The following is a 144179-nucleotide window of genomic DNA, read 5'->3' as shown; positions in this document are numbered from 1 at the left end:
AGAGAAAGAAGAAGAAACAAAACCCAAAGTTAGCAGAAGGAAAGAAATCATAAAGATCAGAGCAGAAATAAATGAAATAGAGACAAAGAAAACAATAGCAAAGATCAATAAAACTAAAAACTGGTTCTTTGAGAAGATAAACAAAATTGATAAGCCATTAGTCAGACTCATCAAGAAAAAGAGGGAGAGGACTCAAATCAATAAAATTAGAAATGAAAAAGGAGAAGTTACAACACACACTGCAGAAATACAAAGCATCCTAAGAGACTACTACAAACAACTCTATGCCAATAAAATGGACAACCTGGAAGAAATGGACAAATTCTTAGAAAGGTATAACCTTCCAAGACTGAACCAAGAAGAAATAGAAAATATGAAAAGACCAATCACAAGTAATGAAATTGAAACTGTGATTAAAAATCTTCCAACAAACAAAAATCCAGGACCAGATGGCTTTACAGGTGAATTCTATCAAACATTTAGAGAAGAGCTAACACCCACCCTTCTCAAACTCTTCCAAAAAATTGCAGAGGAAGGAACACTTGCAAACTCATTCTATGAGGCCACCATCACCCTGATACCAGGACCAAAGACATCACAAAAAAAGAAAATTACAGACCAATATCTCTGATGAATATAGATGCAAAAATCCTCAACAAAATACTAGCAAACAGAATCCAGAAACATATTAAAAGGATCATACACCAGGATCAAGTGGGATTTATCCCAGGGATGCAAGGATTCTTCACTATGTGCAAAGCAATCAATGTGATACACCATATTAACAAATTGAGGAATAAAAACCATATGATCATCTCAATAGATGCAGAAAAAGCTTTTGACAAAATTCAACACCCATTTATGATAAAAACTCTCCAGAAAGTGGGCATAGGGGGAACCTACCTCAACATAATAAAGGCCATATACAACAAACCCACAGCAAACATCATTCTCAATGGTGAAAAACTGAAAGCGTTTCCTCTAAGATCAGGAACAAGACAAGGATGTCCATGCTCACCACTACTATTCAACATTGTTTTGGAAGTCCTAGCCATGGAAATCTGAGAAAAAACAGAAATAAAAGGAATACAAATTGGCAAAGAAGAAGTAAAACTGTCACTGTTTGCAGATGACATGATAGTATACATAGAGAATCCTAAAGATGCCACCAGAAAAGTACTAGAGCTAATCAATGAATGTGGTAAAGTTGCAGGATACAAAATTAATGCACAGAAATCATTTGCATTCTTATACACTAATGATGAAAAATCAGAAAGAGAAATTAAGGAAACACTCCCATTTAGCATTGCAACAAAAAGAATAAAATACCTAGGAATAAACCTACTTAGAGAGACAAAAGACCTGTATGCAGAAAACTATAAGACACTGATGAAAGAAATTAAAGATGATACAAATAGATGGAGAGATACACCATGTTCTTGGATTGGAAGAATCAATATTGTGAAAATGACTATACTACCCAAAGCAATCTACAGATTCAATCAATCCCTATCAAATTACCAATGGCATTTTTTACAGAACTAAAACAAAAAATCTTAAAATTTGTATGGAGACACAAAAGACCCCGAATAGCCAAAGCAGTCTTGAGAAAGAAAAATGGAGCTGGAGGAATCAGGCTCCCTGACTTCAGACTATACTATAAAGCTACAGTAATCAAGAGAGTACGGTACTGGAACAAAAACAGAAATATAGATCAATGGAATAGGATAGAAAGCCCAGAGATAAACCCACGCACCTATGGTCAACTAATCTATGACAAAGGAGGCAAAGATATACAATGGAGAAAAGACAGTCTCTTCAATAAGTGGTGCTGGGAAAACTGGACAGCTACATGTAAAAGAATGAAATTAGAACACTCCCTAACACCATACACAAAAATAAGCTCAAAATGGATTAAAGACCTAAACATAAAGCCAGACACTATAAAACTCTTAGAGGAAAACATAGGAAAAACACTCCATGACATAAATCACAGCAAGATCCTTTTTGACCCACCTCCTAGAGAAATGGAAATAAAAACAAAAATAAACAAATGGGACCTAATGAAACTTAAAAGTTTTTGCACAGCAAAGGAAACCATAAACAAGATGAAAAGACAACCATCAGAATGGGAGAAAATGTTTGCAAATGAAGCAACTGACAAAGGATTAATCTCCCAAATTTACAAGCGGCTCATGCAGCTCAGTATCAAAAAAACAAATAACCCAATCCAAAAATGAGCAGTAGACCTACATAGACATTTCTCTGAAGAAGACATACAGATGGCCAAGAAGCACACGAAAAGCTGCTCTACATCACTAATTATTAGAGAAATGCAAATCAAAATACAATGAGGTATCACCTCATACCAGTTAGAATGGGCATCATCAGAAAATCTACAAACAACAAATGCTGGAGAGGGTGTGGAGAAAAGGGAACCCTCTTGCACTGTTGGTGGGAATGTCAATTGATACAGCCACTATGGAGAACAGTATGGAGGTTCCTTAAAAAACTAAAAATAGAAGTACCATATGATCCAGCAATCCCACTACTGGGCATATACCCAGAGAAAACCATAATTCAAAAAGACACATGCACCCCAGTGTTCATTGCAGCACTATTTCCAATAGCCAGGTCATGGAAGCAACCTAAATGCCCATTGACAGATGAATGGATAAAGAAGATGTAGTATATATATACAATGGAATATTACTCAGCCATAAAAAGGAATGAAATTGGGTCATTTGTAGAGACGTGGATGGACCTAGAGACTGTCATACAGAGTGAAGTAAGTCAGAAAGTGAAAAACAAATATATATTAATGCATATGTGTGGAACCTAGAAAAATGGTACAGATGAACCGGTTTGCAGGGCAGAAATAGAGACACAGATGTAGAGAACAAACGTATGGACACCAAGGGGGGAAAGTGGTGGGGCCGGGGGGTGGTGGTGTGATGAATTGGGAGATTGGGATTGACATGTATACACTAATATGTATAAAATGGATAACTAATAAGAACCTGCTGTATAAAAAAATAAAATAAAATTCAAAAAAAAAAGATAGAATATATGCATTATGTATAAGGAATGAAAAAAGAACATCACTAGAGATCTACATCATTAGAAGGATTAAGAGAATACAAAAAACAACTTTATGCTAAAAAAAAAGAAAAAAGAAAAAGAACTGCAGAATCAAAAAATATTTTCAACAACCTTAATAAAACTTTGGCATATGTATTTTGATGGTGAGATCATGCATTCATTAAATAAATGATTCAATCTTGTGTCCCCAGAGTCTAGAACAATGCCTGGAAAGAGCAGATGGTAAAAACAGTTTATGTAAATAAATAAAATACACAAATATTTATTATACCAAAAGTAATATGATAAGGTTTATGGTAATGTAGAGAAAGAATTTTAAGGAGGCGCCCAATCCTATTTCTTTTGTATCCTGCCAGTTCTTCCTTCCCAGGGTCTTGTTATGTGTTGTCACTGTTTTCTTCACAATATCTTTAAATCCATAACTTTCGGTTTGTCTGGTAACCTTTAACCTCACCTGTATCCTCTGGGATACCTCCAGCTTCTTGGCTCTTGTGCCTGTCACAGTTTCATCTTGCTTCCTTCACTTTAAAGATACCAGGTTTATCTTTCTTAGACCACATTTTCTTTCCATGAGTTATCTTCCTAGGAACCTAAAAGGCTCCCTATTTCTTACCACATAAAATCCAAACCCTTCAGACCAAGATAGAAAAATTCTAAATCTGAGTTCTTATTCCAATTCTCTCTTAAGTGTTTGACATTGATCAATTCATGCCACCTCTCTGGACCTCAGTTATCCTAGAGAACTGAGAAAAATCAAGGAACAAGTCAGTCCTACAACAGTGAAGGCAAAGAAGCAGAAACCCACTGGCTATGTTGGTGGAATAAACAGTAAACCATGTTGTTTGGAATGAGAGGTAAGGATGAAAACATAACAAAATAATAAGTTAGAAGGTTGGAAAAACCAGGGAGAAAGCTTAGACTACTAGACAGAGACTTATGTACCTTGTTTTGTTAAACAATAAGAAAGCATTCAATGTTTTTGAGGAAGAGGTGTTATTCATATTCTTCCCTCAATTTTCAGGAAGGTATTCTTGATAAATAAAGCATCCAAAAAGTACATACAATTGGATCATGCTACAGGAGGTAAAACTTTTGGTTTAGAGTTGTAAATCAGCTCAATTTGTGAGTTTGAAATCGATCAATTAAATTTGTAATTTAATTTTATTTAAATCAACTTATATGCTGTTACTAATCTAATATTTACTTAGAGTCATAAATCTAACTCTTTTTTTGGTGGGAGGGGGTCATCCACGCATTGAGTTTATTGTAGAGAAAGGTAAGAGAAAATAGAGTTGCAGAAATAAAAGAGATGGAGACACAAGTAGATAAGGGTTTTCACACTGGGCCTCAGTAACCCTGCCAGGGATCCTCCAAATTCTTGCAAATCAAGAAGTCGATCTTGCCAGCCATTTCCACGTTATAAATCCTCTGGCAGGGTTCATAGCTTTCCATACATTGTAAATCAAAGTTCTATTCTTCATCCTAACCAGTTCATTCTTTCTGCTCATGGGAACACTTATTCCTGAAATGCCAACAGAGCATATACACAGTTTTGATGAACATAACCTTAGAGAAAAACTGACTGCCCCGGCTGTAAGGGAAAAAAGAAGAGGAATTCTGAGGGTTTGTCTATTGAGAGAGTAGGCTCCCCAGGCTAAAGGGCAGACACAAGAATTATTTTAAAATTTTAGCAAATCAAACTGGGCATTATGCAAAAAACATAATATATCATAACCAAGAGGTGTTTATCTCAGGGATGCAAGGTTAATTTAACATCTGAAAATCAATATAATTCACCATATTAATTGATTAAAGGAAGAAACCATATAATTATTTCAGTAGATGCAGTGAAAGCATTTGACAAAATTGACCACCATTTCATGATTAAAAATTCTCAGAAAACTAGAACTAAAAAGGAATGTCCCTAACCCGATTAAGAGCTCCTATGAAAAAACTCCAGCTAACATCAAACTCAGTGATATAAGGCTCAGTGCTTTCCAGCTAAGATCACGAACAAGGGATCTATGCTCTCTCCATTTTAATATTGTACCTTAAATCCAAGACAGTGCAACAAGATACAAAAAAGAGATAAAAGTCATGAAGAATAGACAAGAAGTAAAAAATGTTTTTATTGCAGACAACATGGTAGCATATGTAGAAAACCCTAAGGATCCACAAGAAAGCTATGAAAACTAATAAGTGAATTCAACAGGGTTGCGATACCCAAGGCCATTATTATAAAAATCAAGTGCATTTCTATTTCTTAGGAATCAAAAATATGAAATGAAATTTAGAAAATAACTGCATTCACAAAAACATAAAAAATATAGAAAAATTTTAAAGAAAGAGTTACAAGATTACATTGCTGAAAAAAAATGAAACTAGACCTAAACAAATGGAGCAATACACCATGCTCATAGATTGGAAGACCCAATATTGTTAAGATGTTAATCCTCTCCAAACCGATCCCTAGATTCAATGCATTCTTAATCATAATCCTAACTGGGACTTTTAAAGCAAATTGACAATATAAATTTAACATATTAAAAGTCAAAAGACCTAGAATAACCAAAGCAATATTGTTGAAGAGAATAAAATTGTAGTACTTAGACTACCTCATTTCAAAATTTAATATAAAGCTATATTAATCAAGACAGTGAGGTACTGGCATAAGGATAGACATACAGATCAATGGAACAGAATAGAGACTATACAGACTCATACTTACATGGTCAACTGACTTTTGGCAAAGTTTCCAAGGTAATTTAATTGGGAAATGATAGTCTTTTCAACAAAGTGGGATGGAAAAAATGACTAACTATATAGGGGGAAAATGAATATCAACCGTTATCTTATATCATACACAAGAAAAATCAGCTCAGAATGGTGGTTCCTAAATAAAGGAACTAAAACTGTTAAACTCCTATTGGAAAAACAGAAGAAAATTTTTGTGGCATTGGGTGAGCCCCAAAGCACAAACTGTAAAAGAAAATCATAGATAAAATAGATTTCATGAAGAGTAAAAACATTTGCTCTTCAAAGTCATAGTTAATAAAACAAAACGTTAGTCACAGACTGGGAAAAATTTTGTTTTGCAATCTATATATTCAACTAAGGGCTTGTGTCCAGACTACATGTTTTTCAAACTCAATAATAATAAGATCAATCATCAAAAATACGAAAAAATATTTAAACAGACACTTCATAAAAGAAGACATTCGAATGGCTCATAAGCACATGAAAAGATTCTCAATGATCACTAGTCATTAGGGAAATGCAAGTTAAAACCACAATGTGATACTACTACACATCCATCAGAAGGATTAAAATTTAAAAGATTGAGGGACTTCCCTGGCGGTCCCGTGGTTAAGACTTCACCTTCCAATGCAGGGGGTGTGGGTTTGATCCCTGGTCGGGGAGCTAACCTTGCGGCCAAAAAACCAAAACATAAAAGAGAAGCAATATTGTAACAAATTCAATAAAGCCTTTAAAAATGGTCCACATCAAAAAAATCTTTAAAAAAAATAAATAAATAAAACTAAAATATTGAAAATAACAAGTGTGGCAAGGATATGGAACATGTGGAACTCTATATTGCTGCTGGAAATGGAAATAATACAGCCACTTTGGAAAGTTATATGTATCTCATAAAGTTAAACAAATATTAACCATGTAGCTGAGTAACTTCACTCTTAGGTATTTACAAAAGAAAAATGGTTACATGTGTCCACACAAAACCTATCTGTAAGTGTCATAGAAGCATTATTCATAACAGCTAAAAAGTATAAGCAATCCAAATGTCCATCAACTTATGAGTGGATAAGAAAATGTTATTATATCATACCATGATATACTACAGGCCAATAAAAAAAGAATCAACTACGAATACACACAATAACATGGATGAATCTCAAAAACATTACGCTAAGTAAAAAAGTCAAAGCAGGAGACTATGTTCTGTATAATTCCATTTATAGAAAATTTTAGAAAATGCAAAACTATAAGGACAGAAAGCAGATCTGATGTTACTTGTGGTCAGGGGCAGGGAGAGAACAGGTCTGTTGGCCCTGTTCAAGGGCAACAGGGCACAAGAAAATTATTTAAGGTGAGGGAACTATTGTACATCTTGATGTTGTGATGATTTCATGATTGAAGACAATTACCAAGCTTCAACAAACTATGCGCTTAAAATTGGTAAATTTTATTATAGGTAAATCATATCTTACAAACAAAAAGAAGAGAGGAAAAAAATCTATACTAAGTTTAACATCACAGTATTTTGTCATAGGTCCTAATCATGGCCTCCCCTCTCTCTCCACGAAGAAGAGCCATTTATACATATCAGGAATAAAAATGAAGTTACCCCCTCCATTCTCAACACACTTCAAATGGGTCTTGCAAGACCCTTCCCTGACCTCGCCCACACATACTTTTTTTTCCCCCAAAGGTTCTGAATCTGTAGTTGACACCATGATACCAGTCAGACCTAAATTCACAGCTCTAAGGACATTTGCTAGCCTTTACTCCCCAAGCCCACCAAAATCGTAATTAGACAACTGAAAAAATAGTGAAAATTTTAGGTTCTGCCTAAATTGCAAAAACTTTATCTCTCAGAGTCTGTGGATTTTACCTGACAGCAAATAATTCTCTTCAAGAATCTTGGCTAGTGAGACCAATGTCTCATTTACCTTCATACCTAATACAATGTTTAGCTCAGTTCCTCACAAGGAGTGGGTTCCCAGGAAATGTTTTGTTCAAGTTCTCCTTAACATGATAGTTTTAGAACCTGAGCTTCAATAGGAAAAAAAAGTACTGCATATTTATTATTTCTAAATCTCAGAAAAAGCATAAATACAAGTTACTTGTTTTCAAGTGTTGGTGTGCATTTAGAAAGATGTTCGACAACCAGAGAGGCGCTGGTCTACATAGCCTAGGTGAAACAGGATGATGCTTAGAAAACTTTCAGTGGACCGGGGTAAACTTATTTACATACAAATTACAGGTGGTAGCACTATAATCAATCTAGCTATGCATAATTAGGCACTTAGGTATTTTTATGCTATTGCTTGTAATTCTCATCATGAACTGTGTCAGGGTAATAAATTTCTCAATATCAAATTTTAAATGTTCAGTTAATTCAACTCTCTCTGCTCAATATTAATTGAGCAGTTACTGTCTGTTAGCAATTATTATAGGAATAGCTATTTAACAATTAATGAGAAGATAGTCCCTCTCTCTGAGAACTTAAGAGTTTAGTGAAAGAGGAAAAGAAAAAATTTCAATAAAAGCATGATAAACATTGTTATGTTGCTAAATATAGGATGCTGTAAAGTCACAGCAGTCACACTGGAGGTGCTCCTGACCCAGTCTTGCAGTCCAGGAAGCCTTCAGAAAGAGGGCTGATGTCAAGTTAGACACTAAGGATGAGGAGTTGGCCTGCAGGTGTGAGTGTAGCTGCAAGAGAGAATATGCACTATTCATGGAATTGCAAGTAGGAAATATAAATGGATATATTCACAGAGTGAAGAGAGCCTCTATTGTATTAGAGAACACTTAGAATAAAAGGTTTTGCACATGGCACATTAGGCTCGATCCAGTGGGAGATGACATTTGACTTCACATTTTTACAGTGATACTATGACTATTTTGATAAAGTGATTTGTTTTTCATGAATTACCTTGTCTGTGTTCTAAGTGACTTTTGTACTTGAGTGCTGCATGTAGGTGGAATAACATTTGAAACAGTTAAAATTATGTACATTTATCTAAAACACAGAGGGTAGGCAAATGACAATCTTCACAATTTAGTGAACTAAATTTTCTAAGTAGTTTCACGGAAATCATGAAATCTCTTTACAGATCAATATATTTAGATCCAGAGGAAAAATATTCTCTAAAACCACCAGCATAATCCTTAGTCATGTGGCTTTAAAACACTTATAAAAATTATATTGAAGAGATACATTTCAATAATTATTCATTGAATGAAAGGGATGACATATCACAAAGGTAATAATTATCAGGCAGATGAAATAATATGAAGAAGCTTTCCCTATGCCCACCAAAGAATTGAATATCTAGTCCCACAACCACTAGAAATACCCAGGACTCTTTTATAAACAGTACAATTTTTGGCTGTTATCACAGGAAGCCCAATTGAAATAAAACAGAACAAAGAGATCTCTTTCGATCTGAATTTTGACTTCTGAAATCTGGGCTAATGTGAGAATCGCCTTTGAGTACAGGATGGAAAGTAAGGTAAAAGTCTCCTAAGTGTCTCTTCTCCAAGATATGTCAACCCAATTCTTTATACACATTCAGATGCCATGCACTGCTCACTACTAGGTTATGTTGAACTCTGAGAAGAAAAGTTTTTAGGGTGGCATTTGCTTCTTTTTTAAGAACACTTTTTTGCTGAAATTTTTTTCAACAGGAAAGAAATTATCACACTGTTCAGTGTGATAATTGAATATCAATAAGAAAGTCAATGGCTCAGCAACGTGATTGCAAAAAGAGTTTCATGAGATACTCTTCTTCTCAAACTTTCTAACCTTAAAATCCGTTTAAGACCTGAGAAGTACTTCTTTAATATTAAAGACCTACCTTTAGTATCCAGATTCATAAGCTTCCCTCAATATAAGCAATTAATTAATGCATATATATTGTATATCTATTTTGTGTAAAATGATAAATAAACATAAAGATACGTATTTACTTGGATCTAGGTATTTTACTACCATGAAAATTTTACTCTTTCACTTAAGACAGGGTCTTTTCTGAGTGGGGAAATATGTCTTTGTAAACATTTTTATCAGAGGAAAGGAACAATAGGAATGTTTCACATAATGTATGGCAGCAAGGCAAGCTATTCAATTCTCTAAAGGTCTGAGGAGTAAATCTGCTGGAGGTCACATGCTGCCCTAGATGTGGTCAGAGCACAGACATTGGAGTCCAACAAAATGCACTAGAATTGAATTTTGATTCCATTCATAATTAGCCATGTGATCTTGAGTGTGCTACTTAACTCTGAATCTTGGTTTCTTTACCCATAAAATGTACGTTCCTATTGTCATGGATCTTGTGAAAATTCAATGAGATTATTGTGAAGCACGTACTAGTTGCTTAATTGGGTTACTTCTTTTGGTGACATAGAGGGGGCCTATAAAGTTGCTGCTTTTCCTCAATAAGATGGAAAAAGGAAACTACAGAATATGAAAACAATTATATATACATATACTTTGATGGGACTCCTTAGTTTACTCTTTTAAAAAAAAAATGGGAGAGGAGGACCGAAACTCTCAATTGCCTAAGCTGACACTAAAAAGTCCTACTTATAGAAGATAATAAAGAATTCCAAGAGAAGAATACAATGATGTGGACAACTGAGTTCAGATGTACAGAAATTAAGACTCCCTCACAAAAGTGAAGACACATACCTCTGCAATCTCTCCCATGTCCAATGGGAAATGGACAGTCTCTGAAAGAGAAGAGTCAGTGTGGCTGAACTCTGGGTATCATTCTAGGTACCTCTTGGAACAGCACTTTTAGATGTAGTTCTTTGTGACTGCCCTTGGATGACTTCTTCTCTAGCTTAAAGGACTTGAGTGTAGCTTCTTTAAAGAAAAAAAAGAAAGAAAGCTTAAACCCTTTGAGGAGCCAAAGGAGAAGACAGAACCTTCTCCTATTTCAAGGTGTGTGACAACAATGGGATGACTTCCACATCAAAAATGTCAAGGTGAGACCCCAGATAAAAACCAAGATCAGTGCTGTTTACAGCAGCAGCAAAAGATGCAGATGGAGGCCATCAGGTGATAAGAGTATTGATTAGTTGATTAGCACCACTGATGGAGGCAAGACAGGGAAAGAGACATGAACTAACACTAAATGAGCCTCCTGCTTCCTCTGCCCCTACCCCAACCCCAAACAGGCTGGATGTTTTACTAAGTGTAGCTCACTAAGGAGAAAAAATGTGCAAAATGAGAAGGGATCTGCAACCCAAGCAACTCCAAGGGAAAGGAATTTGGGGTCAGACTGCATTGTTTTACCATCTCCATTATTACATTGATATATTACTAATACATTCTGGAAAAGCTAGGGTTACATTTTTTGTGACTGAAATTATTTTATAACTTTTAGGAAAAAATAGTGACTAATCACTCTTTCTTCCATCATTAAACAAGTACCACAAAATACTTCTCAAATACAACATCTTTTTTTCAGCTCTCTTGCCTTTAATGAAAATAAGGAACAACTCAATTTTATGTCACTTATCCAAAGTGTTTTATTGTTTCCTCAGACTATATACTGAACAAAAAGTACTATGAATGGAAGTAGAGTTTTTTGAATCCTTAAATGTTTACTTCCTTAGATGTTATATAATAATATTACAGTTAATTCAGTTTTGCCCTTAAAATAACATAGTAAAAGTAATGAGAAGGTAAGATGCTAATAAAGAACTTGGTACATTTAAGGTACAGGAGGAAAAAATAAATTTTCTTATTTTGTCACCAAAAGACCACTAAAAGTTAACTTTCATCCATGTGCTTACAAAAATCATGTTAATATGAAAGGGCTACTCTAATATTGTGACCCATTTTCTTTTAAAGGAAATACCGGGACAATAAAAATGCATTTTTTATATCTACAGATTAACTGTTAATTAGCATAAATTATATTTATTATAATTAGTGTTACCTATTTTAAGGTTGAATTCATAATGCACACATTTTGTCAATAATATACAGCACATTGCTTTGCTGACTGGGACATTTTATTTAATTAAGTCTCAAAATTAAGCTTGATTTAATAAAATTAATTCAGAATGTTGCAAGATAGCAAAGGTGGAATCAAAGTTTATCAGAATTTAGTATATATATATATATATATATATTTTTTTTTTTTTGGCCACACCCTGCGGCATGTGGGATCTTAGTTTCATGACCAGGGATCAAACCCATGCCCCCTGCATTCGAAGCACAGAGTCTTAACCACTGAACAGCCAGGGAAGTCCCGGTAGCTTATGTTTTTCTAATTTTCAATGATCCATCTACTTAAAAAGAGACTTGGGCCAGTTTACAAAAAGTAATGAAGTTATAGAACTGGAATATTTTAACATAAAAATGAAAAGATCAATAATATAATTGATCAGGGAGCAATAACTATATAAGGAAGTTTCAATTCTTAATATGATTAAAGCTTTTGTGAACAAAACATAGCTCTAAGTTTCCTTGCAGCCAAGGTAAAAAGGGAAATGTTATGCATTATATACAACTTATTTCACCTCATAAAAGGAAATATACCAGTAAAGCAGAAGAAACTTTTTTAATATTTAAATTCTGTTAGGAGTTTGTTACATGGTTGTTATATAAGGACACCAAAGAACAAAATAAACAGCATAATAATTCAAAGGCATTCATGTATTTTCATCACTTTAAAAGAACATCAATACAAAGCCAGTTACAGAATGTTGATGTTCTATAGTGATAATTGTAGTGCAGGATAATATGAAAAAATTCATATGTGTAGCTTTCTGATGATCTGACACATGTGGAGAATAAAAAATGTAGAGTGGGTAGCATTTCTCTGATTATAATTTTCATTACATCAACTAGTATTTATTGATTATAATAGCTGTTGTTAGACATAAAGAACAGACTTGTGGTTGCCAAGGGGGAGGTGGGGTGAGGAGAGATGGATTGGGAGTTTGGGATTAGCAGATGCAAACTATTATATACAGAATGGATAAACAACGAGGTCCTACTGTATAGCACAGAGAACCATATTCAATACCCTTTGATAAACCATAATGGAAAAGAGTATGAAAAAGAATGTATATATATGTATAACCGAATCAGTTTGCTGTACAGCAGAAACTAACACACATTGTAAATCAACTAAACTTCAATAAAATAAATTTTTAAAATAAAACAATAAAAAATAATAGCTGTTGTTAATTGACTATTTACTAGGCACTAGCGAGGTGCCAACTGCTTTAAACACGTGACAATTTAATCCTCATAACAGTCTGCTTTCTTCTAGACAAATGAAGAAAATGAGACTCAGAGGGGTCAAGAAATGCACCTTGAGTCACAGAGTTAGTAAATGGGGAAACTGAGATGTGAACCCTGATGTGTTTGGTTTCAAAGACAATGCTTTCGACTCTCACATTATCCTGTCTCCCCATTTGTTAAGTGCCATGTTCTAAAAGACACAGTGCACAGCCTGAACATTAACTGACACTTGTTTAAAACTTTATAAGCGTTTTTACACATGTACTTTCATTTCACAAAACCACTCCTAGAAGTAGATAACACTATTATAGTAATGTCCTTTCTATAGATAAGAAAACTGAAGTCATATAAAGCCCAAGATTGCATAGTTAGCGTATTTGAGAAAGTACTCAAAACCTGAAAACCCAAAGCCCTTCCATGCTTTTGACAGAAGCTGTATGGCATAGTTCAAAATCCAATCACAAAAAGATCATTCACGCAACGTCCTCTGTAGAGGACCAAAGGATCTCCGTTCTCTAGATGCCTGGCACGTAGGAAGAAAAGGGGAGGTTTTGTTGCAGAAGCCTTGGAGCCTGCCTCATATTCTTGCCATGATAAAGGACAGCTTACCTTCCACATGAAGCGGAGTGAAAGAGTATCTGCAAGCAGGGTTGAAGTTAATCTCAAAAAGAAGCTGCTCAAACCAGTATAAACTGAATCATAAAAATTATCCATTACTAAATTTTTTGTGCGTTTCTTTTGAGAAGTGTTTTTCTTGACTAGAAGTTTGAAAATAAACAACTCCAAAGAGAAATTTCTTTGTTGGTCTGTATTTGCCACAATTCATAAAACACTAAAAGAATTTTATAAATTCTGAACAATCTTGTTCAGTTCATTATGAAACAAATATCCATTAGGTACTACCGTGAGTACTGAGTCGGTTACTCCTGTGTACACACACACACACACACAAGTTCTTTCTCACTCTAACAGATTGGGAGTGGATTCCTGGAGCACTGTGTTGAGGTTCATGTCCAGCCTCAATGGGAAGGGGTGCTATGATAAATAACAATGTCTGACGTTGGCAGAGAAGGGGAAAGTACATGTGCATGCCACATGTATACAACTCTCATTTCAGGAGCATTCCTACGTGTCTTGATTTTCCCCCATGTCATATATCTCTGCAAATACCTTCAAACCAGGTTAGGATTGGAAAATCACAACACAGGTGCCAAATATTGTACCTGAACTCAGCATGTCTGGATACCATTGCCAGTGCATTTGTCCCACTGCCTGGAAAAAATGGTGTAACTCCTTGTCCAAGACAAACTCTTTTCTTAGTTTAGAAAAGCTGAACTTTTTCTGTATAACTTCTCATGCCTCAGTTCCCATTTGGGGGCTAATATAGTGAACACCTCACATCTCTCATCATGTAAGAAAACAATGATCATGAATTTAGCGTACCACTTTTAAACAGTTACTGACCCCTCGTCTTGCCTTTGATGGCTTGACTACCAAAACATTCTCTTGTCCAAACTAAAAGTATAATGTCACAATGTCTGATAAATGACTTCTTTCCTGTTGTATTATTTTATAACAGAAAATATACACCATCTTACACCAGAACACATTGGATTTGATTGATGACGCTTCCTTTAACTTGAAGTTACTGAAATTGCACATATGTATTACTTCCTACTGATCCCATTTAGTTAGAAATGGTAAAAGATGAAAGCCTTAAGTATTTCAAATGCAAAAAGATGTCAGTGTTAATTCTAGCAAGGGATAATCCTTTCAGAACATGTTTATAGGACAGTCTACATAGGAAGTGTTAAAATTTTCTTAGACAAACCCAAAGCATGAAAAGCAAACTTCGTTTCTATAAAAATCAGCAATCGTAGGCAATCGTAAGAATACATGAAAGCAATATTCCTGTCTTTACATTTACTCCCACTTCAATGTTCATCCAAAAGATAATTATGGTGACAGCTTACCATGCTGGCACTCATAACAATTCTTAGATAAATTTGGGGTTTACAACTTATAATGAAAATGTGAAAGCTCTAATTCAACCTCTAATTAACAAAATCATTAGTGTCAAGTTTGCAGATATAATTTTACCCTTTTCTTCATTAAAAAAAAAAGAAAAAAACAGGAGAAGAAGGAAAGAAGGGAGAAAGACTGGCAAGCTTAGGACATATGGCTGATTTAGATCTAGTCTCAAAAGATGAAAATGCCTTAAAATGCAGATTGGCACAACACTAAAGACTATCAAAAGGGTTTAAAGAAAAGATAAGTACACACTGCATTTCAGTTTTTATTATACTCTGCATTTATTTAATAAATATTTATTGAACACATAATAAAGTATAAATCATTCTTAGAAATATTATTTAATATATATCATATCTTGCATCACAATTTCTTATTCGTACTTATTACATCATCAGACATCCTTGTAAAAGGCTTTTATTGCAGAAATCATTTGATTCCTTTATGTACATAGGGAAGAAAGGCAATGTAACCTTCTACAGGAAATTAACAGAGTTGACTAAATATGAATTCTGTCCTATTGTCATTGGTAAACTGGTGAAGATGATTCTACCACACCTGTTTCACATGAAGAATAGAACTTCTTAAAAATCATACTGTAAATTATTTTCCCCTTTCAATTACAAGGAACTTTTGCAATTAAACATTCAGCACCATTATGCTGAAGAATAACTCCAAAAAAAATAAATAAATAAAAGACTTTCACCAGTTAGATCATCAGTAATATTTATATGTATGACAGCTAAGGCAAAGAAAAATTTGTTTATAAAAAAAATTAGTAATTTTCCACCAAAGAGAATCCAATATATTCTCTCCCAATGGCAAAAATCTATTACCAACACGTGTATGGTCAAGTAACACTAATTTTATTTAACACCTAAGAACAGAGTGGTGCTAGGTGCTGGAAGCTGCACATGATGATTAAAGCCCATTGCTGTGAGCAAAAGCACCAATTATAAGGAACATATTTAGAGGCTGGAGAGCTTCCTCTGTTAGAGATAACCACCTGCCTAAAGGGTTTTCTGAAAAAGGTCCAGTTAGCAGAATCAGAAGTACTTACATACACGCATGCACGCACACACACACACACAGCTCCTACTATAAAAGAATGGTTGATGGGAAGAAGGAGGTCACCTTTTAGGAAAGGCTGCTGCATTTGTGGAGAGGATATTGCCTCCCCTCCTTCTCTGCTAGAGCCATCATCTGTACTTTGTAGTAACTTGGGGACGCTTTGCCTGTCCTGCCCTATCCCCAGGTTCAACATCACAGCGTCCAGTGCTGGGAAGGAAGATGGGGTAAGCAGTTGCCTAAATAGAGAAAGCCATTCCTTCCACTCTTGCACTTAGGGTTAAGAGAGGGATAAGGAGAGTTTTAAGTTGGATATAAGACTGATAATTTAAAATAAACAGGACCAAGTCTTACAGTATGGTACTGGCACAAAAACAGAAATATAGATCAATGGAACAGAATAGAAAGCCCAGAGATAAACCCACACACATATGGTCACCTTATCTTTGATAAAGGAGGCAAGAATATACAGTGGAGAAAAGACAGCCTCTTCAATAAGTGGGGCTGGGAAAACTGGACAGATACATGTAAAAGAATGAAATTAGAACACTCCCTAACACCATGCACAAAAATAAACTCAAAATGGATTAAAGACCTAAATGTAAGGCCAGACACCATCAAACTCTTAGAGGAAAACATAGGCAGAACACTCTATGACATAAATCACAGCAAGATCCTTTTTGACCCACCTCCTAGAGAAATGGAAATAAAAACAAAAATAAACAAATGGGACCGAATGAAACTTCAAAGCTTTTGCACAGCAAAGGAAACCATAAACAAGACGAAAAGACAACCGTCAGAATGGGAGAAAATATTTGCAAATGAAGCAACTGACAAAGGATTAATCTCCAAAATTTACAAGCAGCTGATGCAGCTCAATATAAAAAAAAAAAAACCACCCAATCCAAAAATGGGCAGAAGACCTAAATAGACATTTCTCCAAAGAAGATATACAGATGGCCAACAAACACATGAAAGAATGCTCAACATCGTTAATCATTAGAGAAGTGCAAATCAAAACTACAATGAGATATCATCTCACACCGGTCAGAATGGCCATCATCAAAAAATCTACAAACAATAAATGCTGGAGAGGGTGTGGAGAAAAGGGAACCCTCTTGCACTGTTGGTGGGAATGTAAATTGATACAACCACTATGGAGAACAGTATGGAGGTTCCTTAAAAAACTAAAAATAGAACTACCATACGACCCAGCAATCCCACTACAGAGCATATACCGAGAAAACCATAATTCAAAGAGTCATGTACCAAAATGTTCATTGCAGCTCTATTTACAATAGCCAGGACATGGAAGCAACCTAAGTGTCAATCAACAGATGAATGGATAAAGAAGATGTGGCACATATATATACAATGGAATATTACTCAGCCATAAAAAGGAACAAAACTGAGTTATTTGTAGTGAGGTGGATGGACATAGAGACTGTCATACAGAGTGAAGTAAGTCAGAAAGAGAAAAACAAATACCGTATGCCAACACATATATATGGAATCTAATAAAAGAAAAGAAAAAAAAAATGGTCAGAAGAACCTAGGGGCAAGACGGGAATAAAGATGCAGACCTACTAGAGAACGGACTTGAGGATACCGGGAGGGGGAAGGCTAAGCTGGGACAAAGTGAGAGAGTGGCATGGACATATATACACTACCAAACATAAAATAGATAGCTAGTGGGAAGCAGCCACATAGCACAGAGAGATCAGCTCGGTGCTTTGTGACCACCTAGAGGGGTGGGATAGGGAGGGTGGGAGGGAGGGAGATGCAAGATGGAAGAGATATGGGGACATATGTATATGTATAACTGATTCACTTTGTTATAAAGCAGAAACCAACACACCATTGTAAAGCTATTATATTCCAATAAAGATGTTAAAATAAATAAATAAAATAAAATAAAATAAAACAAAACAGGACCAAGTCTTAAAGAAACAAAAGGTATTAATTTAACTGAAAGTGATCGAGAAGTTTTAAAATGAGTCTGATATTTTGTTAAGGAGGCCACTACTTTGTGTGAAAAGGAAGTGATTAATGGTATAATCAGGGACGATTGTAAAATATTTTGTTTAGACCTCAAGAAATACATATCCCTTATTACTAAAATTATAATAGTACTTATAATGGCCTCTCATGTGTTTATACATATGTATGTATATCTATCCATCTAGACTTTTTCCACTAGAATATAATCTCCATGAAAACCAAAATGTGTGTGTTTACTGCTTTAAACTGCTTTTTTGTGTATTACTGTTTATATTCCCCAAATCTAGTGCAGTATCTGGCATGTAGTAGGTACTCAGCAAATATCTGTTGAATTGACTTAATGAATAAATAGTAACCACCATTTATCAAATGTTTACTAATTTTCAAGTACTGTTTTAAGTGCTTGGCATATGTTGTTTTACTTATCACTTATAAAAAAGCCTGTTATTATCAACCCAACTTACAGATGAGGACACTAAGACTAGGGATAAACTATCTTTTCTTGGTCACTCAGCCCTACCAAGGGGTGGAGCAGATTCACACCCAAGTCTGCCTGATTCCAAAGTCAATGCTCTTACCCACCAAAGAGATACTTCCTATTACTCAGATGAGACTTTCTCCTTCCCATCCACCCGAACATAACAGAGTACAGGCAGGGGCCATGTGTTACCTGCTCTGCAGGGGCAAAATCTAAACTAGACAAGAGATTGGACTAAAAGCCAATGTGAATGCTTTTCTGGGCCTTCCCCCTCATACCCACCTTTCTTGCATCCCAGGATCCCCCTCAGTCACTAGCTATGCCCACAATCTTTGATGCTTGCACTAGGCTTTAAATCAGGTCCTTCCTTCACAAAAAGGGAAACTTTCGTACCATAAATTCCTTTAGGTTTCTCCATGATGATCAAATCAGCCCTTAGCATTTTGAGTTAGTGGAAATTCTTTTCTTTTCTCAGTAGTTAGAAAAAAAAAGATTTGTGGCATTTAGGAGGTCTCTTTTCTTTTTTACCTATTTCATTTTAGGTTTGATAGTTAAATGTTAAAGCTATCCCCCCCAAAATTGGACTCCATCAGGATGCTAGTGAGCTCCTCATAAATGGAAGTATTCAAGCAGAGGTTGGATGACAGTTATTCAAATGGATATTCCTATCTCAGCTACAGATGTGGGGTATCTTTCTACCCTGAGATCCCCTAAAATCTAAGAAATAGTCTCTGTCTTTTCCTTGCTTTTGTTATTCGCAAGAAAGTGGAATTTACACAGAGTCACTCCATTTTCTTATTAATACTTTGTATAACTTTAGCTACAATTTAGAGTCTGACAAGACCAAAAGTATAAGCACAGTGACAAAATAAAGTCTCCCAAAAGTAACTGTAGGAAGCTAAAAGTATAGATTTTAAAAATAAATATTAGGCTTTATAAAATTTATGTAATGTTTAGGTCATCAGCTTTTCTTTAGACCACTGTAAGATCAAACCATATGTCAGTATTGAGGATAACTTTTATTTCCCAAGACCATTATCTCAACTTTCACAATCTAATCAAAGTATAAGAAAAAGAGTGTAAATATAGGTTTTTTTTAAGTTACCATTTTTTATTTGTTAGAAAAATAAAGCCCACATGTTTCATCAAAACGTTCCATCAAATCCAAAATGTTGGGGACTTCTGGCTACGGAGGAGTGAAAATCAAAAATATTCTGCATTAAAAAACTGTATACAACTGGCCAAATCAATCATTCAGGACTCTAGAAATCAATCAAAGGCAAAAAAAAAATTTTAAAGCATATATTCACCAAAAACTCTGACCATGAGTTAATGGTGAGAGTCCATGGCGTTCTGACCTAGAGCTACACCCCATCCACCACCCCATGTTGCTGGGTCAACATGATAGTTTTACCATAGTGGGGCTGGCCTTGAAAACCAGGAACTTCATTGCTAGAGGTGACTGACTTGATTTAGAGCAGAATATGGAGGGCAGAAGGCATATGGCATAAAGAAAACAACCAGCAAAATGACAGATATCAATCCAACCATATTAATTCTATTAAATGTGATTTGATTAAAAATTCTAATCAAAAGGTAGAGGTTGTCAGACTGCACCAAAAGGCAAGACACAACCATATGCTATCTATAAGAGACATGCTTTAGACATAAAGATAGAAGTAGGTTCAAAGTAAAAGGTTGGGAAAAGATATGCCATGCAATTGTAAGAGAGATAAAGTGGCTCTATTTATATCATACAATAGAAACTTTGAGACAAGAAATGTAACTATAGACAAAGAGGAGCATTCATAATGATAAGAGGGTCAATGCATTAGGAAGATAAAACACTTAGAAATGTATACCAAACAGAGGCCCCAAAAACCTGAAGCAAAACTGACCAAATTAAAAGGAAAATGGAAAATTAAACAAATATAGTTGCATATTTCAACACTGCACTTTCAATAGTTGATAGAAAACTGAACAGAAAATATACAGGGATATAGAAAACTTGAAAAACACAATCAATCAATTAGACCTGATATTTAGAGAACATGCCACCCAAAAACAACAGAATATATATTCTTTTCAAGTGCACAAATAATATTCTCCAGAATTGACCATATGCTAGCCCGTAAAATATGTCTCAATAAATTTAAAATGATTGGGATCATCCAAGTATGGTCTCCCATCAACTACAATTATATTAAATTAGAAATCAAAAACAGAAAGAAATTTGTTATATTCACAAATATATAGAAAATAACATACTGTAAATAACTCATGGATAGATGTAACTGCAATGGAAATTAAGACATATTTTGAACCTAACAGAAATGAAAACACAACATACCAAAGTGTATGAGACACATATAAATCAGGGTTAAAAAGGAAATGTATGTCTCTCAATGCTTATATTAGGAAAAAAATAAAGGTTTCAAAAAATAATCCAAGTTTCCACTTTAACAACTTAAAAAAGAAAAGCAAATTACATCTTAAGTGAGCAAAAGGTGAAATATTAAAGATTCAGAAATCTATGATGTAGATAACATAAAACAATACAGAAAAATCAATGAAACCAAAAGTTGGCTCTTTGAAAAGATCAAAATTTGTCACTCCTATAGCTAGATTAATCAGGAAGAGAGAAGACACAAATCATCAAAATCAAGGAAAATAACATGAACATCACTATCAACCCTTCAGAAATTAAAGGACAATAGAGGAATAATTTTATCAACTCCACAACAAAAAATTAGACAACTTAGATTAAATGGGCAAATTCATAGAAAGACATAAATCACCAGAACTGACTCTAATAAATAGAAATTCTGAGTAAGTCTATAACAAGTAAATAAACTGAATTAGGAATTAAAAATCTTCCCACAAAGGAAAACTCAGGCCCAAATGGCTTTCCTAGTAAATTGTAGAATTTTTTTTTTAAAAAGAAATAATACTCTTTCATCTAATAGAGGTTGGAAGTACACTTGGCAACTTATTCTATAAATCCAAACTCAGACAAAACATCACAAGAAAAGAAAATTATAAAACAATATCCCTCAGGAACACTTACAAAAAATTCTTAACAAAATAGTAACAAACCAAATCCAAAAATATATAAGAGGATTATATACAATATCTAAGTAGGATTTATCCTAGGAACGCAAGGTTGGTTTAAAATATGGAAATTAATTAATATAATATACCATATTAACAGAATAAAAGACAGAAGCATATCATCATCCCAATAGATGCAGAAAAAATTTCACAAAATGTAATACATATTCATGATAAAAATATTCAACAAACAAGGCATAAAAAGGAATTTCATGAACTTAAAGGGCATCTTTAGTTGAAAAGAGAAACGCTGAATGCTCTCCACCTAAGAACTAGGCAAGGATATCGGTACTCATCACTTCTATTCATCATCATACTGGAGGATTTACCCAGGGCATTAAGGCAACTAAGAGCAATTATAAGCATACAAATTGGAAACAAAGAAGTAAAACTGCCTTTATTCACAGCCTACATGATCTTGTATGTAGAAAATTCTAAATCAATTTTTAAAAAATAACTAGAAGTTAATAAGTTTAGCAAGTTTTGGGGATACATGATCAATATAAAAATTAAATTACATTTCTTCTTTTTAATTTTTATTTATTTTTTATTATAGCTTTCCATTTTTTATTGTTCTACCTTTTATATTGTAAATGTGTTTTTTCTGGTTTTAGTGAGATATAATTGACATACAGCACTGTCTAAGTTTAAGGTGTATAGTAAAATGGTTTGACTTACATGTATTGTGAAATGATAACCACATTAACTTTAGTTAACATTCAATTATATTTCTCTATAATAACAAACTATCCGAAATGAAAAATAAAACAAATTCCATTCAAAATATCAAAAGAACAAAATACTAAGGAATAAATTTAATAAAAGAAGTGTAAGATTTATACAGAGATAACTATAAAAATATTACTGAGAGAAATTAAAGAAAATAAAAATTAATGAACTTTCCATGTTTATGAGCTGATGACTTGATATTGTTAACATGACAGTTCCCTAGGACGGATTTATACATGCAACAAAATCCCTATCAGAATCCCACCAGGCTTTTTTGGTACCAATTGGAAAAGCTGATTCTAAAATTGATATGAAATTACAAAGGATATAGAATAGCCAAAACAATTTTTTTTTTTTTTTTGGTATCATATTTTAATTAGATTTCACATATAAGTGATATCATATGGTATTTGTCTTTCATAAGAGAGTTCCTATTGATCCACATCCTCAGCAGCATTTGATGTTGTCAGTGTTCCGGATTTTGGCCATTCTAAAAGGTATGTAGCAGTATCTCGTTGTTTTAATTTTCATTTCCCTAATCACATGTGATGTGGATCATCTTTTCATATGCTTATTTGCCATCTATATATTTTCTTTTTTTTTTTTTTTTCACACACACACACTGTATTTTATTTTTACAAGAGATAAATAGACTGACACCAAGCATTGTACGTGGATGACCACAACAAAAGCAACGATGATTGCAATTACCAAACATGAAACACACTCATACTATGTCATAATATTGACATTCAGTCCAGTAATCCTCCACTGTAACAGCTCCTTTACTTTGCAGTGAAACTTGATTTGTATATTCTTTGCCTCTGAGTCCTTGTGGGATTTTTTTTTTTTTTAATTCAGACAGAAAGTCACAAAAATTATACTCATCCTCATCAGTTCACTCAGTCCCATGTAATTAATTTTTTTTTTCATCTTGATCTTTTGTTAGCACTTTTATGAGTTCATCAGTTTTTCATTAGAGTTCTGAAAATGCTTATTCATTCAGTTCAGCAGTACAGTCAGTTACCAGAAACCTGTACTTGTCAGAGTCTTTTCCATGAATTTCTTGAAGATGTAACCCTTTTATAGGAACATATTTGCAATAGCATCAGAGTACACCCAGAACTGTCTGTAAATGACAAAAGACTTAAAAATGACCACGGTTAAAGATTTGATGAAAGTCCATAATAATGCAGTTGACAAGAAAATTAGTTATTTCTGAGATATACATTTTAAAGTAATAACTAGGATTATTACTTATAACATTATACCAGAACATATAAGATTTTTAGAAATTTCATGTAATGTCTGAAACATTTATATTAACATATTTCCATACAAATAACCCAATGAAAGTTTAGTATTAGTTGTTTTGTTTGTTGTTTTATACTGCAGGTTCTTATTAGGCATCAATTTTATACACATCAGTGTATACATGTCAATCCCAATCGCCCAATTCAGCACACCACCATCCCCACCCCAACGCAGTTTTCCCCCCTTGGTGTCCATATGTCCATTCTCTACATCTGTGTCTCAACTTCTGCCCTGCAAACTGGCTCATCTGTACCATTTTTCTAGGTTCCACATACATGCATTAATATACGATATTTGTTTTTCTCTTTCTGACTTACTTCACTCTGTATGACAGTCTCTAGATCCATCCACGTCTCAACAAATGACTCAATTTCGTTCCTTTTTATGGCTGAGTAATATTCCATTGTATATATGTACCACAACTTCTTTATCCATTAGTCTGTTGATGGGCATTTAGGTTGCTTCCATGACCTGGCTATTGTAAATAGTGCTGCAATGAACATTCAGGTGCATGTGTCTTTTTGAATTACAGTTTTCTCTGGGTATATGCCCAGTAGTGGGATTGCTGGGTCATATGGTAATTCTATTTTTAGTTTTTTAAGGAACCTCCATATTGTTCTCCATAGTGGCTGTATCAATTTACATTCCCACCAACAGTGCAAGAGGGTTCCCTTTTCTCCACACCCTCTCCAGCATTTGTTGTTTGTAGATTTTCTGATGATGCCCATTCTAACAGGAGTGAGGTGATACCTCATGGTAGTTTTGATTTGCATTTCTCTAATAATTAGTGATGTTGAGCATCTTTTCATGTGCTTCGTGGCCGTCTGTATGTCTTCTTTGGAGAAATGTCTATTTAGGTCTTCTGCCCATTTTTGGATTGGGGTGTTTGTTTCTTTAATATTGAGCTGAATGAGCTGTTTATATATTTTGGAGATTAATCCTTTGTCCATTGATTCGTTTGCAAATATTTTCTCCCATTCTGAGGGTTGTCTTTTCGTCTTGTTTATGGTTTCCTTTGCTGTGCAAAAGCTTTGAAGTTTCATTAGGTCCCACTAGTTTATTTTTGTTTTTATTTCCATTACTCTAGGAGGTGGATCAAAAAAGATCTTGCTGTGATTTATGTCAAAGAGTGTTCTTCCTATGTTTTCCTCTAAGAGTTTTATAGTGTCCAGTCTTATATTTAGGTCTCGAATCCATTTTGAGTTTATTTTTGTGTATGGTGTTAGGGAGTATTCTAATTTCATTCTTTCACATATAGCTGTCCAGTTTTCCCAGCACCACTTATTGAAGAGACTGTCTTTTCTCCATTGTATATCTTTGCCTCCTTTGTCATAGACTAGTTGACCATAGGTGCGTGGGTTAATCTCTGGGCTTTCTATCTTGTTCCATTGATCTATGTTTCTGTTTTTGTGCCAGTACCATATTGTCTTGATTACTGTAGCTTTGTAGTATAGTCTGAAGTCAGGGAGTCTGATTCCTCCAGCTCCGTTTTTTTTTCCCTCAAGACTGCTTTGGCTATTCGGGGTCTTTTGTGTCTCCATACAAATTTTAAGATGATTTGTTCTAGCTCCGTAAAAAATGCCATTGGTAATTTGATAGGGATTGCATTGAATCTGTAGATTGCTTTGGGTAGTACACTCATTTTCACAATGTTGATTCTTCCAATCCAAGAACATGGTATATCTCTCCATCTGTTGGTATCATCTTTAATTTCTTTCATCAGTGTCTTATAGTTTTCCTAAGTATTTTATTCTTTTTGTTGCAATGGTAAATGGGAGTGTTTCCATAATTTCTCTTTCAGATTTTTCATCATTAGGGTATAGGAATGCAAGAGATTTCTGTGCATTAACTTTGTATCCTGCAACTTTACCATATTCATTAATTAGCTCTAGCAGTTTTCTGGTGGCAGTTTTAGGATTCTCTATGTATAGTATCATGTCATCCACAAACAGTGACAGTTTTACTTCTTCTTTTCCAATTTGTATTCCTTTTATTTCTTTTTCTTCTCTGATTGCCGTGGCTAGAACTTCCAGAACTATGTTGAATAATAGTGGTGAGAGTGGACATCCTTGTCTCGTTCCTGATCTTAGAGGAAATGCTTTCAGTTTTTCACCATTGAGAATGATGTTTGCTGTGGGTTTGTGGCCTTTATTATGTTGAGGTAGGTTCCCTCTATGCCCACTTTCTGGAGAGTTTTTATCAGAAATGGGTGTTGAATTTTGTCAAAAGCTTTTTCTGCATCTATTGAGATGATCATATGGTTTTTCTTCTTCAATTTGTTAATACGGTGTATCACATTGATTGATTTGCGTATATTGAAGAATCCTTGCATCCCTGGGATAAATCCCACTTGATCGTGGTGTATGATCCTTTTAATGTGTTGTTGGATTCTGTTTGCTAGTATTTTGTTGAGGATTTTTGCATCTATATTCATCAGTGATATTGGTCTGTAATTTTCTTTTTTTGTAGTGTCTTTGTCTGGTTTTGGTATCAGGGTGATGGTGGCCTCATAGAATGAGTTTGGGAGTGTTCCTTCCTCTGCAATTTTTTGGAAGAGTTTGAGAAGGATGGGTGTTAGCTCTTCTCTAAATGTTTGATAGAATTCACCTGTGTAGCCATCTGGTCCTGGACTTTTGTTTGTTGGAAGATTTTTAATCACAGTTTCAATTTCATTACTTGTGATTGGTCTGTTCATATTTTCTGTTTCTTCCTGGTTCAGTCTTGGAAGGTTATACCTTTCTAAGAATTTGTCCATTTCTTCCAGGTTGTCCATTTTATTGGCATAAAGTTGCTTGTAGTAGTCTCTTAGGATGCTTTGTATTTCTGCGGTGTCTGTTGTAACTTCTCCTTTTTCATTTCTGATTTTATTGGTTTGAGTCCTCTCCCTCTTTTTCTTGATGAGTCTGGCTAATGGCTTATCAATTTTGTTTATCTTCTCAAAGAACCAGCTTTTAGTTTTATTGATCTTTGCTATTGTTTTGTTTGTTTCTATTTCATTTATTTCTGCTCTGATCTTTATGATTTCTTTCCTTCTGCTAACTTTGGGTTTTGTTTGTTCTTCTTTCTCTAGTTTCTTTAGGTGTAAGGTTAGATTGTTTACTTGAGATTTTTCTTGTTTCTTTAGGTAGGCTTGTATAGCTATAAACTTCCCTCTTAGAACTGCTTTTGCTGCATCCCATAGGTTTTGGGTCGTCGTGTTTTCATTGTCATTTGTCTCTAGGTATTTTTTTATTTCCTCTTTGATTTCTTCAGTGATCTCTTGGTTATTTAGTAACGTATTGTTTAGCCTCCATGTGTTTGTCTTTTTTACGTTTCCAAAACAATTTTTTAAAAGAAGAACAAAGTTGGAAGATTTACACTGTGTGATTTGAAACTTACTATAAAGCTACAGTAATCAAGACAGTTGGTATTGGTATAAACTGGCATGTAGATAAACAGAACAGAATTAAAAGACCAGAAATAAATCCTTACATTTTTATCAATTGATTTTTAATAAAGGTACCAGTGGGAATCAGATGGGCTTTTCAACAAATGTTGACAAGTCAGCTGGTTTTCCACATACAAAAATATGAACTTAGACCCTTACTTCAACCCATACATAGAAATTAACTCAAATAGGATAATAGACTTAAATGTAAGAACTAAGACTACAAAAACTTCTAATAGAAAACAGGAGAAAAATCCTGTGACCTTGGATTAGGCAAAGATTTTTTTAGATATAATACTAAAAGCACAATCCATAAGAGAAAAAATAAAATTTTACTCTTCAAAAGACACCATTAAGAAAAGGAAAGATGGTGCTTTGTGACCACCTAGAGGGGTGGGAGGGAGACACAAGAGGGAGGAGATATGGGGATATATGTATATGTATAGCTGGGTCACTTTGTTATAAAGCAGAAACTAATACACCATTGTAAAGCAATTATACTATAATAAAGATGTTAAAAAAAAAAAAAAAAGGAGTAACCACAGAACATGAAAGGCCCATTTCAAAGGTCTGACCTATATTTGATAGGCCAGGTGGATGGAAGGAGCAGAAAAGCTACACTGAGGAGGTTGCTGTGGCCAACAGCAGGTAGGTAGGTGACTGCCCCCCCAGGGCTCCTACGGAAAGGATGCATATATATACACTGCCACTTCTGGAGGTGTGCGGGGTGGGTAGGGGGATGTCAGGGCTTGTCTGCCATCTGGCTCAATCACCACAAAGATTATGATCCCTTCCCCACCCCCATCTTTGTATGTATTTCAAAATTAAAATATTTCTTCCCCCCCCAAAAAAATGAAAGATAAGCAACAGATAGAGAAAAAAAATATTTGTAGGTCATATATCAGATATGATAAAGGACTTGCAACCAAAGTATATAAAGAACTCTTAAAATTCAAAATAAGTTAAACAAACCATTTTAAAAATGGGCCAAAGATTTGAGTATACATTCTATCAAAGAAACTATACAAGTGACTAATGAAAAGGTGTTCACAATTATCAGTCATTAGAGAAATGCAAATTAAAACCACAATGAGGGCTTCCCTGGTGGCGCAGTGGTTGAGAGTCTGCCTGCCAGTGCAGGGGACATGGGTTCGAGCCCTGGTCTGGGAGGATCCCACATGCCGCGGAGCAACTGGGCCCGTGAGCCACAATTGCTGAGCCTGTGAGTCTGGAGCCTGTGCTCCGCAACAAGAGAGGCTGCGATAGTGAGAGGCCCACGCACCGTGATGAGGAGTGGCCCCCACTTGCCACAACTGGAGAAAGCCCTCGCACAGAAACGAAGACCCAACACAGCCATAAATAAATAAATTAAACCTTATTAAAAAAAAACAAAAAAAAACACAAAAAACCACAATGAGATAGAATTACAATTACACTCCCACTAGAATGATTCTAATCAAAAAGACTACTATACCAGGTGTTAGTGAAAATGTGAAGAAAATACAACTATTATACACTGTTGGTAGCAATATAAAATTGTACAACCTCTTTGGAAGTTTAGCAGTTTATTAAAGGGTTAAACATAGATTTACCATTGGATCCAACGATTCCAAAACAATTGAAACCATATGTTCACACAAAGTCTTGTACATGAATGTTCATAGTGGCATTATTTGTGATAGCCAAACCTGTCCATCAACTGGTGAGTGAATAAACAAAATGTGGTATATCCATAAAATCAAATACTATTCAGCAGTAAATAGGAATGAACTTCTGATATCCACTACAAAAAATTAGACTTCATATTGCATGATTCCATTTATATGACATTTCAAAAAAAGGATAAATCTATAGAGACAGAAAACAAATCAACATTTGCCAGGACTGGAAGTAGGTGGGGCTGTGAGTCGGGAATGACTGAAAACTGAAACAAGAAAACTTTTTGAAGTCATAGAAATGTTTCAGAACAGGATCATGGTATGGGTTGCATAACCCTATAAATTTACTAAAACAATCATTGAGTTGTATACTTAAAATGGATGAATTCTTTGATATGTAAATTATACCTTAATAAAGCTGTTTAAAACTGTCATTATTAAATCAAAAACTTTTATTTGAAGCCAGCTTCCTCAGAACGTTTATAATGAAAAATATTCTGTAGCAGAAAGGCTCATGAATAATATGTTCAAAGAGGTTTCTTTAAATTAATGTCAGAAAAAAAAATCAAATAATTATTCAATTCATGTGTCAAGATCTGAATATGCCATTTGATTTTTCATTTATCATAAGTAAATCTTACCACAGTGGCTTACAATATTGAACAAAAAAAAGTGTAAGTTGAATACAACGTACATAATTTTGGATTTACACAATGCATTTAGTTTCACAGTTATTATCAACCCTTATGTTTTGTTCTGCAAATTACTCAAAACAAGTTCCATCACATTTATCTGTTTTAACAAGTCAGAAAGCTATAACTAGGGTGTATTTCACCATTTACAATTTGCCAGTATTAAAATATGATGAAGCATTTGGTTCAGTTATGATTACTACAGCATTGAAGTACGTCTCCATTTTTTCCTATGTCAAAATTTAATTTAACAAAGACTACAGTGGATTCTTCACAACTGTATCCTTTTGAATATATAGACTCAAGGAAAAATCAAATAGCTGGTCACAAATAAACCAGATAATGATATCTAAGAGGCAATACATGAAGAGAAAATAATATATTAGAAGTACAAATAGCCACCTTATTTGGCAGATTACATAGTCCAAAAAGTGTTTTGTTTTGTTTTGTTTCTATTAGATATGGTACTGTGCTAACCCATCTAATTTATATATTAACATTATACCATTAATAAAATAACAATAAATTCATGTCTACCTACTATATACTTATGGAAAATCAACCGTTTTTGAAAGTTATAAATACATGAGATATGAAAATAAAAAATAGAATATAGAAGTAATCAGAAACATGTAATTTTATTTTTCTCACTAAATAAGCAAGAATTAAAAACAATATCCAACACCTATAAGTGTGCAATAACCCTCACAGAAATTATGTAATACACAATTTGATAATATGATTCAACAATTTGAATGTGAAAATGCTATTGATTCATCCATTCAACAAAAAAAATGGTAGGTGTTAACGAGGTTGCAGGCATGACCCATGCCGTGGAGAGAGAATGATCAAAATAAAAAGAAAGGTGGCTGCTTTCATGAAGTTTGGACTCTAAAGGGAGATAAACAATTAAGCAAGTAAATAATATGTCTGATGGTAAGTGTTACAAGGACAACTGAAATAGCGGAAAGGGTTACAGAGTGATGTTGGGAGTACTGTTTAATAAAAGGTGGTTAAAGAAAGCCTGTTGGAGAAGGTGACATTTGAGTAGTGCCCTAAAGGAAGTGAGGGAGTGCACCATGTGTGCATCTGAGGCAAGTGTAACCATCAGAGCAAAGGGCAGATGAAAAGATCCTGAGCATGCCTCAAGTTTAGGAAAAGCAAGGAAGCCAGTGTAAATGGGGCTGGATGAGGAAAGAGAAGAGTGGTAGGACATGAAGTTAAAGAGGTGGAGGAGGAGGAGGTACAAATCAGAAAGGATAAGGACTTTTAATTTTATCTGAGATAAAGAGCCAATGAAAGTTCTTTAGCAAAGAAGTGACATGACCCAGCTTCCTTTTTTAAAGGATGACTCCAACATTGTGTGAAGAATGGCAGAGATGCAAGAGTGGTGGCAGGAAGAGAGCAGCTGTGGCAGGTGGGAGTATTCCTGATGAGAGATGATAGTGACTTGGACGAGGGAGGTTGCATTAGAGGTGGTGAATGGTGGTTGAATTTCAGATATATTTTGAGGTGGATTCTACAGGATTTTCTCATGAATTAGATGTGGTTGTGAGGAAAAAGTTAAGAATGATTCTAAACCTTCCGGCCTGAGAAGATGACAGAATGGAGTTACCATGGACCTAGATTAGAAAGTCTACAGGAAGAGACAGTTTTACAGAGGGATAAAAGTGGGGAATCAAGTTTGGTTTTGGAAATGTTAAATTTGAGCAATAAGAGATGTTGAATAGAATGTGGATTTTGAAGTCTGGAGAGGTCAAGGCTGGAGATATTAATTTGGCGCTAATCAATAGATTGATGGAATATTATACTATGACACTGGATGTTATCAATGTGGCAGGAGCACAGACAGAGAAAACAACAAATCTGAGAATTGAGTTCTGGGACACTCCAAAATTCAAATGTTGGAAAATAAGGAGAAGCTAGCAAAGAAAACTGAGAAGGGGAATAATCAGCAAAGTAGACAAAGAAGCAAGAGACTTCTTAGAACATTCTCTAACACCATAGACAAAAATAAACTCAAAATGGATTAAAGACCTAAATGTAAGACCAGAAACTATAAAACTCCTAGAAGAAAGCATAAGTGGAACACTCTGTGACATAAATCATAGCAATACTTTTTGGATCTATCTCCTAAAACAAAGGAAATAAAAGCAAAAATAAACAAATGGGACCTAATTAAACTTAAAAGCTTTTGCACAGCAAAGGAAAACATCAACAAAATGAAAAGACAACCTACTGAACGGGAGAACATATTTGCAAATGATATGACCTTTAAGGGCTTAACATCCAAAATACATAAAGAGCTCATACAACTCAACATCAAAAACAAAAAACAAAAAAAACCACCTGATTTAAAAATGGGCAGAAAATCTGAAAAAACATCTTTCCCAAGAAGACATATGGATGGCCAACAGGCACATGAAAAGATGTGGAACACCACTAATCATCAGAGCAACGCACATTAAGCCACAATGAGATATCACCTCACACCTGTCAGAATGGCTATCATCAAAAAGATCTCAAATAACAAATGTTGGCAAGGATGTGGAGAAAAGGGAACCCTTGTGCACTCTTGTTGGGAATGTAAATAGGTGCAACCACTATGGAAAACAGTATGGAAGTTTCTCAAAAAACTAAAAATAGAACTACAATATGACCCAGCACTTCCATTCCTAGGTATTTGTCTGAAAAAAAATGAAAGCACTAATTTAAAAAAAATACATGCCCCCAATGTTCACATAAGTACTATTTATAATTGCCAAGACATGGAAGCAACCTAAGTGCCCATCAACAGATGAATGGATCAAGAAGATGTGGCATATGTGTGTGTGTGTATATATATATATATACATATATATATATATATACACACACACACACAATGGAGTACTAGTCAGCCACAAAAAAGAATGAAATTTTGCCATTTGCAACAACATGGATGGACTTGGAGGGTATTATGCTAAGTGAAATAAGTCAGACAGAGAAAGACAAATACCGTACAATATCACTTATATATGGAATCTAAAAAATACAACAAACCAGTGAATATAACAAAAAAGAAACAGACTCACAGCTATAGAGTACAAACTAGTGGTTACCAGTGGGGAGGGGGGAAGGGCAAGATAAAAGTAGGGGATTAAGAGGTACAAACTACTATGTATAAAATAAATAAGCTACAAGGGTATATATTACAACACAGGGAATATAGCCAATATTTCACAGTAATGGAATATAACATTTAAAAACTATAAATCACTGTGTTGTACACCTGAAACTTATATAATATTGTATATCAACTATACCTCAATTTTAAAAATGCAATTAAAACAAAAAAAAATAAAATAAATTATTATTTTTTTTTAAAAAGAGATTATTCTGGGAACAGTAAAGAAAGTGTTTCAAAAAGGAACATTAAGCCAATGGAAATATATGTTAATGAACCAAGAGAGGTGAAGACTGAGAAGTGAACAGTCAATTTGGTGATATGAAAGCCTTTGATGATTTTTAACAAAAGTGGTTGCATTGGAAAAGGGAAATATAAAAAATTATTAGGGTGGATTCAAGAACAAGTAGAAGAAGAACAGGTAGAAACAGTACGAGCAGACTACTCTTTTGAAAAGTTTTACTGTAAAGGGGAAATTTGACTTAGATAGAAGGTGACATAGTTAAAAGTGTTTTTATTTTTTTGACTTGGAATTACTACAATATACTTTTATGCTGATATAATTATATATTAGAAAGGGGGGAAATGCAATCTAAAGCAGGTGTAATTATAGGAATGTTGTCCTTGAGTGACAATTACACTTTAGAACACAAGTAGGGGTATGGCCTTGAACAGGAGCACTGACAGTTCATTCATTGTAACAGAAGGGCAGGCAAAGTATGGGTGAGGAGAGACACATGGGGTTGTTGACATGATCAGGGAGGGCTCTTGGTAGTAATACATTTGCTCAGTGAAGTAGGAAGCAAGGAGAAAGGAAGCATCTGAGGTTCGAGGAGACAGGAGAAGGCCTAGAACAGTCATTCATGGTTACAGGGAACACAGTGTATCTGCGGACAATTAAGGTACACTTGAGGTTCCTAGCCATGCATTTAAAGTAAAATCAGTTAGCATAGTGGTGTGTTTTTCTCCAGCCAGACTCACCTACGTGAATGCAGGCATGAATGATCAGCAAGTGTAATTAACAAGAAGTAGGATTTTTCTGGAAGTGTATCCCAAGGGGAACAAGGGAGTTAATGAGCACGCAAGCAAGGGATATGAGAATGGACTCATTCATCTAAAGCTTGTTGGGGAAACATGAGCACATGAGGGGAGCAAAGGGAAGACAGTGTAAAGGGATAATGAATTGGAGGTCCCAGTAGGGTGAAAAAACTCCTGGATTTAAGGTGCTGGGAGGAGTGGGCTTAAAATAAGAGGAGATGATTGAAAGTTGGTCACTTGAAATTTAGATTTCACCCAGCATACCTACTTCTGGAAATGTGTCCTAAAAAATACATAAACTATAGGAAAGGTGTTTCCTAGTGTTATCTATACAACAGCCCTAAATTAGAAACAACACAGTTGTCTAGCAACAGAGAAACAGTAAGGTAAACACCATGTTACCAATTAAAACATATAAAGAAAATGAAGCAGCAATGAATAAAACGTAACAAAAACAAATAAGTCAGACACCAAGTTGTATGCACACCACATTGTGTGTGTATATATACATATATAAATATTTATGTGCTTACATACATTAATACGTAACATACATTACAAATATATAAATATATCTACATCTGATTATTTTTGCCAATGTCAAATTCTTTTATTAGCTTTTAAGTGTCCCACTTCCTAAGGTTTACAATTATTCTTTTATTCGTCTAAAAAGCAGGCTTTCCACCTGGTAGAAGATCAGTACATTTTATTGAATGAGTGGATGAGTGAGCTAGTGACTTAGTGAGTGAATAAATGGATGGATGATGAATGGATAAATGAAGATCTGTGTATATTTTTTGAATTTCAATTCTAAACCTCGCATAAATTTTCTAATAGCAAGATTCTATCAAACTTCCTGGAACTGAGTTTAACTGTCTGACCTATTGATGTAAATGTTTTAGGGTTATAAAATCATCACCTACATTAGAACCTTTGCCTATATAATCTTAAAATGGACCATGGATCAAAAGAAAAATATTCATCTTGTGAATTAGTTTCATTTAGGAGAGAAGCAATTTTCCTATCATGTGCTTTTGTGAACCACGAACTGTTGTTTATTGTTACACTTTAAAACAATGCTAAATGAATTTTATTTTTGATCCAGTGAAACATGTTTTTAAATAAAGCCTGATTCTCAAAGAGATTCTGTGACAAGAGATATCCACATGCCAAAAAGTCATTAGTGCTGCCTTTGTTACTCACGTACTTAATGGTGTGGGGAAACACAAACAATTTCCAGGCTCAGAATGAGTGTCAGACAGTGCAATGCCCACGTGTTCTATTGTGTGACAGCAAATGGACAAGGGACCAGCAGGTTTTTCAACCATACTTTCTTTATTGGGTAAAACATCTACTCTGTGCTAACCTCATCCTAATCATTGCAGAAGCTACACAGCCCAAAACAACAAAACACTAACAGGAACTCAAAGAGAACAAAAACATTAACCATTAGCCAAAGCATTCCTTGCTCTACATAGCACAAATTCCCCCTTAACAATTTGCAATCAGCAAGAGGTCTTTCCAGACTATCTTTTGCAATGCATTTTATACCAGTATTTGAACAAATTCCAGATGATGGCACTTCAGGAGTTATGTAATCAGAGAATGCTCTGATTTGGTGATTTTGTTAAAACTTTGAGAAATGTACATCTGAAAAAATCAATTGCAGTAGGCTCCAGAGGAGCACACGAAATCATTTACTGAGTCTTCAGTGAGTAATGTATTATCATTTGAAGAAAGCTGAATGATCTTTATTGGGCTATCTCCTAAGCTGAGGTAAGCATTTACCATCAACATGTCTAAAAGCAGTAGCACTGTCAATTTTGTTCATTCATCTAAATGTGAAGTAAGCACCTTACAAGGTCATGTGGAGTCTACGATGAAAGAAAAAAGACAAAACAGAATGTTGACTATTTATACAGAAAGCTTTACAATCTTTTATTACTTAATGTTATTGATTATACATTTTCCACCCCGTGCTTGCTCCCCATCCCCAACCCAACTGTCTTTCTCTATCCCAGAGATTGCAAATGGAGACACACAGTTTTGGCTCGCAGACACGTGTCTTGCAGACATATGTTGAAGAAACATGCTAGAGTCAGTAAGGAAGCTTTTATTCTTTTCCCCCATTGTCCCTTCACACCCACCCTCTGAATTTCTTTGTTTCCACTACCGGATGAAGTCCAGTTCCCACAGATTTTCTGTTCCCTTTCAGTTACAAGATGAGTTTCACTTCAGAAGTCAAAATGTCCAACATACAGTGTAATAATCAGAACTACATGTTTTTTTTCAAGTGAAGCATTTTCCAGCCTCACCTTCCCACCCTCAAGCTCAGACCTGCTTCAGGTTAGAGTTTCCTTCCTCCCCAGCTCTCTAAGTTACTAGGCCAGAGGAGAAAGGGAATTAGGAGGAATGGCACAGTTTTATACAGCAGGTACAACTGCTCTCCTATGTTGGTTCCTTCCAGATGCTGACTTTTTCTCTGGTGGGATCCCCCCACACACAGGATTGTTGGAAATTTTCCCTCTGTGGCCTTCTGACTGCAGTTCCTAGGGCAAGTGATGCTTTGTCCTCTATCTGACCGCTAAGGACTCCCTCCTTCATCCCTAGCTCCACTGGTTCACTCTGCAGAGGCTTTCCCTGTTAGGGTTGATTCCATGCAATCAACTTCAGTAGGATCCCCTTTGAACTGACCAAGATGGGCTTCTTTCTAAGAGTCCACTTGGCATATAGGAAGATGCATGCCTCCTTGCCCTGATGTTGGTGGCAAGCCCAGTGGACCCTCTTTCTCCTTGCTGACAAAGGTAGCCCCATCCACAGTCTCTCACTCTTGGACTTTTTCTTGGAGGTGATGAGGATATCAGCACATGGACAGCTCTCCTTCCAAATAAGTCCTAAAATCCTCTCTTTCAATATCCCATCAATATAGACCAGAGGAGGGCTGTCTCTAATGCCAAAGATTCTATTTTTCACTTACTTAGTTTTCCTGTATGGGTGGCCCAGCATGTAGTACATGAATTTGGTTGGCACCTTTTGCATTGTCCTTGGCCTTCAGTGCCTCAGCCAAAGCTAAATGGAAAGATTCCATTTTAACCTTCTGTTACCTACCCTGGGTGTTACTTGGTCTTGACAGTGTTGACCCAATCAGTTATTCTCAAAGCTTTGATTTATTTCCTAGCATTTAAAAATAATAAGACTATACATTAAAAGTATGGATTTTGACTTTTCTCTGAAAATCAGAACTGACCACTGTGTGGTGATACAACAAATAAAAAGAAGCTGAGCTAAGAGGCTGCTGACTCAAGAGGCAACAAGTATCCTCTAAGTTGCCACAGTCACCATGCAACCCACCTTCCTCAATTATGGCCTCTTATGGGATTTCACTCAATTATGACCTACCCCTCTCTCCATCCATATCCAATTATTTCATCCAGGTTCATCTCAAATCTCCTCAAGAGGGAGCCTGACATAAAAAAAGAGTATAATATTTAAATCTTTCTCCATAGTCCAATGTCAGCATAATTTGGTGAGTTCTCTAACCTTCTTGAGTGGCAATTTACTGCTCTCTAAAATGAATGGCAATTTTAACTTACACAGTTTGTATGAAGATTTAATGAGATAAAAAAATATAGTTCCCGACATACAACAGATATGTGAGTCTTTTTCTCACCCACAAAGAAAATATTTATCTTCCATATTTTATCGTGTACTACCAACTGATACAAGTTAGTTTTATCTACCCAGTTAGAGGAAAGACTAAGCCTTTTATTTCTATATCCCTCAAGTGGCCTAGTATAATGTTCAGCATGTAATATAGGTCCATGTGCTCTATGCAATGAAAATCAAAATATTATCTAGCATTTCAATATTACCAAATATTGCTGGGTTCAAAAGCCTGAAAATAAAAACATGCCAATTACACTTACTGTATTTTTACTCATTTCATTTGGGAAACAAATTTAATGTGATTTTTATTCTTTTGTAATTAAATATTTATATTTTATTATATTCTTTTCCATTGTGTTTTTTCTTTTTTAATGGAAGGAAGCAATAGAAAGAAAAATGCTGGAAGTCACAAAAACTGGGACCCAGTTGTAGCTCTGTAGCAAACCAGCTGTATTACTGTAGTAGATACATTACACTGACTCATTTTATTTGGAGAGATTTTAAAGCTAAAATTTACATTCCCAGACCATTTTAGCTAAGGTTCTAGACATGCATTAGGTAGTACCAATTAAAAGTGATCTCAAAAAAAAAAAAAAGTGATCTCAAAGCATTTGGAAGGCAAGGTTAGGAAAAGCCATCTTTCTCCTACTGTTTTTGGCTGACAAACAAGACCATGAGACAGTTCTATTGGCTGGATTCCATCTTCCATAACCAGCCACTGGCTCCAAAGGTGTCTAGAGGCAGTGGGGTGGTAGCACTAGTTACCGCAGCCCAGCTGTAGTATCTTCCTTCCTGTGAATCACAGTTAAGGTGATAAGCTTTCAATTTGCCAGTCCTGTGGTGGCCCCTGACTTCCAGCTCCTGCAAACATTCCTATGATTTTGTAAACATCTAATTCCTGTATTGGATCCCCTTCTGTTTCAAATACCAGCATGGTTTCTGTTTCCTACACTGAACCCTTTGTAATATAATTACTACTTTAAGAAGATCACCTCCTTTTGTCTCCTTATATGATAAAAGGAGTTAGTACATGGTCTTACCTCACAGGTTGTCAAGAGAATTAAAGTGAAAAAGAAAATCTGAATTAATTTTCAAAGTATTGAGAAACTTGAGTACATCTCTTTTTAAACATGCTAATTGAACATGCATTTACCATTGCTTACTCTTAAAACTCCACTAACACAACAGAAAGACATAAAAATGTTGTAAATCTCCCAGAATGATAAAGTAAATGGGAAAAAAATGAACAAGACACAAGAGAATCAACTCTTTTTTTTTTTTAGAAATTTGGAAAGTGGATGGAGGACCGGAAATCTTAGCAAAGAACAGCAGTTAGAAACAAATGTTTCACCCTAACAACCCTGAAAAGATGCAGGAATTGAAGGCACCAACTTGCAGAAGTCAGAGAATTAGGGTTTTGTTTGAAAGCCTATATGTAGAAAAGATAGACTTTCATTTTCCTCCTCAGTATGTGGCAACTACTGCTCCCACATCACTATGGAAGATTAGATGCTTATCTAATCTGATGTTTATCTAGTTACATGTTTATCTTCTGGTGAAATTAAGTCACAGAGATGGGAGAGGTGAGCTGCTATATTGCAAAAAAGGAAACTAAGTAAAAACTACATAATGAATTGTATGACCCCAACTCTTTTCCTCACTCAGTTCTAGAATGGGGACAAAAAGGTTTTAACATCCTAGACTGGTGGTTAGATTATCTTCCAGTACAGAAAATAAGGAGATCCAAAGAAAAGACCTGTGGATAATGGCATTTTGTAATCACCTAACTAAGTAGCTGAGTACTTCCCACCCCATTATGAAGCCCACACATCAACAAACCCTATCCATTCACACTAAGCATCAATCAGCTTTTCAGTGTCTCTCTTTTACAAGTGAGCAGACAGCCAAGAATCACCATACCTTTAAGGAGAGTCTTTAACATGAAAGACAAACTGAAATAAACACACAGAAAACAGCAACTCAGTAGAATCTATTCAAGTAGAGGAAGGAAAATGTTAATCAACAAAAATGAATTTCAGAGCCATAAAAAGTGTTATTAAATGTGTAAAAAAAAGAATGGAATGCTACAAATAGAAATCAGTCAAAATAAGAATGAGATCAGGTCTTGGAAAGTGCTGGGGGTGTTGAAAGATAAGCATCAAATTTTTTAGTTTTTTAAAAAGGGTAAAAATGACTATATAGTCAAAATAACTATATGGTGGTGAGCACACTGTAATGTGAACAGAAGTTGAAATATAATGTCATGTGAAACTTGTTATAAGTCAGTTACCTCAATAAACAAAAAATAAATAAAAATAAAAGGGTAAAAATGGACAAGAGGAGAGAAAATAGAAAATTTGAGGCTTAATACAGAAGGAGAAACATATGAATCCCTGAAAGATTAAATGAAGGAAATGGAAAGAAGAAAATTATCAAACCAAAAAATGGAGAAATTTTCCCCAAACTGAAGGGCATGCATTTCTAGACTGAAAGGACCAACCAATTTCCCATTATAAAAATCTCACATGTTATCATGAAATTTCTGAAGAAAAAGGAATATGGAGAAATTCCTGGCTCATGGGGGTTGGGGAGAATATCACATAAAAAGATCAGGGCTAAATGACATCGAACTTCTTGGTAGCAGCAATAAAAGTTAAGATACAATGAAGCCATACTTTCAAAATTCTGAGAAAAAAATTATTTTAACTTATTATTTCAGAGCCAATCAAGCTGTATCAAAATAGAAAAATATATTTTCATATATGAATGTACATTAAAAGCATGTTTTTCTCAAGTGTCTTATTGCAGGAAGCTATTAGAGAAGCTCATCCCCTAAAGGAGAGTAAACCAAGAAAGAATGGGACCCAGGAAAAAAAGACACAACTCATGAGGGTGTTGAAGGGATTTCCCAGAATGAAGGCAAAGAGAAGTCCCAGGGGATAACTGTGCCTTAGGCATGGAAAGCCCCAGAAGGAGCTGGGGACAAAGGCTCAAAGAACAATGTCTTCAAGAAAAAGAGTGGGACAGAAAAAGCACATGATGTGCTTGGAAATGTAGGAAATATATTGAAGAGTGTCTTATAACCTCTTTTTATGAATTGGAAAGAATTAGTGATAGTTATGCAGTAATCGAGGCCAACAAACTAACAACTAAGATGAAATAATTATTAATTCCAAGAAAAAACAAAGGGTTGTAGTCTACAGGAAATATATTCATATCTCATTTCTTGGCTCAGAAGTAAAGACAATTCAATCATAAACTATGAACACCAAATACTGATTCACTGGAATGGTAATAGAACCACAGTAGGAGAATGATGGGAGAGTAAGTCAAGTGGGGAGTGGTTAGAACTTGGTCTAAGAGTGCTAAATTTTCATCCACTGCTATATGAAGTCGGTAGGCAATGCTCAAAATAGATAAATCCAGAAACAACTACATAAAATTATTATTTTAAAACATGGATGATTTATAGGAAGAAAGAATTAAAAGATGAAAGTCGATGTCTCAGGAAGCAGACCTGGGTAGTATCAAGGGGTAGGGAAGAAAATTTCTGTTTTCACTGTCTTATGGTATTACTTTATTACTTTAATAAAAATGAGAATTAATTTTTGAAAGTAGAAGTGTTATACAATGTACAGGATAAGAACCAAGGAAGCCAAATTTATATTTCTCTGAAGACCCAGTCAAAGCATATGACTGGCAATTTTAGACATTCAAGTACAGCTTTGATGGCAGAATAACCAGGAGTCATGTAGTCTCAGATCATATTCAGGCCAGTCCTCAAAAGGAGGAAAATCAGGAGGGAAGACCTCTGAGCTGAGAAGGAAAGTCAATTTTCCAACCATAAAATGCACAGCATTACCTATGCGGACATCCCACCAGGGATCCAAGAATTATAAGAATTACTTTAGGGTAAGCAACCTGGCACCAAACTTCAAACAAGATCAACCCTGAAATGCCAAATAGAAAATACAGCAACCACTTCAGAAGAATAATTTTCAAATACTCACATATGAGTATCCCCAAATTAGTTCATTTCACAAAACCAGAAGTTTAAATTTCCTGGGAAAAGTGAACATAAAATCTATCCACAAGTGACCTTTATATTGAAGTCTTATAAATCTTTAATACCATGACCCACCAAATTCTATATATAATGACATCGCAATAAAAATCAAAAGGGAATTCCCTGGCAGTCCGGTGGTTAGGATTCGGTGCTTTCAATGCTGGGGCCAGGTTCGATCCCTGGTTGGGAAACTAAGATCCCACAAACCATGCAGCAGGACCATAAATAAATAAACAAACAAATAAATAAATAAAAATCAAAAGAAACAATGACTTTTAATTCACTTTATACCTGGTCAATACAATATTATGTATAGTTACTGAATGGAAGTTGCATTTTTACCAAAGTACATAATTAAATATCATTATTTTGTGTGAATATGTGTGTATGTGTGTGTGATGGTTTTATTGTAAAATTTAAACCAAGCAAGCTTCACTCTTGGTAATAAAATCATCAAAGAAAGAGACAAGTAGTTGCTCACTTAGCATGTACAGACTCACAACATGATTTGGCTCTCAAGGGGGAACTTAAAGTCTGAATTATTTAGGCCACCTAAGCTACCATTAATGTAAAGAGGAACAACAACCCTTATGTAGTGAAACAATCTCCATATTCTTGTGGTTAAAACCATATTTCACAGCAGTCCTTCATTGCATGCTTAGCCTGTTTTACTGACACATATATTGAAATTTGTCATCCACCACCAAGAACACCATAAACAGTAAAACTTCAGTCACTGAAGCAAGCTAAAGAGAAAGCACTATTATGTGTTCTCATGACACTGTGAAAAGTTCAAGTGTAAAAGTGAATTGAACTTCTTTGACCAAATGCAGTCTCATTAATTTGTGCAGCCAATTTTTACTGTTGTATAAGCAATATTTAAAAGGCTGTTGTCAAGGAAAAGCAACCTAAAATTAGATCTGCCAGCTTTGTTTTCTTTGCAGGAATGGCCATACTCCTAACAGCCTCTTCTGTTTTGAAGAGAAAGCCTAGTAACAAAATGTAAAGGAACTCACAGCAGACTTCTGTAAAAAGGGGGAAAATAAAATTACCTACCATAGATTCATTTCATAAATTGTATTTCTTGTATAGGCTTGTCTACACATAATATGTGTTTATTATATCATTTTGTGTCTTTGAGAAGAGAAAAAGTTCACTGATCCTAGAATCTCATTCCAGAAATTCATTATCCCTTTCTCTACATCCAATCTACTGACCTTATCCACTTTCTCACTGGCCAGCATTCTCCCCATGCCCTCATCTCTCCCCTTACCTTTAACCTTGAAGAGGCCCTCAACACCAGCTTCCCCTTCTTCATCCATTGCATTTACATTTTCTGACAAAATAAGAACTCTGTAAACCCAGTTCTGCATCTGCTCTGACCCTTCATGGAAGCAGCTAAACTGAATGTAGCAGGGCAAAAAAGGACACAGTGATGCAGAGTGATCTCACTTTAGATATACCGTTGAAGTGGATGCTCAGCACTGCCTGTCAATTCCACCTTAGTCACGCTGCTTTCTGAGGTGATTGTTTCATATGTTCTCAAATCTCCACTCCCTCTCTCCCCTTCTCAGTCTCTGCAAATAGCCTCTTATTTCATTTCACTGAGGAAATAAAGTAAGCAGAGAGGACCATCACCATGTTTACACCTACCTACTTGCAAATGTTCCCAAACATTGCCTTCCCTCCTGTTGCCATGGATGAGCCACGCTTGCTCCTAGATCCAATCTCTGCACTTAAGCAATCCTTACCTCTCACCTACTCAAGGGGCTGGAGATCTCTCTCTCTCCATTGATTTCTCACTCTCTACAAAATCATTTCTATCATCATTCCCATCATAATCCTCTAATAATATCTTCTACATTTCATAAACTCCTTTACCCTTAACCCCCCCTCTAGCTATCACCCTACCTCTATGATCACCTTTATAGAAAATTCTTTAAAGAGTTAACTGTTCATGCTGCCCCCACTTCTCCACCTTGTCTTCTCTTCTACCCAGTCCTGTTAGGATTTTGTCCCACCACTTCACTGAAAGTGTTTTGCCAAGATTGCCAAAGATCTCTACAATGCAAAAACCAATAGTCAAGGCACAGTTCATGTTACATGACCTCTCAGCAACATTTGACATTTGACACTGACTTTCTTAAAAAATAGACTTCCCTTGGCTTCCAAGATGCCATGGCATAATGGCTACTCCTCAGTCTCCTTTACTGTCTTCTCTCCCAACCTTTAAATATTGGGGTGGCTGAGGGCTCAACCCTTGATTCTCTTCTCATTTATACCAATTTTAACTCCCTAGAAGATCTCATTTAGCGCCTTTAAATATATCCATATATTGATGACTCCCAAATTTATATTTTCAGCCTTGACTTCTCATTTGTCCAGCTGTTTATTTATTTGTAAGACCACTTGAGTGCCTAATAGGCATCTCAAAATTCATGGATCCAAAAGAGCTTTTTGTTTTCACCACCAACTTCCCCATTTCAGGAAATGGAACAGGTTAATAATCCCTTATCCACAGCTATGAAAATCCTAAGGCTCTAAAAACCAGACATTTTCATTTGGCAGTAAAATCTGATCTGACCTGAACTCATTTGGCACCAAAACCTGAACTGAATACAGACCATTTTTGTCTTTATTAAGTGAATATTTACATGTTTTGTTGCAGAAATATTCATTGGGAGGTACCCTAGATCCCACTGGGAATATTTAGTAATTTTTGGAATAGGCACCTTACTACATTTTTAAAATCTGAAAAGTTATGAATTCAGGTCACATTTGGGCCCAAGGATTTCAGACAAGGGACCATAGACCCAGTTGTTCAGGATCACACATACACACATGCACAAAATAAGGCGTTATATCTCATTCTTTTCAAACCTTACACTCACACATCCAATTCATCATGAGTCTTACCAGTTTGAATTTTAAATATGTCCTAAATCTGAATACTTCTTACCAACTCCATAAGTACCAGTGTCACCAAAGCTACCAATTCTCCAACTGGACAACTGCCATAACCTCTTAACATATCCTCCTATTTCCAATCTTGTTCTTCCCTGCCTTCCCCCTCCTCAGTGTTAGTTTCCACAAAATGACCAGAGAATTCCTCTTAAAACCTAAGTCTTAACACTCCACTTCACTTCTTCAAAGCTCCAAGAGCTCTCTACCAGGTTCAGAATAAAATCCTAATTTCTTATGATGACCTATTGGGTCTTAGATGATCTGGCTTCTGCCTTTCTCTCCACACACAATTCTTTCACTCTTTCCCTCACCTGCTGTGATCCAGGCCTCCTGGTCTTGTTATTTTTCCTCAAACACGCCACATGCATCCTGCCTTGGGGGCTGTGCCCTTGGTTCCCTCTGTCTGGGATGCCATTACTTCAGGTCTTGGCATAGCTAACTCCTCATTTCATTAAGGTCCCTCTTCATGAGTCACTGTCATGGAAGCCCTTCCCTGACCGCTCTTCTAAATAGCCACATCTGAACCTCCCAGACACATTGCCATCTTATTCTATTTGCTTTTGTTCAAATTACATTGTATATTTTTTGTTTGCTTGTCTATCATCCATCCTATCAAAATGTAATTCCATGAAGATAGAGGTCATGACTGTATTGTTTATCATTGTATCCCTGGTGCCTAGAATGATGCTGGAACTCTCTGTGTGCCCCATGATGAATAGTCATTGAATGAATAAATAAATTAAATTGTATTAACAAGTCAGCTGAATTGGGTTAATGAAATAATGCTAGTCCTACTTTCCAAAGCACCTCAATATTTTTACAAGTGTCAGTACAGTCCTGATGAATTTAAGCTACAACTTTATTTCTTAATGACTCCCATTCTTAATACAGTTCTAATCAATGACTAAGATTACCATAGTTTGACTCACACTGTGTAAATTAGTGTTTACTTTCATACCCATAAGACATACACTTAACAAAACAATTTGAGTTTATCAGGGAGAGGATTTTCTTAATTCCTTCTTTCTGAACTTAAACATTTCCTCTTTCTAGGGAACTAAGATTACTTGGCAACATGTTTCCAATTCCAAAATGCTCTAAAGTGATTCCGTGTTATTTCTTATTCTCCATGTGCTATAGCTATCAGTGGATCAACCAACTTGTCTAACAACAGAACATGGATGTTATGCTACTTTATTATAGACATAAATCAAAGAAATATCAGAATAATGGTAAACAAAATAATTTTTAGCATTGTATTTGATCATTTTTTATTTAGAAAACTAAAACAATTTTGGTAATGAATCAAAAAATTTGTTATAATGTCTTGTGTAAAACAGAGGGAAAGTATATATAATAAAGTCATTTGGGGACTAATGCCAGGTATAGTTTAATCCTTTAAACTGTATGTTAATAGTTTGGTTGTGAATTTCATTTTGGAATATTCTCAGTCATGAAGTATATGTGATCTCTCCTTAATTCATTACTCCATTAATGGTAGACAGGTTCGCTCTTAGAGGCATCTTTTGATACAGTTTCTGCAAATATTTATCCTGCATTGAAATATGATTCACATGAAGGATGAAGTCAGAGAACACAAATATTAAATGACAGCTTGAAAATTATGACTTTAGTTCAAGCCATGTCACACACCTTGGACGTGAACGTCTGGTAAAAATAAACCTCAAAAACTGTTAAAATTGCTCAGTCACATTGTGACATTTCAAGACTACCTTGCAAAGTTTCTCTTTGAGGAACTGTACAAAGAAAGGATTAGTTAGTCTTCTTCAACTCAGTAGCAGACAAGTACCTGCAGCCCAGAAGCTAATATAAAGTATTTAACCTGATCTCCTACAAGTTTGGTCAGCTTATCTCCATTTGTCTGACTCATTACATTTTGGAAGCTTCAGCAGGCAACTAACTCTCACAGGATACACAGCGATCTTCACTCACCAAGAGTTCTGGGCCACAAGGTCATGTGAACACAGAATACTCACTAATCACTGAACGATGTTCTCAACATAATCCCAACTATTCAACTACATAACGAAACAGAAATTTGAGTTTTCCTAGGATACGATTGGTATAGAACTTAAGAAATTAGAATTTTGGAGTAGGAAGCTCACTCAATGTTGAATCTCCTCTGCCTCTACCCATCAGACAGTTATTAGGGTCAACTTTTATCTCAGTCTATATTTGGCAGAGGAATGGGCAAAAACAAACACACTGTCTTACACATAGTTGTGCCACAAAACTAATTTACAATTGCAGGTACTTATTTTGTGCCAGACACAGGGTTTGGGCACTTTGACTGCATTATTTTATCCCTCACAACCATCCTCTGAGATTCTAAGTTCCATATTACAAGGCTTATCTTCTGTTTTTTGTTTTGTCTGTCATATAGTCACATCCCCAATAATCTCTACTGGTCCATAAAACCTTCTTGACCTTCCAACCTGAATTAATGTTGCTGCTGAATTATATAGCTTTACTAGCTGTACCACTCAAATGTAAAGTTGTTACACATTGCCTAATTACTGGCTTTATAGTGAGACAGTTTTAAGTTCTTACTTTACGCAGTGTACTATTCTAGGCACTGAGGATACAATACTAAACAAATGGCAAATGGATGCTACCTCTCCCCTCTTGTACCTCTAAGGAAGTAAGAAGGTTACCTAGAAGGCAGAAAATTAAATGGACAATAATAATACATGAAGTGCAATTAGAGTACCTAGAAGGGTCACCTTATCTAGTCTCATACAGTCTTGAGTGTTTTTTCATGGATTCTAGTGATATTCTGATTAGGCTCCAACTTTCCCACCTGGTCTTCTAGAAATTCAATTTTAACTTGGTTATAGTCTCCCAAAGATACTTCCTCTTCACCAACCTACGGTTCCTTTTTCACTGAATTTAAATTCAAAATCTGTTCTCCACAAACCCCTTTTCCTGTTTTTTGAGAGAAGATTTTGCCACTTTTCTCTTCACCAATAAGAATCTGGTTTACAAATTAAAAAAAAAAAAAAAAAAAAGAATCTGGTTTACAGAAGTTGAAGACTTCTGTTTTATAGAATTTAAAGCCTTTACTGCTACATTATTTGTATACTACTGATCTGGTTTCCACAATTTATTCTCTCTACAACTTTGATTTCCTCCCTCTTCCTTTTTTTCCTATCATTTACTCCTTTGACTCAATCAAAAATTAGCAAATGTTTCAGAGCTTATGAATGTAAAAATTGAGATCACTATTTTCTTACCCTCTCCTACATCTTGAAAGATAATCTTATACTGGAGTGATACAGATAATAGAAGATATATGTAGGTGGGGAGGGACAATGCAAAATCCCTTTCTCCTTTTTCTTTGTGGTTGAAAAGAAAAGGCCTAGAAGAGTGGAAACTGGGCCTTCCCATGCCCTGCCTGACCTGTTGTCAGGGCAACAGGATGTGTGGGGAGCCCTGGCCTTCCCAGTGCCTGTTGCCAGGGTAACAGGATATGAACCATCTTCTCTTATGAAACTGTGCAGTTTCGCTGCCTTATTCTATGTTTCTCTTCTATTTGGTGGAAAATTATATTTGTTTAAAGAAACCTAAGAGCAACACAACTTCAATATACAGGCTACTGAGTGATCATGTTTTGCAAGAAATACTGTAAATGGGTATGTACCATTGATATTGTTACTTGTGGAAATAATGTGGAAGAGAATTTCATTGGACTGACTTTCTGAAAATAGGGACCTCAGTTTTTATTTTTATAATCTTTGAAATATTTCCTAATTTTTGATCGGGTAAAAGAGATAAATGATAGGAGATGATGAGGGAGAGAAGAAGAGTGTTAATGGGAAAAAACTGTGGAAGCCAGAGAAGAACTATATGAAAAATTTAGAGGCTAAGAGCTTATATCAGTTGGCATTTTTTTGTGTGTAACAAACCATCTTGCAACTCAGTAGCCGAAAACAATAAACATTTACTATTTTGTCATGATTTTGAGGAAGCTGGATAATCCAGGATGACCTCATTCACATGTCTGGTGGCTGATGGTCTGGTTGGTCTAGAGGGGCCTCAGCTGGAATGGTTTATATCTGCTCCACATTCTCATCCTCCAGTAGGCTTAACCAGGCTTCTTTCAGTACTGGTATGGGGGTTCCAAAGAGCAGCAGGAGAGAGTAAACCGCAATACATAAGCCCTTCGCAAGCCTTTGCTTGTGTCACATTTGCTAACATCCCATTGGCCAAAGCAAGTTAGCCAACATTCTGGCCAAGCTCAGAGTCAGTATGGGAGGGATTATACAAGAGTGGATGCAGGAAGTCATGAACAAATTGGACCGTATTGTAACAGTAAACAACAGCATAAAAGAATTTCTGGAAAATAGAGGGCTCCTTGGAAAACTTGAGATATTAAAGCAGAGATTTGCTAGGGGATGAAATATCAAGAGGGTCACACATATAAAGACATTTTTTCATATTGGGACCAGTAGGAGGTACTGAAGATTTTGAGAGTTCTTAGAGTTCAAAAGAGCTCCTTAACCCATCTAGTAACCATTTCCAAATACAGACTAAGAAATGATGAGGAAAATACTGCATGCCTTTAAGGAGTTTATATTCTCTGCTGGCAATAAAGTAGAATAAACTCCATTTGGATGATTTTTCTAAAAATAAACAAAAGGAGAAATGCTCACTTTAAAAAAGAAACTTATCATATGCTTAAAATCTGTTATAACATGAAAAGAAGAGAAAGCACAGCAAGAATAAAATACCTTGTTTTAATCATTAAAACTCCTGGCTTTACTCTCATTGGTAAATAAAAATCTTCAGGGACAGACATCCAGACATTTCTACCGTGCGGCGTTATTTTTCTCTGTTGTTTGGCATACTAAAGGCCAAATAAATTAGAATAATTTTGTAAGTGTCCAAACTCTAAAGGGGCAAGAGAGTTTAGGAAAAGTCAAATTCCTTTGCAAATTCTAGCTAGGATCATTGTTTAAATAAATTAATTAAAGGGGTAATGGTAATGCATGCCCTAGAAAAGGAGAGAAATAAAACTAGGGAGTTTCTGACATCTAAAGCATATGCCAAGAGATAACTCCCCTTAGTATTCATCTATGAGTATGCAGAATTAGGCAAACAGATGGCAGGATTGTGGAAACATCAAAATAAGAGAGCAGTTTTTAACTCCTGAAATGTCAGGTTTTATAGTGAGTCTCGACTGTTAAATAGAATTATCTAAGTCAGTGTTCAAGGGAATAGGTATGGGCCTAAGAATCTGGCTCTCCCCCTACTAATAGGGGAACATTATTCAAGATATTTAATGTCTTTGGGGCTCAGTTTTCTCATCAGAAAAACAGGATAATTATGCTGAACCATACACATCAAAAGAAAAATATTTTAGAAAGAATAAGGCATAAAAGAATTAAAAAGTGTGATTACTACTATGCAATTATAAGGTGATTTTAAATAGCTTAAGCTAATCAAAAACATGATTGATGCCCAAGTCATTCCGTTTTTTCTTAGCTTGCTCCAAATGCTGTTTATTTTTAACCAAGTCTTAGAAAGTCCAGTTTTAAGTGGACCAGAGTCATCATACTGTTGCTTTGCTGATAAGAAGTCTATTGTGATTTTCTTCTAAGTTATCAAGGACTTGATTCATGTACAAAATTCCAAGAATCCTTTGATGCTCCAGGATTATGCAGAGTTTAATTCAGGTTGACCTCTGTTTTGCCGCCCTGTAGACACTGTTACTTAAGAGATTTTACTACTCTTTCATGACTCTTTATAAACTTACTTGAATAGCTACAAATACCAAAATTTTACCTACCAGAAATTATTTGCTTTGAGGATTTTCTGGGCCTATTTAATAAAAATTTGTTTTTAAATATTTTATAAGGTATTAAATAGAATATAATCTCTTTAAACAACCTCAAGAAATTGTAGCTTAAAGGAGGAACCAAAAGAGTCAAAATGTTTCATTTATATGCCTCTAATAACCTGTTATAATTTTTATGTCCTTTCTTAACAATAAATAGTTATTCGTGCCCAATACTTGTTCAGATCAGGTATGTGAAATACTAGGATTCTCATAAGCCCTTAAAACTATCATCTGTTTAATGATGCTAATGAACAGTTCCTTTCATATCCAAATGGATTACAGCACAGTCCTTTTGGATGGGAATCAGACTTGCTCAAATATTTACGTTTGATTAACTGACTGAAATATGTTAGAATAAAGGACAAAATCTAATAACATAATGGTGATTCGGTATTTTCTATAATGAATTGACAAAAGGAATGACCATGGCACATGACAATAATTACTTGGAAATCAACTCTCTTATGAACCCGACCTAGACAGGGATAAGAAAAAACCTAACAAATGATTTTCAAGCCCGAGTGACTCAGGAAATTAGATTAGCCCTAGGTCATACATGATTACAGAGACCTAAAATCCATTCTAATACCACTACAAGACGCTGAACAAAAGACACTGAATCCATCAAGGCAATTCTTCTATCAGTGAAACTCTCAAGGCCAGCCCACTTCTCTTCCTCAGCTCTCTCTTCCCACGTAACACACTCTTGCCTCAGGGAAAGGTAAATCCTTGAGTATAACTGTTCTGGTAAATAGAAACCTGGGGATTTTGGTGAGACCACTTCCACTGAGCTAAAAGAAAGCCTTCTTTTCTCATCTTGACAATCCTGCTCTGTCTACTGATTCTAAGAAAATTACCTGAAAAAAAAAATAGAATTCTGCTTCTGCATGTATTATCAGTAATAATAACGATACTGCTAGCATTACTTGAATTCTAGACACTGTTCTTAGCAGTTTATAAGCATTAATTCATTTAATATTCCCAACACCTATGAGATTGGTAAGGATATTATTCCCATTTTCAGTTAAGAAACCAAGACATTGAAAAATGAATCAACTTACCATATAGCTGTTAAACAGTAGAGTTGGAATACACATAAGAATGGACAAGATTATGGGACTATTAATAATTACAATGTTTTAAGAGCTTACTGTGTGCCAGGTACTCAGTTATATTTCTTATATACATTATTTTATTTAATTTTCACTATCTTCACTCTGGCAACATCCAGATTCCCAGATCCTAATGCTTCCTTCTAAGTGGAAGGACCTTCCATTGGAAAAGCCTTCCAGGCCTCTCTTTGCCACTTCTCACATTCTTTCACAGAGGACGAGAAGCAACATTTGGTTGGTGAATTGTGGAGAAGGAATTAGACTTTGGGATGTAAGCTGTCCTTTTCAAGGGGCGTGGAAGGGATATTCTACTTGTAGAAAGCATACCTCATCTACCAGAGGTTATGAGGTAAATTTAGGAGAAGAGACTTTGTCTCTGTTTGGGCAAGTCTACAGTTTTGGGGAGTAAGTTGAATTCACAGATGTTTTGGCTTACTTAGCTGCAAACCAAAAACCTTACTCTCCATTACAAATTTAGTCTTTCAATAAAGCTGACATTTTATCTCCATCTACTGGACTCTTACATCTGTCCTTCACTTAATTCTGAATTTGGGCAAAGATTATGTGACATTCCTTAACCTCTCTCTCATCCCAAGATCTAATGAGATAGGTATCAATTTTTGTGTGTCTCAGCTCCTGAGAGAAGTCATCCCTGACTAGCCAAAATACCTTCTCCAAGTGACTCTTGATCACATGACCTAGTACATTTTTTTCAGGTCACTTCTTACTCCATTTTAACTTACTTTTTGTAATTTACTTTTTGGTCATTTGTTTCCTCTAGAATGTAAGTTCCTGTGCCTAAAATAGTACCTGACATACTACACAATCAGTAAGTATGACTGAATGAATAACGAATGAAATAATTGGATTTCACAGAAAAGCTAATAACTTTTCCACAGTCACTCAGTTAAATGATAGATGGTATTAGAAAATATCTGACTGTTTCCGAGTTCAATTTCTTCATCTCTAAGGTATTTCATCTCAACAATGTCCGTTCTAGAAAGCATAACATAATGTTATGCAAGAACTGAGATTTATATTAATATTATATCTGTATACCAATATAGGCTTCTTGAGATGCTTTTCTTCAAATCAGTTTTATGACTAAAAAACTGATTTTTTTAAAACTGATTTGCCTTATTAATCCATCAAAAGAGTCACATACACATCCATATGAGAACAGAGACTGAGATTTATCAGCAATTTCCAAGAAAGACAGCATAAACATTCTTTGACATTTGAAATGAATCCACTACATATTTTCAATATCAGAGCTTGGTAAGAAAACTGGGGTTCTGAGCATGTATCCAGTGTTAAATGGAGGACAGTGAGTTATTTAATGGCTAAGGATAATGCGTATCTGACTCCAGTGTGCCATAGAGGGACCTAGGCTGGGCCCCACCTCTAGGCATCATGTCTGTGTCTGTGTGTGTGTATGTGGGTGTGAGTGAGAGTGTATGTGTGTGTTGGGAGAGGATAGGAGTGGTCATGTTGGTTAAATACTCTACTATTCTGTTACAGGAGAAATGTATTAGTTTCTTATTGCTACTGCAACAAATGTACCACAAACTGAGTAGCTTGAAACAACGCAGATGTATTATCTTCAGTTCCATGGGTCAGAAATTTGATGCAAGTTTCACTGAGCTAAAATCAAGGTGCTGGTAGGGATACATTCTTTTTAGAGGCTCTAGAGAGAGATTCTGTTTTCTTTCCTTTTCAAGCTTCTAGAGGTTCCCACATTCCTTGGCTTATAGCCTGTTTCCTCCACCTTTGATGTTGGCAAAGACAAGTTGAGTCCTTCTCACATCATGGCACTATGACCTCCTTCTGCCTCCTTCTTCCATTTTTAAGAACGCTTGTGATTACATGGACCCATCTGGATAATCTAGACAAATCTCCATATTTTAAGGTCAGCTGGTTAGCAACCTTAACTCCGTCTGCCTCCTTAATTCCCCTTTGACATATAAGGTAACATTTTCACAGGTTCTGGGGATTAGGACATGGACATCTCTTGCGGTCAATTAGTCTGCCTACCATAAGGCTCATGGACTAAGTTTTAAGAAGCACCACTCTAGATCCTTTTCTGGTGCTCTTTCTAGGTAACCATTGTGAGAATGTCTTCTTTTGTGTTTTTTTTTTTATTGGGAGAAAGATGAATAAGAGGTTTAGAACTAGGCTGATCTGTGTTTAAATCCAAGTTCCATCAGACACTGGATGTTTAACTAACTTAGGATACTTACCTCTTGAAATCATTGTAAAGAGTAAATGAGAATACAGATATGTTATATCTGGAAAGTTCTGACAACTAGTAGACGATAAGCAAACATTATTTCCTTCCATCTTCTTTATCCCTATTCCAGCTATGAATCTATCGCCACTCCTCCAACCTGGCTTTAAGCCCTATATTGACAGCCTGACTGATCTTCTAATTTTGTAGTTAGACCCACTATAAGATTCAGAATTTTATTCATTGATGGATTGATTTAACAGTATTTACTGCATTATGTCCAATATGCCAGTTATTATGCTACGGGCTGGAGATCCACAAGCAATCACAGTGAACATAGCTCTTTTTCTCAGTAGCTTGTGGGGAAGGTAGATTTTGTTATGAAAAGGGAAGCCCAGGTTACTTAATGAGCCAAATATAGGAAACTAATCTAGTATGGAAGGTCAGGAAGGATTTCTTTTGCAAGTGAAATTTAAGAAGAGATCTTTGAGCATTTCTTAATAGGCTCTCAATTAAAATTTTGAGTAGGACAATTCTTCCTGATAAGAGAATGTCTTAAGCTCTGGAGGACAGTTATCATGCCTGGACCTTGCTGCCCACTGAATACAGAAACACTCTCAGGCACTGAAACAACCAGAAACATCCCCACACATCTCTAAAAGCCTCATGGGAAGCAAGAGCAACTCTGACTGAGAGAGGAGAAAGGAGTGGTTCCCTCTGGAAGAGAGAAAAAGATGAGCAAAGGCAGATGGGAAGTAAGCAGCATTTCTTCTGTGCAGCGCTGGGTTTGGGTGGGAGGGGGCCACAGAGGAAGAGGCATGAGGGCAGGCTCCAAAAGTTGAACAGGTATGGTGAGACCTGGGAAGGATGCTGAACTTTGTGGGGTTTTTCTTGAATTTTATTTATTTTTTTATACAGCAGGTTCTTATTAGTTATCTATTTTATACATATGGATGCTGAACTTTGAAGGGAGGGCACTAGAAGCCTTTAAAGGTTTGAAGCAGGAGAGTAAAAGGATCAGGTTTATTTGCTTCTAATCTATAAAGTTGCTCCATCCTAAAGTATAATTCTAGTTTGGTAATATGGTGCTAATAACGCCTGTCATTTTACCTTCTGCCAATTTTTATTCTAAGTATGTATTTCTGCTACATCTTCCTGGTGATAAAGTTTTGGGCTACTTCATCAGAGAACCGTACAACACACTGCCCTCTAAAATAACAGCTAATTGAAATTAGTTATCGGGTTATTATACAGTTTCTGCTTTCTCCTTCACTTTCTGCTCCTCTACATTTTATTCTTCTACTACTGAAGATCATGTGTACCACCAATCAAAGAGAAAAAAATGAGAAAAGAAGTTTAAGTCTTTCCACTGTTGCATTCACAATTCCAGATCTTAAAATCTGTATATTTGTATGGATTAGGACAGATAAAGAGGTATGTGTCTCTACATATAAAATCAATTATCATATATTAAGTTAGGTTCTAACAGCGAAATTCTCACAGTCTTACATCTATAAAAACTGAAGGTATTGGCAGTAAGTACTATGGAGTGGTGAGTCTCACTTTTTTGTCAATAGTTTATGGCTTTGAGCAGTTCAAACTTTCCTCTTTTCTGTTGAAAAACTGAGTAGGATAACACTCTGATTTAGTTTTACTCTAACACCTTGTGGTTTTCACTGGAATTTTAACTTGATCACAGTTTTCTGGAAATGCTGTAACCTCTTAGATCAAATTCTTAGAACAGTAACACTGATGGGAAAGAGAAGTACCAATGTTTTAAAACATATTTGATTTTTTAAAAAATCCACAGTGGAAGAGCCCTTTTTACACTTAAAGACCAAAAACCAGTATCATGACACAAAAAAAGATTCTTTTTAAATTGAAAAAAACTACTATGTAAAAATGAAAACAAATATAAAATCTTCAAATCAACTTTCTTCATGGAAATCAATAAACTTAACAATCTTTGCAAAGACTAGTGTTAGAAAAATGTTCTCAGTATGTAGGAAGTAGTATAGGTCCCAGAGTCACAGGAAACTTCTGAACCAGAAATTTCAACAGGTTTCAAGATGGCAAAAGAAACAGGAACTGTTTTCCAAATCCTAAACGGTTGGTAACTTATGGACAAATATATGATTCTTTTTAAATGTAGTTTATGAAGGACATGATGCCATAGTCATTTGCTAACATTTCTATCATCAGAGATGGTGAGTCATTGTGTAGAATCTGAATTGTCATACTGAGTGACAAATTAGTGGTCGAAGATGGATTGAAGAAAGCTAAAGAAAAGAGCCGTAACTATAAAATTAATAGAACAAAGCATACAAGTCTACATCAGAAATGGGAAGAGAAAACTGTTTTACCTTTGTTCCCACAAATGAATAAGAGATTTCTTAGCACATTACTGAATATGCTGTCTCGATTAAATATTATATGAAGGAGATTTAAAAGGAGTTCAATGAAAGAAATCAACAAAATGATAGAGAAAAATTGATATTTTAATTAGTTTACCAACATTTTTACATGTGCTTCAAAATATAAAAATTACTTCTATGGACTGAAAAAAGTGTTCTAAAATATGTTATATGAAAGTGCCTATAAAATATTTTCTGTAAATATCTACCTGTAGTGGTTCATGTTTTCCATTTTTAAGGTATACTGGGATAAACCTTGTTTTACTTTAACCTTTGTCTCTATTTTTATTTAACCTCAAAAATGTACTTATTTCAATATCCTGTTGAAATAAATAAATGCATTTGTAAAGTTTGCAGTTAAAGATCAAAAAATCACTTTCTAAACAAGTATCTAAAGGCCTCCATTGAGTCTTTTTTGCCAAACTAAGAAAATCATTGCGAAATTATTTGATAGCTTTCATGAGCAACATGATTTTAATTGCCATTACTTAAAAGTGGAATTCTAGCACTAGACATTTTGATAAGCTAAAATTCTGTTTGAGTCAATATAACATTTTAAATAGGCAAGACAATCTCAGCAACGGAATAGGGAGTCCCTCATATCATTGCCTTGAATTTAGACTACACAAAAGACCATAATTAAACAATTTGGTTGTCATTAGTCATGCCGATTTTAGATTTAGAGCTTCTTGTTTTGACAATTCTGAACCTAGAATACTGGAAATGTCTTCAAGTACAAGTTAAAATAGTAGTATAAAAATGAAAATTCTTTCTTGCTTTAATGCAAAAGCATTCAGTCATTTCCATCACTTTAGCAATAATTATTTTAAAAAACCTAGTTATCAGTAATTTGGTCATTCAGTGTCTCTATGTGGTCATTCAGTGGTGCTGTATAGACACAATTCAAAATTTATATAGGTACATATATAATTATATCCTACATCCATGTTGAATATCGTCACGAAGCTCTACTGCTGAATGACTCTATCACCCTCTCCTGAAAAAATATGACAGTTGATCTTTGAGATCAACTGATAGTGTGAAAGTTGGATAACTTTGCCGTAAAATGTTAGGTAAACACAAATTCACTTTTCAATTTTTTTAAAGACATATGCATACACTCACTACCATACATCTTCATACATTCAAATAACTGCAGAAAAATAGAACAAAGACAAACTGAACAAAACAAACAAACCAAAACCATCCTGTCCTGCTAAAGGGAAGAAAATCTAAAATAGGTTGTAATATGAAATATAATTTTTCCGGTACAGATGTTCGTTCATCCACTCATTAGGTTAGGATACAAATCAGCTGATGACTGCCAATGTTTAATTTTCATCTATGCTGATTAATTTTGTAAGCTGTTATTTGCTTTTATAGGATTATTTGTTTCCCTAGAGAACCAAAAATCTGTGATTTCTAAATCTTCAATGAATCTTGTAAACATATTTCTCTAATTCATTCAAATGATGTAAAGATGGCTTCCTTTTTAAAAGTTATTCTCTGGTAAACGTTGTTTGCATTATTAGTGTGCTCTTAAACCAGTGCACTGTAATGCCATGTATTACTTCAAGTGTAAGAAAATATACAGAGAACACTAATTATATAAACATCATTGAATACATTCAAACAGAAGAAAGTAGAAGGAATTTTTACCTAACAAAGTTTGATATCATTTTTCTTTTAAAAAAAATCATAGATTTTGATAAACAGCAACATTAAATTTACTCAAATGTTGCATTTTATACAATAACATGTGTACACAACATTAGAAATACAAATTCTAGAAAACCTGTGTTTCTCATGGTATAGGATTCCTTTAGCTATTATTATAGAAAAGCAAACATATTTTCATTTGAAGTCTGCAAATATACTAAGCAATTGCAATGGCCTGTAAATATTCATATTTCATATTTTAAAAATATTAAATCTGATTTTAAAATTATGACATAATTAAAATGAAGCATGTAAACATAGTGTGCTGGAACACTAAACAGGAATTAGTTACATACACAGAAAAAAACCTAGATGCTGTTTAAACAGCAAGGTAAACAGTACTGCAGTTAAAGTTTGACTCAGGTACTTACATTTCATGCTTGACATAAGCACACTTCTTGACCCATCTTACTAAAGTCTAGTTTACACCACGAGCTATTCTGTACTCTCAGAAGTGAATTGGTTAATTTAAGCCAAAACTCTCAAGCAAGTTTGGTATGCTGCTAGTAATTTTACCACATAAACATTTTTTTCTTAAAAAAAAGATTATTAAGACATAATGAATAAGCACAATGGAGTATAGTTATTTATTATCATATTAATCCTGTCCTTTTTATTCAAAATCTAATCACAAAGAAATAAGTATTAGTAGTAATCTGTCTTTTTACCTGAGAGAAATTTTATTTCTGCAAGTACCCAGACAAGCAGCTTTTCTAATTACTTTTCTGCATATCTAAACCACATATCTAAGTAACACATACAGAATGTCTAAAAGAAGCCATGTAGTCTAATAGTGAAGTGAATTCTCAGGGAGTTACCTTACTTTACATAAAACATACTTGTGCAAAAAAACTATACATCCTTCAAGCAAGTTGTTAGCTAAGACTGACACGTTTTATTTTTATTTTTTTAAAGAAAATCTTTCTAAAGGAAACACTAATCCACAAAGTCAGAAAGAACCAACAATTCATCATGTTAATAGTGAAAATTTTTTTTGGTCAGAGAGGTGGATAAAAACACAGACCAAGCAAAGGGCTTACTCACATTCCTTTCAGGCGTTGCCACATTTTTTCAGTCTGTTCTCCTATGAGATACTTAAAAGTGGTGTTTTCCAATTCTTCAGTTTCTGTAGCAGTAGACCCCATGATGATACTCCTAGGGCAATATAGTTAGTCAGTTTCAGCAGCTAGAACAAGCATTCCTCAGTCCACTACAAATCTTAAAACAGTTATACAGTAGCATCTCTTATCTATCAAAACATTGCAGATTTACAGAGCGGACGGCAGCTTCTGCCAGAATTGCTATTGACTTTGACAGGCATATCCACTGCTCACCACATCACCTCCCTTCAAGCAGACAGCAGTATAAACAGATCCTCTGACCTCACAGAAACAATCGACACATGTGAGCCTTCTACTGTACTACTGACCGACTGAGCGCTCCAGCTCTCCCCCAAAGCAGCTCATTTGTTACTGTTCTGTGCACTGAAGCACATCAGAATTCCTACAGTTTCTGAGATCTATTATGCACAAGAGAAACGTGAATGACTTTAGCACACCAGAAGAAGCTGAATTCCTCTCTACCAATGGAAGGAGGGCAGGATGTAATAAGAAAACAGATGGTAGGAACCAGTACCAGCAGCACCGCCCTGAGAAAAAAGTGGCTGTTTTAAATGCCAAGGTTTTTGTCTCCTAATTGATCTGGAACCAAGAGTTAAAAATATACCAGGCTCTAACAATAAATTCAACAAATACTAATGACAACAATGAGAAAATAACATAAGAGCCATACAGAAGACAGACCACAGAGCTCCACAGGTTGTTACTGAAAAATATGTACAACGATGATGCTGTAATCATGCTTATTCACCTTCTCCTAGCAACTCCACACAGTAGGTAACTGCCAATTTAACCAGTGGAAAACACGGCAGCTGCACACAGACTGCTCTGTGAATCCTTTGGGGATTAAATAAATAAATAAAATGAAACTAGTGTGTATGCTTGTGTGCGTGTGTTGAAGGAAAAGGAGTGTTGGGGGAGGAGAGGAGGAAGAGAGGGAGATGGAGGAGAAGAGAGAAATTGATGCTGTGCTGCTTGTACATTTTAGAAGAAAAATGAGAGAAAGTGGACATAAAAGGAATCAGAACTGAGTCATCTGCCAAGCTCCCAACACATGGTGAGCTTTCTTTGAAACAAGCACAGACCTTGAGTATGAGCTTCATAACAGCTATTGCTATCTGCAAGCTGCTAAGAAAAATATACTTAAAAGCAATATCTCTTGTTGTTTGTTTGGAGACACAAATGTAGTTTGATTCCTCCCTGCAAGAAGCTTGCCTGTTATCTTGAGGTTTAAGGTAGAGATATTCATAGACAGGTAACAATATTTAATATTTATTGAGTGCTCACTATGTGTCAGACACTGTTCCCAGTACCTAATAGTATTACTTTTCAAAATTCTTACAAAAAGCCCATGAGGTAGGTAATATTCCTGATTAACAGTTGAGACAATTGATAAAGACAGTCCTCAGATTTAAATCCAGTCCTTTAAAATAAACACTATGATTTTACTGACAAGAAATCTTCCAGGGGCTTCCCTGGTGGTGCAGTAGTTAAGAATCTGCCTGCCAATGCAGGGTACACAGGTTTGAGCCCTGGTCCGGGAAGATCCCACATGCCGCAGAGCAACTAAACCCGTGCGCCACAACTACTGAGCCTGCGCTCTAGAGCTCGCGTGCCACAACTACTGAGCCCATGTGCCACAACTACTGAAGCCCACGTGCCTGGAGCCCATGCTCCGCAACAAGAGAAGCCACTATAATGAGAAGGCTGCTCACCTCAACGAAGAGTAGCCCCCGCTCGCAGCAACCAGAGAGAAAGCCCGCGCGCAGTGACGAAGACCCAACGCAGCCAAAAAAATTTTTAAATAAATTTAAAATAAATAAATAAACTTTTAAAAAAAGAAATCTTCCACTATAAAGTTACTATGTCTATCTAAACAACACTGACTGCATCTAGTGAAAGTTGTAATATGTACAGTTGACCCTTTAACAACCCGGGAACTAGAGGCGCTCACCCAGCCCTCAGTGGAAAATCTGCATATAAATTACAGTCAGCCCTCCATATACATTGTTCCCCAGTATCCGCTATTCTTCAGTATCCACATTTCCCTGTCAGCATATTCAACCAACCACAGATCAGGTGGTACTACAGTATTTACTATTGAAAAAAATCCATGTATAAGCAGATCCACACAGGTTCAAACCTGTGTTGTTCAAGGGTCAAATGTAGAAAAAAATCTTTGCAAAATTTTCTAGAAAGTGCCTTCTGATTTACAAGTTAGAAGAGGTTAGTTTTTCTGTGCTACCCATAGGGAAAGGGATCCATATATCTCCTCTGGGTTCCTGTGGAAACTTAAAGGGAAATTTTCACAATGCCCTGAGTCTCTGACGTCCTGCAAATGAAGGAGGAGGCTGTCCTCAAATTTCTTGCAGCTGGAACCCATTTAGTGGGCAACAACCTTGATTTCCAAATGGAACAATCATCTACAAAAGCAAAATGGCATCTACCTCATAAATCTGAGGAGAACAGGGGAGACGCTTCTTCCAGCAGCTTGTGCCATTGTTGCTGTTGAACACCGGCTGATTCCAGCATCATATCCTCCAGGAATACCGGCCAGCAAGCTGTGGTGAAGTTTGCTGCTGCCACCAGGACCACTCCTATTACTGACCACCTCACTGCTGGAACCTTCACTAATAAGATCCAGGCAGCCTTTCACGAGCCACGGCTTCTGGCGGCTACCGTTCCCAGGGCTCACCACCGGCCTCTCACAGAGGCTCTTATGTGAACCCGCCCACCATCGCCCTGGGCGACAGACTCTCCTCTGCGCCCTGTGGACACTGCCAAAATCCCGGGACAACAACAGGGGAGCCCACTCGGGGTTCTGACATGGTGGACGCTGGCCCGGACTGTTCTGCGCATGCGCGGCACCATCTCCCGCGATCACCCCTGGGAGATCAGCCCCATCTCCACTTCCGGAAGAGACGGAAAGGAAGAGCACGCTGCTGCTGGAAAGGCGGTGACCGAGGGGGACTTTCAGGGTGAATGGTCTGCTCCAGCTCCCAAACTCACTACTACTGCACCCGAGGTCACAGACGGGTCTGAAGGCGCAGGTGCCCTCTGTGCCCACCCAGCAGTTCCCCACTGGAGACCGAGCCTCAGCCGCCAGCGAGGACTGTCTGCGGCCCCCACTGCTCTGGCCACTGAATGGGTAGGAACAACTACTGAGTGGGCTTAAGCTGTTCTCCCACAGACTCAAACACAAAACGGAAATAAGGTTGACAGAAAATAAACCGTTTCTAGAAAAAAAAAAAAAAGAGGTTAAATCAAGTGAAGCCTCCGTTTTCCTCTCTCCAACAAGCTATTTCCTGAACTCCATCTGAATTTAATGTCTTTAGCTAGCAGACAGCTTTACACAATCACAGCCTCACTTTTTTGAGCAGTTATCAGAGTTGTCAGAAATAAGTTAGTCTTTGCTCTGAAAGTACTGATTTTACCTTCACTGTGCCTTCATTGATAATCCTAGCTACATTCACTTAATAATCTCTTACCTGACTTTGTTGTTATGAGATAGTCAACAAACATCTGAATTCTGTTCTCAAAGATAAACCACAGGGAAAAAATCTCCATAAAAAGCAAGTACTCCACCACTACTGTTTTATGAGCCAAGATACCAAAGTCTTTGAGGCCACAGTGATTTTCTAATTATGCCATGAAATTTCAAGCCCTCACATTGGCCAGCTTACAAATAATATTGCAATGTAAAGAATGAGGTCTATTCTACTTAAGTGTGTGTTGGTGAATGTTATCTCCTCATTAAAACTCATTTGCCCTTTGCTTTCAGTATGTCCCTTCTATCATATATTGAATTGATATTTAAGAACTCACAGTATACTGATTACACACTTAATACACAAAAATGCTTAATTATTGCATTATATGTTTCATAAAATAAAATAAAAATTTGAACAAGCTACATAAAGCTTATTATTAAAATCCTTGGCCAAGACAATCTTCAGCCTTAAGCAGTATCAAAAAGTTATTTCTGTCAATGTAGAGAATTCAAAGCAGTTTTCTTTTCTAATTTATAACCAATGTCTGCAAGATACATTAATAAAATAAAAAATAAAATAAATCACATTAAAGAGAACAGAGTAGAACTTAGGGAATAGCATACAACTTTTTTTTTCTAATTAATAATGTTGAGAAAATTTTGAAATGTTGCTCTCATAAAATTAAACTAAACCAAAAAATTTTGACATGAGAAAGAGAAATAAGACAACAAGAATGGATTCTAAGAAATTAAAATACGCTTCCCAAAACAAAACATTCAATGTTAGTTCTGAGGGGAATTGAGAAAATAGTCCTGAGTATAGGGCAAAAGTGACCCAATATGTCTCATCTCTCAGATGTTCCATCTCTTTTGCTTTAACTCTATATTCAGGTAAATTATCTCTATTATAATAGGTAGTTCCTTTATTCTTATTACCTAATATTAAATTGGAATGTTAACAAAAATTTATAGAATGATTTTTCAGTATCTATTAATGACAGAATATAATACAGCATAAACTCTGGATCCAGACTACCTGAGTTTGAATCCCTGTTCTTTGACCTAGAGAACTATATGATCTTTTTAAGTTACTATTATGTGTCTGTCTTCTCATGTGTAGAGGAGCATAATAATATCACCTTCCTCATAAGGTTGATATAAGGATTAAATGAGTTACTATACATAAAGAATTTAGAACAGCATCTGGCACATGGTAACCGCTCCATTAAATTGTTAGCATTTATTGTTATTGATACAGTTGCATGACTTTTCTCCTTTAGATTGTAATATATTGATAATTACTTATTTCTGTTGGTTCACTGATCATGAACTAGTATTTCCCAAATGATTTTTCATAGAGTGTTATTGTTTTTAATGCATTGCTGATGTTCATTTTGTTTAGAAAGTTTATATCCTGATCCATAAGTGAAATTGTTCTAAATATTTGTGGCACTAACTTTATTGGTTTTTATATTAAGGTTATACTGGCACCATGTAATGAATTAAAGGGCAAATAGTTTTAAACTCAGAATTCCACACCCAGCAAACTATAACAAAATGACAAAGATAAATGATGACATATTCAGAAGCACCAAATTCAAAGAACATATCACTCAAATACTCTTCTAAAATAATTACATGAGTCAGTACACCTCAAAATCAAAAAAGTAATTAGTGACTAAAATCAGAGGCATGTATCTAACCTAGCCATGGAGATTAAAAACAAAATCCAAGGTTTACATCTGTGAAGAAGGGTTAAGAAGAAATTAGTTCAAATTAAAACAAGAAACCAAAGGGATCCAAAAGGATGACTTCAAGAAAAAAAATTGGATTAAATTTATCAAGAATCTCAACAAACTAAAAACATTAATTATTTTATTGATTAAATAAGAGCACATTATATTTTAATTGACAAGAAAAAAATCCAGAAAAGATGTAAATTTTTAATAATATGGCAAATTAGATATTCTGAAAATTTCCAGGCTAAAAAAATTTTCAAATATTGGGAAAATAATAATAAATATATTTTTGAATGCACAGGAATGCCTATATAAAATGAAGGTGTCAAAATGAAGATGCACATAATAACAGAGCTTCAAATACATGAAACAAACATAATGCAACTCTAAGGAGAAGTACACAAATTCACAATTACAGTCAAATGGTCAGATATTTGATACTCCTCACTTTAAAAAACTGATAAAACAAGTAGAGAGAAACCCATTAAGGATATAAAAGATCTGAACAACACTATCAATAGACTTGAATAATTGACATTTATAGTATACTCTACACAGCAAAATACACATTATTTTAAAGTGCACACATTGAATATATTTACCAAGGGAAACCCCATTCTGGGCCATAAAACAAGTCTCAATAATATTAAAAGGATTCAAATCATACCAAGTATGTTCTCTGACCCCAGTGGAATTAAATTAGAGATCACTAACAAAGATCTCTGGAAAATTCCCAAATACTTGGAAACTAAATAATACACTTTTAAATAATCCACAGGTCAAAGAAAAAAATAAAAGGGACATTAGAAAGTATTCTGAACTGAATGAGGATGAAAACACAACATATTAAAATCTGTGAGATGTAGCCAAAGCAGTACCTATGGGGAAATTTATAGCACTATATTACTGTTTTAAAAATAAACAAAGCTCTCCTATTAATGACCTCAGGATCCACATTAAAAAACTTGAAGAGGATGAGCAAATTAAACACAAAATAAGTTAAAAATAAGAAAATAAATATCAGAGCAGAAATCAATGAAATAGAAAACAGAAAAACAATAGAGACAACCAATGAAATAAAAGGTTGGCTCTTTGAAAAGGTCAATAAAATTGATATACATTATTAATAAATAAAATAAGATGTTAAGAACTGTGGTGGTTCTGAGATTTCACCTTTTATACAAGCTATCAGGTCAGCCTTCTACAGTTTCCTGGATGCTGATAGAAAACATTCTTGGGTCAGTGACAAAGAATGATTATAGTGCCCCCACCCAAAAAATAAATAAAATTTAACTAGTTAACTTCCAATTAACTGAAAAATGGGTAAATGTTGGCATATTCACAAAATGAAATATAACATGGTAATGAAAATGTATGACTTTCAGTAAAAACAAAACAAAACAAAAAACTATACATATAGGTAAATCCCACAAAATTAAATGTTGAGAAAAAATCAGGTCCAGTAGGAATTTAAACAGCATAAATATTTGTTTGTTTGTTTTTTTAACTAATTGAGAAATACATATACAGTTAGTAAAAGGTTTTTTTTTTAATGCATAAAGATGATAAACTCTGGATAATGGTAATCTCTGGAAAGAAGAGAGGGAGATGCTACTGAGGTGAAATCCATGAGGTTCCTCAAGTGTTCCGGAAGTATTTTATTTCTTAAGCAGAGTGTAAATATGCAGGTTTGTGGGTAATATCTTTATACCTTTTAGTATTTTTGACATATTAATGTAAAAATTAAATCTCTAGAGGGAAAAAATTCTGAACAAAAAAGCCGAGGTTAGACTGTAAAATATGGAATGATTCAAAGTAATTAATGACATATAGGAAAAAAAAACTCCAGATGCTTTTGATAATTGGGACATTTTCCTTTGTGTAGATTGGTGTAGAAAAATACAAAATTAGATTTCCTAGGTATCAACCTAAGAGAAATAAAAAATATAAGCTCACACAAATACCTGCACACAAATGTTCATAGCAGAGTTATTCATAATATCCAAAAAATGTAAACACCTCAAATGTCCATCAACTGATGAATGACTAACAAAATATGGTAAATCAAAACAAAGGAATACTATCTAACAATAAAAAGGAATGAAATAGTGGCACATGCTACCGCATGTATAAATCTTTTTATTTATTTGTTTGTTTATTTATTTATTTATGGCTCATTGGGTCTTCCATGCTACACACAGGCTTTCTCTAGTTGCGGCCCACAGGGGCTACTCTTCGTTGCAGTGCATGGGTTTCTCATTGCAGTGGCTTCTCTTGTTGCGGAGCACGGGCTCTAGGCACGCAGGCTTCAGTAGTTGTGGCTCACGGGCTTTAGAGCACAGGCTCAGTAGTTGTGGCTCATGGACTTAGCTGCTCCGCGGCATGTGGGATCTTCCCAGACCAGTGCTCGAACCTGTGTCCCCTGCATTGGCAGGCAGATTCTTAACCACTGCACCAGCAGGGAAGTCCCAACAACATGTATAAATCTTAAACCATTTTTCTAAGAGAAAAAAACCAGACAAGGCAAATCTATAGAGTCAGAAAGTAGATTAATGTTTACCTGAGGCTGGCAGGTAAGAAAGGGGATTAATTGTAAATGGACATGAGGGACCTTACTGGGGTGATGAAAATATTGGTGGGTTATGATGAAGACTGCATCACTTGGTAAGTTTACTAAATATCTTGAAATGGTATAGTTAAAAGGGATGAATTTTATGGTGTGCAAGTTATATCTCAATAAAGTTGTTTAAAAAGCAAAGAAAAAGGAATTCTATTTCTTTCTCAATGGGTCCTAAATATGTAGTATATTCTACATCAATAATAGTTACATAATTATAAAATTATCAAATGCTATTTATCATTTTAAGTTTTCAGAATTCAACCTCTAGGCAAAATATGAATTATTTTATTATATTTACAGAATAAAATATAAATGTTCTAAACCTTAATAAAAGTGATAGTATAGCCTCCAGATATTAGGAGAAAAACAGGGGGATGAGAGGTGGAGGAGAGTTTATAATCACTGATACACTCAGTTTCTATTGAGGGATTTCAACAATATTGTCTGAAGCTGATCAATCAAGACGTAGAAGTTTAAGTGTAAACTTCTTACAGAAGTGTACATATAATATGTTACAATTATTACCAATAGGATCCAAAAGTAATAATTCAACTTAAGAAAATTAGGAAGAGAGGACAAGTTCCTGGTCTCTCAAAGTATGAAGACATCAAGTAATATTTGATGTTGATAGAACAAAATATTGAGGTTTGAGTTCCACGAATATGGAATTGATCACCAGAGGAAGTAAATGAGAATTCAAGGTGGCTACTAATGAAGAGTAGGACTTGTAGTAGTTATAGGAAAGTAGTGGGAAATTTGATATTGTGTAACTTTCTCTCCTATTCGATCTTCTTTTTTTTTTTACTATGCTCATATATTACATAATAAAAACTAAGGAAGATATTTGAATATATCTTTAATACCTTGTTGGCACACATTCAACTCAAGTTTAAAAATTAACTTATCATCTATTTCAAACCAGCTTTTCCTCCAAATTTCCATGTAAACTGGCACTTTCATTTTTAAAAAACAACTTTCATTTTTATTTTGCTTTTTTGGAATTTTTTGTATTCTTTTAAATTTTATACAATAGTTGTATGTATTTTTTAATATTCAGGAAATTTTGTTCTTGGCTCCTACTTGGCCTTCATGTCCCTCTCCCACTCTCCAAGTACGTTCAGTTCTATCCCTGGTAATAACTCAATATTAACCCCTTCTTGCCATTCTCTCTACCACAACCTTTCCCCAACAGCTGTTAGAATCCTCTCTATTTCTTAAGATAAATTTGTATAGAAAAAATATTGTGTCAAGGATTATAAATCTAGTAGTAGTTCCTTAACATTTACTCAAATTTATTCCCTCATCTGCAATCTGTGAATGCTCCAATCTCAGGGTACACTAACTAATAATGAATATTACCTATTTCTCTTTCAAATTATTTACCAATATGATAAGCAAAAATGTGTTTCTAAATTGGTTATTGAGATTTTTTCGTATTAACTTTTTTTTTGGCTCTTTGTACCACTTTAACAAAATACTTGCTCCACTTTATGTTCATTTTTCTCTTACAGGGTTTACAATTTTTATTACTGATTTGTAAATGTTCTTTAGGTATTTATATTAACCTTTGGCTTATCATGAATGATGAAAGTATTTTTCTTGTTTACCATTTATAATTTACTTTTCATAATATTTTTTTGGTGTCATTTAGACCTAATTTTTATGTAGTCAAATCTATTTATTCTCTGTTGTTCTGCTATTGTTCTTTTGTCTTGGAGGCTTTTCCCCATGTTGATATCCAATACTTAATGACTTCAATTTTATTCTAATTGATTAACAGTTATTTTATTTATTTAATGATCTAATTTATATGGACTTTATATGAAAAGTACACATCTAGCTAATTTTTCCCAAAGATTTCACCCAAAGTCCGGAACCATTTGTTGAAATTTTTCTTCTGCCCTCACTGATTTGTATTGCAGCCTTTATCAAACAATATATTTTTATATATACTGGTATTTTGTCCCTGAAGCATCTGTGCTGTTTTATTGCTCCATCTGTCTGTTATGTAAGTCCCACAGTTTTACTAATAAGATTTTGATGCATTTTAAACTATATTTAATGGACATTATTTTCAAGTGCTTTTTCCAGACATACATTGTCTGTCAATCTTGCACCAGTATTTCAATAATTGTACACATTTTATCAGTAAGGAAGCTGACGTAGGAGAGATTGGGCTCTACAGCTAATACATGACAGAGTTAGGATTTAAACCTAGTGTGTAATTCCAAAGCTAGTACACTTAAATTCTTTTGTTTTTTTTTTAACTAAAGGGAAACTTTCTTTAGTTTTTTTTTAATTGAAATATAGTTGATCTACAATGTTGTGTTAGTTTCAGGTGTACAGCAAGGTGAGTTAGTTATACATATATATTCTTTTTTTACATTCTCTTCCATTATAGGTTATTACAAGATATTGAGCATAGTTTCCTGTGTTATACAGTAGGTTCTTTTTGGTTATCTGTTTTATACATAGTATGTGTATATTTTAATCCCAAACCCTAATTTATCCCTCCCCTATCCCTTTCCCCTTTGGTAACCATGAGTTTGTTTTCTATGTCTGTGAGTCTATTTCTGTTTTGTAAATAAGTTCATTTGTATCATTTTTTTAGATTTCATACATAAGCGATATCATATGATATTTGTCTTTCTCTGTCTGGCTTACTTCACTTAGTATGATAATCTCTAGGTTCATCCTCTTTAGTCTTCTTTTTAAAGCAATCTGATTTAAAAACAAGTTGAGGTCAAGAGAGAAGAAAGAACATGAAATTGTCTAACAGAGAGTCAGACAGACTGACAGACAGGAGGGAGAGATGGACACTGGTCAGAAACTTCCACGTCAGATTTTTACATCCTGGAAATGAGGTGGACAAGAGATTCTGGTCAATTCATCATTTTTTTTTTTTGTCTTCTGCTCAATGTTCTTCTCCAGTGAGTGGATGCTCTTTCCTCAGGCTCACTTGGAAGGTCAATGCCTTTGCCTGGGCCTTACTCCAGACCTGGGCAATCTCCTCATTTGTGAGCTTGAGTTTCTCTCCTGAATGGGCCTCCAGCGCCTGGTATCTCTGACCTTCCTTTTCAATTCTTTCTATGTAATCCTCAACACACTTCTTCAGTGCTTCTTCATATGTGTGGTAGCCTCTGATCAAGTCCTTCTGTTTCTCAAACCACCTGAAAAGGTTAAAGAGAGAGATTTTTCCATGTAGTTCAGTCTGCAATAAGTTGATCTTTTTCTTTCAGAACCTTCTGGATTTCAGCTTTTGGTAAGTGCCTTCTGCTTCTGAGCCGCCTCCACTGCCTGGTACACAATCTCCTCAAACCCGTCCATGATCTTCCCCATCTCCAGCTTCTTCTCAGAGAGCCCCTCACCTCTGCTCTTCAGCAACAGGTTCTCCTTTTGTGTGGCTTCACCGTAGCGTCCAGGTCCATGCTGCGCTGCAGCATATCCACGATGGGCACGTACCCCCGGCCCGAGGACACACAGGGCCAACCTGGCACAGGAGCATCCCGAGCTCGGAAGAAATCAAATTCCACCAGCTTGGCCTCAGGCGGACTTCCTGAGGAAGGGGCGTCGGCCTCGCCCGCACTGCCTGTCTCAGGGGTCACAGGCGTCGGTCTCTGAGGGCTGTCTTTCAGGAGTGGGTCAAACTTGCCGTATACGGACTGTTTCCTCAAGGGCGACTCCTTGAACGAGACAGTCCCAATCTGCTCCACATAATCCACCTCGGGTCCCGGAAGTGCTCACCACTCAGGTCCGGAAATGCTCCTCACTCCAGCCCGAAGCAGCTCGCGCGGGCCGCTGGGTCAGCGGGCGAGGCAGTGGCGTTTTCCGGGGCTGCTGGTGGGAACCAAGGAGCCGGAAGAATTCGCCGTTCCTTCAGCCCGCGGCTCCCACGCGGTGTGCACCACAGGCGCCATCCACTGAGGAGAGCCCTCCGCAGCCACAGGCCCCACTCTCAGCTGCTCGGCCTCAGGGCCCAGCGGCTCCTTCGGGGGCCATCTGGGGGCCGGACGTCTCCACGGCCTCGGAACAGGTTAAAGTTTGGGTCGTCCAGCGTGTCCCAAGAAAATGCCCCGAGGGTAGTAAGGACCCTCGGGGCATTTCCCCGCCTCAGCCTCCGGCCTCCTCGATGCCGGTTTGAGGCCGGTTCTCTCCCCCAGTTTCCTAGGTGAGGAAAGCCTTTTGCTGGTGGCAGCATCAGAGAAGACAAATTCTAGCGTCATTGGCCACTGCTGGCACGGTCGGCCATTTGGCCATGGGCCTCTTCCTTATGAGGCCTTCTGAGGGCCGGCGGCCGCGTTCTCAGGGGCAGAAACCTCGAGCAGGGAACGGGCCAGCCTGGTGGGTCTGCGAGGGGCCCTTCTTCTCCGCTGGCCTCTGAGGACCCTCCGTTCTGTCTTGGGACGCCATCCCTGAAGGGTCTTCCACAATTTTGGAGGAGGATGTGATGCTTTTATGGAAGGAATGTCTGAAGAATAAGAACCAAACGTTGGTCCGGGAGGTGCCATTTGTTTTGAAGACGCCCCCGGCGTGGGAGAGCTTGACGCGTCCAGGCGATGCAGGTTAGCCCAGCCGGGAGGCGGGAACCCTGTCTTCAAAGGCTGGTTTCATGTACCCTGAAGGGGGGTCGGCCCCACCAATGTTTGTTTCTGGAGAATTCCTTTGGTCATTTTGGTGTCCACTTCCTTGGTGTTTTCTGCGTCCAGATTTGAGGATAGTTTTCTAACCCGATGGTGTCATCTGGAGCAAAACAAGCCTCAGGTTCACTGCGCAATCTGGGACTTAAAATCCTGTGCATCTGTACCCCGCAGAGGAGACTGAAAAGTCCCCTTCATAGCTTTTCCGACGTTCTTGGGTGGCACAAACTCTTACTGCATCAGACGGAGAACAGATGAGATTCCAGTAAGTGCCAGTGGTTAAAACTGCAGTTTTGCGTACTTTTGTCACCAGTGACTGTTTTGTCATTTGAGATCTACGGACCCAGTCAGCCCGCCCGCCGAGGGGCGGAGTACAGAGCAGGGCCGAGCTCCTTAAATTTATTGCACTGTCTCTGTTTCTTCTTAGCTTGTCGCCAGTCCTAAGTGTTTTATATTTTGTTGCTCTTATGCTTTCGTATTTTCCCATTATGTCTTCTAATCGCTGCTGTTTATAAGAAAACTGTTGATTTTTTATAATATATTCTATCCAAATAACGATGAATTTTATATTAGTTCTGATTTTTTAGTTAATTATCTTGGAGTTTTAGTTAGGTAATCTTGCCAGCTATGAAAAATTATCTTTTGCTTTCTCTTTTGCAACATCTTTTTAAATGCCTTTACATTAACATGTGGTATATAATTAATTTCTCAACTGTTCTTGGTGATCATTTAGGTTGTTTTAAATTCGAATGAAAAAGCACCTATTTTTCCTGTTGGTATAGTGAGTCTCATGTCCTTGAGGCTTATTATTAAAATGTCAACCTTAAGGCACATTCCTATGTCTGTATTACAAACCACTACAGTGACCCTTATGGAGAATGAATTTCAAACATATATTTCTTGGCTTCAAAGAATTACAGTTTTTTCAGTAAAGATCCAAGAAATACTTTCCTTCTGGAAGTCAACAATCTGCCTTTTAAAAAAAGCAGAAATTAACACAACATTGTAAATCAACTATACGTCAATTTAAAAAAAAAAAAGCAGAAATTTAGGCCCATTGAAAACGGTAAAGTGAACAGTCAAAACTAGAGAATAAAGGACCCTGCTCATCTTCATTGATATTAGTAAGAGCTAAATGATGGCATTTGTATAGCTGTGACTGAAAGATTAATGTGCTATTTGCAATGTTATAATCTGTACACATAAGCAGATTACAACCTAAATTAATACTTCTCATACTATTGTGATTTGTAGCAACTGAGAAGTTAGTAAGTATAATGTCATTAAAAAGTCGTAGTTTTTCCAAAATATTATAAAAGAAGCATTTATTTTTCTGTTTAGGCACACATGAAAACCAACTCATTTTTAGGATAATTTTAGTATAGTCTCTTCTCTTACTACATTTCTGGAACAGTTTACAGAATATTATAAAAAATTTTCCATCTCTGAAACACTAGTGCTTAATAGATCATTGATTCAGGAAATATTTATTCAACAATAGAAAATGTTAAGTGCCTGCTATGTGCTAATCATTGATTTGGTTAGTAAAAAAAGATTGACCAGCAGCAAAGAGGACCGTCAAGAGTCCTGTCTTTGTAGGGCTTATATCCTAATGTGGGAAACAGGCAATAAACAGAGTGAAAACTACTTTGGAGAAAAAATAAAGGAATGTGAGATTTTATTTTCCAAACATTGGAGAATATATATATCTCAATCCCACATGTTCTTCTTACAATATTATATTGACACTTCTCCATCAAGAGACAAGAGCTACATCCCCCCTCCTCCCTTGAGGAGGTAACTGCCTCAACAGGTAACTGCCCCAACCAATAGAATGCCCCAGAAGTGATATTGCCTGATTTCCCAAGCCTATGCCATAAATGGTGATAAGGCTTATGCCTCACTCTCTCTCAGGACATTTGCCTTTGGAGCCTTGAGGCATCATGTAAGAATTCTGACTACCCTGAAGCCACTATGCTGGAGAGACCTTATAGAGAAAGAGAAATGTCACTTAGGAACCCCCCAGTCCCCAGCCTTTTGAGACTTCCCAGACCAGGTGCCAGTCATGTGAATGAAGGCTGACAGGTGACCCCAGACACAGCTGTCTGACTGCAACTTCATAAGAGACCCCAAGCCAGAATTGCCCAGCTAAACTACTCTCAAGTTCCTGACCTACAGACACTATGAAAGATAACAAATGATTATTGTTATTTTAAACAATTAACTTTTGATGTAATTTCTTATGCAGCCATAGCAACTGGAAGAAGCAGGGTAAAGGAAAAGAGAGGGATAGGAGGGGATTAGATTTTACTGATAATCATGGAAGGCTTCCCCAAGGTTGTAACAATTGAGCAGAGAATGAAAATGAAATGAATGAAAACATGAAGCCATGTACATATCCATAGAAAGAAAATTCCAAGCAGAGGGAACAGCAATAAAAGCATCCTGAGGCTAGGGATACTTGGCACACTGGATGACCAGCAAGGTGGGGTGTTGCTGGTGGGACATAAACTAGAGGATGAGTGGTTGGATTGATGGCAGGAGTTATATCTGTGTGGAACCTTGGAGGCCTTTGAAAATTTGGAGGATTTTGTTCTGTGTGTAATGGGACACTTTTGAAGGATTGTCAGCAAGAGAGTGATGGGCTCTGATTTATGTATTAAAAGCACCCTTCTGGATGACTTACCCTGATGTTGTCTCTCTCACTGACTTTGCTCCAGTCACACTGGTCTTTTTTCTATTGAATAAACATGCAAAGCTCTTTCCTCACTTAGGGCTTTTGAGATTCCTCTCCCCTTCACCAGCACCTGTCTCCTCATGTCTTCAAATGTGTGCTGCTGTCAGGATCCTTGGTGTCTCCATCCAACCAAAACTACAGTCCACTTCTGGTGACACTTTAAATCACATCATCCTGTATTTACTTGTTTGTGGTGTGTTGCTCTTTCTCACATGTAAGCTCCATGAAAACAGGGACCATGTCTCTCTTGCTTGCTGATATACCTACAGCACTTAGAACAGGGCTTGGAATAAAGTAGGTGCTCCACCAATATTAGTTAAATTAATGCATGAACAACCATATCTTCCATAGATATTGTGAAGAGTAAGTGGTATAATGTATGAAAAGATACTGGCCTGTAGTTGGTTCTTCATGAGTTGTTAATTCAGAGAATTTAGGGGATTTTTTTCCCAGTTTTTTAAACTTTTTTTTTTAACTGAACTTCATCTCTATTCTTATTTGCTTTGTGCAATATAAGCAAAATAGCTTAAATTATTTGGCTCCTTCCAAATGTTCTGCTTTTAATTCCGAAATTAATCTAGTAGTTATCTTACAAGTAGACTACACAAGAGAAAATCTTCACTACATGTGAACAGAGATTTTTAAATCTAAATATTTGTTGGAAGTACTTTTGGAATAGTACTGGGTTCAGCTTCTGACCCTGCCCCTTTCTAGTAATCTAAACTTGCTAGTCATCTTAAGCTTTTTTATATTTCAATTTCTTCATCTATAATAAGAAGCCAAAAGTGGTAAAGATAAGCCTGTATCTATTTCCAGCCTCACCATTTACCAATTCAGTAATCTTCAGGGAAACTACTTAATATTTACAGTTTCCTCTGCTATAAAGTATCACTAATCATAGAACTTGCTTCATTAGGTTGTCATGAAGTCACAGGGAGATAATGCATGTAACATAGTCACCATGGTCCTTCATTGAAGGAAAGAGTCAATAAATCAGAGTTATCATTACAAAATAAAGAGATGTTAGGAAAAGCCGCCCTGCCAACCTTGGACTGTTCTTGTGAGGCTCAACCTCTAATGTTTATGAAAAACTATTACACATCTAAATTACTTTTAAAACCATTCTTGACTGACCATTAGGCCTGTATTTGTTCATATTTAATTAATTTGACTGATAATGGAGTATTAATGCAGTGAACATAGAAGAAAATCTGAAAGTATTTTGTTACTTAGTCATGAATATTTATAGGCAAATCTGCTCTGACTTAATTACCATCACATGTTAGAAAAGGAAATATTAATTAAGTTTTAAAATCCGAAACTAACTGTTGTAAATGAAGCTTTATGTGACTAGAGCAGGAAATGACTGGCTTAAGGCTGTGCCTGGATATTAAAATTCCTTTTCCAACTAATAAACCTATCAATTCTAAGTCCAAAGCATCAAAATTAAAATCAATTTGAGAATTTTATGTTGGGCATTTAGAAACACTTAAAATATGTTAAAACCTAGTTTAATTTATGTAATTATGAAATACATTGCTTTTATTAGATAATTTTTAAATTAGGTATTGCCTTTTCAAATTAGTTTATCATTTTATAATATCTAAACCTATATAATTTCACGAAAATGTATAAAGTTAAAAACTCAACCTTAAATATTTCAAAATATGTTAACATATATTCTGTGATTATTTTTAACTATGCTCAATTTAACAAAAAATAGATGCATTTTTATCCTTTATTTAACAGATGTATCTATGTATGTGCTTTAAGACCAAATTACTTTTTAACGCTAGAGAAAATGCCAAATTTTTTGAACTGCTACCAAGTGATTTTATCAAGTAAATTTGGGGTAAAAAAATCACTGGAAATGTATGAAAATATCTAACATTCTGTATGAATTAAACTTTTTTGTAAGGTCAATGTAAATGCTACATATAGTATGTAATATGTTAGTCATTCATTCTCTCAGCTAGAATCATGTTAGTATCTGCTTCCACATATTTATTCTTCAATAAATGTTTACTGAGTACCATGCTAGTTGGTTGCTACATGGAACTAATTTATAGTCCAAATAATAAGGCTGACATAACTTTGGAATCAGGAAAGAAAAACTAAATATAGTTTATGTATTTATTGTATGCCATTTTTTTCAAATTTTATAACTTGTTTGCTTATAATAATGACCTCATTAAGAGACTGTTAATGTTCACATTGTTACTATTTATTAACTAGAATATTTGATTTGCCGGTCTCATTCTCTCATTTTGCTCAAACCATATGAATTAAATTATATAATACCTCATATATTCTAAGCGTAAAACTTGTTTAAATTCGTTTACTCTTTGTATTTTTTAGTATTTATGATTATTATGAATCTCATTTTTATTCTTTATAGCATATTCTATTATTCTATTAAGAATAAAATAACAATACCTATTTTTGGTAATAGAAATCTCTTGATTCCATGGTATGTCTTTAGAATTTCTACACCATGGATTTATGTCAATGGATGATAAATCTTTGATTCTTAAAGATGTCCAAGTAGTGCATAAAAGCCAATTGTCAAGATAATAATCCATTTCTCAATTTTCATTGAATTCTCTGACAAAGCCCCATATTTGTCTTTTAGGGGGAAATCATGCAAATGAAAATAAGCATATGTCTCCAGATTCAAAAGCCAGAACTTACAGGACAATGATAAAGGAGATCAGAGGGTGAGTACCTTTGTAAAAATTATCATTGATGTGCATTGCTTCCATATATCCTTTTCCCTTTGGCCTTTGTAGGAGCCTGTGTTTTTGTGAGTGTGCTCTGAGTGAGCCTATTCAAGGCAGCTGCTCTGTTTCATTAAGTTACAAATCCAGGAAGCAGTGGACAGTAGAAGTATAGCTGTAAGAGGACAGGGTGGCCCTCTTACACTGATACAGTCAGTGCGAATATTGAAGACTACCAAATGTTTTTGTAACTGAATATATATGAAAGTGTTGATAGTGTAAATAGCTCAGATATAAAAATATCAATAAGATTATAGAAAATAAAGTCATTACCTTTAATTATATTTATTTATGTTTTCCAAAATTTGTCCTGAAAATTTAAATAGAACTTACAGGTTGGTATGGCTAATTCCAAGCAGCACATTACTGACTGTAAGATTAGTCCCTAATAGGTCACTGACTATTGTTGTGAGTCACTACAAGTTGCTCTTGTAGCTATATCTCATCAGATGAACTAAATTACAAGATTCTAAAGGTCAGGGACTGTGATTTCTTTTGAGTAGTTCATCTCCAGGGTTTAAAATTAGGACTTACACCTTCATACAACAAGCTACAGGAGGAACAGGCCATGCCTCCATGATGGACAATAAAGTGTGGGGGTATTTTGGGGGGTGGGGGGTATTTTGGGGGTGGGGATTATTTGTTATATTTTGTTTTGTGTTATTTTGTTCATGACAATAAAATTGCACTTAACCTTATTTTAATCAAAGACATATAATTTGTAATTTTTAAATAGTGGAAACACCTTTCAGAAATAAGTATATTTTTTCATTAAAAAATAGATGTCTCAATTTATCTTTCAAGGTCAGTCTATATTAAACTCAAAACACTCCTCCTGAGAACTTCTTGTAAATTATGAGATTTATAATTTATCTGAAATGTCTTCTTAATAGAGTTTATTTTTAATAGGATGTAGACTAAAACTATATGGCAATTGAGCAGAGCATTATGAAGCACCATATGGGCTTCTAAACTAAGAAGATGATACACACAGGTCCTGCCAACTACTCTGTCTCCTTCTCCACCTGCCAGTCTCCCACCACATCCTGAATTCTGTCATGATATTGGGTGCCTTGGTATAAATTACTTAACAGTGGTCTGTATGTTCTTCAGTAAGTATCTCTTAATCATGAAAGGCAGAAAATAAAAAGAACCCTAACCTTATTAAAAATTGGCGACCTGTTTAAAGTTACAGGACTATCAACATATAAACATTTTCAAGTGGAGATAAGAGGTGACAAACAATTACCTGACCATAATTGGAGACAAGAGCTAGGTGATGAATAGAAACTGACAAAGTTAAAGCAGAGCAAATTGCTCAGAGTGGCAGCTAGACTAGCCCTGACAGTAACGAGTAAATGAAAAGAACTGAACCACAATATGGTTGTCTGGTTTCTCTCCCCTGTTTATGGTCAACTTTTAAGCATTTTCTCTTCTATAGGAAGATAGATGCTTCCTTTTACTGTTTATGCTTCTTTCTGCTATCCAAACTTAGACCCTTGAGTCTAGATGAGTTTAAGTCATAGGAAAAAACATTGTGTACAGTATTCATTAAAACATACTACTAGCTCAGAAAATTAAACATCTGTGGAACCTACTCTGGTGGCAAGAAATCAAGGTCGGCCGAAAATAATGCAGTAGGGGGTGGGTTTGTTTGATATATATTCTTTCCCATTCCCAATTCCTTCTCCTTCTTCTCATTTAAGTGGGGAGAATGTCCATTAAAATGCTGTACGTGTAGTATTGTTTCAACATTTTAATCTATAACTGCAGTTACTAGCCTTGCTTTTCTGCCTGTATTGTCTGTGCCTTCTTGATTCTCACCACATTTGTCTCTCTGATGATTCCCATCCCCTCTTCTCTTTCCGGTTCTTCTTCCTCTTTATTTTTCTCCCTTTCCTGTAATAGGAAAAAATGAAAAGGTGTAATTACAGTAAAAGGTGAGATGAGGATAAAACAGAATAAATGGCACAATGACCATGTCTAATTTTATCATTTACTATTTGTGTAATATTTATTTTTCCTCAGAACTTATTTATCTTACAACTGGAACTTTGTACCCTTTGACCAATATCTCCCCATTTCCCCACCCTCCAGCGCCTGACAGTCACTGCTCTACTCTCTGTTTCTAGGAGTCCAGCTTTTTTAGATTCTACATATAAGTGATATCATATCATATTTGTCTTTCTCTACCTGACTTATTTCACTTAGCATGGTGCGCTGAAGGTTCATTCATGTTGTTGCAAATGGCAAGATTTCCTTCTTTTTATAGCTGAATAATATCCCATTGTGTGTGTGTGTGTGTGTGTGTGTGTATATATATATATATATATATGTATGCACACCACATTATCTTTATCCATTTATCCACCCATCAATGGACACTTAGGTTGTTTCCGTGTTTTGGCTATTGTGAATAATATAATATTTATTGTTTATATAATAATTAAGTATTACTAATTATCTTACTGGGAGTTTGCTTCTTTTTAACCCTTTAACTATGCCACTTTAGAACTATGTTATTAGACATGCCATGTTTTTTCTTAGTTCATAGCTACATATTTCCCTAAGTAATACTATCAGGATTACCACATACCTATTTCCAAAAAAGCAAATATCAGAAAAGGGAGGAGAGGTACAAGTAGAAGAATGAAGGATAGGATGAAGGAAGGAGCCAGATATGTCTCTCTCTGCCTTGGTTGGCTTCTCTGATAAATGGCTGCACCTTTTCCATGACTCCAGCACCCACGTCTGTGATCCCCGCTTCTGCTGAGCAACCCCTGCCCTAGCCATAGCCCTCACCACATGGGCTCTGGTAACAGATCTAGCTCTAGAAATGGTAGCACCTCCCTGAGATTGCTATCCTCTCAGTTGTTTCACTCTTCCCTGTTCACTGTCTTGTCTCTTTCATGGCTAATGTAAACAGGTTTCCTCTAATAAATCATTCTGTTTGAAAGATCTAGAATGATTTCTATTTTCCTGACTGAACCCTAATGGATGCAAGTATTATAGTAAAAAGAGCCCTGCAAATAAAGTCAGAAGATCTGATTTCATGTCCTAATGATGACTAATTAGCTGGAAAGTTTGGATCAGGCCATTCAACCTCAGGTTCATAAAGTTGCTTTATGATGCAAATATCATACTTTACAGTGAAAGCTCCCTAACTCACCTCCATTAACAGACTTGTCAGATTCATAAAAGCTTTGCATTCCTCCATAAAACATACTGACTGACACCTATGGCACAGTGAAAGGTCAGAGCTAGTAGTCCTCTTTCCAGGAATCAATGCTTCTTTCCCTACACTCCAATTTATGTTCTTACCAAGAGTTGATTGTATTTATTCTAAGACCAGTTTATGCCAGTTATTAGTGTAATTACATAATGTAGTTAGTGAGTGGCAGAGACCATGCTAGTTTGGTGACTTTTACCACATAGAGATATAAAGGAAGGACTGGAAGCAAGTAACAGTTGGCCGTTTGGAGCGCTATAGAGTTGGTGGAAACCAACCATTCCTCCCCACATCCTTCCTGTGGCTGAGGAAAGTCATTAGAATTGGTCCTCTGGCTCTATCTTTCCAATAAGAAAGGAGTATTCAAACTGTCTTCTGTTGCTACTAAAGCAAGAACTGGTACTCATCTCTTATCTGACAGTGGCTGAGCTCCTGAGAAGCAAAGCACCTGGGGTATAGAGAAGGGGCAGGAGAGAAGTGGAAGATCAGAGGCCGGAAGTGCCAGGACAGCTTGCATTCCCATCAAGTCTGTTGCAAGAATGCCCAAGGATCTCTGCAGTATAGCAAGACAAGGGAGAAGGTGACACAGTAAAACCATTTTTGCTGATCCCCCCTCCAACAGGTACACCTATCCACAGAGTGTGCCAGAAGCAAGGCATTATAGGTTGTCCACCTGCTTTGAGAGGTAAGAAGAGGTTGTGCCTATGACAGTTATTCCATATTAGCGGGCAGCACATCAGGAGGCTATTATCAGGCCCTGTGAAGAACCAACAACTGGACATCCCACAAGAGTGCTAGCACTCAAAAGCCCACCATATAGATGGAAGTCACAGCCAGCAATAGACAAATGTGTAATTTCACCACCATACATAAGGGGTGGTTCTCGTCTAGAAGCAAAAGTTACAATCAACCAAGGAGCATATAACCAACTTGCTGTGCACGGTTGCTATAAGGACAAATCTCTTCCCTTTCCCTCCTCACCAAACCAATACCAGAGGAACAAGTGTGGAGAAGAAAGATGTGTTAATAACCAAAATGAAATGTTTTATTAACTGTAAATGACAGAATGTTATGTAATTTAACTGAAATGTTATCAAGGAAGCCCACTAACCAGCAAGAAAAATGGGTGACTTGAAAGAACTGCTATTGAAAGAGTAGTAGAAGTTATTGAAAAATTTATCCATTTCATGTTTTTACCCCCAAATTGAGATTCCACCAATATGGTTACTTGCACATCACTTTTATGATCACATCTTTAACAGATACTTTCAACTAACTATAGTCAGGACTTCTTCTGTAGGTGAACTCACATTGTAAAATTAAGGGGAAAAAAGCACGTTGAAAGTACATTATGAGAGATTATTGGGAGTAAATAGATGTGAAAATAGGATTTAACAAAAAAGGCCTCATAGACAGCCCTGGTCAATAATTGCATTTGAAAAATATAAAGGCATTTGTACATCAAGCACTAGGGTTTCCATCCCATTGTAAATCTTTTCTAAATGTTCAGCCTACACTTTGTAATCTAGCACCTCTTGTTGTCCATATCTGCCTAGTAGGACTGTCATCTCCTAAAATGGATCTCTTCTCCAAAAAAGAAGAGAAAAGCAAAGTCACAGGAAACCAACTGAAGTTGATATGATTTAACCCTCCATCTTATGTCTTCCTGACTTTGACGATGAGCATAGGATATTTGCTTAATGAAAGGACTCTAGGCAAGAACTAATTAATCAAGAATATTAGAATTTATTTCATGTAAGATGTTTTTATCAACCAGGCCTGCTCTACCTACAGCACCCAGGAAGGGCTAACTAAAATACATAATCCATACAGACACTTGTCAGACTTTTTAGACTGCACAGGAAGTGTGCCTAGACAAACATCCTGAAAAAAAACAAATAGGTCTACATTCATTTGCCTGTAAGCAGATAAAGGCTGTTGCCTATGCAATGTGATTTGACTGCTATGGGAAGACCCACTCTGACCAAAAAGACCCTCAGAAATGACCTGTCACAGATCCCAAAATTTCTATGATTAGGATAAAGGGCATCAGTGTTGCTTATTTAAAATTAAAAGCTAATACATTTATCAGTTACTCTTCAATACTTTGCATGAATTAGTTGATCAACTAATGAGTTCCAGTTCTCTTAGATGTTAGTACATAGGTTAAGTAAGTTTTGAAGAAGAGGGACCTTCAAGAAAGTTAAATAACAATGCTTGTCTCAGCAGTATTTGAGGATCAGGGAAGTGGGGACTGAGAGGGGGATGTAGAAATGGGAATGGCTTGCCCTAAAACAAATATCACAATTTCTCCTAGGATCAGGCTTCTGTACCATTTAATTCTCGTCTCAAATTTAAAATAAAGTTATCGCCTTTCCTAATCTTATGTTTTTCCCAAAGAACTTTCCTGAAATTTGGAAAGGGAATTTGCTTTTATTCTCATCTTAAGTCAATTGATATGATATTTGCTCAGACATCAGAGGAGAAATAATGGACAGAAGATGAGACCAGAGCCTGAAGAAACCTATGTTCCACATTCAACTCATTAACAGGAAATAGCTGGCTTTGCCTTCTTTCCCAAGACCTCCTATATAGTTCGTTGCTTTTCAATTTTTGTTTTTAAAGTACCTGAGCCAAAACAACGGCAAGCTTGATTTTTAAAATAGGATCAGTGACAAATGCTGAAATGCCAAGCTGAAGTGCACAGGATACGACCAAGCAAAATGCAAGAAGGAATTTGGAAGGCAGATTAGGAAAATGTGGGCCCAAATCTGTGCCTGCCAACTGCTCTCAGTAAACTGTGCTGAGGTCAAAGATACACTAGGGAGCTTATTCAAAAGCACACACAGACCAAGGAAGCAGATGCTGCTTCTCTTTGAATTTTTAGGGATTTTTAAAAATAAGGGTGCTAGAGCATTTCCCCAAAATTAAGGATTTCCACCTTTGTGGATGAAATTCTTTTTCCCGGTGACTAAACTTCCATCTGGGATAGCTTAGGACTCTTTGGTAATTTTCCTAGTTCATGCACACTATTATAAGATATTTTTCCCACTTGGAACCAGATTCCACTTGTGGTTCTGGGTTCCCTCAGATAGGTCATGCTAAGGTCAAATAGCAACTCCACAATGGAAAAACTGACCAGTACGTGTTCTCTAAATGTTTGCAGACCACTCCTGCAGTGGAGGGTTGTTCCATGGGGATAACCAACTAAACATTTCCTAAAATCACAATTTACAAGACTTACAAGAGATGTGTTAAAGATCTTAAACCCAGCCTATACAGCTTATAATATACAGTGAAGATAATTGTATACTAATATACATTATAAAAGAAATTAATATTTATAAGCTACTTTGAAGTTTTCAAATATAATACACTTTGGATTATAGAAGTTTTGAATCCTTAAATAATCAATGTTTCATAATACCTTGAAAAATGTATTCTTTTGGGGGAAAAGTATTTCAAAAAGCATTAGAAATATATTTGAATAGCCTTTTCAAGAAAAATCTTGAAAAAATTATAACACCAAACACAATCAATTTTTATTGATTTCCAAAGATTTTCTAAAATTGATTTTCTAAAATTGATTTTCTAAAATTGAATCTAAATCAATTCTTATTGATTTCTAAAGATTTTTTAAAATCTAAAGATTTTCTAATCCTGAAAAAATTATAACACCAAACCCAAGGTAGTCTTCTACTTTAACTTGCAAACCAGAGCTATGTTTCTATTAATTCAGATTTTGCTTATTTAAAATTATAAATATTACTAATAATCTAAAAAGATACAAAACAAATAGTTCTGAAAGAACACAGGCTATTTAAAAGTCATCTGTTAAACATAAGTCAGGAATTAATGGTAATATAATCAGCAACATGTATTGTATTATACATAGAATGTATAGCATGTGGCAGAAGAAAAGAGTGAATTAGGAAATCAAAATATGATTTGCAGATCTCTGGCAAATGTCTCTAAATATGATCAAATTGTCTACTTAAATAGAAAAACAAATGCCTTTTTCAGTCTAGATTTATATTATTGCTACAAATAATTCAGTATAGTCAAGGGCAAAACTGAGGAACTCTGTTTCAATTTAAATAGACGTATAATACAGAAAAGAGAAGCAACAATAGTATTTCTAGGATATATTATTTTCCTTTATTCCCCAAGTTATTAGGGTTCTTTCAATGAGATGTTTCTTGACGTATTTGTGTGTGTGGGTTCATGCTATTTATGGGCAGGGTTATTAAACAGTTTGTGCTGTCTGTGTTATATAATTTCATTAGGGCAAATAATAACATTTGGTTAAGGTAAGTAAGTTGCTGTACACATGAAATCAGACAGAAAGCCTTATATTATGAATTTAGGTATTATCTTTATATCTTGGTTGGCTTTTTCCTGGCAACTTTTTTTTTTTTAAACAGTGCTGGGGTGGGGCAAATTTGACCGACTGATATAAAAGTGATCCTGATTCTAATAAAGGTGAGTCCTTTTTTTAAAAAAAATATTTATTTATTTATTTGTTTTTGGCTGTGTTGTGTCTTCGTTTCTGTGCGAGGGCTTTCTCTAGTTGCGGCAAGTGGGGGCCACTCTTCATCGCGGTGCGCGGGCCTTTCACTATCGCGGCCTCTCGTTGCGGAGCACAGGCTCCAGACGCACAGGCTCAGTAGTTGTGGCTCACGGGCCCAGTTGTTCCGCGGTATGTGGGATCTTCCCAGACCAGGGCTCGAACCCGTGTCCGCTGCATTGGCAGGCGGATTCTCAACCACTGCACCACCAGGGAAGCCCCTGGCAACTTTTTATTTATACGTTCAAAGTCATCAGATTTTTCATCCATTTGTGAATAAAAAGAGAAAAATTTTTGGTAAATCTTGGCGATTCCTAGAAAAGAAGCAGTATATTTCTGACCTCAAATATCTCAGAGAATCATAAGATGGCATTAAAATAGGGCTTCAACTCTGTTTGGCATATAGAGAACTTGTACTATAAATAAAGAAAGTAAACGTGAGAATGATGAATAACCAGTTGAATTGGTCTTTCCCAGTACATCAGAAATGTCTTGAGCACTAAACAAAGGTTTTAAGCACCAAGAAATAAATAAATAAATAACTTAGTCTGGAATAGATTAGTTCACAGAGTATTTCACTAGCATTTCTATTCTGTTGTTACAGCTAGAATAAGACCTGGTTTTCCAGGGAAATAATGTCCTGGGCAACTGCTGTCTTGGCATAGCTCATCAGAATTCAGGGCAGTTCTAGCCAAGCTATACTGTCTGTTAAGCTTAGTATGTAACTAGTTTTGAAATACTAGCTAAGCAGGTACTAGTGATTTTGAGGTCTTTAATTCCATTATATTGAAGAATAAAGGAAAAATGCATCTGTTAATGAACAACTACCATGCTTCAGTCACAATCCAGGTGCTTGAGATATATCATTGTATGATTCAGAATAGCTATTACTGCTGCAACAAACAACCCAACAATTTTCAAGGCTTAACACAATAGAACCCTACTTCTGTGTCAGGTAAAAGATCAGTGAGTATGTTTGGTGAGCTGCCATCAGGAGGTGATTCAGGAACCCAGGTTATTACCGTCTTGTGGCTCCACTACCCTAGAGAGAGCATCAGTCATTGATTGGATTCTCTGTATCCACAGAGCAGATGGGGGAAGAAAGAGAACATGGAGGTTAGGACTTGAAATGGTGCTTATCACTTCATTCAAGTTTCATTAGCCAAAAACAAATCATAAGGGTAGTTGGGAAATATAGTGTACCTGTGTGCCCAGGGAAGAAGAAAGATTTGAAAAATAACTAGCCAGTATTTCCTGCGATCAGTTTTTTAAAAAATCTCTGGTCTTGAGGAATTTACATTCCACCTGGGCGAAAACAAAAAAAAGCATAATAAATTAAATTGCATAGTCTTTCATAAGGTGATAAATAACACAGTTGCAGCTGGGGATGGAGGGGAGAAGAGGAGAGAAAACGCAGAGCAGGATAAGAGGGAGAAGAGTCTTTAGACAATGGCTGTAGGTGGCTGAAGTAGTGTGGAGGATAGATCATTGGAGAAGAGACGATCAAAGAAATGGGAGGCCAATTATTGGGGTCTTCATCTTTACCAATAATGTCACAATGATAGGGAAAGTGATGGTGAGCCAGAAACTAAAATAATAGAGAATAGGGGGTTGGGGGTGTCCTGTGAATTAGTTAATAACAGCAATAAGGAGAAGCAGTGGGCAATTTGGTATGGAATTCAGAGTTTTAGAGAGGATAGGAAAAGAATGATCTGAAAACAGCAATGAGGGACAAAGAGGATGTCCATCCCCGTCTTCAAGTCCATCTGTATAAGAACTGTAGAATAAAAAGCAACCATCACATGAGAAGGCTGCAGGGAAGACCTGCAGGGAGGCCCTTTTGGGAGAGGCCAATTTCCACTAGAGCAAGAAGGTAAAGGGACCATTCCAGAGGTCAATAATATCAGGATTTTGCTGAAGATCGATTGGCCCAGAAATCCGGGGCTTTCTGTGGTGACTGACATGAACAGGGACGAATGGCACATTGAGATTAGTCTCAGGCAGGGAGACCAGTGGAGAAGGAACTTCAACATTTAGATGAGATACAAAGGCCTGAAGCAAGGCATCTCTCAAAGGCATTGCACCATTTTTCTTTGACTAAATTTAACCCACAGTTTGAAGAGAACATTTGTTTTGGAACCAAGTTTTCTAAACTATTTCATATTCCTTTTTAGTGTTTTAAATTAAAACTGATTTTAAATCCATCTTTGATGAAACTCTAGTCACGATTCTTCTTCTGAAGTTTAAAGGTACATAAAAATACATTTCTTACTGATATAAACATAGAATCACAGATTCTCATGGTTTGAAAGTTTTAATTCACTTGGTTCAACCATCCAGCTGATATTGGAAGCCTTTCTAGCATATCCTTGCCAAGCCATCTTCTGGACTAGGCTTGAACATCTCCAGGGATGATGTATCTAGTGAGGTGGTTAAGAGCGTGGGCTCTGGAATTAAGCAGACCTAGATTTAAATTCCTATTCCACTCATATGAACTTTGGCAAGTTATTTAACTTTTTTCTCAGAGTTTCAGAGTCTTAATCTATAAAATGGAAATAATATTACTGCTTAACGCATGGTGTTATAGTAATGAAATAAGTCATGTGCAGCACTCGGCACAGTGCTCAACACATAGTAACTCCTCAATAAATGGTTGATAGTATTATTATTTTTATTCATGCCGTTATTATTATTACCTTCCAAGGTATCATCTTTCAATGTTGGATAGCTGCCTTAGAAGTCTTCTTTCTGCCATCTCATAAAAAAATCTGGTTTCAGGATGTAATTTGGCAAAATAAGTGTTCCATTAGCCATAATTCATCATAAAATTTGAAAGAAATTCCTTGCAAAGAATGTGCATAATCTCATAGATATCCTGTTAGGATTTCAAGATATCCTTTCAAAAGTATAAACAGAGAAACACTTGAAATATTAAATAATCTGTAAAGCCTTGTCAGTGCTATCTGTTTCGTAACACTCATGTAAAGTAAAGAAATGTGAACAAATGTCATCTGTTACCTGACATCACAACTGGGCAATGACTTGTATGGCAAATTTAATTTCAATAATGCTCACAGTAATTGTTTCCCTGACTTCAGAGCTTTTAGTTTATACAAAGCCCTCTAGACAATAAACTGAACCTTAACCAAAGGTATTTGTGAAGCTTCTTTCAAATCACAGAAAACAAATTTCCATGCTAACTGAGTTCATTACATTATTCAGACACGCTGCTGGTGAATGTTTTGTCAAGGTGCTCAGAGGATTTGATAATAGAAGTAAGATAATAGAATCAAGATTTCAAGAACTACAATAAAATAAATTATTTCTAACCCACGTGGATGCCACTTACCATAACTAGTAAATTCTTATATATGTAAATTAACTCTTTTTTCATGCAAATTATCCATTTTTTTTAAAAATAAATTTATTTATTTTGGCTGCATTGGGTCTTTGTTGCTGTGCACCGGCTTTCTCTAGTTGCGGCGAGCGGGGGGGCTACTCTTTGTTTTGGTGCGTGGGCTTCTCATTGCGGTGGCTTCTCTTGTTACAGAGCACGGCCTCTAGGTGCACGGGCTTCAGTAGTTGCAGCACACAGGCTCAGTAGTTGTGGCCAGCAGGCTCTAGAGCACAGGCTCAGTAGTTGTGGCGCACGGGCTTAGTTGCTCTGTGGCATGTGGGATCTTCCCGGACCAGGGCTTGAACCCGTGTCCCCTACATTGGCAGGCGGATTCTTAACCACTGTGCCACCAGGGAAGTCCCATCCAATTCTTTTTTAAAATGTCTTCTATGTCATAGTGCAGTGGGAAAAATATGACTATCTTAAAAATCATATAACCCTTTCTTTACCATTTAAAAACATGCATGTATTGAGAATTAATATACTTTGCACTGAGAAAATATTTGCCAAAATATGTTCAAAACAAAGGAAGTGTTTGAAATGTCATTATTAATTACCAGGAATTTTTTAAAGGTAATATTCTTTGAGTATAGCATTGTTTTGACTTAAAAATAAGGCAGTGTACTCTCAGCTAGATATTGAATAACTGAAAGACAGAAGCACTGGAAAGTTAAAGAGGGAAAAAAATTAAAACTAACTTATTGGAAGGAAATCAAATAGGGGGTTGACACACATTTGATGTAAAAATCCTTTCCAACTATAAAATTGTTATTCCTTTAAATAAAGGAAATCAGAACTGACTACATTAAAATTATTTGAAATGGTAGCTACAAACATAGAGTAAGGGAAACCTTGGGAAATAAGTATCTTTTAAAATCATCTTAAAGGTTCCCACCAAAGAGCATAACCAAAAGAAAGCATGGTAATGAGGTTGAGCTCTAAAGATAATTTGGCTTTGGGTAGTGAGAGAGGAACAGAATCTCAAGCCACCAGAATATTTTAACCCTTCATAGTTTACTTGTAAACAGTTAAATTGATTTGTAGATTATTTTATAGTGTTAACTGAATCATTCTCGGAAAATGTAGAAATGGCTTAAAAATATTCCTGTAAATAAATTAAAGATTAATAATATAATATTAATGCAAGCAAAAGCAAACAGTAAGAAATGGAGGAAGTTGACCCTTCTCCTATTAGGAAGTGCTCTTCAATAGCCACAGTAGGAATTTTAAATGATGACAGTCTAATCAGCCCTTTGAAAATTTGAAATTATGAAGACTATTTATAAGATGGATTTACATTAACTTTTATTTATGATGAATGCATTGCCCTAATTTTATTTCTTAAAATATTACCTAATGATATTAGGAAACCATGATAATTAGCTGACATTTAAAAATATTTTTTATATCATCTTTAACTCAGCCTTTTTAAATTTCCATTTCTCTGTTCATTTTGTAATACACTTAATTTACTATGTACTTAATATTGTAGGCCTAGTACTTAAAATCCTCAGACTATTAGTACATGCATATCATTAATGAATATATAAATACTGGTGGCACAGTAAATATATGTTTTCTCAAAGCTGAGTGTTAGAATTAATATTCACTCAAAGCCAAATATCATCATCATGAAAAAAGCATCTGTATATAAGAATAAATAAAATTTTATCAAAAATATTTACTACTTTAGGTTATTTAAAAATCTAGCCATCAGTTTCCTAAATTTTTATATTATTGTCTGAGAATAATTTCTCAGCACTGTCATCTCTAGATTGTTCCTGCAGTCAGTATACATAGAGTCTTACTTCAACGTGTCCACTTAATAATGTATCTAAACTTTTCTATGCACTGAAGAATATAATTCAGGAAACAGTTTTTCAGTAGTGTATTTCCTAGAGAGAATTTTATGCTAACGTTTCATAGCTTAAGCAAATCTTTAAAAGGCTTCATTATCAACTACTGAAAATGGCTGGCAGTCTGTAGCAATCATTTCAACACAATTTCTATTGAAATTCTTAACTGCCATAGCCACAAAACTTTGAGCTTTTCTTTTTAAATTGTTTTAAAATCTGTTGTTTTGAAGTTTCATTAGTAAGTACAAAATGTGTTTTGGATGTCCCATTTTTCTCTAACACTCTTCTTAATATTTTTATGTTCTTTTTTATGTTCGAGTTGAAGATAATTTATCATTGATGTTTTATATAATTTTGTAGGATTTTTCTTCCTTGTAAATTTTGAAGAGACAAGGTCAGCATCCTTCTGTTAATTCATTCTCACTAGATGCGAAGAGTTTTCAAAGAAACATGAAACAGTTTGACAACTATTTTTTATGAGGCAAGCACACCAAATGAGTCTACAAGGGTTAGAATTATAATCTAATATCTATTATTGTTTTATAATTTAGGTTTTATTAATATTTGTTGACTCAAAAAGAATATATTGGTCTTTCCAAACTTACATACCTAATGTGCTTATTTAATATTTGTATTACTTGCCACTCTCTTTCCTTATTTAACTCTTTACTAGTTCTTAATAATACAAAAAACACAAAGATTTAAGCTTTTATAATCATTAATTATTATACTTCTAGCATAATAAATAATACTACAGTCATAATTGCCTTAAATCCCTGTAAAACCAGTACTGTTATAAGAAGTAAAAGGTGCAAGAGCTTGTCAATCTTTTCTTTTCAACAAATACATAATCAATTAAAATTTCAGAATGCTGACAGAGAAAATAGTAGAAGTGAAGTGGCCAGCGGTTCTTTCATAGTGCATGACAAGAATGATTTATAAGAGCCATGCTGAAGAGGATTTCCAAAAATGATAGATGTGCTTTCCATTTCTCAGTAAATCACAGTTTACAATATTTAAACTGTCAATGCTCATACCATGTAGTCTTCCACAGAGGAAAATGCACTCTTCCTCCTATCTCTGTTTGGAAAAGAAATTTATGCAGATCAGAAAGTAGGCTTGAGTCAATATCAGCACTTCTAACTCCAGTGACTCCAAAAGGCTGTTGAAGAGAGTTTTCTCTTCTCCTTGCTTGGGCAACACATTCTGATTGATTCTCACTGACAACAAAGCCTAAGCCTAAATCCAGAGGGAAAACAAAATTGTGATTTTAGATCTCACTGTTCCCAAACTTTGATGCTATACCCCAATCAAAGTGAGCTTTTCAAATCATGTTTGGTCTCCTTATTTCTGCCTAAATAATCAGCTTTTTAAAAATTATAACATTAGAATTAGAATATCAATAAACTGGGTAAGTAAAAATCTGGGATTAAAACCTTGTGTAAAATTCTAAAGTGGGACATAGTTTGTAATTTTCAAAAGACAGAATAAAATCTATGAGTCTAGAATCTTGAGAAAAAGGGAGATTGTGATATAAAATAAAATCAGAGATGGGCAGGGATTAGATCATTCAGAGGTCTATAAACCACAACAAGGTTGGATTTTATTCTAGGTGAAATTAGACGGCACTGAAGGGCTGTTCAAGAAGGGAAGAGATGTAATCTTATTTATGGTTTTAAGAAGATCACTCTGGTCAGAAAGAAAAACAAATACCATATGCTGACACATATATATGGAATCTAAAAAAAAAAAAAAAAAATGGTTCTGAAGAACCTAGGCAGGCAGGACAGGAATAAAGATGCAGACGTAGAGAATGGACTTGAGAACACGGGGAGGGGGAAGGGTAAGCTGGGACGAAGTGAGAGAGTGGCATGGACTTATATATACTACCAAATGTAAAATAGATAACTAGTGGGAAGCAGCCGCATAGCACAGGGAGATCAGCTCAGTGCTTTGTGACCACCTAGAGGGGTGGGATAGGGAGGGTGGGAGGGAGATAGAAGAGGGAGGAGATATGGGGATATATGTATATGTATAGCTGATTCACTTTGTTATAAAGCAGAAACTAACACAGCATTGTAAAGCAATTATACTCCAATAAAGATGTTAAAAAAATTAAAAATTTTAATAGTGTTAGCTTTATGAGAAGAAAATAAAAAATAAAAAAATTAAAAGATCACTCTGACTACAAAACATCCATTAGCACAGCTAAAGTTACAAATACTGACAGTAATAAATGTTTGCAAAGATACAGAGCAACCAGAATTCTCAGACATGCTGGTGAGAGTGTAAATTGATACAATCACTTTGGCAAACTATGTCGCAGTGTCTGCTTCAGCCGAACATACTTATACTCCTTGACCCAGCAAGCCCCTCCTAGGTATATTCTCAATAGAAATGCATGCATGTGTTCAACAACAACAAAACTTTAATGGAATGATCATTAAAACATTATTCAAACAGCCCCAAACTGGAAACTACACAAATTCCTGTCAACAGTACAATAGATAAAGTATAGACTATTCACACAATGAAACCCTGTACTGGAATTAGAATGAATAATCTACAACATGAATGAATCTCACAAATATCATTGGGCAAAAGCCAAACACAAAAGAGTTCATATTATTCCATTTAGATGTTTTTTAAACAGGCAAATCTAATCTATATTTTTAAGAAACAAAATAGTGGTTACCCTTTGTGCAAGTAGGGGGTGGCCAGTGACTGGAAAGTAGCCTGTAGGTGGAGAGAAGCAGTAACACATTAGCATTGAGACCATAGCCTGGTGGCAAAGAGGGGTGATGAGGAAATGATAGGGATTCTTATACTGACTGTTGATATACAGTATACATTAAAAGCACAGCATCAAAGACTCATACTCAACAGCCATCTGTTACAATCTGCCTTCTATATGCCTGGTTTAACCACTCTTGGTGATGAGAAACTCACTATTTATAAGGGAGACTGTTCCTCTTTTGAAAAAAAAATCTGATGGTTCAAATGTTATTTATAATAGTCAAAATCTCATTTATTATTCTAGTTATTTCTCTCTGAAACAACATGGAACAATCCATTTGAATATTAGTAAAAGCTCTTCAAGGAGTTGAAGACAGCTGACATATTTTCACCTTAGTCTTCCTTTCTCCCAGTGAAACAAGTCAGCAACATGATCCACTCTTTGTAGAAAGTGCGTTCCAGCTACCACTTCACCCCAGTAACCACCCTCTGAGAAGCCCTCATTTGCAAATGTCACTAATGAAAAGAAGAGAGAGGGAGGAAGTTGGGTCAGCCCTGCAGATGTAGGATACACAAATGTAGAATTGTGAGTACAGGGTGCTTCAGAGCTCAGTGATTTGAGTGAGCTGTAAGAGCATTATAAGGATGGTTCAAGGTAGCTTCCAGATCTTCTACTTGACATTCTTACTTTAAACTTAAAGTTTAAAAATACTGACTTGTTTTTACACAGGCCGTTAATTCTCTTCCATCCACAAATTTTCCTTTATATCCCACTTCTACATTCTCCCTTCTTTGGATCATAACCAATCTTGGTCAGAACCTTTTGTTAAATTTCTCCTGTTTTAAATCAATTCATTTCCAATAGCTATTTATCTGCTACAGGTTTGTCCCAACACACTTTCTAATAATGTAATTTTTGAAGTTATATTTCGTGTAAATCTGGGAAACTTCCTAGTTGTCAATATTTCTATACACAAAGATTAAAAGGAAAAGAAAGAAGCAAGATAGGAAATAATAGGAGAGGACAAAAATTTCTGTTTATTTTACATTCCAAATATATATTATTTTGTACAATAACATATGCCATGTATAAATGCTATGATACAAGGAATAAGAGGTGAATTATGGGTACTTCATTTTAAATATTTCTTTCCAGTTACTCAAGGTATGATTTCTAGCATGAAACTGGATAAAGCATCACTTTTAGGTATTTATCTTGATAATATGTCTTTAAAGTTTTGAAGTTTATATTTGAGCAAAAACTTCTATAAATATGGAAAGCTGATTTATAGTGATTTTGCCAAGTCTTTTCTTCCCTTCTTAAGTCTAAGACCATCTACCAGTTATGAGTTTGTTTTACATCTTCTCTAAATAGCAGCACTGCTATGCAAATAGTTTTTATAAACTTGACCTTTGCATAACAAGTTCAAGCAATCAAATTTTAAATTTGTTTTTGTGAACACCTAGATTTGGCTTAGCATTTATTCTTGCTTTGCAACATAGAAAAATCCATAATAACCTTATACATTTTGTTCCTTATATGATCATGATTTAGAGTGAATAATTTTAACTGTTAAAAGCCCTAGAAGAGTCTAGCTTGGTAATTAATTAAGTAAGTAATTAGGAATTAGTTATAACACTCTTTTAAATGAAGAAACATTCTTTTCTCCTGTAACCAATTTTAGCTGTACGATATTCTTAATCACTCCCACTGATGCCATTTCACAAGTTTGCTGCAATATTATCATGAGAAGTCAAGAATTAGGAAATTAGTAAGAAAATTACCTGATCACCACAAAAGTCTTGGTTCCAACTGTAATCATCGAGTTAGTTGGATGACTAAGAAACTTTATTTTTTTGTTAGCTGATACATAACTGTTCTTGGTGTCTCTGCCAGCTGGTGATCTGATGCTCTAAGGTAATTTTCCAGCAAGTGGAAGGGAATTTTACAGGAGTACTATTAATTTACTTTTGTGGTACCTGCATAAGAAACCTGGAATGTGTTACACCCGGCTTCCAAACTAAGGGTCAAACAGTTGTGAAAAATAAAATTTTTACTTATTTAGACATGAAATACCACAAAATTGGAAGATTTCAAAAGCATATATTTTCTCATCTTCCTTGCATTTCTTTAATAGGGTTTCAAAGCAAGTACAGTGATTCCTCAATTTACACAGGTTTGAAGATGCAAAGACCAAGAAAAATGTTTTAAGGGACTAGTTGTAAATCTCAGCTTGCAAAATTGGATAATGAAAAAATAATATTCATCTTGATATTGATTACATTCTTAGTTAAAAAAAATCTAAGTCCTCTTATAATGAGTTTTCAATGTCTTTTACGTAATAAATTATTGTAATACTTAAGTTTTATAAACAATTTTTTGTACAGCAGTTTTATGTAGTTACTTTTAGTTAGCTTTTCAATTTCAGTTAATACTGTTGTTGTATTTTTATTCTATTTTTATTGTCATTAAAAATGAGTTATTAAACTGAAGTTAGTATTTATAAACTTAAGAAAAAATATTTTTTATTGAACTCATATTCCTGATTTCCTTAGCTGCTATTAAAACTTTAAGCACATTTAAAAATTATTCTAAATGTGTCTTCTGTCCTTTTATAAAATGTTTTATAGTAACAGTAGATACAAACTAGGTATATATTTCTATATTTCCCACTGGCATAAAACATGTAATTTCACTTAGAAAATTAGTTCATACAAGTTTAATTAACTGAATAAAACAGCTTAGAAACTTTTCCTTGAAAGTTCACATACAATCAATTTTTTTTTCAGTAATAAAGCCCATATTTGTTTGCTGGATATTAGCTCTGACACAATTTTTGATTATGCTTAATACAAATTCCCTACTCTAGCCAAATGGTTTTCTCAGGGAGGAATTGCATTTAGCATGAGTCAGAGCAACTTGGAAAAGATCCCCTTCAAATTCACCAGGCTTTAGTCTCTCGCATAAAAGAATCTGGAGGTGGTTAGACCGGGGCTGTCTGACAGCTGCTAGAAGGCATCAGGGGCCCAAGCTGCTCTCAGCTCTCTTCTCCTGCATGCTTGTGTGGCCCTTATCCTCAGGATCTAAGATCCCCACTTGAGGTCCAACTGTTCTTTGGCCTTCCGGGCAGTAGGGTGGTAGATGGAGAGAAGAAGGACCTGCTCCTTTAAGGAGATCTTCCAAAAGTCCCACGCAGTGACATAACACTTGTGCTTACATTTCACTGCCAAAAACTTAATACTTAGCTGAACTTGGTTTCAAAGTGGAGATGGAAAACATAGATTTTTGTTTTTTTGTTTTTTTATAGTAATACAGTTTATTTTTTTAACATCTTTATTAGAGTATAATTGCTTTACAATGGTGTGTCAGTTTCTGTTTTTATAACAAAGTGAATCAGTTATACATATACACATGTCCCCATATCTCATCCCTCTTGCATCTCCCTCCCTCCCACCCTCCCTATCCCACCCCTCTAGGTGGTCACAAAGCACCGAGCTGATCTCCCTGTGCTATACGGCTGCTTCCCACTACCTATCTGTTTTACGTTTGGTAGTGTGTATATGTCCATGCCACTCTCTCACTTTGTCCCAGCTTACCCTTCCCCCTCCCCGTGTCCTCAAGTCCATTCTCTAGTAGGTCTGCATCTTTATTCCCGTCTTGCCCCTAGGTTCTTCTGACCATTTTTTTTCTTTTCTTTTATTAGATTCCGTATATATGTGTTAGCATACAGTATTTGTTTTTCTCTTTCTGACTTACTTCACTCTGTATGACAGTCTCTAGGTCCATCCACATCTCTACAAATGACCCAATTTCATTCATTTTTATGGCTGAGTAATATTCCATTGTATACATGTACCATATCTTCTTTATCCATTCATCTGTCTATGGGCATTTAGGTTGCTTCCATGACCTGGCTATTGTAAATAGTGCTGCAGTGAACATTGGGGTTCATGTGTCTTTTTGAATTATAGTTTTCTCTGGGTATATGCCCAGTAGTGGGATTGCTGGGTCGTATGGTAGTTCTATTTGTAGTTTTTTAAGGAACCTCCATACTGTTCTCCATAGTGGCTGTATCAATTGACATTCCCACCAACAGTGCAAGAGGGTTTCCTTTTCTCCACACCCTCTCCAAGATTTATTGTTTGTTGATTTTTTGATGATGGCCATTCTGACCGGTGTGAGATGATATCTCATTGTAGTTTTGATTTGCATTTCTCTAATGATTAATGATGTTCAGCATTCTTTCATGTGTTTGTTGGCAATCTGTATAGCTTCTTTGGAGAAATGTCTATTTATGTCTTCTGCCCAGTTTTGGATTGGGTTGTTTGTTTTTTTTTATTGAGCTGCATGAGTTGCTTGTATGTTTTGGAGATTAATCCTTTGTCAGTTGCTTCATTTGCAAATATTTTCTCCCATTCTGAGGGTTGTCTTTTCATCTTGTTTATGGTTTCCTTTGCTGTGCAAAAGCTTTTAAGTTTCATTAGGTCCCATTTGTTTATTTTTGTTTTTATTTCCATTTCTTGAGGAGGTGGGTCAAAAAGGATCTTGCTGTGATTTATGTCATAGAGTGTTCTGCCTATGTTTTCCTCTAAGAGTTTGATGGTGTCTGGCCTTACATTTAGGTCTTTAATCCATTTTGAGTTTATTTTTGTGTATGGTGTTAGGGAGTGTTCTAATTTCATTCTTTTACATGTAGCTGTCCAGTTTTCCCAGCACCACTTATTGAAGAGGCTGTCTTTTCTCCACTGTATATTCTTGCCTCCTAGAAAACATAGCTTTTTAAATCTGGTTACATGGTTGCTCTGAAATAAAATTAAGGTTCAGCAATTGAGGGGAAGCAGGAGAATGAATATTGGAGTAGGGAGCTAATACTCTTCTGCCATACTTATATATCCATTGTCATTTGAATAAAACATATTTCCATTTCTATTTCTTGGTTCAGCAAACTTTCCTTTCCTAAAAAGTCTTCCTCTCTTCCCATATTCTTATTGAAGTTCTAGCCTTTCTTCAGTGGCCAACTTAGTTTCTCTTTCTTTCTGTTTTTTCCAACTTCCTTGGACTTCCCTCAAAATTCAGTTAGTATTTTTTAATCTATACCACTCATTTGGGACTCATAGTATGTTCGATCTCATTAATAATTTGTTTCTGTGTCTATGTGCTATATTCCCAATGATGTGATGTCTGATCTTATGAAGCTCAGACACCATGCCTTTTGCTTCTTTGCATCGCTGGGGCCTAGGGGACATGAGATTGTATCTGTCTTATTCATGACAGATTTGAGATAGCTTACATAAAATGTTCAAAAGTGATAATAATGTGCATTAAAATCTGGAGCAGGGAAAATATAAGCTAAAATGGGAAGCCAAGACATAAAGAGGAAAGAAATACAAAGTATAAAATGTAAAAATGAATGTTGTAAGAAACTACTCTTAAAAATTTTAATGTTGTCTACATATTTAACTAAAATACATATTTGACTAAGCTACACATGCTATTCCTGGTAACCAAATGGAAAAGGGAAATATGACCGATTGTAAATTACTGTTGAAAAGGAGGGGCAGGAATTATCATTGAAAACAAATCCCTTTCCTACCACTAAGTTATAAAAGAAATTTCTCACTCAGGACTTTATAATGCAGGACTAAGTAATATAGTAGAGAATGTCCTTAGTATCATTCCCATATCAAATACAGTGATAGGCTTATGAGGCTGTTTCTTATAGCATTCATCAATAAAAGGCATGACATCAAACACAGCAGTGCAGGTTGTTTTATAGAGGGTCAAGGTTTAATATTAATTTTCTTATTGTTTGAAATAAAGAATAAAAATTAAAATAATAATAATAATCAAAGCAATAAAATAACTGGAGCATATCCTTCAGTCATTAATACCTTACACTCTCTTAACCTCATTTCTGAGCTAGGCCAGATGATGGAGAGTTTAAGGTGAATATATCCATATATTTGACATGTGAGGCTGTGTGAGGAAGTGGCACAAGATAGAGATAAAAGCACAGCTCTGCCACTTAATTGGCTGTAGAGCACTGGGTAAGTTACTTAAGCTTTCTTTGCTTTAATTTCCTCATCTACAAAATGACAATAATAAAAGTACCTATCCCATTGAATTGATATGAGCATTATAACAGTAATGTGAATAAGGTCTTAGAACAAAAGCTGTCATATGATAACTGCTATTAAAGTAGTTGCTGGGAATTCCCTGGCAGTCCAGTGGTTAGGACTCCGCACTTCCGCTGCAGGGGGCGTGGGTTTGATCCCTGGTCGGGGAACTAAGATCCCGCATGCCGCGCAGCCCAAAAGAAAAGAAAGGAAAAGAAAAAAGTAGTTGCTAATTCATGTTAAGTAGATAGTAATGTTGAAATACTTATATGAAAACTGAGAAGGCAGGCCAAGGTTTTTACCTCAATGGATGCCCACAATTCATTCATTCACTTCTTCCTGATTATGAAGAGAATGACAGAAGCTATTATCATGGATGAAACTGAAGGTTTTACTTTACAATTAAAAATTTTAGAATAATGTTTTTCATGTGCTTTGTTTTAAAATTTGGGTCATTGAAGTCTTACCAAGCTGAAAAGAATGGAAAAGGAAAATGCAAACATGCTCAGTATTATTCTACAAATCAAATCATAGAGAAGTTTGTATGACCAGCCTAAAGAAGTACAAGAAAATGGCATAAAATGGTCATCTATGAATTTTGAGATTTTGGAGATTCATTTAGCCACTTATTTTAATTTCTTTACCTAAAATGAGTATAGAACAGTAAAAGCAAATGTCATGAGTTATAAGGAGGATAATCTCTTTCTGTCATTGTCAAAATGAAAAATCTTGGTAAAATGCAAGAACTACTTATTACTGGATTAAAAGTAGTATGAAATGGTACTTTTCTTTTACGTTAGGGCAAAATAATGTACTAAATACTAAATAGACCATAAATTTATATTTAAAAAACAAAAATAATATTAATCATAGAAAATGTTTTACGTGCCAGTAAACTTGATTTTTGAAAGTGGCATCAAAGGTTGAGCAATTTTTAGGTCTCCAATGTAATAGCAAATTTTTGGGAAGGAGATCATGACCCATTATGCCAACAGAATTCTAAATCTTCAACCTAGCAACAGCTCAACACTGTTTCATTATCCAGAAAATGTCCTTTTTAAAATTGACATTTTTCTATGTTCACTTCCTAAGAAAGGCTAACTGTCATCTTTGTAATCACCTCCTGATTGTTCACAGCTTATTTCTTTTATACTTGAAGCATCAGCTAATTCCTCTTCAAAAGATAGCTTCAGAATGAATCATAAGCTCCTGAAAGACAAGGGCAATGCTTTTTATCTCTTTGTAGATTCAGAAATTGACTCTATGCCTGACATTAAGCACCTGTTCAGTAATTGTTGTTTAAAGAATGGAAATCAGCAGAATGTCTTCCCAGGAGTAGGTTTTATGTGCTTGTAAGAAGCCCTTTTTGTATGAACAGAAGAGGGAGAAGAAAAAGGAATAAAGAGCACTCACTAAAGAAGAATGAGGGAGAGATTCATACAATAATCTCTCCTCTCAGCCAAGGGGAATAATTTGGTGATGTAACTCTGGAGGGATCTGGTAAAGGAGAAAGGCAAGAGAAGAAGGTTGTTTAAACCTCTGTTGGTCTTAGTTCAGAGTTTGTTACCATAAATCATTACCACTATAACCCATTTTTTTAAAAGTATGGCAAGATATCAGCTGTGGACTTAAGAATTGTTTACTTTGTTCTAAAATCCATTGCTATACATTTATATGCCCTACAGTGTTTGAAAAGTGAAAGACAAATCTCATTTGCTACCACTGAAAGAGACAGCTATTTCCCAACTTTCACTCTGAAAATTGATAATTAAAGGGAAAGAATTCAATATCTAACTTGCTTTCTTTTAGAGGAATTCTAATTCATCACCATTTTAAAACTCCCAATGAAATACTAATTTAATCAAAGATCAAAGAATGCTAAAGCCATGTGCAGTAAGTTTGGTGGGATGAGGCTCTACACATGTATGTCACACATTGCTTTGCAATCACTTAGTATCCTCTACAACATAGAGATTTGACAACCCTCTCTTAACCCAGTGATCTATAGCAAACTCATGCAAGCAAAGCCTGCCTTTATGTGCCTATAGGGAGTTAATATAAAGACATCACTGGTCAAAAAATGTCTCATCTTATATACTTGAAATTTTCTAAGAGGATAGATCTTAAATTTACTCACCACACACACACACACACACCCCACACAATGGTAACTATGTAGAGGTGATGGATAAGATATTTAGCTTGATTGTGGTGATCTTTCCACAGGGTATACATATATTAAAACATGAAATTGCACACCTTAAATATATATAGTTTTTATATGTCAAAGATATCTCAATGAAGTTATTTTTTAAATATTTCATCTGAATATCATCAAGGTTTTAGACGTAACTTCCAGCTTTACAGAAATAGAGGATATAGAAGAACAAGCTGAACCATATCATAAGGAAATCATTTTTTTAAAAAAATCTAGAATGTGTGACATCCCTCAAAGCAGCTAGAATGGTCTCTTCAAAAAGCCAGTGTCACAGGGAAAAACAAACATGAGACTGAACTAGAATAGTCTAAAGAGACATAATAACCAAATGTAATACATAAATCTTGAAGGGATCGTGGTTTGAAAAAAATTATCTGTTAAAAACATTTTGGAGACAACTAGATATATTTGTATATGAATGAGTGATACATGACATTAGGGAATAGATATTAATTTTCCTAGTTATAATGGTATTATGATTATGTAGTTTATTCTTATTAAGAAATGCATGCTAAAATATTTAGTAAAGTGTGATGATTTTGTCAATTTATTTTAAACAGATGGCTTAAATGGTTCAGTAAAAATATATTTTACATAATATATAAAATTCTAATAACACATCAATCAAATAGATACAAATATATGTATATAAATGTACATACATGCATAAACATATGGATAGATGGATGTAAAACATGACAAATGTTAATTTTGCTGAATCTTGGCTAAGGATCTATAGCTGTTTATTGAGCTATTTCACCTTTTCTGTATGTTTGAAAACTTACATACATAAAAGTGTTTTTTAATTAAAAATAAAACAAGCCAGGGAAAAGTAGTAACCCAGTGAGATTAAACGTTATCACTGTTATTAGTAATAACTATTTATTGATCATCTGCTATAACTAGAAACCATACTAATTGCTATACATACATTACCTGATGAACTTTTTTCAAAATACACATAAAATTTACTATCTTAATCATTTTTAAGTATACAGTTTAGTGGCATTAAGTACATTCACATTGTTGTGCAACCATCACCACCATCCATCTTCAGAACTCTTTTCAGCTTGAAAACCTGAAACTCTATACCCATTAGACAATAACTCCTCATACCCACAATCCTGCAGCCTCTGACAATCACCATTGTACTCTCTGTCCCTATGAATTTGACTACTCTAGGTACCTCATTATGTGGAATCATATGGCATTTGTCTTTTTGTGACCAGTTTATTTCACTTAGCAAAACGTCCTCAAGATTCATCCATGATGTATCATGTGTCAAAATCTTCCTTTTTAAGGCCGAATAATTTTCCATTGTATGCATATACCAAATTTTATTTATCCATTCATCCATTGATGGATACTCGTGTTACTTCCACCTTTCAGCTATTGTGAGTAATGCTGCTATGAACATGGGTGTACAAATGTCTCTTCAAGGTCCTGCTTTCAAATCTTTTGGGTATATACTCAGAAGTGTAATTGCTGAATCATATGGTACTACTAATTTAAATTTTTTGAGGCTAGTGGGTGCACCATTTTACATTCCTACCAACAGTGCACTGGGATTCCAATTTTTCCTTACCCTTGCCAACATTTGTTATTTTCTGGGTTTTTGATAGTAGCCATCCTAATAGGTATGAGGTTATATCAGTGATTTTGTGGTTTTGATTTGCATTTCTCTAATGCTCAGTGATGTTCAGTATCTTTTCATGTGCTTATTGGCCATTTGTATATCTTCTTCGGAGAAATGTCTATTCAAGTCCTTTCCTCATTTTTAAATTGGAGTGTTTGTTTTATTGTTGTTGAGTTGTAGGAGTTCTTTATGTATTCTGGATATTAACCCTTTATCAGATATATGATTTGCAAATATTTTCTCCTATTCTATGGCTTGCTTTTTCACACTATTGATTATGCCAATTGATGCACAGAAGTTTTTAATTTTGATACAGATTAAACTATAAACTATAGTTTATAAGCTAGTTTATAAATTATAAATTAAATCATCTATTTTTTGTTGTTGTTGTTACTATCTGATTTCCTTTTTATATCACCCTGAGAGGTTGGTGTTATAGCCCAGTTTTATACCTGAAGAAACTAAAGCTTGGAGAATATAATTAACTCAGCCAAGTTCATACAACCACTACAAAGTGAAGTTGAGTTTCAAATTCAGTTACATTGTTCTGCTAAACCATGCTGCAGTACTGATTTAAATATTTATATTGTTACAAAATTAAGAATTAATTAGAATAAACTTTCTGTCCCATCTTGAATGTGCAAATTTGTCAGTTCTACAAACAGAATCTGATTAGATTGATTAAGAGACACTCTTCCCCAGATGGCAGCTTGGACAGCCAAATGTCATATATTATCTTCATTGACATGTGGAGTGCTTAGAATCAGGGAAAGATAAACTGTCACACACAACTTCCGGCAGATTGTCAGTTTTCAGAATAACTAAGCCAACAATTGTAGGGTCCAAACATTACGATAGTGAGGGAATGTTTTAATGTGGCAGCAGGTCCATTGTCTGAGATCTCTAAAATTGCATTCAGCGGTTTATAGAATTGCTAAAGAGAGTTGGATGCACAGCCTTCTCAGTAAATAAGAATGAGGAAGAATTTAGTTAAAATTAAAAGTATCTTTGCACAGGGACCATAAAGAAAGCTCCCCCCCCCCCCCCCCCTATTTTCTGAACCATGAGCTTTGGTCTAGAAGGAACCCAAGGTCATGAGCCAACCTAATTCATGGAACCCTCATAACAAAACACAACCTGGATCTATTTTCTTCCAAACTCTTTTCTGCTCTTTGGAAGGAACAGGAAGCAAGTTCAAGAGTCCTCCTTTAGATGTATATATCTATTGAGCATATCATCTGAGTTTCTTATGAGTTTTATTCTGTAGAGGAGACAAGTAAAACATTGCAATAGAGATTTAAAAGCTCCCAACATATATAAAAGGCAATACTGTCTGATTTCAAAAAGAAAAGTCTACATTATAAACGGTTAAAGTAGTAAATTTGGGTAATGTAATCTGGCAACATCTATTTTTAAATCTACATGTACTTTGACCGACAAACTCACTTTTCGTAAGCTTGTTATTTAACAACAAAGGGGACAGGGGACCTGAAAACCATTCTAATGCCCATCACTAAGGAAATGGTTTAATCAGTGCATTTATTCAATGGAAAATTATACTATTATTTTAAAAATAAATCTTTATTTGTGAACTTGAGGGGATGATATTTCTCCTCAATAAAAACAACAAGTTGTAGAAATGTATATATTTTGATCCTATCAGGAGCTTGGAATGAGGTGTGGAAGGGTGGACAGTAGGATGTAAACCTGAATTACTTTAGGACTGGAGGAAGAGTTGAAGGAGATACCAGTCTCTTTAGATCTCATATTGCAATCTTATTACAACAGCTAAGTACTGCTCTGTATTTTTTAATTTAGTAAAGAAAAAATTTAAATTTCTGCTCAGACCTCAAAAAATACAATTTCTAAAATTAAATTCTAGGCAATGGAATTGTTTCCCTTTCCTTTTCCTAAAAGGCACTTAGTTAGCTAATCACATAAAAGGGAAAACTTTTTTTACTTTGAGTGAAATAAATAAATAACTTGAAAACAGCTTTTCAAGATCATGGACACTTAACTTTAACTTGATTATGAGAGTGAAACAATAAGCCTAATGAATCCCAAGATAAACACCCTACTGTGAATTTAAGAAATGTATTTATTGGTTAGCCATCTATGTAGGAAGGCAGAACTACTAAATGGAGCTGACCCCAGCCCTGCAGTCGGACTGCCTGGATTCAAATCCTGTCTGACACTCTCTTGGTGTGGAGTATTTGATTCATTACTTAACCTCTCTTTAGGCCTCCCATCTGCTTATCTATAAAATAAAAGATAATTCCCTTAGAATAGTGCCAGGAACATAGTAAGTTTTCAATAAATGAGTTAGGTGCTCTGCTATACGATTCAGTTTTACCTTCAAGTAGCTCCTAGTGAAGCAGGGACACAAACTTCTAAAAATTAGCAAGAACCCAGCTAATGAAAATTTCTTCTGCAAAGGATAACAAATATTTTTAATTCCTCCCAAGTGGTATAGTCTATAGCAGCTTGGAGATCAGCCAAGAGCTATGATTATATATAACCACTTAGACTGTCATTGTTGGCATAAGTCTGAAAAGACTGCAAGTTTTAGAAGAGGAAGAGGACTGTTTTCCTTCATACCTGGAAGCAAACACATGGTATGTTCAGAAAAGGAGAAATTAGCTTTTTAATCTAAATTACTGTTATATAAATTATTATAATAAATCAATATAAACTGGTATGATTTTAACAAAAGGATGATGACTCTGGGTCTAGAATGAATATAGAGGGCATTAATTCCACAAGAAGAGCAAGTAATGAGAAAATTTCTGGCAAGCCTTCTTAGTTCTCATTATGCCATCAGCACATACTTCATTAACGGCTAACAATAAGCAATATGACTTAATTAAAGGCAGATAAATATCCAGACTATTTCCAGTCCATTCAGGCTAATGGCATCTGCAAAACAAACCATATATAACTGCTCTTTTGATTACTAACAATAAATAAACAACCATTTGAATTTCTAAATTTGCCTTTCCTGTAGCAAGGAATTCACGATATCCTAAAGGACCTGTTATGGGTTGAATTGTGTCGTGCTAAAAGACATGTTGACATCTTAAGCCCCTGTACCTCAGAATGTGACCTTATTTTGAAATAAAGTCATAGCAGATGCAATTAATTAAGTTAAGATGAGGTCATACTGGAGTAGGATAGACCCGTAATCCAATATGTCTGGTCCTGATAAGAGGAGAAGAGACACAGATAGACACAGGGAGAATGGCCCACAGTAATTGAGGCAGAGGTTGGAGTTATACAGCTGCTGCAAGTCAAGGAACATCAACAATTGCCAGAAAACCACTAGAAGCTAGGAAGAGGCAGGGAAGGATTTTCCTGTAGGTTTCAGAAAGAGCATGACCCGCTAACATCTTGATTTTGGGCTTTCAGCGTCCAGAACTATGAAATAAGAAATTTCTGTTTTAAGTCACCAGTTTGTTACTTGCTACAGCCACCCTAGGAAACATATACATTGTACTTTCATTATGGATGTAATCCTTTACCAGGCCAGTTGTAGTGAATTGCAGTACACCTAAAATGCTTAGGAGCCTCTAATTTTAAACTTGATATAAAATCTTTATTTCGTATAAGTGACATAAAAATAATAATAAACTCTTTTTCCTATCATAAAATCAGAGCAAGATCCATCATTCAGAAGCTACTGAATTCTAGCCTCAAGTACTATATTAGTTTCCTAGGGCTGCCATGACAAAGTACCACAGACTGGGCGGGTGGCTTAAACAACAGAATTTATTTCCCCACAGTTCTGGAGGCTAGTGTCTGAGATAAAGGTGTTGATGGGGTTAGTTTCTTCTGAGGCCTCTCTCCTTGGCTTGTAGATAGCCATCTTCTCCTTGTGTCTTCATATTGTCTTCTCGCTGTGCCTGTTTGTGTCCAGATTTCCTCATTTTATAAGGATGCCAGTCATTTGGATTAGGGCCCACCCTCATGCTTCATTTTAACTTAATCACCTCTTTAAAGACCCTATCTCCAAATACAGTCACATGCTGAGGTACTGGGGTTTAGAACTTTAATATATGAATTTGGGGGACATAATTCAGCCCATAACAAGGTCAAAGAAAAGATTTTACTATGACCTTAATGAAAGACTGCTCTCAACCAACTCACTCAATGTATTTAGTGCCATTGTAACTACCAGGAATAATGTATAGTAAAGTTTTTAATAAAAGAGCATTACTAAAATCCAAGAGATCTTTAACAAAGGGAGAACTTCTTTTCAACAGCCTTTATAAACATTCTTTGCCTAACACCTGCTCAACAAAGGCTTTAGCCTTGTATAACTTAATTGTTTATCTTTTTTTGGAGTAGTTAAATATTCACTGAACTTATTCAGAGAATATTTAAACTTTTCTTTTTTTTCCCATTGTTCCATGTAAATTGTATGCCTTGTAAAAATGAACTCCAATTGTAAAATTAAATATGCCTTTTCTGTATCTTGTCAATCTTATTCTCTCAGTCTAAAGTATGTCACCCCATTCCTACTGCTTTCAGTTCGGGTTACAATATTAGATAATATCCAGTAAAATAACCACACAAGCAGTCATAATTTCCTTCACAAATTGAGTCTTATGACAATAAAAAAATGATTAGAGAAAATTTAGTAACTTAAAACTGTACCCACTAGCTGGTTTTAATTATACCAAAGCAAATTTTAGTCCTGGGAAAAATACCTGTTTTCATAGGTGTTACACACTCAGTGAACAAGACTATCCTATCCGCCCCCAGAAATACCTGGTAAAGTAAAAATAAGGATTGTTGGAATATTTTCATTGGTTTAATTCTTAGAGAGTAGACTCAGAAAAGGACAGAATAGGATAAAAACCTCAAATGGCTTCATGGAGATTCTCTTTTCCCAAAGGAAGAGTCTACAGATTCAGTCAGCATTCAGAAGGGGTTGTGGTGTGAAAGATGGGCAGTACTAGCTAAGCAAACATGTTCTGCAATTGAAGAGACTTAATACAAGAATTCCATTATGTGTGAACACCTATAGCAATTTTTTTCTTTTTACCTAAAGTAGTGATTGAATTATGCACCAAAGTAAACAAATAGTTTTCTTATGTAATAGAATTTTAACAGATCTAGTCTACTATTGAAGAAAGGCAAATTACTCAACTGCCCCCTTCACTCTAACTTGCAACTCACACCTCAGGATTTCACAATATAGGCTTTCCTGGCCTTAAATGCAAAGGTGGCAAGGATCAAAATGTCCAGTTAGATGGACTGTTCCACAGAGTTGGAAATATAAAGCAAGGAATTGGACAGGAATCTTCAAAGTTATGTCAGTTGACATGAAGATGTGGGTATTCTCTCCAAAGAGACATAAAAATTGATCAATGTAATTTAACAAAAAGCTATTGAGTGCCTACTATATGCTTGTGACTATGCTAGATGTAGTTGGTCATTAAGACACAGTCCCTATCTCCAAGGAATTCAGATGTAACAAAGGGGATAGATACAGAACCAAATAACACGGTAAAAGTGAAATTTTAAGATAAACAGGAAAGCAGTTAATTTTGCAGGAATCTGGAACACTAAGAAGTGATAAATGAGTGGGCCGTCAAGAAGGAGTGAAGATATATGGACAAAAGATATGGGAGGGTGCCTTTCCTGGCCAGGGGCATAGCTTGTACAATGATGCAGAAGAGTTCAGATGTCTGTAGGGAAGAGAATGCTCTAGTGGAGCTAGAGTCTATATCACAGAATGCATGCAAGAAAGCTTGAGTTGAGATTGGAGGGAGAGACCCAGTTGTGAGAGACTTATTACCAGAGTAGTGGACAGAGCCTGGAGACTGGGAAAAATGACTAGTTAATCATAGGATCAGCAACCTACACTATGTCAGCCAGATTGTTTTTACACTTCATACATTTTTCTGTGCTTGTATCTTTATTGTTATGGTTTTGTGTTTGGTTAATATTTGAAAATTCCATGCTGTAGTAATTGTAATAAAGATAACTAAAAGATGGGGTTCCTTTCTGTGCTTGAATCAGACCTTTAAAGGAACTGCAGAATAACCCTGGAGAATGGTTTGATGATAGTGAGAGTGATTGGAATAAGAGAACCCCAAGATAAAGATAAATTCAGGACAACAAAGAAGGAGCTACTTGTTCATTTGCTCTCCTCTTCCGAGATGATCTCCTTCCAGTGGCAAAATCCATGGAGGTCTGGTTTTGTTTTTAATTAGGGAAACTGTTCTTCCAGCAGCTAACATTATATGATTCAGCTATCACATATTTAATAATAATTGAAGGAGAACAGAAAAATCTCTGTAGTCAAAGAAATTTAATAATTAAGGAAATTATCAGAATAATATATGCAAATTGGCCACTTAGATTGAGTTATTATAAAGATATTATGGAGATCTGTTTGACTGTTTACCCAAAATATCTGTGTTTTCTTTCTTTATCTGCAGACTTAAAAGCAATATGATTATTCAGAGCCCGTAGATCTTTGGGAGACAAGTAGTGCCAGCTCCCAAATATTCATAGTAATATATAACAAATACAATGCTAATTTTAGGCTTTGGTAAAGCCTTATTGTTAATGACTAAGATGACCTCAACGTTCCCTTCAGCTTGACTAAACTTTAGATAGGTTTGTTCCTAATCATAGTCCCTTTTCTTAGAGCATTTGCTTTACAAAACTTATAATCACAAATTCTTTCTCTGTTCTCTTTGAAATGTATACAGATCTCCTTAGAAGCCTCTTGCTAGTTTTATAACCTAGGGAATGTCTTTCCCAAAGACCTGACAATCATCATGTTGAAACATATTCATCAAGGAAGATAGTGCCCCTATCTCTCAGAGTCTGTGGGAGATTAGAGCCTAACTTCAGTGGATGCCTTGTTACAAGATTTAAAACTTCCTTCTGTCATGAAGATGTGAGAAAGTTTACTTTTTGTTTGGGTTAGGACAATTAGGAGATACAGCTGGTTTATGATTCCCCTCATCCCAACTCTTAAAAACTCTGTAGCCCTTTGTTTCAGTGAAATTGAGCTCAGTCTCTCTCCCCTATTGCAGTAGTCTTGAGGAAAAGCCTTCCCTACCCTTTTGACTTTGTCCAGTGCAATCTTTCTTTGAGATTAATGACATCAAAAGCTATTGATATATTCCTGCTATTCTATGTTCCCAATCAGTGATGACTCTTTGCCTTCATCATGTGATGTTTCATGGTAGAAATTTAAAAATCATCCATTAAGTTTTCCACAGAACTCCTGTATGAAATAACAGATTGTGGTGATGAATTTTTTTGCACAAAAAAAGCCAAAATTGAGATTATTCAAAGTTAACAATAGAATTGGGTCAAGATTCCAATTAAGAGATTCTAGAATATTATTAAATTCTTTAATCTCTGATTGCCAGATTAGAAAACAAAGGTTCTATGTGATCTGACTCAGAAAAATGACCAATGCTACTTCCTCTTTTAGTTAGAAAGGCAGCTCTGGAGAACTTGCAAGGAGCCACAAGGAGTTGTGGAGAGAGAACACAGCAGTGTTGGGGTTAGAGAGACCTCAGTTTGAAATGTAGCTCTACCACTGATTATATGTGTGACTTTGGGCAAATTACTTCCTTGTCTTTAAGAAAGAAGATAAACATACTCCCTTGGCCAGGGGGTTGTGTGAGTTGTATGTGAGAAAATGTGTGTGAGGCAAATGATGGCTTTTACCACCATCTCAGGCCACTAGAGTCTTAGATGGCTGTGCAATGCTGCAATGCTTAACTTCTAAAAGGGCATTGACAAGATGTGCTAGGGCAGAGACAGAGACTCCTCCAGAGGGAACTCTGCCCTCACCACCTCCCTGTCTTCTTAGAGTGATAGGAGTCTCTTGCCAGCATCCTGCCAGCATTTGCAGTTGCGACTTACCTCTTAGCAGGGAGCCTGACTGGAGCACCTGCCTGGCTGCACCAGGTAATTGGCTCCTCTGTCTTCACCCAGGAGAACAAGTGCTTTAAACTGTCTTGAGCATAGGGGAAGAACCAAACCCAACCATTAACTACATAGACACAATACACTCAATCCACTGTGAAAGGTGATATAAGAAAAACTTTGTTTTTCAGCTGATTCTATGCAAAAAAACAAAACACACAAAACAAAATCAAACAAAAAACCTGATGTAAACAAATAGTTTTTCAACTCCTTGATTATTTTAAAAGAACTATATAGATTATAAAACTTTTAAACCAAAATAGAGGAACGCATCAATCTTTTAACTTCAGTAGAGACATAAGAGGTGTATGTGGGGTGGTAGAAATTGCATTTCAGCCTTAATTCTCATATAAATTCCATTTATTCTTTAATATCTGGTGAGAATCACCTGGAAAGTATTGATATCTTTCAGGAAATCTCATCAAGCTGTAGATCCTGATGAAAACCAGATTCATGATATCAGCATGGCTCATAGGACATCTCATTTAAAACTTAATGGAATATTATTTTTATGATATGTATTTTGGGAGTCTCTTCCCAGTTTGGTTAATTTTTATTCTTCCATATTCTTAATCTTAAAGATTTTCTATTAAAATTTGCTTATAAAACTGTACAGAAAGTGGTCATATTTATGAGTCAGGTCACAGACTTGACTTAGAAACCACCTAGGTTTGGACATTTTTTATTTCCTGATTCAGAAAGCAATTCAGAAATTCCAATTAATTGATAGTATACAATTTTCTTTAAGGCATCTTCAATCCATTTTCTTAATCTTATATCTTTTGATCTCCACCCCCATGACTTTGCTTTTCTTGTGATAAAATAGGTAATAACACAAGGTTAACAGGAGGGCAACATCTGTGCTGATTATTCAGAGAAGCAAAGTATTTTTCATCTTTGTACATCTGTTGGAAGCAGAAGTAATTTTTCCCTTTGTTTCCATAGATACAGTAAACAAGAAATACACTTTCTTGTTTACTAGTTGGTTCCATTTTTGTTATACTGATTATGATTTTTTTTTTTTAACTTTGGGTTTATTTATTTATTTCTGGCTGGGTTGGGTCTTCGTTTCTGTGCGAGGGCTTTCTCTAGTTGCGGCAAGTGGGGGCCACTCTTCATCGCGGTGCGCGGGCCTCTCACTATCGCGGCCTCTCTTGTTGCGGAGCACAGGCTCCAGGTGCGCAGGCTCAGTAGTTGTGGCTCACGGGCCTAGTTGCTCCACGGCATGTGGGATCTTCCCAGACCAGGGCTCGAACCCGTGTCCCCTGCATTGACAGGCAGATTCTCAACCACTGCGCCACCAGGGAAGCCCCTGATTATGATTTTAAAGGCCAATTTTATTTAACTTTGTATTAGATGTATTTCAAATCTATATGTAGAAAAAAAGGGTCTTACTATGTTTAACTTTAGACAAAATGTGATCAAAGAAAGATGTAATATAGAGCTTATAAGATAATATATCCCTATTTCTAAGAAGATAGGCCAGAAATACAATGTTTTTTTTATTCCTATATAGGAAGCACTTTAGGTTCTATCTCCTCCAACTTTCTCCTATAAATTATGGGGAATTCATTTTCAGTTTTTCCTCCCCAGTATACAATCTGAAACATTCAAAGAGAATATATTTTTTTAAAACTTGAAAATTCAGTGACAAATATTTGATGGATGGTAGGAGGAAATTAAGGCAACACAAAAGAGCAGTAACTATAAGGGATAAGAAAAGAATAACAAACATATTAGAGAGCACATCTAAGCCTGAAACTTTTGGACTTCTCTACTCAACCCACCACACACAGCACCACTAACAGAGGAAGGTTGGTCCCTATTGCTCTCCATGACCTTGGTTTTGAACAACTCTCCTTGTACCTCAGTTTGAAAGGTACAAGTTTCTAAACATGCCAGTTATTTCCTTTGCCACCCACTTTTTTCTACTACTCACCCCTGAGGACACCTTTGTATTACCTGTTACAATAAACGTAGTATTATTTACCCCAGAGTTCCTCAGTCTTGACACTATTGACATTTTGGATCAGATAATACTTTGTTATGGGAGGCTGACCTGTGCACTATAGGATTTTTAGCAGCATACCTGGCATCTACCCACTAAATGATATAGCACCACCTCTCCTAAATCTTAATTTAAATGTCTTCAGAAATTGCCAAATGTCCCCTGGTAAGCAAGATCAAGCGCCCCATTTGAAAACCACTGGTTTACACTAACATTTGTTTATTTATGCATCAATTCATTCAATTAGTTTCTCTCAGATGCATGCTGTGTCAAGCACTGGAATACAAAAGTAAGAAAGATATAGTGCTTGCCCTCTCCTATCCTGAAGTCTAGTTATAGATGTGGACAAGAAAACTGTCAATTACAATTTAGTATATAAAATATTACCACAGAGGTAAAAACAAAATGCTACTAGAGCATAATGAAAGGACACCTAACCCAGTTTGGGGGATCAAGACTTTCACAAAGGAAGAGGCACTTAAGGGGACATCAAAAAGATGAGTGGGAATTAGCTCAGTGAAAAATATAAAAGGGACAGAGTGTTCCAGGCAAAGAGGATAATTAAGCAAAAGCCTGTAGGTGAGAAAGCAGGTCAGCATTACTGGGGCACTGAAAACTACAAGCAAGGACCAGGTTACATGAGGTCTTATGTTTCATATTAAAGAGTTTTGACATTATTCTAAGGATAGTGGTGAGTTATGATCTTGCTCTTCAAGACGATGACTCTGGGTAAGGGAGCCATGACTTTTGTAAATTCAAATAACTGTTCTTCTGCTGTCAGTCAGTCAGTCAGTCCTTGAATGCTTCTATGCCAGCCCAAAACTTCTCCAGTTTCTCCACTCTTTTACCAGGTACAAGACAGAAACCATCAATCTTCCAGGTCTATCCATAAAAGAATGAAAACTTATCTCTGTAATTAAAACTAAAACTATCCTACATTTTTTTCACTGTTACGTAAGTAAGTCTAAACTCTAAAGATATTCTGTGTGGTTATCATCAAATAGGTACCAAGTTTTTGTACACTAATTCAAGTAATGCTCCAAAAAGTTCTTTAAGAAAATAAGGCAAATGCATAGTTAATTTGCCATTTATAGATGAAACTAAGAAAGAAGCAAATCAAAAGCCAGTTTGGAAAAAGCCTACTGACTTCCCCTCTCCAAGAGTTGATGTTACATCTTGTTATATTTTTCTAAAATTCAATTGTAAAGTTCTGAATTATAAGGACATAAATTTTTAAAAATTGTGTCTAATACATCCACTACATAAGCACTGAATTTGGTTCTTTGTATGAATTAAAAACATTAAATAGTCAGGTGATGTTTGTTCAATATACCACACTATTAAAGAAGACATTTAGCATGAGAGAGAAAACAACTTGATGTGACTCTAAGTAATATCTGAGTCACTAACAAGAAAGTCAAATGAATGCTCAACATATTGGGAGAATGTTTTTTGCCAAGGAGTAACTGTGTTTAACAGAATGTGTTTTTGATTGAATCAGTTTGGAATTTGAAAGATGAAAAATTGGTAGCACTACTTTGCTATTAACTATCCTTACTCAAAGCAAAGCTTTGTAGAATATGTCTATTTGCAAGTAAATAAATTTGAATTCATTTCCTCCTTATCATCTGTTCACTATAGTACGAAACAAGGGAAAAGAGAGCTCTGGGGAAAATAAAGCAAAGATGAACTTTTCCCTCCAGCTCTATAAAGAATCATCTTTATATCTAGAGAAGTGGGTCAGAGACCTTTATCTTTGACCTTAGCACACTTCAAAGCAATTCTTGTCAATTGGTTTTTCTCTTACAGGTAAAAAAGTTCCTGAAGTTTTCTTTCATTTTCTCATGAAAAATGCTCTTCCTTTCAGGGAGATAGATACATCACACTGAAGAAATTTGTGTCAATCTCAGTGCTCTGACTCCAATTCCAGATAGATGTGCCTGCAGGTCAAGGATACTTTGATTATGCCAACACTCATGAATATTGGTATATTAACATTTGTATTCTGTTCATCAATCTCATGAGTCTGGTTACTGGGAGTCCATCACATCAGTGGTTAGCACATCCACTCTCAGAGTGACTGCACTAGATTTAGGATTACATACTTACCAAGATAATAACACCTGTGAGTCCTCTTGGCTGATAATCAACCAGCCTTTCTCAAGTGGACATCTTGACCATGGTATTGGCTATTTGCTCTTTCCATTCAAATTTTCTACAACTAAAATTCACCTATTTCTTGTGATCATTAAATAATACGTGGAAACCATAAATAGAAATAATATGTATGCTTTCTGGATATAGGAATAAGTGATGATATCAGTTTACTCATTCATCTGTTCCATAAACATAACTCCCTCTGTGCACCAGTTTCTTTGGTAAGTACTGGAAATGTGCCATTACCACCTTGAAACAGTTCACAAACTAGCAGGGGAGATGGAAATGTGCATAAACTTGATATAGTATGAAAAACACAGGATAGGGGGGTCAAGATGGTGGACAAAGAGGACATGGAGCTCACCTCCCCCCACAAACACATCAAAAATACATCTACATGTGGAACAATTCTCACGGGAAACTAACTGGAAACTGGAAGAAGAAATCCTATACAACCAAGGCTGCAAGAAAGATTCCCATGTAATCAGATACACTGGGAAGGAAAGCATTGGGTTGGGACCTGTGCCCCTGGGATGGGACTAAGTGGAAAAAGGAGAACTCGTGGGTGGACATGGGAAGTGAGTGGGGTAAAACCACAGACTAGGTGTCCCAATCCTGGGGTCCAGCAGGGAGAAGACAAGCCCCTTGGCTGCTTGGAAAACTACTGAGACAGATAGAAAGCCTGAAGAAACCTAGACTCCATTCATGAGGAATACACAGATTCTGGCTTGCCACCAGACCGGGCAGAGAAAGGTCTGCCCTAGCGGCTGCTGCTTCACCACACTTCCCAATATGAGTTTGAGTGAACTCTCTGGCCCCACTCACTCCATGTCACAGCTTGGCACTGGATGTAGGGCAACCAGGTCTGGGGAAAGACTCGAGTTAAGGACACAGAGGCAACCCAGGGGCCCAGAGTGTGGTCCAGGTGGAGCAGCAGTGGCCACTGTTCATGCTTTCTCAAATGCCAAGCAGCTCAGACTTCTGACAGCAGCACAGCCTCTTCAATTCCTGCATCCACAATGCCACAATCCCCAGCATCAGCTGAGTGAATGCTCTGGCCCCACTTACTCAGTGCCAAACCCTTGCACTAGATCTGGGACAATAGGGGAAGAGACCACGACCTTGGGCTGTGTCTAAATGGAGCTTGCAGATGCCTCTGCATACAGAGGTGTATCAGACCTCTGTAAGCACTTGATCCCTGCTTACTACAGCATTCCCCCAACTTTGGGGCAAAGGCCCCAGTGTGGGGAGAAAGAAAAACAAACACTTAAAAGGAACAGAGCCAGTTCAAGCCTGACCCTCAGGGTATCTGCTCCAGCAACTTGAGCAGCCCCCAACCTTGAAAGGGCTGTGACTGCCACTGAGCATAGAGGAAGTCCCTCCTCATATCCTGAGCAGGCTCTAGCTACTCCAATACCAGCCACACACCCTACCAAGGTGATGGCTGCCAGTACACCCTGAGGAAAGACATGACTGGCATCCACATCAAATCCAACCCTCCCACCAAGGGCACTGGGCACATGCAGTCTGCATAGGGATGCTCCCACATAAGAACACCCCTTCAAGACCACAATAAGTAACTGTTTCACCTAAATTCACAGAGATAGGGAAAGTAAAGTAAAATGAAAAGGCAGAGGAACTACTCTTAATTGAAAGAGCAAGAGAAAACCCCTGAAAAAATAAATAATAAAACAGAGAAAATCAGTCTACCAGGTAGCGAGTTTAAAAAATCAGTAATAAAAATGCTAACTGAATTAAAGAAAGAGAATCAATCTAAGCACAGATCACATTAACAAGGAACTAGAAACTATAAAGAAGACTCAAATCAAAAATAAATAATTCAATTTTTGAGATAAAAGCAATCTAGAAGCAATAAATAGCAGACTAAGTGACACAGAAGAATGCATAAGTGATCTGGAAAATAGAATAAATGGAAATCACTCAACAGCAGACAGAAAGACAAATGAAAAGAAATGAAAGCAACATATGAGATCTATGGGATAATATAAAGCATGCCAACCTAAGCATAATAGAGATTCCAGAAGGAGGAGAGAGAGAAGGGGACTGAAAATGTATCTGAAGAAATTATGGCTGAAAACTTCCCAAGTCTAAAAAGGGAAACAAATATCCAGGTACAAGAAGCACAGGGTCCCAAACAAGACGAACCAAAACAGACCCACACCAAGATATATCATAATTAAAATGGCAAAAGTTAAATGTAAAGAGAGAATTCTAAAGGCAGCAAGAGAAAACAAAGAGTCATATAAAGGGAACCCCCATAAGGCTATCAGCTGATTTCTCTGAAGCTAGAATAGAGTGGCATATACTTAAAGTCCTGAAAGAGAAAAACCTGCAACCTAGGATACTCTACACAGCAAGATTATAAGCATAGAAGGAGAGATAAAGAATTTCTCAGATAAGCAAAAACTTAAAGAATTCAGCAATACTAAACCTACCCTAAGAGAAATGTTGAAGGGTATTCTCTAAATGGAAAAGAATATATAGAAAAGGGAAAATCCCAATAGGAAAGGAAAATATATACTAAGGATTGAAGATCCTTAAATAAACCAGTGATTGAAGGTCACTTAAATAAGCCAGTACATAGATTAAAAAACGAGGAAAAATTGTAAAAGTAATTATAACTACAATAAACAGTAAAAAAGAAGTATGAAGATGTAAAATAGGAAATCAAAATCACAAAATATGGGGAGGGAAGTAAAAACATATAGATCTTTTAAAATGCGTTTGAATTTGAATCACAGTTTAAAGCAAGTAGATATAGTCACTAGTCAACATACATGAATTCCATTTTAACCACAAACAAAAACATACAATAGAGTCACAAAAATTAGAACAAAAGGAAATCAAGCATACTACAAAAGAAAATCATCAGCCCACAAAAGGAAAAAACAAAAAGAAAAAATGAGCAAAGAATGACTACAAAAGCAACTGGAAAACAAGGATTAAAATCGCAATAAGTACATACCTATCAATAATTACTTTAAATGTCAATGGACTAAATACTCCAATTGAAAGACATAAAGTGGCTGACTGGATAAAAAAAAAAGAGCCTGCAATATGCTGCCGAAAAGAGTCTCATTTCAGGATGATGGACACACAGAATGAAAGTGAGAGGGTGGAAAAGGTATTTCATGAAGATGGAAACAACAGAAAAGATGGGGAAGCAATACTCATATCAGACAAAATAGACTTTAAAACAAAGACCATAAAGAAAGACAAAGAAGGGCATTATATAATGATAAAGGGATCAATACACGAAGATGTTACCCTTATTGACATATACACACCCGATATAGGAGCACCTAACTACATAAAGCAAACACTAACAGACATAAAGGGAGAAACTGACAATAATACAATGATAGTAGGAGACTTTAACACCCCACAGATATCAATGGACAGATCATCCAGACAGAAAATCAGTAAGGCAACAGAGGTCCTAAATGACACAGTATACCTGTTGGACTTAATTGATAGCTACAGGACATCACATCCAAAAACAAACAATACACATTCTTTTCAAGTGTGCAGGGAAGCATGGAACGTTCTTCAGGATGGATCACATTCTAGGTCACAAACTAAGCCTCAGTAAATTTAAGAGGATAGAAACTATATCAAGCATCTTTTTCAACCACAGCAGTATGAAACTAGAAATGAACTATAGAAAGAAAAACAGGAAAAGAACAAACACATGGAAACTAAACAACATGCTACTAAAAAACCAATGGGTCAACAATGAACTCAAAGAGGAAATCAGAAAATACGTTGAGACAAATGAAAATGAAAACACAACTTTCCAAAATCTATGAGATGCAGCAAAAGCTCTTCTAAGAGGAAAGTTTATAGTAATACATGCCTTCCTCAAGAAACAAGAAAAATCTCAAATAAACAACCTAACTTACCACCTAAAAGAATTAGAAAAAGAAGAACAAACAAAGCCCAAAGTCAGCAGAAGGAAGGAAATAATAAAGATCAGAGACGAAATAAGTAAAATGATATCCTCCCCTCAAAAAATAGAAACGATCAATAAAACGAAGAGCTGGTATTTTGAAAAGATAAACAAAATGGATAAACCTTTAGCCAAGCTCACCAAAAAGAAGAGAGAACACAAATAAACAAAATAAGAAACAAAAGAGGAGAAATAACAACCAACACAACAGAGATACAAAAAAATTGTAAGAGAATACTGTGAACAGTTGTATGCCAACAAATTGGACAACCTGGAAGAAATGGACAAATTTCTAGAAAAAAGACAGCTTGCCAAGACTGAGGCAAGAAGAAACAGACAATTTGAACAGAAAGAGCACTAGAAGTGAAACTGAATCTGTAATTTAAAAAACTCCCAGCAAACAAAAGTCCAGGACCAAACACCTTTACAGGGGAATTCTACCACACATATAAAGAACTTATACCTGTCCCTCTCAAACTATTCTAAAAAATTGAAGAGGCAGAAACACTCCCAAATTCATTATACAAGACCACTATTATCCTGATACCAAAACCAAAGATGCTACAAAAAAAACAAAAAACAAAAACTACAGGCCAGTAACTTTGATGAATAGAAATGCAAAAACCTTCAACAAAATATTACCAAACTGAATCCAACAATACATTAAAAGGATCATACACCATGATCAAGTTGGATTTACTCCAGGGTCACAAGGATGGTTCAACATACACAAATCAATCAATGTGATAGACCACATTAAGAAAAGGAAAGACAAAAATTACATGATCGTTTCAATAGATGCAGAAAAAGTATTTGACAAAATTCAACATCCATTCATGATAAAAACTCTCATCAAACTGGGTTTAGAGGGAACCTATATCAACATAATAAAGGCTATTTATGACAAGCCCACAGCCAACATAATACTCAAAGGTGAAAACCTTAAAGCCTTCCTGCTAAGTTCAAGAACAAGACAAGGATGCCCACTCTCACCATTTCTAGTCAACATAGCATTGGAAATCCTAGCCCCAGCAATCAGACAAGAAAAAGAAATAAAAGGTATCCAAATTGGAAGGGAAGAGGTGAAACTGTCACTCTTTTCAGATGACATGATACTCCATATAGAGAACCCTAAAGTCTCCACCCCAAGGATATTAGAACTAATAAATGAATTCATGAAGGTTGTAGGATAAAGATTACTATACAGAAATCTGTTGTGTTTCTATACACTAAAAATGAAATATCAGAAAGAGAAAGTAAAAAATCCTATATCAAATCACAAGAGAACAAAGAGGAAAGGAAGAAAAAAGAACTACAAAAACAAAGCCAAAACAATTAACAAAATGGCAGTAAGAACATAGATATCGATAATTACCTTAAATGTAAGCAGACTAAATGCTCCAACCAAAAGACATAGACTGGCTGAATGGATACAAAAACAAGACCTGTATACATGCTGTCAACAAGAGACAGATCTAGAGACACATACAGACTGAAAGTGAGGGGATGGAAAAAGGTACACAATTCAAATGGAAATCAAAAGAAAGCTGGAGGGGCTTCCCTGGTGGTGCAGTGGTTAAGAGTCTGCCTGCTAATGCAGGGGACACGGGTTCGAGCCCTGGTCTGGGAAGATCCCACATGCCACGGAGCAACTAGGTCCGTGAGCCAAAACTACTGAGCCTGCGCGTCTGGAGCCTGTGCTCTGCAATAAGAGAGGCCACAATAGTGAGAGGCCCGCATACCACGATGAAGAGTGGCCCCCGCTTGCCGCAACTAGAGAAAGCCCTCGCACAGAAACGAAGACCCAACATAGCAATCAAGCAATCAATCAATAAATAAATCTTTAAAAAAAAAAAAGCTGGAGTAGCAATACTCATATCAGACAAAATAGATACTAAAATAAAGACTGTCACAAGAGACAAGGAAGGACACTACATTAATGATTAAGGGATCAATCCAAGAGGAAGATATAACAATTGTAAATATTTATGCACCCAACATAGAAGCACCTCAGTATATAAGGCAAATGTTGTCAGACATAAAAGGAGAAATTGACAGTAGCACAATAATAGTGGGGGACTTTAACACCCCACTTACATCAATGAACAGATCATTCAGACAGAAAATCAATAAGGAAACATAGGCCTAAAATCACACATTAGACCAGATCGACTTAATTGATATTTATAGAGCATTCCATCCAAAGGCAGCAGAATTCACATTCTTTTCAAGTGCCCATGGAACATTCTCCAGGATAGATCACATGCTGGGCCACAAAGGAAGTCTTAATAAACTTAAGAAAATTGAAATCATATCAAGCATCTTTTCCAACCATAATGCTATGAGATTAGAAATCAACCACAAGAAAAAAAAATTGTAAAAAACACAAACACATGGAGGCTAAACAATATGCTACTAACAACCAGTGGATCACTGAAGAAATCAAAGAGAAAATTAAAAAATACCTAGAGACAAATTAAAGCAAAATCACGATGATCCAAACCCTATGGGATGCAGCAAAAGCAGTTCTAAGAGGGAAGTTTATGGTGATACAAGCTTATCTTAGGAAACAAGGAAAATCTCAAATAAGCAACCTAACTTTACACCTAAAGCAACTAGAGAAAGAAGAGCAAACACAACCCAAAGTTAGTAGAAGGAAAGATATAAAGATCAGAGCAGAAATAAATGAAATAGAGACTAAGAAAACAACAGAAAAGATCAATGAAACTAAAAGATTGTTCTTTGAGAAGATAAACAAAATTGATAACCCTTTAGCCAGGCTCATCAATAAAAAAGGGGGGGAGAGGGCCCAAACAAATAAAATTAGAAATGAAAATGGAGAAGTTACAACTGACACCAAAGAAATACAGAAGACCATAAAAGACTACTACAAGCAACTATATGCCAATAAAGTGGACAATCTAGAAGAAATGGACAAATTCTTAGAAAGGTACAATCTCCCAGGAAGAAATAGAAAATATGAGCAGACCATTGACAAGTACTGAAATTGAATCTGAGATTTAAAAACTCCCAATTGGGAGCAGTTCTCTCAGGGTTACTTGAGATGATGCCTCCTGGGCTTGAAGTCCTAAAAATTTCTGCCAAATAAAACATAACTCTCAACTTTTAGGTTGTGAATAATTTTTTAGTCAACAGTTATAGCCGACCAATGAAGGGACTAGAGCAGATTCCTCTCCTTCACCTGAACTCTGTGAGGATCTAGACCCTTGGTACCAGAAGAGGCCTCTTGTGCCCATCCGCCTCCGCAGGGAGTCCAGATGAATGTGGGTGAGTCTCTCTTGGTTCTAGGATCTCCCATTATTGGTTGATAATCCTAAATTTTATTCAGTGGGGGAATAGGTTATCCTTGAGACTTAGTTTCAAGAAGAGGTAACTGGGTTATCCTCAGTCAAAGGACTGGGAAGATTTTGCTCAGTTTAGACACTGAGTGGGTTATTCGCAGTGAAAGGCACTGGGAAGACCCAGTTTAGATACTGAATGGGTATCCTCAGTTTAAAGACTGGGAAGACTTTGCTCAGTTAAACACGGAGTAGGGTGGGACTGAGTAATTAGGGAGAAGACTGGCCTGTCATTTTTCCTTGAATTGTCTACCTTAATAGAGTTTGTCAAAATAAAAAACCAAAATCTTATGAGAGCTTCTGAGCTCCAAAGAAGGGATTCTCTCCTCCAGGCCAGCAACAGCTTTCTCAGGCAACTGAGAAACTTGCAGGAGTGGTGGAGGCAAGACCTCATGCTGTGCAGCTGTCCCTACAGGGAAACACTCATTTAATTAACAAACTGCTCAACCAGGGACGTGAATAAGAACTGGCCATTCCACAATTGGAGCACCTGTGGTAGTCTTATACACCACCAGGAGAACCCGAGACACATAAGAGGGGGCTAAAACAACTCTGGGGCAAAACCTAGAGGAGTGAAGCTCTCAAGCAGCACCACACGATTGTCACTAGCAATTTTATTTCAACAAACTGACCTCAGAATGGGAAATAAATCTTTTAAAACAAAAGAAAAAGGAACAGCAGATTGCCAGCTCCAACTAATACCCTAGTCAGGTTTACTTATGTACAAAACTTACAAGTACTTACTTAATTGGGAATTAAAGGAAATCTTGCCCTAAAAATGAGGGGGCTTTTTTATTGTGTACACAGTTAAGTTAAATTAAGCTTAAAAAGCCAGCTTGATAAAAATATTTTTCCAGAATTCTGACTTTAAACAAAGGCCTTCTAGGGGGACTTGCATTTCTCTTCCTGTTCTTTGAGATGTAAATGTTCTACCGGATCTTCCTAGGACTTTCTATGTGTGTGAACGTGAGTGTATGTGTTTTAAAAACATGACCTCTGCCATACTATTTTTGAGAATAAACTCTCAGGATTTTACTTAGGTGACATCCCCTCCCACTCTTATGGGGAAGCCTCTTGCATCTTATTTGTTCGAATCACTATTAATATGTATTTTATTAATGGCCAAATGTTGGATCCTTTTAAATTGTAGAAACTAATAAATTGGTGAATCTAGAGTGCTGTCATTAAAAAATTAAAATTAAATAAATAAATAAATAAATAAAAACTCCCAACAAACAAAAATCCAGGACCAGATGGCTGTACAGGCTAATTCTACCAAATATTTAGAGAAGAGTTAACACCTGTCCTTCTGCAACTGTTCCAAAAAAATTGCAGAGGAAGGAACATTTCCAAACTCATTCTATGAGGCCACCATTACCCTGATACCAAAACCAGACAAAGATACCACACACAAAAAAGAAAATTACAGGCCAATATTACTGATGAACATAGATACAAAAATCCTCAGCAAAATACTAGCAAACTGAATCCAACAATACATTAAAAGGATCATACGCCATGATCAAGTGGGATTTATCCCACAGATGCCAGAATTTTTCAATATCCACAAATCAATCAGTGTGATATACCACATTAACAAACTGAAGAATAAAAACCATATGATCATCTCAATAGATGCAGAAAAACCTTTTGATAAAATTCAACATCCATTTATGTTAAAAACTCTCCAGAATATGGGCATAGAAGGAAGTTACCTCAACATAATAAAGGCCATATATGACAAACCCATAGCTAACATCATACTCAACAGTTGAAAAGCTGAAAACATTTCCTCTAAGATCTGGAACAAGACAAGAATGTGCACTCTCTCCACTTTTATTCGGCATAGTTTTGGAAGTCCTAGCCACAACAATCAGAGAAGAAAAATAAATGAAAGGAATCCAAATTGGAAAAGAAGTAAAATTGTCACTGTTTACAGATGACATTATATTATATATAGAAAATCCTAAAGATGCTACCAGAAAACTACTAGAGCTCATCAATGATTTTGGTAAAGTCACAGGATACAAAATTAATACACAGAAATCTGTTGCATTTCTACACACTAACAATGAAAGATCAGAAAGGAAAATTAAAGAAACAATCCCATCTGACATCACGTCAAAAAGAATAAAATACCTAGGAATAAACCTATCTAAGGAGCAAAAGACCTAAACTCAGAAAACTATAAGACACTGATGAAAGCGAAGATGACACAAACAGATGGAAAGATATACCATGTTCTTGGATTGAAAGAATCAAGATTGCCCAAATGACTATACTACCTAAGGCAATCTCCATAGATTGCAGATTCACTGCAATCCCTATCAAATTACCAATGGCATTTCTCATAGAACTAGAACAAAAAAATTGTATTTGAATGGAAACACAAAAGACCCCAAATAGCCAAAACAATCTTGAGAAAAAAAAGCGGAGCTGGAGGAATCAGGCTCCCTGACTTCAGACTATACTACAAAACTACATTTACCAAAACAGACATATAGATCAATGGAACAGATAGAAAGCCCAGAAATAAACCCATGCACCTATGATCAACTAATCTACGACAAAGGAGGCAAGACTATACAATGGAGAAAAGACAATCTCTTCAGTAAGTGGTACTGGAAAAACTGGACAGCTATACATAAAAGAATGAAATTAGAACAATGTCTAACACCAAACACAAAAATAAACTCAAAATGGATTAAAGACCAAAATGTAAGACCAGATACTATAAATCTCCTAGAGGAAAACACAGGCAGAACACTCTTTGACATAAATTGTAGCAATATCTTTTTGGATGTCTCCTAAATTAATGGAAATAAAAACAAAAATAAACAAATGGGACCTAATTAAACTTAAAAGCTTTTGCATAGTAAAGGAAACTATAAACAAAATGAAAAGAATGGGAGAAAATATTTGCAAATGGTGTGACCAACAAGGGATTAATCTCCAAAATATACAAACAGCTTATACAGCTCAATATCAAAAAACAAACGAACAACCCAGTCAAAAAATGGGCAGAAGATCTAAATAGACATTTCTCCAAAGAAGACATATAGACAGCCAAAAGACACATGAAAAGATGCTCAACATCACTAATTATTAGAGAGATGCAAATCAAAACTACAATGAGGTATCACCTCACACCAGTCAGAATGGCCATCATCAAAAAGTCTACAAATAATAAATACTGGAGAGGGTGTGGAGAAAAAAGGGAACCCTCCTACACAGTTGGCAGGAATGTAAATTGGTACAGCCACTATGGAGAACAGTGTGGAGGGTCCTTAAAAAACTAAAAATAGAACTACCATATGATCCAGCAATACCACTCCTGGGTATATATCTGGAGAAAACCATAATTCGAAAAGATACATGCACCAAAATGTTCATTGCAGCACCACTTACAATAGCCAAGATATGGAAGCAACCTAAATGTCCATCAACAGATGAATGAATAAAGAAGATGTGGCATATTTATACAGTGGAATATTACTCAGCCATAAAAAAGAATGAAATAATACCATTTGCAGCAACATGAAAGATGATCATACTAAGTAAGCCAGACAAAGATCATATAATATCAATTTATTTGGGCTCTAATAAAATGATACAAATGAACTTATCTACAAAACAGAGACTCACAGACATGGAAAACAAACTCATGGTTACCAAAGGGAAAAGGGGGAGGGATAAAATAGGAGTTTGGGATTGACATATACATACTACTATATATAAAATAGATAACCAACAAGGAAATACTGTATAGCACAGGGAACTATACTCAATATCTTATAATAACCTGTAAGGGAAAAGAATCTGAAAATATATATATATATGTGTGTAACCGAATCACTTTGCTGTACACCTGAAACTAACACAACATTGCAAATCAACTATACTTCAATGAAATAAATAAATAAATAAAATCACATTAAAAAAAAAAAAAACCTAGGAATAATCTTAACCAAGGATTTGAAAGACCTATATGCTGAAGCTATAAAACATTGATGAAGGAATTTGAGAATGACTCAGAAAAATGGAAATACACCCTGTACTCTGGAATTGGAAGAATTAATATTATTAAAATGGCCATACTACCCAAAGCAATGCAATCTCTATCAAAATACCCAGAACAATTTTCACAGAACTAGAACAAGTCATCCTAAAATTTATATAGAACCACAAAAGACCCTGAATTGCCAAAGCAATCCTGAAAAAAAAAAAGAACAAAGCTGGAGGTATAACCCCTCCAGACTTCAGACAATACTACAAAGCTACAGTAATAAAAACAACATGGGATTGCCACAAAAACAGATGCATAGATAGGTCAGTGGAACAGAATAGAGAGCCCAGAAATAAACCCATGCATCTGGGGTCAATTAATCAACAAAGGAGGCAAGAATATACAATGGAAAAAATTCTCTTGGACAAGTGGTGCTGGGAAAACTGGACAGCCATATATAAATCAATGAGATTAGAACATTCCTTCACACCATATACGAAAATAAACTCAAAGTAGTTTAAAGACCTAAATGTAAGACATGAAACCATAAAACTCCTAAAAGAGAGCATAGGCAGAAACACTCTTTGACATAAATCATAGGAATATTTTCTTGCATCAATTGCCTAAGGCAAAAGAAATAAAAGCAAAAATAAATGGGACCTAATTAAAAGCTTTTGCACAGCAAAGGAAACCACTGACAAAATGAGAAGACAACCTACAGAATGGGAGAAAATATTTGCAAATGATGTGACTGACAAGGGGTTAATAACCAAAACATACAAACAACTCATACAATTCAATATTTACAAATCCAATCAGGACTTCCCTTGTGGCACAGTGGTTAAGAATCCGCCTGCCATTGTAGGGGCATGGGTTCCAGCCCTGGTCCAGGAAGATCCCACCTGCTGCGGAGCAACTAAGCCGGTGCACCACAACTACTGAGCCTGTGCTCTAAAGCCTGCGAGCCACAACTACTGAGCCCGTCTGCCACAACTACTGAAGCCCACGTGCCTAGAGCCTGTGCTCTAGGCAACAAGAGAAGCCACCGCAATGAGAAGCCCACTGCAACAAAGAGTAGCCCCTGCTCGCCTCAACTAGAGAAAGCCTGTGCGCAGCAATGAAGACCCAACGCAGCCAAAAATAAATAAATAAATAAAAACTAAAACTTAAAAACAATAATAAAAATAAAAATCCAATCAAAAATCAGCAGAGAACTTGAATAGATATTTTTCCAAAGAAGACATACAGAGGGCTAACAGGCACGTGAAAAGATGCTCAACATTAATTATTAGAGAAATGCAAATCAAAACTACAATGAGATATCACCTTACACCTGTTAGAATGGCTATCATCAAAAAGAACACAAATAACATATGTCTGGGAGTATGTGCAGAAAAGGGAACCCTTGCACACTATAGGTAAATTGGTGCAGCCACTATGGTAAACAGAATGGCGGTCTTTAAAAACTAAAAATAGAACTACCATATGATCCAGCAATTTCACTCCTGGGTATATATCTGAAAAAAAAAGAATACACTGATTTAAGAAAATATTAATACATGCACCGTAATGTTCATAGCAGCACTATTTACAATTGCCAAGATATGGAAGCACCCTAAATACCAATCAACAGATGATTGGCTTAAGAAGATGTGGTATATACATACATTGGAATACTACTCAGCCATAAAAAAAGAATGTAATATTGCCACTTTCAGCAACATGGATTGACCTAGAGAATATTAGGCTTAGTGAAATAAGTCAGACTGAAAAAGATGAATACTATATGATTTCACTCATATTGGCATCTAAAAAATAATACAGTAATACAAATGAATGTATAATGCAAAACAGAAATAGACTCACAGATACAGAAACCAAAGGTTTTCTATATTTGTGGATACCGAAGGGGAGAGGGAAGTGGGGAGGAAGAAATTAGGGGTGTGAGATTAACAAACTACTATGTATAAAATAGGTAAGTAACAAAGATATACTATATATTGTAGAGCACAGGGAATTATACTCATTATCTTGTAATAACCTATAGTGGAATATAATCTGCAAAAATACTGAATCATTATGCTGTACACATGAAACTAACACAATATTGTAAATCTACTATACTTTAGAAATAAATAAATGATTTTTAAGAAAGAAAAATACTATAATGGTGATTTATAGAAGTGAAATTGAAGCAAGGGGAAGGAGGACTTTTCTGCATGTGAAGGAGAGGGATCAGTCCTATAATTTAAAATAACCCAGAGACTTTACCAAATATTCTTTCTTATTTTCTCTCTCATGTAGCAATGATTTGTAGAAACTATACTTACAGATTCTCTTAATTTATGAGTGATTAGCCCAGGTATTTTATATGCAAAGATTTTCATAAAAATTGAGGGGAAAACTTGTTCTGAGGGTAATATTTATCTGTTAGTGTAAAATTGACAATAGCCTGTGACCCCCCCCCCCCACTCTCACACTTATTTACATCCACTAATTTGCCTTGTAAATAATTTGCTACTAGCCAAAGAATTCAGCTGTGCTCACAATTGGAACTCAGACATATTTCTAATATAATCCACAGGAAAGTAAGTTTGTTGCCCGTTTTGTTCATCATTATATCCATAGGAACTATAACAGTGCCTGGTATATAGAAGGTATTCAATATAATCTATTGAATATATGCACAAATATTTGAGCATGTCAGCACTTCAAGCTACTGAGTACTCAGTGTGATAGAAGGTTGAAGCTGTACCTTGCCTTTTGGAAACTTATTGAAGCAAAATTAGTTATACACAATTATTAGGTTATTTTGATAAAAATAAATAGACTCTAATTATGAGAGGTAGGTAAAAGCCATAGGCCTTTGCTCTCAAAATCTCTGTAAAATCCTAATTTACAAATGCTTGAGAAAACAAAATACTTTTGATTAATTTAATGTCAACTTATTATCCTACCATCTAAATAGCATAGACATTGTAACTATAGTCACAAAAAATAAAAATCCATTGGAAGGGAAGCCTAAAAAAAAAAATCTCTTGATCTGTCAGGTGTTCCATTACAATGAGAGTAAGTTTCATATTGAATTCTGCAACATATCGAAACATATATTAACAAGCAGGCACAAAAATAGTTAAGTCCCAGTTCTCTGACCTGTTATGAACTCCAGCTAGCACCTTCCATGAAAGGTTTACTTGAGGGAATTGTAGCAATATTCTGGCAGCAGGTGTCAGCTAAATTTCTAATCAAAAGCAGAAGACAAAATCCTCAGTTAATGGCTACACATAGAGACAAATAGAGCCCTAGACCTAGGGCACCACCCTGAAGAGTCTGGGCTAGGGTTTCTCAACCTTGACACTACCAGTATTTTGGGCCAGATAATTCTTGTTGGGGTGATGGGGGTGGGAAGGTTCTGTACATTATAGCATTTTAAGCAACATCCCTAGCATCTACCCACAAGATGTCAGTAGCAGCCCCTCCTTCCAATTGAGACAACCAAAAATGTTAACATTGCCAAACTGAAAAATTGCCCCCTAGTCAAGAACCACTGGTCCAGGCTGCTTGGCTCACTGGACACCTAGTCTTTTTTTATGTATGTCAAAGGTGCCTATGTAGTATTTCTAACCAACCCATATATCTTGAACACTCATTTCACCAGTGAAAAATCAACATCCCATATGCTATAATTAGGACACCTACTAGTATTGATTTAGATGGAGATAGTGAAAGTGCTAGTAGCAGTGCCTCTGAAGAGCAGGTGCCTCTCCTGATTAGATTCTTTCAAATGCTAACTAACTGTATGTTGAAAGAGTATGCCTCGTTAGAGTATTTCAAATGCTAACTAACCATCCTTCTGACTTCAAATAAAATTAACACTTGTCTAATTTAGACCCCAGGTTGGTAGTACCTACAGGCTCTTTATGGAGGCAGACACTGGGAAACTTAAAGGCTGAACTCTCAGGGCAAAAGTAATAAGCTGATAACAATAATGCAAACTCGTTGAACAATAAAAGCACACATGCTGTAATTCTATTGGGAGAACAGCTGAGATGTAGCCCGTTTTATCTCTTCTCTCCCTGAGCCCTCCCCAATTAAAATGATTTTGCTGGTGCACAAACATATTCATTATAGCAGGTTTTGAGTTCAAGGAATTATGGGTAAAAATTTTTTGCAAATATATAAAGTAAATATTTGGACAGTGAGATTTGAATAGTGAAGAATATCTGAAGTATATGGGATCCCTTTAACCTGAGGACTGATAAATATCTTCCCATCACCAGCCTAAATAAGTCGAAATTGAGAGAAGGTTTTAGATTATTCTGATTTCAGTCTTAGCTATGTCAGACCTGAGTAAAATGATGATTATGCTTATAAAAACCGGCTAGTCACCATCCAAGGTTAGATATTCTTGGGGACACTTTCTTGTGTACAAAACACAGGCAAAAAATAGGACAGGCCAAATCAAGTGAATCCAATTAAATAATCACAGCCCCATAGAGATGTTTTAGAAAAATTATACCCCTGGTCAGGGTGGCAGAGATTTTATGCCTGACATGCTGAGAAAAAGAAAGAGGGCATCAGGAAATGAGACAAGGAGGGAAAAGAGCACAACTGATACATTTATCAAGGCAGGCACCCCTTCCACACATACTGTTCTCCATCCCTGGACAGTGTACTGAGACCGTCCAATCCACCCATGAAGGAACTAAAATTGTAAAAGATCTAGGTGACCCAGAGTCCTTATCCCTGAGGATGTGCCAGTCTATGAATAACAGAGGCAGCACCCACCCAGAAAAAGATCCAGTTGAAACCTCAGGAGAAACTGGAACAAATTCTGCCCAATAGCTAAGCTTATCTACACACAACACCATTAATGTATACTAACAGCTTAGAATGTAGGAAGAGTTATATGCCCCAGGGAAAAGACTACAACATTATTTCTTCCAAGGAAAAATTCTTTGGTGAGAGTGGAAGTCTGTGCAGGAACTACAAAGAATCTGCTCAGAGGAGATTGTAACAAGGGAGCTGGAGGTGTGGTACCTATGGCATGTGGAATAGGGGAATCCCTCCCATATACTCCTAATACTATTTTCATTGACTTAAATGAGAGGAAGAACTCCTTGTCCATGATTAGAAATCACACATCCCTATAATTTGGTGAGGGGGAGAGGAGGGAATGTTATTCCTCGTCTTATGTTTTCCTGATGTCTCTCAATTCCCTCATTACTCACTCCCTCTATAAGAAAAGGAATGACTTACCTAATTAATGCATCTGGGAAAAGAAATGAGTTTGCTTGACTTAGCATGTTTTGGGTTTTCTCTTTTGGATCCTCCTGCCAGCAGAGAGGAAGGGAACACTCTAAGCTATTCTCCACAGTATGGGAAACACATAGTGCTAAATTGCCATTGTCTTAATGTGTCACTTCCTGGATGGTTAAGTCAGGGGTGATGTGTTAAGAAATGCATTATGGCAGTACATCTACACTACAGTCTCCAGTCCAGTTTTCACCTCTTATGAAGACAAGGGCAACTCCCAGCTGACACCTAGGAAGTAGGGACCCCAATCCTACAACTACATGGAACTGAATTCTGCCAACGACACAAATAGCCTGGGAGCAGATTCTCCCTCAGAGCCTTCAGAAGGGATTGCAGACCAGCTGGCACTTTGATTCCAGCCTTGTGGGACTTGAAGCAGAGGAAACATCTAAGCCACTCTGTGCCCAAACTTTTGACCTACAGACTGTTAGATAATAAATTTTTATTGTTTTAAGCTGCTAAATTTGTGATAATGTATTACAGCAACAGTAGAAAAATATTATAATATTCCTTGAAGATTGGGACAGACATATGAAGTAAACAATTTGGTGATTTGACAAGGAGTATCAGTGAAAAACACTCAAAACCTTAATGTTTTAATGTCAAAGAATCATTTATTTTAGGTAGGAATACAGATATTTCCTGTGCTTTGAGGAAACTCTAAAATTTTGTGGATTTAAGAGTCTTGGGGAGGCACAGATAAAGTAAGATATAACTAAAAGGCAGCCAAGGAGGACTTCCATTTCTAGTCAGGAAGGAGTTACAGGGATAGAACTTACCCTCCTGCCTAAAACATCCAGTAAATGGACAAAATATCTGAAATAATTGTTTTCAATACACTGACCAAGTTTGTCACATTCACACTTTTACATACTTCTATTTAATCAAATACAAGTTTGATTATTCAAGCAAGAGTTATACAATTTCTAGCTTCCATGTACTGTTCAGTTAGGAAATACAGGAGTTCTTCTTTCAGTAACTTCATTACCATATGTCTTGGTGGTGGTCATTTGGGTCGATATCCTCAGGTTCATGATGTGCTCTTCCAAAATATAGTTTCAGATACATATTTTATAAATTCAGGAAATTTTTCTTAAATTTCATATTTTTGTATTTATTTTCTTTCATTGCTTTGGTTATTCTTCTTAAATGACTTCTGTTATCCTTACATTAGAGTCTCTGTCTATTTTCAATATCTATCACTTTCTCTCAAATCCTTATTTTTTTCTTTTTAGTTTTTACAACTTTTCTCTTCTTTGCTTTATATTTCTCTTAAAGCATTATATGTTGTACTTATTCACTCTTGTATTCCTTTTTATTTAATTTCTAATTCTCACATTCAGTCACGTACTTTCTTAGAGTTTCTAATTCTGACTATATTATTTCTCATAATTTGTATCATTTTCTTAATGTCTATTAACTTATTTTGAAGTAGAAGGTTTTATGGCTTTTACGTGTTTCAGGAACAGGTCTTTCTAACAAACTTGTGTTATCTGTAAAAATGTTATTCTCATTTTTATTCTCTTTTATTCTTGTAACAAATTTTTCTGAGATTTGACCTCAATAGTTTCTGGGGTTTTTGTGTATATAAAATTGGTTTTCATGAACTTTTAGGACATTAAATTCAGCATTTTTTAACTTCAGGACTCCCTGTTCTGTGGTTTTTTTATATAGTGTTAAATAATAAGGCAACTTGCTGAGATTTCCTGTCTCTTGTCTCCTTCCCCAGTCTCACCTAAACATTGTCCTTTGGTCCTCTGGTTGTCCCTCTATTGGCTAATTTTTAATTCACTCCAAACACTTTCTCCTTGGGGTGGGATCCTGTCTTGAAAAGGAATCCTAGCTGGTCAATTTAATAGTCCATAGGCCCTAGATTTCTCTAGCCTTTGCAGGCCTTACTGAAGGCCCCTGCATTCACCACTTTTGCAGTGGGCAAAACTCATTTCCAGTTTCAGCTGCTATTCTAAAATTGCCTGCACTATATTTTCCAGTGAATATTTGTTGATTATTTTAAGTTCTCCTGTTCTCAGGCCCTTTAGACTCTCCATTGTTTCTCTTCTGCTTTCTTCTGAACATATGCTAATACCTTGCATGTCTTGTAGCTCTTGATGGCTTGATCCTACTTTTGAAATTCAAGAGAATTCATGTCACCTAATTTTATTATAAATGTTGTCCATGAATATTTCTGGTTTTGCTATCTAGTTACTATGTTTACTTTTGTGGGGATTTGAGAAGATTCAAAAGCCACCTCCATCTTCCCACCAAATGAATTTTCAACAATGTAATTTATGATAAAGACACATTGGAGTTCAAAAAAGAAATATTATTTCAGACTTTAACACCACATGCCTAATGCCAGATATTCTGTGTATCAAATATATTGATTGCAATAGCTAAAAACAGCTAACTTTATTTCCTAACATTAACTTTTTAAATGTTAAAATTTTACCAAAAGAAAATAGCTTCTAATTCTAATTTCCAGATATTATATTTATTCCTCTAATGATTACATGGATTATCAAGAAAGAATCATTTGTCATGACCATTTTCATTACTTCATTGAGATAGAGTAGCCACTGAAATCAAGAAAATATTCGTTATACAAAAAGAAACAAAAGTTAGAAAAGAAATACCTTCATTAACTAAGAAATATATGTAAAGGAATGAATTATCTCAGAATGCTTCCTAAAAAACAAAGAAGTTCTTCTGAAATAAACATACCCTTTTAAAATAATTTCTCTTCAGAATAATTCATGGAGATATTTGGCACAAAGTATGTTTAAAATGCAATCTTACAGGCCCTACATACTATGTATTAGAAAGTTTGCCAGTTAAGGGAAATTAGCTTGATGTTCTACTTCTAATTAGCCTTTCTTTCCTTTACTCTTAAACTTGTACATGCAGGGACTTGTATAAAATTATTTGGGAAAAAAGGGACCAAAAATGAATCTTAGGTGTCTGATGTTTGTTCACTTCTTTCCGTGTCACAGAGGATGTGAAAGGACCTCGAGTGTCCTGGGGTGACATGCCAAATGCAATTGAGTGTTCCAAAGACCTGTGCATCACAATGGTCAGTTAAACCCCTGTCCTTTTTGGTTCACTTGCAGAATAAGAAATGAAATAAAGAAAATAGATATCTAGACTTTCAGATTTTTTTATTCTAGAAAGAAAACTTTACTAGATATTGTATTAACACATATTAATTCTGTTTTCAGACTTTAAAATAGTATTCTTCTTAAATATAAAGACTATGGCTACTTTGGGTAAGCTTTAATAAGCCAAATCAATACACATTCACACAGTATTCTTTAATAATAATAATAATTCTGTTGTTTGAAATTCTAAGAAACTAAAAATGTAGTTCAAAAAAATCCACAAATTTTTTGTCAAATAAAGTAAGCAAGAACAATATCTACAAGTGTTATTATAAACATAGAAGATGTTATTTATCCAGTAGTGTCAAAATCATTACTGTATTGTGGTCTCAGCCCAAAACCATTATAAACAGGTTTACTCTGTTTGACTTCCCTACCACCTGCTGGTGGAATTTGGGATTAAACCTGGGGATTAAAGCGGGCAAGTGTGCACTTGAATCCAATTACGGCTAAGTTTTCTTTCATTACGAAAGAAGCAGAGAACAGATATTGTTTGTCTCAGAAATGTGGGCAGAAGAGCACTATAGCTGGACCAGAAAAATGGGAGAGATTGGCAGAGATCAAATGGAATCCCCATTGCTGCACTGTTGTACACATTAAGTACTCAGGGAATCTGGGCTCCAAGATAGCATGATGTGGTTCCATTTAACACTGGAAGGAATACTCTCTCCTGATGAGTCACACCCGTGGGAGAGAATCTGTGTTGGGTTTGAAAACTCCTTTGGAGTTTCTGCCAAGCAGCATCTTATACTAAAAAGATATATAATTATATAGAGGTGACTAATTCATTTCTACAAACCACTTACATGCTATATTGAATGGAGCTATTATTTACCTGTTTGTCTCCACCACTGGGACTGTGCCCTTTAGGACAGGGACTATGTCATCTTCATTCTTTCATATCAGTAGTCTAATACAATGCCTGGAATATATTAAGTACTCAGTAAAGGTTTTTTTGAGTCCTGAATGAATAGGCAGATTTTTACTCAGAAAAGCTATTGGCATCTGTAAATTTGAGTATTCCCATGGGTGGTTTCAGGCCATTTGTGAGTCTTCAAATAAACCTGCCTTGCAAATGTATGGGGGTCACTTTTTTCTACCCAAAAGTACCTTTCACCTCTTCCCTTTGTTGCTTATTTTTATCTGTTTATTAATAATTACATTACCAAAGCGTCTTTGAATCTATAAATATAGTATAACCATAGATTCTTTTCAGTTTACAAATAAAATATCTGTGAAAATAATAAGGTGAGGTTATTCTTTTCAAAGATTATGCTGTGTTTTATGTTCTAAAGTGAGCTTATATATTTTAAACAACTTAGTCTTAAATTAATTTTTCATTTACTTTCAACACTCATGTGCATCAAATCTGATCCAAATGATTTATTCATTCCTAGGTTGCCAAATTATGCAGAGAATGCCCTGAGCTTATATTCTTTAATCTAAAGTGTGGATCATCTCTAGATAGAGTTTAAGTATAGCAGTTTCCCAAATGTATTTCTTGGTAAAGATTTAAGCGATTGTTGAATATCTGTGCTATCTCCTTTCTAGCCCTCATAGCAACTCCTACACAATGACTGTTGAGTAGTGTACTCCTTTGTGTTAGCAGCTGGCTTCCTTCTTTGAATATATTTTAAGAACCATCCTAGTTGCAAATAAAAGCTCTATTAAGGTATTCCTCAAATCCTTTTTGACTGAGCTAAGATCTGGTTTCTATATGACATGACTTTTCTTAGTCATACATAAACCAGATATTAAATGGGCCCAAAACAAATTTCCAAAAATAATTTCTAAAAGAGGTTGGATTTTTTTATAGTGTCACCTGTGTAAAAATATTTTATTAAACATTTAGTCATCTTACCTATGATATATAACTACAGAATTTTTTAAGTTGTTTTTGAGCAAGGTTGATATTCAACATATTTAATAACTCATTTAGCACAGGTATTGACCAATCAGAATGGATGCTCGTGGCCACTGCACTGAAACAGGGTTCTGGAGGGCCCCCTGGTGTACCAGATGTTACCTTGCTAGGGGTTGGATCATGGGGGGCATCAGTAAGCTTCAGGGGAACAACCGGGTTAGATGGAATGGTAGTATGGGGTACTTGGGGGCTTGAGGCAATGGCTATTTTACCAACAGGTAGAGTAGTACTTCAGTAATTTAGCAACTTTACATGGTTAGTGGCACATATTGGCTTAAAATAAGCCCATTTTTTTCTAATAGAAAAGAAAATGAAAGATAAAGACATTGAAATAAGAACCATTTCACTTTGGCACGATTCTCAAGGATTCCACATAATCAGGTTAAGGGAGGTCTGAAGCTTTTGCAGTTTGGGGAAGGAGACCCTTCTTAAGAAAAAAAAAAACTTTCTTATGCAAATTTTACAAAAATATGATTATAGGGACACATTTCTAGAGCCCTCCAGAGACCCTAAAGTTTCAACTTCATTATCATCACTAAATCCACCTCTGCATATTATTCAGAGAAAATTGCATAACTGATTGACTCTTCAAATGATTCGCCTGTGCTCAGTATAAATTGTGACCCTGGGAAACTGAGAAACCTATCAAAATCCAGAATTAATATTATATGTGACATTAACTGTGTTCCCATATATTGAACAGAAAAATCAAATAGGTTAAAGATGAAAATGAGGTAATACATGCTCATTTTTGTATCCTAGTCAATCTTTTTCAAAACTGGGCCAAAGATTTTTCTGATTACTTAAAATGGGGAAACCTCCAACACCAGTAAGTCTTTTTCTCCACCAGACGTCTGTGCTTGGAATTCTTCCCTTATAAAAACTGCTGTGGACTCTTATTTTAAGCACCAAACTAAAATTCAGACTTCTCTCACTATCACGTAGGTGCTTTGAGATGATTTGCTGAAGGGCGAGGGCTATTTGTTTTGATGCAAAGGAGGAGGAACACTATTTTGAAAGTACCTGGAATAAAAACCGGGAGGAGATGAGCACTGTCAGCCTCCTGTCAGTGCCTATAAACCAGAGATGCTCAACCCTCACAGCACAGTAGAATCACCTTATGTTGGTTCCATCCCAGATGGATTAAATCAGAATCGCTGGGGGGTGGGGGAGACATCAGCATTTTTAAATGGATGATTTAAACAGGTGATTCTAATGCACATTCAAGGTTGGGAACCACTGCTAAAAACCTATAGCACAAGCAAATTAAATGAAAAGATGTAAAAACTTTTTGTTTGTTTCATGAGGTAATATCTGAGATAGGACAGGCATCAGGGGTGTTACTTAAGTCTCCAAGACAAAAGTCTAACCGAGTAGCTTGCATTCTTTCCTACCCTGGGATTTGGAAACTATGGAAATTCAAAGATAATGAACACTTGGCACGAGCATGGGTGTTTTCACAGGAGGTACCTGCAGATAGAGCACTGACAAGCAGCCCCTCAGGCAAAGGAGGTTGAGAAGCTCATGGAGCAACATAGGAAAACCAGGATAGACAATGTACAGTGACTGAACCTAACACTTTTGAGGCACGTACAAGACACCACCACCACCCCCCCCCCCACATTCAGGGAGAGTGAAGTCTTAATTGGGTGAAAATTTGCAGGGGCTTAAAGGTACCACATCCTTAGAGGAGAGCAAGGGCCAATGAAATTTGTGCTGTTAGTACCTGATGATTCTGTTACCAAAGTCTGGGGATGCTTTATAAAAATTGTCTTGTATTTTAAGTATTTTTATTTCCTTAACATAATGTGCCAGGAAATAAATTGTGCCAGGTAACTAAATTGAAAAAGAAAGAAAGGCATCAAAGTCGAGAGCCACAAGTAACTGTGAAGCTATGGTATAATATGAGCTGTTCACATGAATAGTAAACTGGAAGGATGGATAGATGGGTGGATGAGAAAATGCCAGAACTTGGGCAAGGACAAAGAGAGTAAAGCAAATGCCAATGTCTCTAATGAAAACTGTAGAGTAACCAGAAAACTGATTTTTTTTTTTTTAAATAGAGTCAATGAGGGGTGGAGGATAAGAATCTTTGACACAAGGAATCTAAACACGTGATGTAAAAGTATTTGGGGTCCCTCTTAGATTTGAGCAAAATTCTCTTATTTATTTATTTATTTATTTATTTATTTATTTGCCTTACTTTTATGGCTGCGTTGGGTCCTAGTTGTGGCACACGGGATCTACATTGAGGCATGTGGGATCTTTCATTACGGCGCATGGTCTCTTTGTTGCAGCTTGTGGGCTTCTCTCTAGTTGTGGCTGTGGGTTTTCTCTCTCTAGTTGTGGCACATGGGCTCCAGAGCACGTGGGCTCTGTAGTTTGCAGCACGCGGGCTCTCTTGTTGAGGCACGAGCTCAATAGTTGTGGCGTGCCTGCTTAGTTGCCCCGTGGCATGTGGGATCTTAGTTCCCCAACTAGATTGAACCCACGCCCTCTGCTTTGGAAGGCTTATTCTTTACCACTGGGCCACCGGGGAAGTCCCAGATTTGAGTGAAGTTCTGAGAGATATAGTTTGAATATAAAAATGTTGGGATTTCTGAGGAATTTCAATATATGGAGACAATGGGATTGTTTGTGTACTATCTATCCTGGAAAACCCAGTCTATGTGGTTGCCACGCCTCACTAAGGGAAGGTACATTTGGATGGACATGTGTGGAGACATTGATAGCGTCAAAGCATACCTTGGAGGAAATTCAGAGAAATGAGTACTGTAGATTGTAGTAGAGAAAGGGAGGAGCTAATAGGTCAGACACAGCATGAGAACTGAGGGGTTCTGGGAAGGTCCAGAAAGGTGCGAGGGAAGGGGAGTAAAGAGAGTAAAGAATACAGTAAGAGGAAGGAAGCTGTTTCAGCAACACCTACCTCAATATTTTGCTCAAAGTCCACTCCTAAAACAGAAAGTATACTACTGTATTTGTACATAGAAATCTCTAGGTTTTAGCTTTGAGGAGTGTACAAATATCCTTTACATTATAAACATCTCCTGACATTATAAAGTTTTCAAAGAAAAGGATTCAGCCTTTAGTATCTTACCCCACAATATCTGCACATGGTAGCTCTCAAAAAATCTTGCCACAAATAAAGGCAAAAATATTCTTTTTTGCTTTTATCTTTGATCGTTCAGCAGTTTGGAGACTTCCTCAGAGGCATTAAAGCATGAAGAAAAGTCTCTTTTCATCAAATTGCTTTGCTCTCCCATGAGACTCTTCTGTTCTTTTAAAAGAACACTTAAGAATGCCCTTGTTTCAGAATTTTAAAGAAACGTGAAATTTAAGTGACTAAGTCAGCCTGGAGTCACCAATCCAAAATTACTGCAATCTCTTTCTCAGTTTATCAGTCTCCCTAAAGACTATTAAGTCCTATACACAGTCATAATAGCTTTATCTTTAAACACTCAGAAGCATAACCCACGAATGAAGATGGGAGTTTAATTTATTCCTTCTCCATTCAACCCTTCATCTTCTTTCCAGTGCTTCATAAGCTGATTTATTTTAAATTCCAATTATTCTAAGAGAAGAACTTTAAAGGAAAAAGAACAGAGATCTTTGCCATTAAATCCACTTTCACACTTTCCTTTTCTCATTGTCCATGTCCTATACTTCCTATAAAGCTATGCATTTCAAGTATGGGAGTAGAGTCAAGAAGGGGAGCCCCACCCCCACCCAAGCTTTTGGTGACTTCTTCCTCCCTTAAACTCCTGAATCACAGATTGTTAACCATTCACTTTGTACTTAACATGTGTATTACAGTTAGTATTACTGCATAACAAATTACCCCAAAACTTAGTTGCTTAAAACAACCACTTTATTATGCTCTCAGATGATGTAGGTCAAGAATTCAGATAGGACACAGTAGGAATAGCTTATCTCTGTTCCACAATGTCTGTGTTTCATCTGGGAGTTACTCAGTGGCTGGGGTCTTGAATCATCTGGAGATGACTTCACTCATATGCCTAGTGGTTGATGTTGGCTCTAAGCTGCTACCTCAGTGGGACTTAAGCTGGGGCTGTTGGCTAAAGCAGCTACTTGAGCCTTTCCCTGTGACCTGGGCTTCCTTACAGCATGGTGGCCTCAGGGTAGTTAGTCTTCTTACCTGGTGGCTCAGTGCTTCAACAGTGAGTGTCTGCACACGCCTTTTATGACCCAGGCTTGGTAGGCATGGAGTGGCATCTCCTCTACATTCTATTGAATACTAGCAAATCCCTAAATCCAAACCAGATTCAAAGACAGGGACATAGTCCCCATCTGTCAATGAAGGAGTGCCAAAGAATTTGTAGATATACGTGTTAAATCCACCACAATGTATTTCCTTTTGTTAGTACTTTTTATGTATATGTCCTGACTCTTAAGCCTCATGTTGTCCTAAGCTGACAAGGTTCCAGAAATAGCAAATAGAAACACAGAATTCCCCATTAAATTTGAATTTCAGATAAATAATTTTTAGCATAGATAGATATCTCCAATGCAATATTTAGGGCATACTTATACAAAAAATTATTTGTTGTTTATCTGAAATTCAAATTTAATTGGATGTCCCATATTTTATCAGATCACCCTACTCAAGCACATATCCTAGTGATACAGGTGTCAAAGAGGTTCAGTTATGCCTGTTATTGATCCAAATATGATAATCTGATTGTATTTCTGAATAACTACATATATCAGAGCACTAATCTCTACTCCTATAGGAATCATAAAGTGAAATCACATATTCTACACCCAGATCAGGTTGCTACCTCAGCATGACAGGGAAGTTCCTTAGATCCTGGTCTAGGTCACAACTCTGCTTCTCTCCCAGGAATAAAATAAGTCACTAAGTAAACTGTTTCAGGTTTTAAAGTTACTGTCACTGATAATTAGATTTGAAAACTGCAGCAAATTTCTCTTAGGTTTTTAAAATAAAATCGGGCACTTTCATACAACTCGATTTAAAAAAAAATACTATTTCAAAATGTTCATGCTTCCTTCTGTCAGCATCAGCACAGTTCTCTTTTCGTACCAGTCTGTCTTGCAATATCCATTTTCTGAAAGGTTTTTCCAAATATGCTGTAAAATTTTCAACTACAAATGCCCCCTAGAGGGGCCCCAAAACTATCTTAAGTGGTTTATAAATCCAAAGCCTTGTTTATACACTGAATACATAAGAGTACTATTACTATTTTGTGAGAATTCACATTTTCATCTTCATATTTGTATAACTGTTAGGAAAAGATTGAGTTGTACCCTGAATTTCTATCATAGAGAGAGCCATTTTACTTATACAGTAAATATACCTCATCAGTAGGTTTGTTTACAAAAATTCGGTCTTTGGAGGTCGGATTTAGATGACATAGGAAAAGAGGTTAAAAAGAGCTAAAGTAGAGGAGTGGCCAAGATGGCAGAGTAAGAAGACCCTCAGCTCACTTCATCCCACAAGCACATCAAAATTACAACTACTTATAGAGCAGCTATCAATGAGAAAGACCTGAAGACTGGCAGAAAAATCTTCTACTACTAAAAAATATAAAGAAGGAACCACAATGAGATGGGTAGGATGGGCGGAGACACAGTATAGTCAAGGCCCATACAGGAAGATAATTATAATTGCAGAGGTTCTCCCCAAGGAGTGAAGGATCTGAGCTCCACATCCCCAGCCTAGGGGTCCTGCACTGGGAAGATGATCCCCTAAAACATTTGTTTTTGAAGACCAGTGGGGCTTACTTCGGGGAGAGCCAGATAACTGTGGGAAATACAGACTTCACTCTTAAAGAGTGTGCACAAAATCTTACACTCTTTGAGACCCAGGGCAGAAGCAGTAATTTGAACGGAGCCTGGATCAGACCCACTTCCTGATCTTGGAGAGTCTCTGGGAGAGGCAGGAGGCAATTGGGACTCACCCTGGGGACATAAACACTGGCAGCAGCCATTTTGGGGAGCTTATCCCACCGGTGCTGGCAAGTGCCATTTTGGAATCCTCCCTCTAACTTATTAGTGCTAGGACTTGGTCCTATCCACCAGCTGGTCAGCACCAGCCCTGGGACACCTCAGGCCAAACAGCTAGCTGGGAGGGGACACAGCTCCACCCACCAGCAGGCTGGATTCCTGAGCTCCCAGCTACCCCTGGACCCAGCCCCACCAGCAAAGGGCCCAGAACACAGCCCCGTCTGCCATGGCCTGGAACTAGCCCTGGGAACCCAATAGACCCCAGCCCTATCCACCAGTGTGCTGACACCAACCCTGGACCCCCAAGATCCCCGCAACTAGAGACCCCAGGACCTTGCTCCACCCTTCAGTGAGCTGGCATGAGTCCCAACACTTGGTCTCACCCACTGCTGGGTGGGCACCAGCCTGGGGACCTCCTGGGCCCTGGTCTTGCACAGCAGTGGGCCAACACCAGCCCCAGGACCACAGTAGTCCCACATCCAGCTATGTCAAGACCTGGCCCACCCACTAGCAGGCCATCAGCACCCCAGGACACACTGGGCCTCAGCCCTTCACAACAGCAGGCCAATACCAGTTCTAAAACACCTTGGGTCCCTCAGGAAGTTGCCCTGAGATCTGGGGCCACCCACTAGTGGATGGTCACCAGCTCTGGAACAGCCTGGACCCTGCAGCTAGCCATGTCAGGAATCAGTCCCACCTACCAACAGACTGACATCAGCCCTGGGACCCTCCTGGGTCATGGCCCCACCCATCATCAGGTCAACACTAGCTCCGGGACCCCAAGTCTCACAGCTGGCCACCCCAGGACCTGGTTCCACCCACCAGTGGGCCAGCCATAGCCATAGCTCCACTTGGAGCTCCATAACCAGCTGCTTCATGAGCCATCCCTGCCCACCAGTGGGCTGGCACCAAGACCTGGACTTCCCTGGCCATAACAACCACTGGGTGAGGTCCCAGTCCCACCATCAGTGGCCAGCAGCCTCCACACAAGGCTGGGCCTGACAACCAACCAAATTCAAGGACCAGCTACACCTAGCATGCCCACAATAGTTAGCCTGCCACAACAGAAAAACCCACATAGAGGGTACACCTAAAGCACCTAGCTCTGGTGACCAAAGGAGAGTGTGCTGCTGGGCCCCATAGGACATTTCTTACACAAAGCCACTTTTGAAATTGAAGTGGAGATAAGCAATCTACTCAATAAAGAGTTCAAGGTAATGATCATAAAGATGCTCAAAGAACTCGGGAGAAGAATGGATGAACACAGTGAGAAGTTATAAGTTTTTAACAAAGAATTAGAACATATAAAGAAGAAACAAATAGAGCTGAAAAACACAATAACTGAAATTTTAAAAATACACTAGAAAGAATCAACAGTATGATGATGATGATACAGAGTAACAGATCAGCAAGCTGGAAGACAGAGTAGTGGAAATCCCTCAAGATGAATAGAAAAAAGAAAAAGAATTTTAAAAATGAAGACAGTTTAAGAGACCTCTGAGACAACATCAAGCCTACTAACATTCGCATTATGGGGGTCCCAGAAGGAGAAGAAAGAAAGGAAGAGGAAAAGAACATATTTGAACATATAATAGCTGAAAACCTGGGAAAGGA

The 144179-nt window shown here is 36.0% G+C and overlaps 2 pseudogenes; both read right to left on the bottom strand.

Moving 5' to 3' along the window:
• Positions 1-69657: 69657 nt before the first annotated feature.
• Positions 69658-70736, bottom strand: LOC137764625 (transforming acidic coiled-coil-containing protein 3 pseudogene; annotated as a pseudogene).
• A 385-nt stretch (positions 70737-71121) lies between these two features.
• On the bottom strand, positions 71122-142549 carry LOC137764624 (transforming acidic coiled-coil-containing protein 3-like; annotated as a pseudogene).
• Positions 142550-144179: the final 1630 nt, after the last annotated feature.

Source organism: Eschrichtius robustus, chromosome 5, assembly GCF_028021215.1.
Source record: "Eschrichtius robustus isolate mEscRob2 chromosome 5, mEscRob2.pri, whole genome shotgun sequence".
Lineage (NCBI taxonomy): Eukaryota > Metazoa > Chordata > Mammalia > Artiodactyla > Eschrichtiidae > Eschrichtius > Eschrichtius robustus.
This window is presented reverse-complemented; position numbering and strand designations above follow the sequence as displayed.